This window comes from Danio rerio, chromosome 22 (genome assembly GCF_052040795.2).
Source record: "Danio rerio strain M-AB ecotype USA chromosome 22, GRCz13ab, whole genome shotgun sequence".
NCBI classification, from domain to species: Eukaryota; Metazoa; Chordata; class Actinopteri; order Cypriniformes; family Danionidae; genus Danio; species Danio rerio.
This window is the reverse complement of record NC_141042.1, coordinates 10,167,651-10,311,443: the sequence shown is the minus strand read 5'-3', so window position 1 is coordinate 10,311,443 and position 143,793 is coordinate 10,167,651. Positions and strand designations below refer to the sequence as shown.

General features: G+C 34.5%; 12 protein-coding genes, 2 long non-coding RNA genes and 2 pseudogenes across 22 annotated transcripts in view; all 16 read right to left on the bottom strand.

The window, feature by feature from the left end:
- Positions 1 to 3,565, bottom strand: part of LOC101883802 (uncharacterized) — a 23,977-nt gene extending 20,412 nt beyond the window's left edge. The window contains 7 exon segments of the mRNA XM_087304826.1: positions 230 to 236; positions 989 to 1,136; positions 1,210 to 1,368; positions 1,371 to 1,514; positions 1,616 to 1,921; positions 2,258 to 2,587; positions 3,535 to 3,565. Of these exon segments, the coding sequence (XP_087160952.1) occupies positions 230 to 236; positions 989 to 1,136; positions 1,210 to 1,368; positions 1,371 to 1,514; positions 1,616 to 1,921; positions 2,258 to 2,587; positions 3,535 to 3,565 (1,125 nt within the window).
- Positions 3,566 to 7,534: 3,969 nt separating this feature from the next.
- LOC100007948 (uncharacterized) lies at positions 7,535 to 11,907 on the bottom strand. Its single transcript, XM_087303995.1, has 4 exons — positions 11,551 to 11,907; positions 11,050 to 11,379; positions 8,075 to 8,377; positions 7,535 to 7,993 (listed from the first exon to the last, which is right to left on the bottom strand). Exons 1-4 carry the CDS (start codon positions 11,594 to 11,596, stop codon positions 7,833 to 7,835), a joined length of 840 nt encoding a protein of 279 aa, XP_087160121.1. The 5' UTR covers positions 11,597 to 11,907; the 3' UTR covers positions 7,535 to 7,832.
- Positions 11,908 to 13,550: 1,643 nt separating this feature from the next.
- Positions 13,551 to 19,718, bottom strand: LOC147838434 (uncharacterized). The gene is made up of 5 exons (XM_087304825.1): positions 19,637 to 19,718; positions 14,855 to 15,196; positions 14,216 to 14,521; positions 13,994 to 14,110; positions 13,551 to 13,858 (listed from the first exon to the last, which is right to left on the bottom strand). The coding sequence occupies exons 1-5, from the start codon at positions 19,716 to 19,718 to the stop codon at positions 13,731 to 13,733; spliced, it is 975 nt and encodes a 324-aa protein (XP_087160951.1). The 3' UTR covers positions 13,551 to 13,730.
- A 171-nt stretch (positions 19,719 to 19,889) lies between these two features.
- Positions 19,890 to 29,941, bottom strand: LOC147838433 (uncharacterized; annotated as a pseudogene). Its single transcript, XR_015522510.1, has 9 exons — positions 29,791 to 29,941; positions 29,220 to 29,554; positions 28,679 to 28,981; positions 28,290 to 28,391; positions 26,639 to 26,685; positions 22,648 to 22,972; positions 22,224 to 22,385; positions 21,968 to 21,974; positions 19,890 to 19,977 (listed from the first exon to the last, which is right to left on the bottom strand). The product of XR_015522510.1 is annotated as an uncharacterized LOC147838433 (transcript).
- A 1,299-nt stretch (positions 29,942 to 31,240) lies between these two features.
- LOC147838432 (uncharacterized) lies at positions 31,241 to 33,129 on the bottom strand. Its single transcript, XR_015521723.1, has 2 exons — positions 32,886 to 33,129; positions 31,241 to 32,370 (listed from the first exon to the last, which is right to left on the bottom strand). It is a non-coding gene; the product is annotated as an uncharacterized LOC147838432 (long non-coding RNA).
- A 5,895-nt stretch (positions 33,130 to 39,024) lies between these two features.
- Positions 39,025 to 49,726, bottom strand: LOC147838431 (uncharacterized). The gene is made up of 7 exons (XM_087303980.1): positions 49,594 to 49,726; positions 48,761 to 49,087; positions 47,777 to 47,881; positions 44,255 to 44,551; positions 44,042 to 44,164; positions 43,883 to 43,950; positions 39,025 to 42,896 (listed from the first exon to the last, which is right to left on the bottom strand). Exons 1-7 carry the CDS (start codon positions 49,685 to 49,687, stop codon positions 42,819 to 42,821), a joined length of 1,092 nt encoding a protein of 363 aa, XP_087160106.1. The 5' UTR covers positions 49,688 to 49,726; the 3' UTR covers positions 39,025 to 42,818.
- An 8,310-nt stretch (positions 49,727 to 58,036) lies between these two features.
- On the bottom strand, positions 58,037 to 62,289 carry LOC147838430 (uncharacterized). The gene is made up of 4 exons (XM_087303994.1): positions 62,086 to 62,289; positions 61,582 to 61,911; positions 58,568 to 58,870; positions 58,037 to 58,486 (listed from the first exon to the last, which is right to left on the bottom strand). The coding sequence occupies exons 1-4, from the start codon at positions 62,129 to 62,131 to the stop codon at positions 58,326 to 58,328; spliced, it is 840 nt and encodes a 279-aa protein (XP_087160120.1). The 5' UTR covers positions 62,132 to 62,289; the 3' UTR covers positions 58,037 to 58,325.
- Positions 62,290 to 64,311: 2,022 nt separating this feature from the next.
- On the bottom strand, positions 64,312 to 66,731 carry LOC147838429 (uncharacterized). The gene is made up of 4 exons (XM_087304824.1): positions 66,727 to 66,731; positions 65,460 to 65,782; positions 64,798 to 65,184; positions 64,312 to 64,439 (listed from the first exon to the last, which is right to left on the bottom strand). The coding sequence occupies exons 1-4, from the start codon at positions 66,729 to 66,731 to the stop codon at positions 64,312 to 64,314; spliced, it is 843 nt and encodes a 280-aa protein (XP_087160950.1).
- Positions 66,732 to 72,097: 5,366 nt separating this feature from the next.
- LOC147838428 (uncharacterized) lies at positions 72,098 to 74,940 on the bottom strand (annotated as a pseudogene). The gene is made up of 6 exons (XR_015522509.1): positions 74,931 to 74,940; positions 74,789 to 74,847; positions 74,300 to 74,407; positions 73,269 to 73,599; positions 72,593 to 73,006; positions 72,098 to 72,416 (listed from the first exon to the last, which is right to left on the bottom strand). The product of XR_015522509.1 is annotated as an uncharacterized LOC147838428 (transcript).
- A 2,530-nt stretch (positions 74,941 to 77,470) lies between these two features.
- On the bottom strand, positions 77,471 to 83,105 carry si:ch211-236g6.1. Its single transcript, XM_087303993.1, has 5 exons — positions 82,971 to 83,105; positions 82,399 to 82,734; positions 81,858 to 82,160; positions 81,459 to 81,560; positions 77,471 to 79,936 (listed from the first exon to the last, which is right to left on the bottom strand). Exons 1-5 carry the CDS (start codon positions 83,017 to 83,019, stop codon positions 79,887 to 79,889), a joined length of 840 nt encoding a protein of 279 aa, XP_087160119.1. The 5' UTR covers positions 83,020 to 83,105; the 3' UTR covers positions 77,471 to 79,886.
- A 1,315-nt stretch (positions 83,106 to 84,420) lies between these two features.
- LOC147838427 (uncharacterized) lies at positions 84,421 to 86,319 on the bottom strand. Its single transcript, XR_015521722.1, has 2 exons — positions 86,076 to 86,319; positions 84,421 to 85,564 (listed from the first exon to the last, which is right to left on the bottom strand). It is a non-coding gene; the product is annotated as an uncharacterized LOC147838427 (long non-coding RNA).
- Positions 86,320 to 89,717: 3,398 nt separating this feature from the next.
- LOC147838426 (uncharacterized) lies at positions 89,718 to 99,881 on the bottom strand. Its single transcript, XM_087303983.1, has 6 exons — positions 99,748 to 99,881; positions 98,915 to 99,241; positions 94,398 to 94,694; positions 94,185 to 94,307; positions 94,026 to 94,093; positions 89,718 to 93,039 (listed from the first exon to the last, which is right to left on the bottom strand). The coding sequence occupies exons 1-6, from the start codon at positions 99,800 to 99,802 to the stop codon at positions 92,962 to 92,964; spliced, it is 948 nt and encodes a 315-aa protein (XP_087160109.1). The 5' UTR covers positions 99,803 to 99,881; the 3' UTR covers positions 89,718 to 92,961.
- A 6,901-nt stretch (positions 99,882 to 106,782) lies between these two features.
- Positions 106,783 to 111,831, bottom strand: LOC147838425 (uncharacterized). The gene is made up of 5 exons (XM_087304823.1): positions 111,790 to 111,831; positions 109,702 to 109,989; positions 109,294 to 109,596; positions 108,892 to 109,192; positions 106,783 to 108,806 (listed from the first exon to the last, which is right to left on the bottom strand). The coding sequence occupies exons 1-5, from the start codon at positions 111,829 to 111,831 to the stop codon at positions 108,658 to 108,660; spliced, it is 1,083 nt and encodes a 360-aa protein (XP_087160949.1). The 3' UTR covers positions 106,783 to 108,657.
- A 355-nt stretch (positions 111,832 to 112,186) lies between these two features.
- Positions 112,187 to 119,621, bottom strand: LOC147838424 (uncharacterized). Its single transcript, XM_087304822.1, has 4 exons — positions 119,601 to 119,621; positions 116,931 to 117,075; positions 112,633 to 112,932; positions 112,187 to 112,552 (listed from the first exon to the last, which is right to left on the bottom strand). The coding sequence occupies exons 1-4, from the start codon at positions 119,619 to 119,621 to the stop codon at positions 112,392 to 112,394; spliced, it is 627 nt and encodes a 208-aa protein (XP_087160948.1). The 3' UTR covers positions 112,187 to 112,391.
- Positions 119,622 to 121,863: 2,242 nt separating this feature from the next.
- Positions 121,864 to 134,956, bottom strand: LOC147838423 (uncharacterized). 7 transcript variants are annotated; one of them, XM_087303956.1, is made up of 9 exons: positions 134,148 to 134,340; positions 132,581 to 132,910; positions 132,052 to 132,339; positions 131,840 to 131,950; positions 131,698 to 131,760; positions 122,911 to 123,249; positions 122,511 to 122,795; positions 122,337 to 122,444; positions 121,864 to 122,171 (listed from the first exon to the last, which is right to left on the bottom strand). In XM_087303956.1, exons 1-9 carry the CDS (start codon positions 134,191 to 134,193, stop codon positions 122,131 to 122,133), a joined length of 1,611 nt encoding a protein of 536 aa, XP_087160082.1. In that variant the 5' UTR covers positions 134,194 to 134,340; the 3' UTR covers positions 121,864 to 122,130. The 7 variants fall into 7 exon arrangements, 6 of the variants coding, with proteins under 6 accessions (XP_087160082.1, XP_087160084.1, XP_087160083.1 ...); XR_015521706.1 differs by lacking the exons at positions 122,337 to 122,444; positions 131,698 to 131,760; positions 134,148 to 134,340 and adding an exon at positions 134,778 to 134,956 and having other exon boundaries at positions 122,502 to 122,635; positions 122,725 to 122,795; XM_087303958.1 differs by lacking the exons at positions 131,698 to 131,760; positions 134,148 to 134,340 and adding an exon at positions 134,778 to 134,956.
- Positions 134,957 to 135,968: 1,012 nt separating this feature from the next.
- LOC147838422 (uncharacterized) lies at positions 135,969 to 140,569 on the bottom strand. Its single transcript, XM_087303988.1, has 6 exons — positions 140,470 to 140,569; positions 139,506 to 139,835; positions 139,035 to 139,331; positions 138,059 to 138,175; positions 137,899 to 137,966; positions 135,969 to 137,506 (listed from the first exon to the last, which is right to left on the bottom strand). Exons 1-6 carry the CDS (start codon positions 140,513 to 140,515, stop codon positions 137,453 to 137,455), a joined length of 912 nt encoding a protein of 303 aa, XP_087160114.1. The 5' UTR covers positions 140,516 to 140,569; the 3' UTR covers positions 135,969 to 137,452.
- Between the last annotated feature and the right edge of the window lie 3,224 nt (positions 140,570 to 143,793).

Below are 143,793 nucleotides of genomic sequence, written 5' to 3'. Positions count from 1 at the left end.
AATTTAAACAAATTAAATGTAGTAATGATCAACTTAATTGTTTGTTTAAATTCAGGCCATATCAATTGTTTGCCATTTGCAATGAGTCATTTTGTTCAGTGTGCTGTATGCCAGTGCCGGGTGAATGCCTGATGTGCCAGCTTTATGCCAAATCTGGGCCAGAATAATTTGCTACCTGGGATGTCAAAAAAACTTAAAAGCTTAAAGTAAAACGGTCATGGGACATTACCTTTGGGCTGTTATGAAGTCGTTTATGCAAATATAATCAATGGCACTATGCAAATTTTTATAGTTCAGTTGAGACATGTACTCTTAAAGTGCCTGAGAGTAAATGATCTCCATGTAAAAAATACTAGTAATAAATAGTGAATAATAGTGTTTTTGAACCACACTGTAGTATAGTACACTATATAGTATAGTAGACTGTTTAGTTATATGAACAAATAAATCAAGACTGTTGTTTTCTACAACCGTTGGGTTATACATCATCAATTACTCTAGTAAAAACAAATACTACAGTTTTATCATTATGGTTTATTATTTCATGGATCATGCTTCTAGCATTCATTAACTAATAATTGTAGTAAATACTACAATATTCATTCATTCATTTTCCTTGGGCTTAGTCCCTTTATTCATCAGGGGTCACCACAACGGAATGAACCGCCAACTTATCAAGCATATGTTTTACACAACTGATGCCCTTCCAGCTGCAACCCAGTACTGGAAAACATTCATACTCACTCATTAACACTCACATTCATACCCTATGGTATTCAATTCACCTATAGCACATGTCTTTGGACTGTGGGGAAAACCAGATCACCTGGAGGAAACCCATGTAAACATGGGGAGAACATGCAAACTCCACACAGAAATACCAACTGACCCAGTTGGGGCTCGAACCAGTGACCAGTGACCTTGCTGTAAAGCAACAGTGCTAACCACTGAGCCACCATGTGCCCCATATATACACAGTATAATAAACTAAGTGTTAGGTTGGAAAACAGCGCCACCTGGTGTTATTTTATACGCTCGTTCAGATTTGATGTCATAAACCACCACTGCAACAGTGACCATGCTCAGTACAACGGAAAAGACCAATCGGATCACAGCCTCAGTAAAACCACAACAGTCTGAGGGAGAAAGAAAAGGGTAAATATTAAATCACTTGAATCCACAATTATCGAAAATCCACAATTATCATACCTGAACATGGCGAGCAGGTCTGACTGATGTCCAGATGTGTGGTGTGGTTTGCGATGGTGTTGTTAATCGCACAGCTGTAGGTGTTTGTATCCTGATATTCCACCTCCAGAGGTAGAGAGAGACTGATGCTGAGATCAGACACACTGATGCTGGACATACACTGTTTCCTTTGTACCAGGAGAGATTCACAGCGCTCACATTCGACACTGAACACAACACTGAACAACTACACACTGATGGAGATAATGATGACAGTGTATTACATGTGGTAGAGTAACTGCTGATCACAGGAACGGGCAAAAGACCTTGTATAAATGAATGAAATAAACATTATTAGGCACATGGTAAACATAACTATTAATATTATTTACTTTTACAGTGTAATTATATAAATGATTTTACTTACCATAGAGAGTAACAGTGAACTTCTGGTGGGAAGTTAGTCTCTTGCTGATGATGGTGAGTTTATAAAGTCCAGAGAGTTCAGTTGTGATGTTTGTGATGGTCAGAGATCCAGTTTGTCTGTCTATCTTGAGTCTGTCTCCAAATATCTCATTACTGTCAAACATGTCAATGTTCTGCCTGTGCATTTCAGCGATACGAGTCTCTCGAGGTCCAAACATCCACAGTATCTGATCAAAGCTTTGTATTTCAGTGACATCAGTGTTTAAAGTGACAGAATCTCCCTCAGTTACTGATGCTGACTTCACACCTTAAAAATATTATCATAATCATCATTAGTATTATTATAATATAATAATATAAGATCTAATATAAAATAATAGCCTAAAATGCCATTTTCTGGAGTCCAATCATACATTTCTGAAAGATAAAACACTTTGTGCCTCTTGTGGAAATGTGTAATTTTGGAAATGTGAATTATTTAATTATAAAAATCTGTTATAATGACAGGAACAGTCAGAATACATAACAAAAATAGCCAAAAGTTCTGGAACAATCAACTCCTGAAAATGTGTGTAAACAACCTCATGCTTTATGGATGAGTAAAAAAATCTTGTAGACAGGTCCTAGATTTTAGTTTACTCACCATAGACATCAACACTGAAAGCCTTGTGTGTGATATCACTATCAATGATCTGTACTTGATAAAGTCCGGAGTGTAGTTTGTTGATGTTTGTGATGGTCAGAGATCCAGTCTTTGCATCTAACTGCAGCCTGTGTCTGAAACTCTCATTCTCATCATCATAAATATAGTTTCTCTGTTTATAGATTTTTGCTATACGAGTGTCTGTGTTTTTAAGCCTAAACCACCAAATTAAATAATAATCACTCCGTATTTCAGTAACACCAGTGTTTAGCATGACTGAATCTCCTTCGGTCACTGATATCATCTCTGTTTCTTTTGTTTGAGGAAAACCTGCAAGAAACAAAAACAAATCACATATTCACAATCTCAGATTTCATTCAGAGTTTAAAGATAAACTGACATTAGTGTGTCTATGTAGAATTTAGATAATTTATTTATATAATGTATACTTTACAAACAAATCATGCTATTAGAAGTTTTGAGATCTCTTTTTTAAAGCAAATAAAATTAATCAAACCACTATATTTGAAAATAATCCATCAAAATACTGTCTGCCAATCAAACTATCATTTTTGTAATTCAGTGCGCTATATTTAAAAAAAAAAGGTTTTGAATTGAACTTTCCCTGTATTTACAGAAGTATATTTCCACAATTACATTCAACTTGATTTAAATGTATTAATTTTGTTTTCAAATGTCAGTCATTTCAAATGTTTTGCATAATAAATCGATCACATTGAAACAAAATAAAATTAAATCCACTTACATTTTGTGATGAGCATACACATACAAAAAACAGCAACGTTTGAAACCATCTCTTTAAAATGCCTCCACAATTGTCTGTCAAACTTAAAAAACAAAACAATGGTAATCCAATCATGTACACCGCTTGCTCAAACCTTCAAACTAAAATGTGAAATTGTATGGGTTATAAAGTCTTGAACCTGTAAAGTAGATAAAGCAGGATGAAGAGTTCACACCTAATGAAATGAAACTGAACTAAAAATAGATCTTTCTGAGAACTCTTAAGTGAGCTGCCAGTGTTGCAAAGTGTATGAATAACTGTGTGTTCAAAACCACAACAACAACAACCTGACAATAGATGCTGTTTAATTGAAAAACAGGGGGACATTTCCTGACACAGACATTTCCCAATCTTTTTTATTTTGCTAATGCATTACTATAATGCACTTTAACCCGCTTGGTTGTCATGCTTTTCCAAATTTTCTTGTGCTTTGCTGTATTTTCTGAGTAGCTTTTATGCATTTCTCACTCACAAACCACAGCCTGCCCTGCTTCAAACCACATATGCCCCTGTATATGGCCTGTCAGTCATTTTCAACTCTTAGTTGTAGATTGCATGGTAGCACAAGCATGTTCTCATGTGTCAGCTATTAAATAAGAAATGTTGAGTATAAAAATGTATTAAGTTATCCACGAGCAGAGACGTAATTGACCAAGATGCTCTTTTTACAGTGATTGAGTCTCACAAGTAGTCAGTAGATGGAGTCTTAGAATCAGAAAAACAGTGATTGCGAGCATCTTAAACTATTAATGAACACTGGAATCCACACAATTCCTTCATGTTGTCCCAACACATGTCGCTTAAAGTAACTTTAAGTGGATTGAACTTAAGAATTATTGTTTCATTTTAAATGAGCAGTTTAAAAAAGCCGCAACAGTATTTTTATAAGAGTAATTGCCTTCATAAAATCTACATATTTCTTAAGTTCATCCTGTCTTGTACTTGCTTTCTTAGGTCCTTACCTGTTATTAAAAGGCTAGTTGAATAATAAATTCTGGGTAACACTTTAATAATGGGGGTGTTCAGACACCTTTATAATCCATGACATGACATGGATATGAATGAGGTGTTATGCATGCTTATGACAACTTCCATAAAGGGCTCTATTTCAACGATATAGGCACAAAGTCTAAAGCGCATGGCGCAAAAGCATTAAGAGCAGTGGCAAGGCACAAAATGCGGGGGCCCCCCTGTTGGGATCATTGACGAGGCCCCCTGATGAAGAGGGGGGGTGGGGTGGAACGACGACGCGGGGAAGCATTCACAAACTAATGAGCGTTCACAAACTCGGGAGCAATCACAAACTGACACCGAAAGCGGTGAGAGCATCAAAGTAGACGGCGGCGAGGGGCAGCGCGGCGCGTCTTCTCCAGTGAGGGCGTCGAGGAGAGTTGAAATCAAGTCAACTTCATGCTAGTGAACTATGACGCGGTTTGGCGGCAAGCAATCAGAATGTAGTAGTCCACCGTTTGAGAGGAGTTCAGAGAACACAGACCTGTGAACTTTGGTTCTAACCACAGTTGTTCCCAGAGGTTTGATTATTGCGGTTGCCGGATTTTCAATTATTGAAAATCGAGATGACACGGGGCCCCCAAATCACGTGCGCCCCCCTCGCGGTGCCTACCCTGTGGCCCCGTCTGGTACGCCACTGATTAAGAGCATGTCCGAAGTAACTTTTGCTATTTTAAGGACAGAAAAATACGCTCTGCACCCTAGCGCATGGTCTAAAATGGTTATGCATATTCTCTTAATAGGTTATTGGTGTGTTTTGAGCATAAAATGCATCAAACCAATCAAAGTCTCATCTCCCATTGCCTTTAAGTGTCAGTTGAATTGTGCCATGGTGCATACCTGTCAACCCTCTCGTTTTTTTCCCGGGATTCTCCCGTATTTTACTGTTCTATCCCGCTATCGTGCCGTAAAGGTATTTTCCCATATTTCTCCCGTATTTTCAGTCTTTCTCTGAACATCCGAGCCTCCCTATGCGCAACCAATACCACCGAACCACCAGGGGTCGCCCTTTGCTCTAAAACGTGAGTCTGTTCTGTGCTTTCGCTTTGTTTAGGAATGAAAAAACTTATAAATAAATATTAAAAAGTGGCGTGATTCCATTTCTTTTGATTACGGGTGCCATCGCCCAACCTATACAATCCTCAAAACAGTTATATAACTTAATGGTGCATGAATGTCAGCTGACGTGCTCCATAGTGATAAACAGATGCTGTTTCCCAAACGGATTCTATACACGTGATTTGAAGCGGAGAGAAAGTCTGGCTTTTGGGTGTGTGTTTAAACAGACATACACACATAATTAATAATAATAACATATAAGGATATTGATCTTGGTGTTTTTTTTTTTCCAAACACAACTAATTTAGTCTTAAATGAGCATAAAAATTTAGGAAAGCAGTCGAATGCTTTTATTATAAGATTACATGTGTGCATTTTTTAAGTGACACCTATTATTTAATGTAAAAAAAAAATCTTATTAAATGCGAGATTCATTCGTTGCTCTTTAATCACAATGTGTAAGTTATACACTGGAGAAACGGCTTATGAGTTTGATAGCTTGATTCTGTTTCATTATAATAGCTATTAATTTTAATAAGCTGAACTGTTTGCTAATGTATTTGCTGTAAATGTATATATTTATTTTTCTTTTGTTAATAATAATTAAACAAAATATTACTGACCATTTAACTGTTTATTTACAATGAAACAGCTAAAAATTAACATATTTAGTAATCTGGGGATTTTTTTAAGGGGGGGGGGGGAGGAATTTGGGGAATCCCATATTATAGTGGGCATATTCCTTATTTTCACATCCCAATGTTGACAGGCCATGGTGCATTTGGTATTTACATGGCGGACTTAAAACTGTTAAACAGACCATCTGCAGCACCAGGATACAGAACGAGCCTCAGCCATTTGGCCTCTTTTATTTTTCTTCACTTTACTTTACTTTACTTTACTTTACTTTACTTTTACACTTTTACACTACTTTTAGTCTTTACTTTCCACTGAAGACACCCATCAGCCTATACATTTAATTTAGTTTAAGCGCAAATATTTGTTTCAAAATTATTTATAAATTCAGTTTTAATTTCCAGCAAATGAATAAATGAACAATATTAATGAAGTGGGGTCAAATAACTGAGTTATATCCAATCACACATCCTATTCTTATGCCCCATTTCGTGTTGCATACATCTCCAAAACCTGAAAGGTGGACAAATCTAAACTTGTTTTTATTAAAACAAATATAAATATGCATATAATAAATAATACTACTACTAATAATATTACATATAATAATAATAATAATAATAATAATATATATATATATATATATATATATATATATATATATATATATATATATATATATATAACATATTTAATATATATTTAATTTAATATATAATATATATAATAACATTTTAATCCTTTTTTCATATGTAGAGATAGTTGTGTATTGTTATACATACTGTGTGTATTAAGCAATGTGTAAGCATTTTGGACCTGCATAGCCGCGTAACTAGCATGCTCTGTGCTGGACTTTAGACCAGCTTTTAGTTGGTCAATGGCGCAATCTATTTTAGTTCCTCAACACACTTCTATTTCAGTCTAGCACACCCATGAGTACATGAAGTGGTGAAATGGATTTGCTATTTAAATAATGTGCTAAACATAAAAATAACAGTTGTGCTGGTCTGAAAATAGCAACAAATCGTGCCAAGCACATCTTATGGCTTATTGCGCCAGGTGTATGATAGGGCCGTAGCTGTTTTTTTTGCCTAGTTATGTCACAAGAGGACATTGTTTGAGATGTCTTTGTTATTACAACCTAAAGTACACAAATGATATTAATCTAGATCAGTGGTTGCAAACTCAATTCCTGGAGGTCCGCAGCTCTGCATAGTTTAGCTGCAACCACTACCAACTCACTGCTGCTTAATAGTCTCTAGTATTCCTGAACACCTTGATTAGTTGGATCAGCTGTGTTTGATTAGGGTTGGAGCAAAACTGTGCAGAGCTGCGGCTCTCCAGGAATTGAGTTTGACACCCATGATCTAGAACTAAAGAGCAACACAGATAAGTTAGACTGACTCCTCTACCTAAGAGAAACTCATTCAGATGCTTATCAAGAGCTCTATCGGGTGTCAAGACATAGATTACACTGAAAAGTTTATTAAAAAGTTGTATTTTTGCTAAATACTGGACTACATTATTGTTTTCGAGATGAATAAAAGTGTAGTCTTATCCAGTTTAGATCAGATGTTGGCCAGAAGAGGGAGTTAAACATCTCCTAGACCTAGAGCTTGATAAAAATGAATGTTTTTTAAATATATTTTAGAGGATTAAAGGCACTAGTCTGGATTCTTTGTGAATGATGTAGTTAGTCTCCATCAGCTATATTTAACCAATCCTTCCAAAATAAACAAGAAACAACCAATAATCAATGGATATTCAATCTGTAAGTAAAGTAATTTATTAAGTCAAATAATTCAGTTTGATTTATTGCTAATAATTGCACAGTAGTAATAAGTTTTAAGACATAATTGTTGCACAGTAATAACTAATTGTAAGGTACACAACAGAAAGCAGTATTTCACATTTTCAGTAATAGCTTGTTGCAGGGATAAAGTGTTTATTTATTTATTTTTTGATCCAGAAAGGAGTTTTGCCACTTAATGAATGAGTTGATTTGTTTAACAAGAGTCATCAATGAAACTGCCTGATTCTTTAAAACCTAAATCTAAAAGTGTGTTAGATCTGAAAATATCGCCTCCTGCTGTTTTTTATACGCTGTCTTTCTGAACGTTCAGATATGATGTCATAAATGACTGCAGCAACAGTAGCCACGCCCACTACAGCAGAGATGACCAATCGTATCACAGCATCAGTAAATCCACAACACTGGTCAGAGTCTGAAGGAGAAACACAGGGTTATAAACATCACTTGAACTCTTTTAGGTTAGTAAAGACCACTAAAATCACCTTTATCATACCTGAACATGTGCGATAGATTTCACTGATGTCCAGATGTGTGGTGCGGTTTGTGATGGTGTTGTTAATCACACAGCTGTAGGTGTTTTTATCCTGATATTCCACCTCCAGAGGTAGAGAGAGACTGATGCTGAGATCAGACACACTGATGCTGGACAATACACTGTTTCCTTTGTACCAGGAGAGAGTCACAGCACTCACATTCAACACTGAACACAACACTGAACATCTGGACACTGATGATGAAGACGACAGTGAAGGACATGTTGTAGAGTAACTGCTGATGACAGGAACAGGTAGAGGAGCTGGTAAAATTGTATGAAATAAACATTATTAGCCATAATTCAGGCCAGGTAATAATAGTAAAATCTAAAAAAAAAGACTAATTCTGTAACTTTTAATATATTCAGTTTCCTGTAAAAAGTGATTAGTTGTTTTAATTTAAAGAGGTGAATAAACAGAGTGTGACTTGGATTGCTGAAGGAACGCCCCTCCTTTTTTGAAAACTAATTTTACAACCCTCTAGAGATAAAAAGAAGAATTTTACCAATTTTAATTCCTTCAGCCGATCTCTGTGTCTGGCAGGAGCACTTTTTAGACCACTGAATCAGATTAGACCATCAGCATCTTGCTCAATAATGACAAAAATATTTAGATAATTTTCCTATTTAAAGTTCTTGACTCTTCTGTTGTTTCATTGTGTACTATGATAGAGGTTAATTAAGGTTAACAAAGCGCCGGCTGTAGCTATGGTATGGCAGCCAAGTACCTTGTTTATTAGACAGAAATGAGAGTACTGTAAAGATCAGTGTTTCTCAACTGGTGGGTCGTGACCCAAAAGTGGGTCGCAGGAACATTTTCAGTGGGTCACGGAGTGTGTGGTCAAAAAAAAAAAAAAAGTAAAAATTTTTATACTTATTTTGCATATGCAGGACTTTTATTTTGAAATTCTGGCGTGACAACCCTACCGTTTGACTTGTGAAGTTTCATTTAATTATATTAACAAATATGTCGAAGTGCAAGTACGACCCTGAATATGTAAAGTATGGATTTACATATATTGACGACAAAAAAGACTTAAAGCCTCAATGTCATATGTAGTGAGGTGCTCTCACAAGAAAACACGAAACCTTCTAAATTAAAACAACATTTAGAAACTAGACAACATGTTTTATTAACAGTTCAGTTTAGTTCATGGTAACCACTGTTTACAGTATTTGTCGTTTTTACTTTGTATTATTTCTATAATTTGATCCATTTTGTTAAATGACAGCAATAAAATATTGTTTACTTGTAAGTCTTGGTGAATTTCTTATGATTTATCTGTCACCACTTGTGTATGTTAACAAATAAATACAAATTAATTATAATTCCTAAAATTGTATTATAGTTCCTAAAAATTTGGGTCACGGCTTGATGATGACCATGTAAAAATGTGGGTCCCATGACCAAACCAGTTGAGAACCCCTGGTATAAATCCTAGCCATAGCTGGTCTAGTAAACAGCAGCTTTTCATTTTCCATTGGTCTTAGTACTCGATGTAACTACAGAAGCGCTTTAAACAGGAAAATGTTTGAAACTCTGGTATTTGTTTAAACAAGATGCTTATGGTCTAATCTGATTCAATGATCTATGCTAAGTAGGGCTGGGCGATGTCAACCATTTTGGCATCGTAAAATGTCTAATGTGAAACATCGTGATGGACCATGTCATTGTAGGCAGCGCTAAATTAATAATTTACAACAAATTAATTATTTGTAGCCTAATGTTTCAACTACCTGACCCATGTGGTCTTTGTTTTACCCATAACCAAATCATAAATAAATAAAAAAAAGGTACACACAAATGACAACCTGTCAATCACTTTTTCCGCGGGACTCTGGCATGAATAGGCAGAGTGATTTGTGTCATTATAATGGCGTCGACAAACTTGGTTGGTAAAAAAAGGTGCACAACCAACAGGAACCAACAAACAGTATCTAGGGTTTTCACTAAAATTACTAAGTACAAGCGAAGTGAAAGATTGAAGCAGCGTACTGATGTTGTGACACGTTACCTGATAAATTCAAAAGACAGAAGAGTCGTTAGATAGAAACAAGATGAGATAAATATCACGTTTACCATCTATAGTGAGACGCCATCCAGCGGTACATCCTTGATAAACTGTCTGACGTGCACTGCTCTCTGGGCTGACTGCTGGAGCTCAGGCGCTGCAGCCCATGACAGAGTGTTTGTGTGTGTGTGTGTGTGTGTGGTCAAGTGATGTGCTTTTGTCAGTGGTAAAGTGTGGAAGGAGGGTTTTTCAGAAATGCTAGGTGAAATGTCAGCGTAGACGTGCACTGTTTTTGTTCTAAAATGCCATTTTAAAACTAAGTGGTGTAAACGGGGCCTAAGTGTGTATTTGTATTGTGGGGCGGAGGATTGCGATGCTGCCTCAGCATCGTGATGGCTATCGGCTGTCTGTGATGGACGATGGCATTATCTATTGGCTTAACCCTAATGCTAAGCTAAGCTGAATGTGTTCCCACTGGACTCCGCTGAATAGATAAAAAATTGTAAAACAGTTTAACTATAGGCGATTTGTAAAATGGACCTAGTTTTGAAGAAAAAATTGGACTGTTCCTTTTAAGTCAGTGGTTCTCAATTGTGGTCTTCGGTCCCCCACCATCCTGTACATTTTTCATATCTTTCTAAGACACCCTAATCAGATCATCAGCTCATTATTAGAGAGATCCATGAACTGATCCTTTTGTGTCAAATAAAAGAGACATTTAAAATGTGCAGGGCTGGGGGAGGACAACTTAACTTTAACCACTAACTTAAAGTTGACTTAATAATTTACAACTATGCACATAGCTCATGTATTTAATCATTTTAAGACAACGTGTTTACTCACCTTTTTAAACTAAAGTCAGCTAATCACTTTTTTTACAATGTAATATTCAGTAATTATCTTAAATTACTTCATTTTACTCACCATAGAGAATAACATTGAACCTCTGATTGGAATTTAGCCTCTTGCTGATGATGGTGAGTTTATAAAGTCCAGAGAGTTCAGTTGTGATGTTTGTGATGGTCAGAGATCCAGTTTGTCTGTCTATCTTGAGTCTGTCTCCAAATATCTCATTTCTGTCAAACTTGACAATGTTCTGCCTGAAGATCTCAGCAATATGAGTATCTCGAGGTCCAAACATCCACAGAATGTAATCAAAGCTCTGTATTTCAGTAACATCAGTGTTTAAAGTCACAGAATCTCCCTTGCTCACTGATACTGACTTCACTTTGTATGTAGCAGCAAGAAACACACCTGAAAAATATTATTATAAGGCCATATTTAAATGAACATACAGTACTAAAAGGTCAATTCATAGTGTCTAACGACTCGCTCCTAAAAGATAAAGCTGTTTTCTATCTTGTGGAAATGTATTTAAGTAAATGCTCTACTTTTTCTAAAACACAAATATAACAAATATCTCACCGCTCAATACAAACAGCATCAGAGAACACAGTTGAGAAGACGTCATTGTAGAATCATCCAGTCGAGAGTCACTTTAGACACAACAGATCAATTTATTGAATCCGTTTACTAATTGTCCACTACTGAAGCAAAAGCCCCCTGGTTTTCCTCAGACTACATTCGATCTGTTAGTTATCTTCTTCTTTGATTTACTTTACAGACTTCACACGTTTAGATTGCAGGTCATGATAATAAAAACCCTTCATAATTCAGGTCATCACTGAGTCTGATCAGGTTTGTTTGTTACCAAAGGAAACAGCCCCTGTCTCACACTGTCACGAACACAAACACACTGTCTAACAAACACCAGTTGTGTGCGTTTGCATCCTCTCAGCACATCAACCCACACGCATTGAGCTTAGACAACTTATCTGATCTTAAAAACAAGAAACGGGTGCAAAATGTGTCATTAACTTAGCCCTGGCATGCATTTTTTATGAGCCTGAGTTGGTTCTCTTCCTACGGTCTTAAAGGGATATAGTTCAACCATAAAAATAAACAAACAAAAAAATTTGTCATCATCATTTACTCATCCTTTACATGTTCCAAACCCTTGTTGAGTTTCTTCTGTTGAACAAAAGTAGAGATATACTCAGGAATGTCCTCTGACAGCCATTGACATCCTCATATTTTGTTCCTATGCCTGTCAATGGCTGTTGTTCAGAACATTCTTCAGAATAACACACTTTTTTGTGTTCAATTTATAAGAAATCTATAAAGGTTTAGAACCACTTGAGTATGAGTAAATAGTTATATATTAATAATACTCATTAATTTATTTTATTTTCTCTATATGTGAGTAATATCACACAAGCAGCAGTGCAATATGGCTGTATATCAGTACTGGTGAGATGCGTGTGTTGGCTCAAGGCTGCAGGCAGAGTGCCTAGTGTTCCACCAGTGCTGATATACAGCCACATTGCACTGCTACAAGTGTGATATTGCGTTTATACAACAGTTCAGCGGCATAATCATGTATATAAAAAAGAAAATTAAACACGGAGAGTCTTAAAATCCTTTTTTTTTTTTGAGGAACTACTTTTTTTCTGCTGTTCATTCACATCTACAGCTGACGTCAGAACAGCAAAAACCATTGCTAATTTACCAACGTCACTTTAGAGCTAGTATTTGAATGATTTTCTAGCGTAATGTCTAAAGCAGGGGTGTTGAAACTCGGTCCTGGAGGGCCGGTGTCCTGCATAGTTTACCTTGAATTTCCTTCAACACACTTGCCTGGAAGTTTCTGTTGGAACTAAACTCTGCAGGACACCGGCCCTCCAGGATTGAGTTATTTAACTCATGATCTAAAGTGATGACAAATCTGTTGTAATTGAGAGATCACAATAATTAACCCTAAAACTGCCAAGGCAAATCAAACACTACTAGATTACTATGGTATAAATACAGCACTATAAAATACAAAAGAGAAAGATTGACCTAGAATGTCACATGTATTTTATAATGATTTGTTCAGCTGTAGTGTGAAATGTACGCTGAAAAAAATGCTGTTTTGGTCCTCTAAGGGCTTATGCGGTCTCTGTCGACATCTTGTAGTGGAACATCAACCGTCTTTGCTCTGCTCAGTAAAACAGGCTGATGTCCGCCTACATGCTGAATCTCTGAGATTTTGAATATTTAAAATAGGCAACGTCCTTATGAATAAACTGAATAGTTGCAACCTTAACAACAACATTCTCACCTAAATAAGCCTCAAAATACATTATGTTGTCCAACAGCTGCGATTTTTGTCAAACTGTTGTCCTCTCATATGGGTGAAGTAATACACAAGGGTGAATAGGCTGTATGAGCACTGATATTGCTTTAATATCTTATGGCTACCAGCCAATCAGATTTGTGTGTGTGTGTGTGTGTGTGTGTATACACACAAAATAAAACAAATGAGTTAAGAGAATAAAGGCAGAATCTTTAAATAAAAATAAATAAAAAAAGATAATCAAAGATCCCATTGAGAAATCAAAGTTTATTGAATACATCAAATACACAGGTTTAGTAGTTCTAGTCAACACTAATGCATTTACACTGAATGGACATATTGCATTAGAGTCTGTAATCTTGTAAAACTGCTTGTTTTCCATTTAATGGTGATTTATTAATTAAATGAAAATAGATAACCTACAGGACTAATGCAGGCAGGTTGAGTTTTCTGTCTGAAAGCAGATGTTCGTGGTGAGTTGTGGTGTTTTACGGCTGATGATCTGTGATGTTTGTCTGTAGATGATCTCTGTGTATTCCGACATGCTTTTCTCATCTAAAAAACACAAACACACGCAGATGTTGAGCTCATTTATCATCATCCTGCCACTACACTGATGACATTTATTAATTTATTAATTTAAAAATAGTTTTAAACCAGTTTTTCTGTCATGTCTATAGTGATACTTGCCGTCTGGTTTGTCTTGGTCACATTTATTGCAGCAGCAGTAAAACACACATGCAGAAATGAGCAGCAGAAACACACAAACGCTTATGAGTGGCAGGAAATATGCATAATGGACTGTTTCTGTAATAAACAGAAGATGATCAGTTATTTTAATTTGACTTCATCAAGACACTATATGATCAGCACATTTACCAGTTAATGTTAAAACTGTTGCTGTCTGTATACCTGATCTTGTCTGACAGGATTGACTGATGTCCAGATGTGTGGTGTGGTTTGTGATGGTGTTGTTGATCACACAGCTGTAGGTGTTTTTATCCTGATATTCCACCTCCAGAGGTAGAGAGAGGCTGATGCTGAGATCAGACACACTGATGCTGGACAATACACTGTTTCCTTTGTACCAGGAGAGACTCACATCGCTCACATTCGACACTGAACACACCACTGAACATCTCTGAACTGATGAAGATGATGATGAAGATGTTAAACAGTTTGTCGAGTAGCTGCTAATTACAGGAACTGGCAGATGAGCTGCAAATAAGTGAAAAATTATACACAGTTGACCAAATAATAATACGACTAGCATGTGTGTAAAGAAAATACAAATAGAATCAGAGATAATTTGTTTATACTGTAACTGGAGGGAAAATGACTAATAGTGACCCATACAGATGAGAAGTTTTTGTTTGTTTTTTTTTTTTGTGTGTGTGCCTAATTTATATATCTGATTAAGATATCCATTCCTCCAACTGTATGGATAATTTAAAAAAAATGATAAGAAGTTCCAAATGTACATTTGATTTAAACTAAAATAATCATTTATTATAATAAAGATAATTTAATAAGGTTTTTCAGTTTGCTCACCATTGGCATCAATATTGAAAGTCTTTTGTCTGCTACCTTCTCTAATGATCATTAGTCTATAAAGTCCAGAGTGTATTTTGTTGATGTTTGTGATGGTCAGAGATCCAGTCTTCTTATCTAACTGTAGTCTGTGTCTGAATCTCTCATTATTTTCATCATCATCATATGTATAGTTTCTCTGTTTATAGATTTCAGCTATACGAGTCTCTGCATTATGAAGCCTAAATAACCACAGTATCTGATCATTGATCTTTATTTCAGTAATACCAGTGTTTAGCATGACAGAATCTCCCTCAGTCACTGATATCGTCTCTGTTTCTTCTGCTTGAACACCAGAAACACCTGAAAGAAATATAGTCACAGAAGATCTTCTCAGATATCATCAGAATTTATGAAAAAAATTGAAAATTGCCATTTTAAAATTAAATGATAACACTGTGTCTAAATTGTACTCAAGCTGAGCAAAATCAGTCAGTAGATTGTATTATAATCACCGATTCAGTTGTGTCTGTCGCGATGTTTCAACAAATCACAAAAACATAAACTGTTCACTCTATTTCTCACAAATTCTAAGCATTAGGTTGCGTGAGGTGTAGTCACAATGTTAGAAATTTTTTGCTTTCGTGAACAACATTAAGGCGCTCAAATGAAAAATTTAATACAGCGTGGACATTTTTTGCCCGTATTAAAACTTCAAAAGGCTGAAGCCCGAAAGAAAAGAGTAATAATAAACAAAAATCATATCAACAAATCCAAAAGTCTTCTTTTACAATAAGTATTGTAATAAGGGCTATACAAATGAGCTTGAAATATTAATCAAAGAAAGAAAGTTCATTAAAGCATCCTACAAAAAAATCCTTTTAAAAAATCGTAAATTGCATCTTTAATTGCAATTCATATAGTACACCATCAGTTTAATTTATTACTCTAAATTATAATAATAATAAAAAGGAACAAACATCTTCTCTTCGTCCCACACTCAGCTCATGTAAGTTCAGAAACTCATTATGAAAAGCAAATATCATGAGAATAATATAGCCAAGTAACCTAACATTTCTAAATATTTAAAATTGCGCTTTTAAATTGTACGGGAATACAATTTTATTGTATCTTTAATGCCATTTTTCTGTTCTGAGTGCAGGTCCTTTAACACTCCCAGGGTCGGAGTTTTATTTTTCAGACCCATACGCTTAAATTCAATTGAAGATTAACAAATAAATGAAGATTAGTTCAAACTGATATTATTTTAACAAACTACAACACAGTGTCTCATGGCATTTCAGCTTCCATTCAAACTGCAAGACAAGAAATTCTATAACAAGACTACAAGAATTCGACATTACATGAAGTCACAAACAAATACAGCTACTTACCACCCAAAAGCCACAGACAAAAGAGTAAAAATGCACAAACAAGCATATTTCTAAATACCCCAAACAGTCTTGAAGCATGAGATGCAACAGGTCTAAAAACAACCAGTAAACTAGAACAGACAGAATAAACTAAAGAGGGAGGCGTCTCATTCAACCTCACACAAATTAAAAAATCTTGCTTCCTTAAATGTTTTAGTTTAGTATCAAATTAACCTTTTTAGTCATCTCAACTTAAATCAAACTGACTAAAATGATTAAGTTACATTAAGTTGAAACCTGATTAACTTATTAAAATGAGTTAAAGCAACATAAAGTATTTGTTGCCTTGACTTTTTGTCACTAAATGTCTTATAGTGCATTGATCAGCATGAGATTGTCTTCTTTTATGGTTCTTTAATTCCATCTAATCTTAAAATAGATAAAAATATTTGACAGAGTTAGAAGAAAAACATATTAAACTAGATTTTATTTGAAGGGGGTGAATAATCCAACTGTTGATAGGAAATTCAACTACAGACATATTTGTTTCCCAATTTGAAACATTAATAAACACATTTTTTATTTTAAATGACTCAGAAATACTGTACTCGGAGAGGATAAATTGATGTCTAAACTAGCTGCAAAATATGTATACACCCGACACACCATTAGAAATGGTTAATATAAATTCATGTGTCTTATTTAAATAATCTAGACTTTGTTATTATTGTTGTAATTGTTATAATTATCAAATGCATTATCTGTTTTTACTCTCTTTTCTGTCATTTATTTCATATTTACTGTATATTTTCTTAATTTGAGGATTTTAATGTATTACATATCTTATAAATATTTAAAATGCTTTTGTATTAATAAAAAAGCTTTTGGAAAAAGGTTTTAACCATTTGACAGTAAGTAAATATTGAGTAAATTCATACCAAATCCCTTTAAAACATTTTATGCGATATATTTTATAAAAGTAGACATCAATATAAAAGACGAAATGATGGAATCTTAAATACAAACACTTAAACACTTAAATTTTCCATGATGTAGGCCTACAGTAGATCTCATTTATGAAAATTAGTTTTAAAAACCCTCAATGATGAACAAACATGAGAGAAAATCGTCATGCTTGAAACATAAACATCACACGATTTCCTCCAAACTTTGTTTCTTTCATACACACCAATTAAATGTTTATTTTTGAATTCGACAAACCACACATTTATCTAAGACGCAGTTTTGTGTTGCACATTCACACAGACGATTAAACCACAGCACAGACGCCCAGTTTACTGACTTCAATAACAGCTCAAAAGTTTCCACCAAGTTGTTTTCACCCACACGTCTTCATCAACAGACGTTTATTTCTGTTAAATATTGTTTTTAATAGTGATGTAATTAATTTTATCTGTAAATAAAGCGATCGATTACGTATAGAAATCTGAAATATGGCAATATATGGTCAAGTCTAGAATTGCGAGTATGTTTTGTGTCTCCTATAGATAAACCAGGTCTTATTTAAAAACAAAAACTTAAATGAAACCGTTTTGAATAAAAGCTCAAATCAAGTTATGTCTAAAATAATAATGTTTGTATGTGTATTTAGTGACATTATGTCTTGAATTTGTTAACTGACTCAAGTCATTTGAACATTATTTTAAACTGACCTAAAACAGCTTGCAGAACTTGTAAGTTGATCATGTTCTGGCTTAATTTTATAAGTTAAGTTACAGTCAATTAAAAACATAAAGTTGAAGTCAGAATCATTAGCCCTCCTAAATTATTAGATCCACTGTTTATTTTTTCCCCCAATTTCTGTTTAACAAAGAGAGGATTTTTCAACACATTTCTAAACATAATAGTTTTAATAACTCATCTTTAATAACTGATTTATTTTATCGTTGCCATGATGACAGTAAATAATATTTGACTAGATATTTTTCAAGACACTTCTATACAGCTTAAAGTGACGAGTTATTGTATAACGATGGTTTGTTCTGTAGACTATCGAAAAAAAATAGCTTACAGAGGCTAATAATTCTGTCCTTAAAATGGTGTTTAAAAATGTATAACTCCTTTTATTCTTGCTGAAATAAAACAAATAAAACTTTCTACAGAAGAAAAAATATTATCAGACATACTGTGAAAGTTTCCTTGCCCCATTAAACATAATTTGGGAAATATTTAAAAAAAAATAAATTCAAAGGGGGCTAATAATTCTGACTTCAACTGCATGTTGTCATAACACTCATCTGATTATGTATAATTTGTCATTTTAGTAATGTATAAATGAAATTAGTTTAGTCAGGTGCCAGTCACATATATGACAGTTTTCACATACATACTTATGCAACATATATTTCAAAATATTGCAAAAATGACTGTTTACATATATATTTTTTAACCATGAGAATGTTTATTTTCAAATACATTAGCTATATTTTTATTGATATATGCACATATACAGTTAAAGTCAGAATTATTCGCCCCCCTAAATTATTAGTCCCCAATTCCTGTTTAACGGAGAACAGATTTTTTTCAGCACATTTCTAAACATAATAGTTTTAATAACTCATCTCTAATATAACTGATTTATTTTATCTTTGGCATGATGACGGTTCATAATAGGTACTAGTATTCAGCTTAAAGTGACATTTAAAGACCTAATTAGGTTAATTAGGCAAGTTAGGGTAATTAGGCAAATCATTGTATTATGATGGTTTGTTCTAGACAATCGAATAAAAAAACTATTGCTTAGGGAACTTGAGATTAAATGATAAAAACTACTTTTATTTTAGCTGAAATAAAACAAATAAGACTTTCCCTGGAAGAAAGAAAAATAGGAAATACTATGACAAATTCATTCAGATTCTTGCTCTGTTAAACATAATTTGAAAAATATCTGAAAAAAAAAAAGTTAAAAATCCCAGGAGGGTGAATAATTTTGACTTCTTCTATATAAGTCCATGTCATATTTCCGACTAAAATTAGTTGAGACAACTTGAATAAAAACACATTTATTCTTCTTCATAACATATTTAATTAAGCTGAACTTATGTATGTAAAACAATTAAGACATTTTATAACTAAAATAAATTTGCAGACATAATGTCGTTGCACAGATAAGAAGGTTGTTACACACATATGGACATTCTCTTTTTACAAATGAAAGCTGAGAGAAAGTAAATGTAAGAATTGTGAAAACGATGAACACAAAAAGTCAAAATGAACTAAAGTTTATATGTGAAGTCAGCATTGAAGGAGGAGATCAGCGACCTGTGGCAGATCTGTCGCCTGAAGACTGTAGGTGACCTGTGTGTATTCTGACAGGCTTTGACCATCTACAAACACAAGCGTAAAGTTGACTGAGAGCAGTTTGTCATTTAGGAATCAGTATTTTAGATGAGTTGACAATCAAACTGACCTTCTCTTCTTGTGCTTTTGATGTGTGGATAAAGCGTCAACCCACAAATCACCAGAATTACAACTGCTACAGAAATCGGCATAACCAGAACAAAAAAGCCTGATGAAATGCCTGAAATTAAAAAATGTGATCAATAAAAATTAAACCGAGTACAATAACCAAGTAATATGCTTTGGTTGTCATTTTAAATATATTTACAGTATTAAAAGAATGCAAGACTGAATGAAAGTTTGATGTATAAAACATCTTACAGTTAGGCGTCATGTTTTGTGATGGGATTGTTGATCACACAGCTGTAGGTGTTTTTATCCTGATATTCCACTTCCAGAGGTAGAGAGAGACTGATGCTGAGATCAGACACACTGATGCTGGACAATAAACAAGAAGGGTTTGGCTGCAAACTGAGTGCAGATGCAATGCTTTTAATGTGCACATCTAAGCCCGCCCCTAACCCCACACCCTGTATGATACCACTCAGTCAGACACTATTGCAATTAACAGTTTCCTTTGTACCAGAAGAGACTCACAGCCCTCACATTCAATCAAAATCATCAATAAATGCAAACACTATATATATATATATATATATATATATATATATATATATATATATATATATATATATATATATATATATATATATATATATATATATATATATATAGTTGAAGTCAAAATTATTAGCCCCCCTGTTTATTTTTTTCTCCAATTTCTGTTTAATGGAGGGAAGATTATTTCAGCACATTTCTAAGCATAATAGTTTTAATAACTATGATGACAGTAAATAATATTTTACTTACAGCTTAAAATGACATTTAATAAGGTGAACTAGGCAGGTTAGGGTAATTAGGCAAGTTATTCTATAACGATGGTTTCATATCTATCGGAAAAAAATAGCTTAAAGGGGCTAATAATTTTGTCCCAAAAATGTTTTTAAAAAAATTAAAAACTCTATTCTAACCGAAATAAAACAAATAAGACTTTCTCCAGAAGAAAAAAACATTATCAGACATACAGTGAAAATTTCTTTGCTCTGTTACACATAATTTGGGAAAAATTTTAAAAAGAAAAAAAAATCTAAAGGGGGCTAATAATTCTAACTTCAACTGTATATATATATATATATTGGCTACTGTATGATGATCTCCAAAAAGTTTGTTTGTTTTGCTTTTTATAAGAAAAACTGAAACAAACACGCATCGTCTGTTGACACACTCGCTTACATAGTCTGAACACTCTCACAGCACATCAAACCACACATTCAGCTCAAATAACACATTTACTGACCTTAATAATAACAAGATCAGAATGGAAAACAACATCAACACAGGCTGCTTCTGAAACACACACACACACACACACACATGTTTGTTTTTGTGAAAAGTGGGTACATTACATAGACTTCCATTCATTTTATACAGTCCTAAGCGTATATTATATTGCCCTCACCCCACCCCTAAACCCAACCATCACAGGAGACAGTGTGCAGCTTTACTCTCTCTGATTAAACTTTTATTAGATTTATAAGCAATTTGAGAAATGAGGACCTCACCAATTTCCTCATATTTAAACTTGCTTTTTGTAATACCTGTGTCATACCCATGTCATTATACAGAATTGTGTCCTGATATGTCACAAAAACACGTATACACACACACACACACACACACACACACACACACACACACACACACACACACACACACACAACAATGGTTTACTGCCAAGTCTTAAGAATTTAATAATAAAATACAATACTGTTGAAATCTGAAACATCGTGCTTTAAATTAAAACTGACTTCAACTAAAAATAATGTTGGTTAACAGCAAACGTCCACTTCAGAAATCTACAAGTTTTATTAAATTAGTCTCAGCAATTTTACAGATCAGTTACACAATGTTGGTCAAATTCATGATTTAGCAGATCGCTAAATTACAAATTAAAGGGGTTTCATTTCATGGCATCAAACGTATTTTACATGTAAATGTGCACACTGTACTTTTAGTTTATGAATAAAATCATTGTCTGTGTGAATGATAATCTGTATTACTGCAGGCAGGTTGAGTTTTCTGTCTGAAAGCAGATGTTCATGGTGAGTTGTGGTGTTTTACGGATGATGATCTGTGACGTTTGTCTGTATTCTGACATGCTTTTCTCATCTAAAAACACAAACACACGCAGATGTTGAGCTCATTTATCATCAGCTGCTGATTCTGCCACTTCACACTGATGACATGCAGATTTACTGATTAAAAAATTATTTTAGAAGTTATTAAATTTGTTCTAAAAATTTGCATTTAATGAGTCGTTTTGTCATGTCTGTAGTCATACTTGCCATCTGGTTTGTCTTAGTCACATTTATTGCAGTAGCAGCAGCAAAACACGCATGCAGAAATGAGCAGCAGAAACACACAAACGCTTACGAGTGGCAGGACATCTGGACGATCAACTGTTTCTGTAATAAACAGAAAAAATGATCAGTTCTTTTAATAAGACTTCATCCAGACACTATATGATCAGCACATTTACCAGTTGTAGGTGTTGTTATCCTGATATTCCACCTCCAGAGGTAGAGAGAGACTGATGCTGAGATCAGACACACTGATGCTGGACAATACACTGTTTCCTTTGTACCAGGAGAGACTCACAGCACTCGCATTCAACACTAAACACTGCAACACTCATCTGGACACTGATGGTGGTGATGAAGAGTTTGAATATTTACTGATAACAGGAATTGGCAGGCGAGCTGCAAAACAGGAGTAAAAAAATATACTCTTAAAAAAATTCTCCAAACAGAGACAATTGCTATCTGTAAAGAAAAACGATTAGATCTGATTCAAATCATTTATGTTTAACTAGAAAGAAAAGGATTAATTAGTGACTCATATTTGAGATGTTTGTTTGCTTGTTTATTTTGTGGTTAACATAAATGATTTCCTCATTTACACATCTTGTTAATATACTCAGTACATGTCTTAAATATATTCAAGCATATTGAGATTACTCACCATAGACAGTAATGCTGAATCTCTTGTATGAATTTCCTCTTCTGCTGATGATGGTGAGTTTATAAAGTCCAGAGAGTTCAGTTGTGATGTTTGTGATGGTCAGAGATCCAGTTTGTCTGTCTATCTTGAGTCTGTCTCCAAATATCTCATTGCTGTCAAACATGTCAATGTTCTGCTTATATATTTCAGCGATACGAGTCTCTCGAAGTCCAAACATCTACAGTACATTATCATTTTGCTGTATTTCAGTAACATCAGTGTTTAAAGTGACAGAATCTCCCTCAGTCACTGATACTGACTTCACTTTATCTGTATCAACACCTGAAACACAATTTTAAATACAGTTTATTATCAGACCTCACAATAAATGTAATTAATACATAATCAAACAGTTATTTTACACAATGTAACTAAATCCTAATTTTGGTTAAAAAGAGAAATCTCTTAGAGCTTGATAAAAACATAAAAAAAATCATTTGTGAATATATATAAAAAGCACCAAATAGAAAAAGAAGTATATTCAGATACATTAACAAGGTAATGTGTATCTTGCAGAAGTCAACCACTGTTAGATCCCCAGTGCTCTGCACTGTACTGTTATTAATATCCTTAAATTAGCCTTTTTCTGTATTTTGTGTTTCATGCTTTTTTTTTTCTTACCCTCATAAATTTATGCAGTTGAATTGCAATATGAGACCTTGATCTTTCTTCCAACAACTTTCAACCTTGAAATGTTTAAAAAAGTGACTTTTATGAACATTTTTAATAATTTTAAGTGATGTAATGTCTGTGTTGGTGTTGTAAATGATGCTACACAAACTTTGTAATAGACTTATTTCACTATTTTATTTTCTTATACATTATACAGGGTGATTCAAAGAAACCACAACTTGAAAAATCTGTATTTAATTAAAGAAACATGATAGAACCTTGGTAATTAATCAATGTTAAGAGTCTATCAAATTACTGCTGCTAAAAGAGTTCAATAATTCATACAGTCTGTTTTAAAACTAGCTACATTTTTTTTCTTTAACTCAACTTGATTTGTTGGAATGAATTTACACAATTTCATTTAACATGGTTTAAATGTATTAATTTTGTTTTCAAACCATGCACAGCCGATCTCTCGGAAAGCTCTCAACCAAGTTGCCAGTGTGGCAAAGTGCAAAAAGAGCCTCTAGTTCAAAATAACAATCAGGCAACTGATGCTGTTTAATTGAAAAAGAGAGTTAACAAGTATTGTCTGACCTTAATTTTTTTCTTAATAAAATAATAGAATGTATTTGAACTCTCCTGGTTTCAATCTTTTCCAAATAAGCCTTCATCAACTATTCTACATTTTTAAGAAGCTTTTTCTAATTTTCAGTTATAAACCAAAGCCTGCCCTGGATCAAAACAAATACACCTGTATATGGCCTGTCAGTCATCTTCAACTAGTGATAGAACTCATAGTAGCAGAGCTGTGTTTTTATCCGCCAGTTATTAATACATGTTTAATATTTATATGTATACAGTTATCTACCTGCAGAAAATAAATTAAACAGGATGTTGTTTTCACATTAAGTCTAACAAATGGTCAGCAGAGGGAGCCGCAGAGTCAGAAGAAAAGTAATCACACTCGTCCTAAAAATATTTAATATATATTTATACATACTTGATATATATTATTATTCATAAACTATATATTCAAGAGGTTGTTTTTAAAGCTTTACTCTTTTTAGCCTTCATGTCGTTTAGGTCTTGATTTTTATTTTAACAACCTGGCTACAAAGATCACTTCAATGGCAGATAAAATTACACAACAAAAACTAAGTACAAAGTAACAAACCTATTTAAGTAAAGCAAAAAGGAGACAGTCAGTCGTATTCTTTAGGGCAAAGATTTACATTCAAACTAAATAAATATCCTAAACAAGCTTTGTCAAGTTTGACACTTCATAGAAAAAACTAATTCAAATGCCTGAGCCTATGTGTCTGGATATAGACAACACTGACAAATGACAGCAGTTTTTCCAGATAAATAAAAACTTTGTATAAATAAATCCACCAAACAGTTGGCTGAGAACTTTTATTAAACATTTAGGATATGCTACTTCACATAGTATTTTTTGCTTGTCAGTTATTACTATTATTATTATTATTTGCATATCAGTTATTAAAGTGCAAATTTCTTCACAGTTTACACCAAAAGGTTTATTTTAAAGGCCACAATAAAATCTTATACACTATATAGCTTAGGTGTTGGCTGTTTTTGTGCTTGGTGCTCTGAAGCGCCGACCAGACAGTAACGGTTCAAACAGGTAGTGTGCTGGGTGCGAGGCATCCTGAGTGATTTTGCGAGCCCTTTTACTCAATCTGGAAGAGTACAGTTCTTGAAGTGAGCAGTGCAGTCGTTGGTGTACAGGGAGAAGAGCAGTTGGTGATTTTGCCCATTCTGACTAGCTGTTGTCTATCTGTCAGAAAGCTGGTGATCCATTGACAGACAGAGCTAGGAACAGAGAGCTGGGTCAGTTTGTACTCGAGCAGTGATGGGACGATGGTGTTGTTGTTTAAAAATAAATGATGAAGAAGAGAACCCAGTCCAGGGGACTTAAACAAGCTAAAGAATTCCTTTAGTGAGGCGTGTTGGTTAATCTGCAGTCATACAGCGTCTTTAAGAAGTCAATTTTTCTGCAGGCGCCAACTGGAGGTCTGCAGTCTACGAGTTTTATCACAAGCTTGAATTAAGACAGAGATGTCATGTCTATAATATGTTCTTAGGAGGAGGGGAGATGGGTAAACAAAGCATGCAAATTCAGTATTGGAGTCCGTATGATACCCAGCATATAGATGTGAGAAACCTGCCCAGCAACTGACCGGATGAGTTAATCAACAAAAGGGTGTCTTTAGCATGAAAGCATCACCGAACCATTTGACCAGTTGACCGACTTGAGAAGACAATAGACACAGCGTTGGTGTGAAACTGACAATTTGCATTACTTTGGATTACTTTGGAGACAGTCAGAGTTCAGGAAACCAAGACATTTTAAGGTCTGTCACACCCTAAAAACAACTTTTCAGTTATATATAGATTATATAAATATTCCCACAGTGTTAAAGGCAGAACTAAACAGAATCCTTGCATAGTTCCCTGGTTTGTCCAGATGTTGTAGGGTATAATGCAGTCCCATGTTGACTGCCTCATCCACAGACCGCTTTGCTCTGTAGGCAAACTGCAGGGGTCCAGTGATGTCCTTTAGATAAGCTAGCACCAGTCTTTCGAATGACTTCATAGCCACAGATGTTAAGGCTACAATGTTAACATAAAACAGATTCAATCAGGTCAAAAAGATTGTGTACCGTTTGCTAAATCAACCTCTTCAAGGCAAAAGGAGCATGTGATTTTATTGTTAAATCCTGAAAATCAGCCATTTATAGCCACCAGAGGACCTAAGGATGAGGTTTTGTGTTGTGCAAGACACTGATATGCACTAAAATATGTTCAAACCTGTGTTAAACTGTATAATATTTTGTCTACATGATCAGCATTTTAAAAAGACTTCTAAATATGAAATATACTAATCTTGTCCTTCAGGTCTATGTAAAAAAACAAGACAAAGTCAAAAAAAATATGAGAATATGATTCAGAAAATGAAGGCATGCAAGTCTGGACAGGTCTAGTCTAGAAAAGATTGTTTTTCTTGTGGTATTATGAAGCAGATGTTGACTTAACTCAAGACTTTACAATGAATGGAAAGTCTTAAGGGATTTAACATGGCTTCATGTTCTGTTGGTATCTGTTATTAATTGCCTGAATACAAAAGTTTCCACTGATGTTTGATGAATAAAACATTGGTGTGGAAAAAGCATCAGTGATCAGTTAATGGATCTCGCTACATGTTTTTCATTGGAAAATGTTTCCTTGTCCAGCACCAATAAAAATATTATTTAGTTTTATACTGTTATGTCTTGAGTGTTTGTATACTTAAAAGCATTGAACACTGTGATTCTTAGCTTGTTGAGATGCTTGAGTAGACTGTACCACCTTCTGCGCAGATTTCTGTAAAAAAAGAAAAAGGAAATGGTCAAAGTTATACCTCCAAAAATTATTTTCTCACTTGGAGTTCTTGTATCGTTTCTAGTCCAAATATCTAAATTCTAAAATAAAACCAAACAAATAATTGGTTTTTGGCCCGAGTAACCTTCAGCTGGGGGGCAGCACAGTTGCACAGTGGGTAGTGTTGTGGAAAAAAGATTCTGGTCTGTAAAATATTTTTTAAGTTTCTAAGTCAAAGTTTTCAAAAAATAACAAAATCTAAGATCTCTGAAGTCTTTAGGCAAAGCAGTTTTTTTGTTACAGCATCAGTAACAACAAAGAAAGGTTGTTTGAGTGTCTAATGAGTATAGGCTAGTTTAAATACGCTACTTTGTCTTATCACTCCACCAAATTAACACACAATACATTTACGCATTAACACACCTCCATTAGCTTCTCCACTAATGGGATTTCAAATCTCCCAGATGTTTCCTACCCATGGCCAGTTGAGTAATTTCTTTACCACCAATAGAATCTCAGGGTTTTTTTAGGGATCCTCCCCATGACCATTTATGTCCTTTCCTTCCTACTTTAAATATGGCAAATCAGCAAAAGCAATGCTCAGCAATATATCTTGTTCACGGTGCCTTAAGCTGTCAACTGTAAGCTTCAGCTAAAGTGCACGGGCAGTTTTAGAGTTATCATATATTTGAAGTCATTGCAACTGAGCGTGGACGCATGTCTGAGTATGCAGATGTGTATGATCAGTCATAACTGAAGATAGATACATAAAATTAATACTGAAATCACTCAAATAAGCATATAAATGGAAGTAATAAATTCGGCAGAAATTCATCAAGACACAATGAATTCCTCAATAGTAGCACAATCAATCACAATCGCAGCAAGGTCACTTGTTCGAACCCCGGCTGGGTTAGTTGGCATTTCTGGTGCTCTGGTTTCCCCCACAGTCCAAAAACATGTGGTACCGGTGAATTGAGTAGGGTAAATTGTCCAGAGTGTATGAGTGTGTATGGATCTTTCCCAGTGATGGTTTGCAGCTGGAAGTGCATCCGCTGCGTAAAACATATGCTAGACAAGTTGGCGGTTCATTCTGCTGTGGCGACCCCAGATCAAGCCAAAAAGAAAATGAATGAATGTTTCTTAATTTGCTGGTGTTTTTGTAATTGCATGCGCTTTCTTATATTGCAGCTGTTAAGCTCTCTCGGCCACCCTATTGTAAGGCTTTTCTGTTGTTTAATTAGTAGAGCATGGTGACTGATAATTGCAATGTAAGTCGCTTTGTATAAAACTGCCTGTCAAATACATGACAAATGTATTTGCATGTCAAAGCAAGCACAAATGAGCCAAGTCATTTTTTTTTTGCACAATAATGGTTTGTCAGTGCACTGGCACTGAAATTTGTACAGGCGACAAGAAACATTGCACACAGCAGAAACAGATTGTACCATATGGTGTAAATGATCTGCACAGAATGTAGCTGTGGTATACTGAATTTCGACCTCAGTTTCAGCTGTTTTAAAATAACTGATTTACCAGTGCAGATCATATTAAAGCAGATTTTTTTCCCAAGTTAAATTAAATATTTTGGAGAAAATAACACTTGCCACATTGTCCTTGTTTACGCTTCCTGTAGCACCAGATCAATCCCCAAACTGTTACGAACAGCACCACGGCAACAACTATCAGATAGTCATTTCTTCCCAGTTCTGTAATGATCAAGAAAACAGCATTTAGAATAAATCTTGCAAGTCTAAGTTCAGCAAAGAGACACAAAATAGATGATCTGGGAGAGAAGTTAATCTAGTTTCAGTTTTAAACTCCAATTTTTTGCCTAGCAAGATGCTGACTCAAAGAGCATTTAACACCAGGGGTTCAATGTAAACTCTAACAGACAAACAAAATGACAGTTCAAAAATAGCTAATAAAGACCAACCTGCATTATTTTAATATATCAGTACTGTACATGTCAGGAGATTAATTACAGCTGTTGTACCTGCACATGTGTGACAGAGATCCCTGATGTCCAGATATGTGGTGTGGTTTGTGATGGGATTGTTGACCACACAGCTGTAGGTGTTGTTATTCTGATATTCCACCTCCAGAGGTAGAGAGAGACTGATGCTGAGATCAGACACACTGATGCTGGACAATACACTGTTTCCTTTGTACCAGGAGAGACTCACAGCACTCACATTCAACACTGAACACAACACTGAACATCTGGAAAAATGCGATCTTGGTACTTTTGAAGAACAGTTTGAAGTTTTATTGTTGATGAAAGGAACAGGTAGTAGAGCTGAAAAATGCAGAATAAAGATGGTATTAATAACCATACAAAAAACACGATGAAGAGATTTTCTTTTTTGGCTAATCAAAAAATAAATTAATTAATAAATGTAAAACTGAAAGATAAAGGTGGATTTAATTAGCTATTGAGTCTGTTGTGCAGCACTCAAAATTGAGAGTAAAATTAAATGGCAAATTAAAACTGAGCAATTATCGGATTTTTGACATGAGAGATATAGTTTACTCACAAAAGACAGTAACATTAAATCTTGTCAGTAAGGTTTTTCCACTGATCAAAGTGAGTTCATAAAGTCCAGCATGTTCAGTTCTGATGTTTTTGATGGTCAGAGATCCAGTGTGTTTTTCAATTGTAGTTTGTCTTTGAAAATTCCATCAAGCACAAAATTTATGTTAATGCCTATTTGCTCCCTTTTGATGATTTCGGCTATTAGAGTGTTTTGTGGTCCAAATTTCCACAATATTAGATCACCTTCCTGCACTTCAGTAACACCAGTGTATAGTAGGACAGAATCTCCCTCAGTCACTAACACCGATTTAATTTCATCTGCATCCCCAAACATGCCTGAAACATAACGAAGAAATATTATTTTAGAACCTAATCTACAACCAAGCAAGCAAGGAAATGAAGATTTCATTAAATGCAGGTAAATATCTAAATGTTAAAAAACGGGGGAAAAAAGCCAATAGAGTGACATAAGCAAAATTCACACACGCAAATGTGTGAATTCATGCGGAATGCGATCTATTCCGCTCCCGATTTGAGTTTAATTAAAAATAAACAAATAAATAAGGACTTACCCTGTGTGATCAAAAAGCACAGACAGACGTATGCAGCATTTGTTTGCATATCCCTTAAAGATTTCCTAAAGCTTTCTAATCTAATAAAGTGCCGCGAAGAGCTTGTCTCTAGACCTCTAACGTTACCCTTTTGCAGTGAACAGGCTCGTTTGACTTGGCCAAGCCCCTGTCTGCAGCCTGCAGATCTAGGCGGGGATGAATGTGGGGCGGGGCTGCACATTCAGCCACGCCCACCTGTAATTTCATTGGTTAGGGGAAACGTAATAGCGTGAGTGCCCACTACGTGATGTCAGTAAACAGGAAATGCATTTACAACTTCTTAAATATTGTTTTTATTGTTATTAACACAAAAATACACAAAAGTGGACATTCTTGCTAAGTGTTTTATATGTTATTTATGTTAACAGTTATGTGAATTTCATAATGGTATTTCTCCTGTTAAAAAATATTACAAAAGACTCAAAAGACTTTTCACAATGGTGTCACTTAAGAAATGCAGTGATTTTAATTCTGATATTTTATTGGTTTATTATTTTGCTTCAAAATGCTATTGCATATTGCATATTTACAACAAATAAAGACGGAGTCTGAAAAAATAAATATATAAAAATGCACTGTTTTTAGTTCAGTTAAATTTTTTTACCTTTAAATGGGAGAGATCTCTGGAAAATTTACAATTGAAAATATTAAAATTATACTTTGATTTAAGGCTATTCAAAATATTGGCCATGTGTCCGATTGTTTCTCTTTCAATACTGCACTGCTTAGAGTTTTATTAAGAGCAGGGATAAGATATTATTTATTAAGGGAAGTATATGTTTGTAACCTTTTTACTTATTAAATCAGATTATTTCATCATATAATGGATTTATTTTTACTTTGATGCTGCTATGAATATAAACGTATATTATCTGTTATATGTAAATGTTCCAGCATGAGTAAATTGTTTTATTAATTTTTTTCATATTACATGGTGTGTCATCTATGGATGCAATCAATTTCATTATTTATTATTTACTAATCCATTAAAGTTTTGTTCAGTTTCTCCATTTGAATGAAGACTGGGTGGTTTTAATATCTGTTCTACATTTTAATTAATAAGTTACAAATAATTTTATAATCTAATATTACTGAATTAAAATGCAGTCTTCTTGGTTTTATTTTTGTAATATTTGTAAATACAGGGTAAATACTTTTATACCACTTTCTAACAACCCTTCTGGATCCATTTTTTGCACTGTAGATCTTTAAAAATATTTTTTATAATGATTTTGTTTGGTTATTAAGAGTCACATACAACATTGTTATTCTTTTTCATTTAATTAGAATATTAAATACACTTAATATTATATTAATAGGGGGGCACAAGTGGACAGTTTTATTAATTACTTATCTATCAGGACACAAATTAATGAAAATAAATTTGACATTAATAAGTGCAGCACTCGTGTAAACTTCTGAATTTTTTATTTGACAAATGCTGATAAATACATACCAACTTCATCTTCAGTAAAAACACCAACAGAAAGCAATACACTATGTTGAAAATCCCTCTTTCTCGGTTCAAGTAAAAATCTGGCAGATGTTTTTTTAGATGTCAGATTTCTCACCTACAGAACATCTGTGTATGCACATGCACACATGTACAAAAGGAAGACTGACAATTTATAGAAAATAATAATAATAATTTAAGATACAGCAGTTTATGATTATTATTACCTTTAATAAACATAAAAAAAATTATATATATTTTTTTACAGGGAAATTCCACTACAGAAGTAACAATTTGCTGAGCAATATGTGGGGAAGTCATTTGTTGAAAAGAATGCTTGCAGGACCCCCCTCTTGCCATACCCAACAGACAAAGCACTTTGTCAAAGTATATGGCTCTCTGATTAATGACGCCTAAAAAAAATGAAGTACATATTTAAGCAAGACACAATCATAATTCAAAGTTTTAAAACTAACGGAGTACTGTAAAAAGTGCTTGGCATATTCTGTACTCTTTATCATGTGTACACACACACACACACACACACACACACACACACACACACACACACACACACAGCCTGCTTCTTGAATTTTGGACTACTGACAATGGCTCAGCGAGGCAGTGGCGCAGTAGGTAGTGCTGTCAACTCACAGCAAGAAGGTCGCTCGTTCAGATTCAAACCTCGGCTCAGTTGCCGTTTCTGTGTGGAGTTTGCATGTTCTCCCTGCCTTCGCGTGGGTTTCCTCTGGGTGCTCCGGTTTCCCCCACAGTCCAAAGACATGCGATACAGGTGAATTGGGTAGCGTAAATTGTACGTAGTGTGTGTGAATGTGTGTGTGGATGTTTCCCAGAGATGGGTTGCGGCTGGAAGGGCATCCGCTGCGTAAAAACTTGCTGGATAAGTTGGTGGTTCATTCCGCTGTGGCGACCCCGGATTAATAAAGGGACTAAGCCGACAGGAAAATGAATGAATGAATGACAATGGCTCAGCAGGTCCTGGATGTCAGTGAGAGTTGCAAAAATGTCCCATCACCATCCTGTGTGACAACTCTCAGTAGGTTACACCGCAGGATCTCAGGCGGCATCTGTACAAAGCAACCAACAATCATCAACATGTTGCTTAACATACAGTATATTAAAGTTAAACTCAAAGAATTAAATATGTTTGTACTAGGCATGCCCCCTCCTCACATTCCCCTTTGCATAAGTTTCATTCATGGGTTATAAAGTAAACAAAAAAAAAAAAAAAAAAAGAGGACATGAAGTGTAAATAAATATATATATAAAAAAATTTAGAGAACATGCCACAAAGAAAAATATATTTTGTTATATTTGATATCAATAAACTTCATGTGGTGGACTGTGTTGCTCGAAACTCTTTAAAGTTTACATTATTCTTTTAAGTGAATAAAACCACCAACTGTACGATCAACCTGGAAAACGCCAACCCTAACACAGAAAACATTTTTTTAAAGGCTTTAAAACTTCATATCTCCTTAAAGGCCTTTAATTAAATAAATTACACATAATACGTAGCCCGTGAGGTGTACTGCACTATAATTTAACCATTTAGGCTACATGACAGAAGACGTGTACTTACCATGCAGAGATGAAAACCGGAATCGAAAGCATACATATCATCAACGTCAATATGTTTCCGTGAACCAATGAAAGACTTGTAGCCGGAGCGACATGTTCATATGCAGCCCCACCCCGAATTCAGCCCCACCCCGATCTGCGAGCTGCAGACGGGTGCTTGAAAATCTGCGCAGAATCGATCACCGGTGATCACCGCAAGATGCATGCCGGTTAGAAATGTGTCCGCCTTGCCTTCGCCTCGCTCTGATGTCACGCTGACGTGCGCCAAAAAACTCTCGCGATCGCGAGGCGAGTACCTCGGATAGAGCAGTCAGCCGCAGTTGCTCTCAAAAGACTAGGCTCGTTTGAGGTGCGCCTCGCCTTGGCTGCATTGTAAACGAGAGCAGGCGTGCGCAGTAAGAGGAGGGCTCAAAAATTACATCAGAAGTCGGACACCTGCTGAATCTCGCTGTTTAGCCACCTGGAAACGTCACCAGTGGCGGAGATCTCGTTCGCGTTTTTTATCGCAGACGAATGACCTCATGAAAAAATACTATGGTGATTTATAGTAAATATTATAGCATTTTTGAACATGTTTATTCAGTATTGGGCTGTGTTTATAGTTGTTGTGATACCAGAACTATACAATCTAAATAGGCTATTTTATAACATGGTTCAAAAGCACTACAGTATACATTACTATAGTATTTTTTAATGTGGGAGTGGATGCAATAGAAATATCACTGTTTTTACAGAGATGGTCAGAATTACATAAGATGAACAGCTCATTAACTAAAAGGGTGTATTAAAAATATAATTCTGTATATTCAACAAACGTTAAAAGAATAACAAAATAAACAGCTTATACAGCAAGAAAGCTTTCAAGAAACCTAATTTGGCTACATTATAAATGAAGTAGCCATAGATGCTTTTGAGTGACGGGTCATGACAAATGTTTGTTTGACAAATAAATTCTTAGGGGGTTAATTATATTGACATGCTTATTAGGTCTATATAAACTGCTTTTACTCCAGCCAGACTAAAATAAACAGCCCAAGACTTTCTCCAGAATAAAAACTATTAGGCTGTAGGAAAAACTGTGGAAATGTTTTTGGTCTATTAAACATGACTTTTGACTCCACATACATATACATATGTGTGTCTGTTTGTGTGTGTCTTGTTTACTACACTCTTTTCACTTCATATATGAAACCACACAAAGATGAGGCATAATGACTAAACAGTCTGATTACCTTTGTATTTCTGAATATATGTACATATTGGATTGACTTTCATTGAATAATGCTGCATAAAAATTACAATACAAAATTCACAAAAACATACAAAAAGTGAAAATGACAACAAACAGGACTTAAGACTGAGAGAGAAATATAATACAGCACATGCACATCCTAATGATTTGTTAATAACATTTAGTTATATTGGATAGGTCACGTTATGTTTTACAAAGATGTGTTTTGTTTTTGTTTGCGTGTAAATCTAAATAAATAACCATATGTAATGCTCTTTATGACTTTTTTTTAATTATCAACGAAAATACAAAAAAGGTATTCAACAAATCCAGGTATAAACCTTAGTAAAACAAGATAATAAAGTGTAATGTGTCAGTCTCATCCAATCAGCATTAAGCTGTGTCGTCAGCCAGTCGTTTCCCATCATGCTTTTGGTAACGCAGTCTTTTGAGAGCAACTGCGGCCGACTGCTCTATCCGAGGTACCCGCCTCACGATCGCGAGAGTTTTTTGGCGCACGTCAGCGTGACATCAGAGCGAGGCGAAGGCAAGGCGGACACATTTCTAACCGGCATGCATCTTGCGGTGATCACCGGTGATCAATTCTGCGCAGATTTTGGTCAAGTCAAACGAGCCTACTGCGTTACCAAAAGCATGATGGGAAACGACTGGCTGACGACACAGCTTAATGCTGATTGGATGAGACTGACACATTACACTTTATTATCTTGTTTTACTAAGGTTTATACCTGGATTTGTTGAATACCTTTTTTGTATTTTCGTTGATAATTAAAAAAAAAGTCTTAAAGAGCATTACATATGGTTATTTATTTAGATTTACACGCAAACAAAAACAAAACACATCTTTGTAAAACATAACGTGACCTTTCCAATATAACTAAATGTTATTAATAAATAAGATGTGCATGTGCTGTATTCTATTTCTCTCTCAGTCTTAAGTCCTGTTTGTTGTCATTTTCACTTTTTGTGTGTTTGTGTGAATTTTGTATTGTAATTTTTATGCAGCATTATTCCATTAAAGTCAATCCAATACATACATATATTCAGAAATACAAAGATAATCAGACTGTTTTGTCATTATGCCTCATCTTTGTGTGGTTTCATATGAGAAGTGTAAAGGGTGTAGTAAACAAGACACACACACATATGTATATGTATATGTATGTGGAGTCAAAAGTCATGTTTAATAAACCAAAAACATTTCCACAGTTTTTCCTACAGTCTAATAGTTTTTATTCTGGAGAAAGTCTTGGACTATTTTTTTAATCTGGCTGGAGTAATTAAGCAGTTTATATAGACCTAATAAGCATGTCAATATAATTAACCCCCTAATAACTTATTTGTCAAACAAACATTTGTCATGACTTGTCACTCAAAAGCATCTTGCTATAGCTACTTCATTTATAATCAGGGCCGGATTAACCAATGGGCCTTATGGGCACAGGCCCAGGGGCCCGTGCGCACTAGGGGCCCCTGCGAGGGGGGAGAAAAAAAGACAATTTCGGAGTGTCTTTTTAGGCTAATTGCAAATAGCGCATCCAGTTGGACTAAGCTATTCAGGGTTTACGCCTATCGATGCCTGATTGATAGAGACAAGATGAGTAAAGAGCAGTGTAATAATACAGCCGCAGTGGCGCACCTTGTAAGGCACACAGCACCAACTTTTGACGCGATTACACATAACATCGGTTCGAATCCACCATCAGTTGAACTCGTGCTACTTTTTTTTCTCCCCATTACATATCAGATTGGAAATATATTTATTTTTAACAGGAAAGAAACATTTTTTAAAAATAATGCAAATGTGATATAAAGTCACAAGTGTCTCGTGGGTATTTAATAATGTTTAGCCTTATTATACGCGCCTGCCGCGCCTCCCTCTCTTCAAAAACTCTATTGCTCAGACAACTGTATTTCCTCTGAGCAAAAAAATCGCGATCACATATTAATATTATTATTATATTTAAATTGCCTTTCTTTCTTTAACTAAACAGAATGCTGTAATTGGTCAAGCGCGGAAACGTCAGTTTTGTAATAACCCGCACTAAACTGAGCGGACTTTATCTGTCATAGATCAAAAATGAGTGGACAAGTGGATTTAGCAAACGCGAGAGAAAGAGGAGAGGAGGCATCTTTATTGAGGCATTTTCCATACACACCTTCTTTAAACAGACCCGTGATCAGGAGAATGAGGGTACAGAAGAAGACGTTAACTTTAAATGATGAGTAGCTAGCATTAACCAGGCGGAGGAGGCTAACGGCAGCGCAGCGCGGACTGGATTCATCGTGTGAGAGACAGACAGAAAGGGAGAGAGAGAGGGAGAGAGAGAGAAAGGCCAAGAAGAGGAGAGAGAGGGGAGAGAAGAGGTATAGTGTCTGTGATTTCGGATACTTTTAGGTTTATAATCAAGTTTTCATCACGAGAAGAGTAGAGAAAATACAGGGAGAGGAGAGAGAGAGTAAATCAGTGTTTGTATTATGAAAGACTCAGATTCATAGAACTCAGATTCATAGAACTGGATTGGAGAAGCATTGTGCGTTATATGCCATGGCAATAATATGCTTTATAAGTTTGTAAAAGCAATACACTAAAATACCCTTAAAAAAAAAAAAAAAAAAAAAAAATATATATATATATATATATATATATATATATATATATGTAGTTTTATTAGTATTTCTATTTAATGCTTTGAAAAATAATTTAAATCTTTGCAGACTATAAATACATATGTACTATATATCATTTATTTAAATATGTGGGCAACAAATTATAGATTAATTTTATTTAAAAATTATTATATTATTCTTATTTTTTAAATTCAACTATTGGGGTGCGGCCAGGTAGGGGGCCCTACAATACAATGTGCCCAGGGGCCCCTGAGTTCTTAATCCGGGCCTGTTTATAATGTAGCCAAATTAGGTTTCTTGAAAGCTTTCTTGCTGTAAAAGCTGTTTATTTTGTTATTCTTTAAACGTTTGTTGAATATACAGAATTATATTTTTAATACACCCTTTTAGTTAATGAGCTGTTCATCTTCTGTAGTTCTGACCATCTCTGTAAAAACAGTGATATTTCTATTGCATCCACTCCCACATTAAAAAAATACTATAGTAATGTATACTGTAGTGCTTTTGAACCATGTTATAAAATAGCCTATTTAAATTTTATAGTTCTGGTATCACAACAACTATAAACACAGCCCAATACTGAATAAACATGTTCAAAAATGCTATAATATTTACTATAAATCAACATAGTATTTTTTCATGAGGTCATTCGTCTGCGATAAAAAACGCGAACGAGATCTCCGCCACTGGTGACGTTTCCAGGTGGCTAAACAGCGAGATTCAGCAGGTGTCCGACTTCTGATGTAATTTTTGAGCCCTCCTCTTGCTGCGCATGCCTGCTCTCGTTTACAATGCAGTCAAGGCTAGGCGCACCTCAAACGAGCCTATTGGAAAAAGATTTACCGCCGCCCACTTGCTCTTTTCATGAATTTATTAAAACATCTTACTGCAATATATAAATCACTATTAGCTGCGTCTTTTATTTAGAGTGCAATGTCAAACTTGGTTAATGTTTGCATTTACACGTGATCAGTTTCAGTTCTTGTTTTAAATGGAAATCGATCTCTTTATCTTATCTTTAAATCTGTTATTTAAATTCAAACCAGTTTTGGAAATGGTGCGTTGAAAAAGGATGCGTTCAGGGGCGGACTGGGACAAAAATTCAGCCCTGGCACTGTAGCCACACCAGCCCACATGACCACACCGACACAGCCCCACCGACAGACACGAACATTTACTACTTATATTGGTGTACAGATAGTGATATAACATAAGCAGTACCATATATGTAATAGATATTTAAACATTTAATGTATGTGACTGGAAGAAAAACAACCCGTTTATAACAAATTCATACAGTAAAACTAAATTAAAATAATTTAAAATCCGTGTGCTGTCTGTTTACTATTTGTCTGCTATTTATGATAGGAGTAACCTGTGAATGTGTATCACACACACGCACACACCTTTACACACAAATGAACATGCAGCCAGGGCCGGCCCAAGCCTTCAGGGGGCCCTAAGCAGGATTTTATTTGTGGCCCCCTTGGTGCAAACAATATGACAAATTATCGTCAATCCTTGATAATTCGCACACTATAAATTTAAAACACACATTATGGATTTTATTCGCTGTAGCTGTGTTGCTTACATCATAAAATATATGTTTTAAGACAATTCTAAATATTATTCTGCAGAAACAACTTCCTATTGATCCAACATTTTATATGACTACTTGCCACAAATCTAAATAATTAGACACAAAACATTAATATGGGCTGGCAAAAACAAAACCAGCTGGAAGTAGCCAATAACATACTTATTTTTATTATTATTCAGGCACAAGAAGCTGCCAAACAGTCAAACATAGTAACAATAAAGATAATTTTTTAAAAATTGGATATAAATGTTAATACTGAAAAAAAATAATATTGTATTTTGGAGTTCAAGTAACTTAAAACATCTATTTAAATTAAAATCAAACTAAATCAGGAAGCATTTTCTAGACATACTGGCATATCAATCAAATTAGTAAATATGTACAAAATTTTTTTTTTCATTTTTCAGAAATAATTCTAAATTAAGTGATTTTTTTTTGTAAAACAAATTAATCTGCCAATGAGATAAGTAAAATAATCTTAATTAAAACCTAAAACAATATTATTTATTTACCCTAATTGGCAGATTATTGAGCTTTTTTAATGAAAAAATCACATAATTTTGACTAAAAATCCCTCTAGAAAATGTTGACTGGTTTAAGAATTTTTAGATATTTGGACTAAAAATCACAAAAACTATAAGAAAGAAAATCATTTTTGCAGTGTTTTTATTAAATAGAGCCACAGCGTTAAAAGGGCTCACATGAGCTTCTATTTTGAAGTGTTTCTGGCAATCAGTGATCTCATACCCCTTGTTGATTGTACATGGAAGTGTTTTAGTATCTTTTTTTGTATAAGTTTTTTCTGATTCCTTAATTTGTTTATTTCAATTTGTTGTAGACCACACCAACCCACAAGGATACCCAAAGTGATTGTTAGCACTTGCATACTCAGTACTTGTTGGAAACTTTTTGGAAAGAATAAAGAGTCAAAATAATTCTGGATAGATTGAATCTCATTTTCCCTGACAATGAGATGATTATGTACTGTAACCTATGCATGTATTTAATGCTGTCCTGTGCCAGTTCATCATCACATGTCGTTGTTTGAAGTCTTGTCCTGTCTTGTTTCCAGTCCTCATCCTTGCCAGCCTGCCCAGTCATGTTTGTATGTGTACATGACTGGGCAGGCTGGCAAGGATGAGGACTGGAAACAGGACAAGACTTCAAACAACGATATGTGATAACAAACTGGCACAGGACAGCAAACGTGAAGGGTTTTTAAACTGTAGGAAATTAACAAACAACAGATGCACATAATTAACCAATAATGGGTCAACAAGTGGGGTGGGGCTAGACAATAGACGGGAGAGTGCATGACAGAGACAAGACAAGCCATGCGCTCACATAAAACAGGACAAGAACATGCAGCCAATGAGAGAACTCATTAACCGCATGTTCATGACAACACAAGCACAACACTGAAGCACACAACAAAAGCACGTGACCACAATGTAAACACTTAGCCACGTGCTTTGACAGACGCAAGACACAAGCACACCATGAATGAAAACTCACTATGCGCTCACACACGCAGCGTGCATGTTTCAACCCAGCGCCGACCAAAACCGAAACCAACTGGATTGAGACGCTAGGAATGAAACACCACGCTGCAGACAGACGAAAACACAAACACGAGTACAAGAGCGCGCACGTCCGAGGCACGCAAAGACCGCGCGGCCGCATCAAGCGGAAGCGCGTACACCCACGACGGCACGCGCACACACAGAGACACACAATGACAGAAAGAGGACGAGACAGAACTAGTGTCCGAGCTCTGCCACCAAAACAAGAATTTACAAGACCAGAGTGGCAGAACCCTGACAGTCACACCATTGTTCACTTTACAGCTAACAAAATCTTACAACAAAGCAAATTTTTTGCAGAACATTAACCTATATGGATTTCATCACGATTGCTTCACTCCACCCCTAAACAATAATAAAAAAACACAAGATAAATATATTGCCAATATGTCTTTCATTTGCAAAGCAACCAACGAGACTACTCAAATATAATGTTTACTTATTTACCTCGTTGCCAAATATGTGTTCACACTTTTCTTGAGATTTTTAACACATTGGGTTCTGGTTAGCCACCATTTCCTATTGAGCAAACTATACAACTGCATTATCATGTTAAATCTGACTTAACGGTGATGTGGTTTCGCACATTATTCAATTACTGGTTTCAGAAGTCTTTTTTATCTGCCACACATAAATATAGAAATCATTGCAAATCATTATAAATACATTTATTATTTTTATTTTAGAACATTATCGGCATCATGAAGATTTTACAAATGAAGAAAATGCTAAACTTTTCAGTGTTAACATGTCTTCCCTGTTAGGAAACGCTAAATAACAGTGTGTATTAATAACTGTAAGAGTGTGGAGATCTAAGATGTATGTGTAATGAATCTTTAAAGTGATACTTTCATTTTGCATGAATCATGATGACCATAATGCAACCGATCAAAACATTTGGAGTATTTACATTTAATAATTTATCAGACATTCATTCTGAATTTGCCATAAAGCCACTACAATTAACCAAATGTTAAAAAGTAAATAAATATATAAAACTATATTTAATGATAACTTGCGTAGGCAGCAAAAGCAGGTCAAAAGCACACACAAACATCAACCACATACATCTAAATAACAAGTTCTCATGTACCTGCTATGCATTTACCAAAAACATAAAACCACTCGGTTCATAAAGCAGACCACATCACATCTCCCTCGGACTTAAAAATAACTGTTACTGGTTCACAGAGCATGAATTGTATTGTATTTTGTGGGAAACTGTATGTTTGCTATCTTGTAACAAAAATTTGACTACAAGGATGCTTCAGGTAACGTTGCAATTTTAAACATTTTGGTTAACAAAATGGAATAATACCAAGAAAATTAAACTTAAACCAAGCTAGTTAGGAACATTAAACTTTGTCAGTAAATAAGCTAATTAAAAAATATAGCACACAGGGGCCTCATGTATCAACGCTGCGTATACGCACAAAAACTTTGCATACGCCAGGTTTCACGCTCATAATCGCTCACGTTTGGATTTACTAACGATGAGCAGAAAAGACCTTGTTCAAAAAACATGAACAAATCTTAACACTTTTTCTTAATGCTTTGCAAATGTGGAGCCTGCTGAAAGCCCTTTGAACTGTGAGATACCTCTGGTTTCTCTTTCTTAATAAATAATAAAACAAATCCATTGGTGCATAAAATAACCATTTTGTCTTCCACAGTTCTAAACAAAGAGTTATTTCTCAGAAATAAAAAAAAATTTTCATTCCTGTAAATGAAAACAAAGGGAAATTAACCTTTTTAGTTAAATTAAAGGTTCCTAAATAATGACTCTTTTCCACCAAGTCAATTTGAGTGCTGATTCAGAGCCAAGATCCAAAACAGTTCTTTGTTTTTCGACACTTAAAGCACCGGCTCTGGAACAGTAAAAATGGTGGCATCAAAACATTTCAGCCTGATCTCACAAGGAAACGTACTTACGTTTTGCCAGTTCAGTCGTACAAAAATGTATGATTTTAAAAAGAAGGTTTGGCACCTAACCCCACCCCTAACCTCAACCGTCATTGGGTGATAAGCAAATCATACTAAATTGTACGAATTAGATAGTACGAATTTATACGAATTAGCCACTAAAGCAAAAAGCTACAAATTGCTGTGAGATTGCGTTGAACATTTCTAGTCTAGAACTAAGAAGCGCTTGCATCAGGGGTGGGGGGCGCTCCTACTGTCACAGATAAAGACAAACAGAAAGCGTTTTTATCGCCATATTTTAAAAAGCAGCAAAACATAATATTGATTCCATTATTGTTTCTAATATCGCTCTATTTACAATCACAGTGTATGTAGTGAAGACATTGTTCTCTATACACACTATGGCACTGCATTAACAAATTGATCTTGCAGTGTTTGGATAATGATATTGGTTTACAAACTTGTAAACATTTATAGCACTGGATTGCTGATGATGTGTTTGTGTTGGTGCTTTTGCTTTGTGTTTCTGGGGAAGATGAGACGTATACAGTATGCACTGATGTCAGACTGGGCTCTATAGTGGCTCTAGCTGGTGGAAAAGCAAAGCACTAGACAAACCAGCTCCTAACCGACAATCAACGGCTCTGAATTTTTGCCTGGCTCGTCTTTCCTTGTACCTTTTTATTTTAATCTACTGCAGAACTAAAAGGTTCTATCATTTTAAAGGTTCTTCGAAGAACAATCAATACCAATTTAATATTTCATTTCTCTAGGAACTGATTAACAATATGAAAAAAAAAACAGTCTCAGCTTCTGGTTAATGTGGACTTTAAGGGTGTTTATAGCATAAATACTGAAACCATACTGACAGTCTCTGCAGTTCTGCTTTGCTTTACCCTCATCCATTCCACATGCTTTTTCTTCCTGAAAACAACAGGGCGTTCACTACATGACCAGACTTGACCAGACTCCTCTTCTCAGAAACACTTCTGAATACTCGGTCTGATCCAGTCCCTTAGTTTCCTGAAACAAAAGAGACACGCAATAGGAAAATATAAAATATAAAACCATTGATTATAATATACACTTTTAACACATGAAAGAGCAAATTCACAATATAACATCAGCCATAATGTAAAAAAAGTTAAGTAACATTCTTTATGCATATCTTTATTCATATTCTTTTAACAAAGTTTTTTATGCTTTTGAATTAGGCTACTCTTAAAAAAAATAAGGCTCATTGACTATCAGTAGAATCCAAAATATAGTCTAGACCACTGGTCACAACCATTACAGGTCTTTCAATCTCTGCTAATGAGCTGATGATCTGAATCAGGTGTGTTTGGTTAAAGATCATCAACCACCAAAGTTCAGGTCTAAAACTCAAGATCACAAGAATGGAGCATGCGTGCAAGTTTCTGCATGCGTTCTTGGAATCGAGGATGCGTTGACACAGACTTGAGCACTGAACTTGTTTTAGAAATCCCAGAAGTCATTGCGACTGAATAAAGAAGGTGGGAAGTGCAGCATTTTATATAGATTTATTATTAAAATTCAGAGATATAACTTATTTATCTCAGGAGTTCCCCTAAATGAAAAGTAAACATTATCAGCATGAAAATCATAATAAAGGAATATACACATTAAGGGTGTTTATTTGCTGAAATTCATTTTAAATTTTTTATTTATTTAAAGTTTTATTTGTATTGTGCAAGATTATTGTGCAATTTTTGTTTTGAAAACAACAGCACATAATGAGACTGACCTAAAATTTTAAAGCATGCTGATGCACAAATAATCCATCTTTTATTTTGGTTTATTTTGGTTATATTCATAAACAAAAACAAGCAAGCATCAGCATGAAAGATTCATTTAGAAATGAGGGTTAAATTCTGCACCATCCAGCATGTAAAGCCCCAAACAGACATGCAAACAATACAAGCTAAGCAAGATTTCTGACAACTAAGAGATTTAGATCAAAGACGAAATTAAAAGCAGTGATATCTTACAGTATCTGGAGCTCTGTGTGTAGTAAATGTTGCATCAGTATAAACGACCTCTTCTTCTGTAGTTTCAACTGTTTAATCAATTTAGAAAATCACAATAATAAAAAAGAGAAATGGGTAAGTTCATTTGATGGCTTTCTGGTGTAATGAAAGATAACTGACTTGCTTGTTTGTTGTTCCTCTTGTGCCAGAACATCAAAACTCCAACTGTGACCACCAGCAACAACAACAACAGGACTACACCAGTAATTATTAGAGCTTTCAGAATAAAGAGTTGTCTGGTTGCTGAAATGCATTAAACACAAACAACAATAAATCACAGCAGATTTCAAACGAGATAAAATGACAGCAGACGACTCGTAATTGTTCACAGACCTGAACATGTCCCGCATAGCTGAGTAATGTTGAGGTGTGTAGTCTGGTTTGTGAAAGAGTAAGCCACAACGCAGCTGTAGGAGTCATCCAGACACTCAATCTCCAGAGGTAGAGAGAGACTGGTGCTGAGATCAGACACACTGATGCTGGACAATAAACTGTTTCCTTTGTACCAGGAGAGACTCACAGCGCTCACATTCACCACTGAACACACCAGCAAACAGTTCTGGCTGGAGAATCTTTCTGATACTAAAGGGTTTTGAGGAGAATCGCTGATCACAGGAACAGTTAGGAGGGCTGAAAGAGAAAGAAAAATGTCATTAGTCAATGATAAAGATGCCACAAGTTGTTTCTCTATTGAATTCAGTGCATATCTACAACTATGTGGGCACCTATTCATTGTACATATCGCTGTCAATTTTACATTGTCCTGTTTTTTTTCTTCTTCTTCTTCTTCTTAGGAGTATGCAGTTGTATTTTGCGCTGTCATTGTATTTACACTGTCTGTATTTTGTACTGTCTGGAGCCAGCACCTAAGCTTTTCACTCATCATAGCACAAGTGCTGCTGATGATGCGACAATAAAAGCGATTTGTGGTATAAACTGAATTCAGAACAGCTATTGGGTGTTGTCAGGCTTGGCACAGATTAGCTTCATTCTAAATTCGCTGTAAACCACGTTGAATCAGATGGTCTATACTGTAAGGTGGTTATTCATATAAATAGCAATGGCTCACATCAAAATAAACAAAGCAAATGAAACTGTTTGTTTGGCTCAATTATGATTAAGGAATGGTTTCCAAGCTATGGTGGATGTTTGTGATTTTGAACGCCATTATTAATGACATGATATTATCCATTTAATGTATCCTTACCTAAGTATTTTTTTTATTGTTTTATATAACAGTACTTTTATTATTCTACATTGAGCAGAGTTTCTCTCTTCCTATGAAATTTAATGAACACAATTTTTAATGATAATTTTTAATGTCATTTTTACGAGGTTGCAATTGTTACTTGTGAAAAATTCTTAGTTTGGTTTGTTGGACTTACTTATTTATGCTTATTACAGAACTGGATTTTTCATGACGTAATTAAAAAGTGAAGTCCCTGCCATATTGGTATTCCCTACTATGCTCATACATTCTGTTTAATCCATAGCAAAATATATGGTTTTAGCTTTAAAATATATGATTAGCCTTAAGGCTACTGTAGCATGGTGTGTTATTGTTATCATGGGATGTGGCAACAAGGGTCGAATCCATATTCAGCTTTTATTAGAATAGTCAGGCAGGCAAAATTCAATACAGGTGCACACTGTAGCACAGTGGTCCTCAACCTTTTGATCCTCCACAGACCGGTCAATGCTTGGGCAATTTTACATTTATGGGGATTGGGCCGGTGGTTTTTAGGTTGCTAGGCAACAAAGGAGCTAAGACAAAGTTTCTACCCCAAAGAAACTTTTCAAGGATGTTTGTTTCTTACTCATTTTGCTGCTTGTGGGTTAAATTTGGCCACTCAAGAGACCAAGACGTAAGCGAGAGAATACGGTCATTTTTCAAAATAAAGGATTTTTCAAAATAAATGATCGTTCAGACTCAGATAAATAAAATGTAAATAATTCATGATTTCTTGTGCGGCCTGCTACCTATTGATCCATGGACTGGTACCGCGTCCCGGTGGTTGAGGACCACTGCTGTAGTATACAAAAAATCTAAAGAGTAGTCTGCACTGTAAAAAAAAAAAAAAAAAAGATCAAATGACTGGCAGCTATGGCTGCCAAACAAAAAAGATAATATTACGGTAAAATCTCTTTGCTGAAATATAGTGCAAAATGATAAATCTACAAATACTTTCATTAAAATGTTTACACTTGTTTAACACTGTTATTTTACAGATTTTTCCTAGATCATTATGATTAAACACGCACCAGTTGCTGTATTAAAATAACAGTGTTTCTTTTTAAACATTTTAAGAAAAAAAATCTGTAGATTTATTATTTGTGCTCTACATTTAAACAGAGATTTTACCATAATTTTATGGTTTTGTTTGGCCAGTCAGTTGATCTTTTTTTAAAATGTTCATTTATTTTAAATATTTTTTTAAAAGTTTTTTTACAGATACAAAAAAGAAAAAAAAGTTTAAATATAAAAATACATTTAAAAGTAAAACTTATAAGGGTTTACTTTAAAATTGCAAGACATTTTTTTTGCATTGTCATAAACCTTAATATAGAGAGGTACACAAGTAATTACAATTTATTACTTTAACTTTACATAATTTAAATGTACTTAAAAAACACTGTGTAAAAAATACGGCAATTTTATTGTATAAAACAGACAAGCTGCTGTAATTAGTCATTCATTATATAATACATAAAATAAATCAAATAAAATGTAAAATGAAAGCCAAACTGTTAGAGAGATGGTTTGTCATTTTACTGAGTTTTGAATATAATTTGAAATGACAAAAAAAAAAAAAAATACTGTAATAAAAATTTAGAGATATTTTCTGTAAAATTTTTGTTTTTGTTACAGTGTGTGTAACAGGCAAATGGGTCCAAGGCAAGCAGCAAAACAATCATAAACCGTATAAACAAGCAAGATCTCCAAGGTTTAAAAAATGGCAAGGCTGTAAAAATGCTTCGTAATGCACAGTAACAAGACTCAGGGGCGCCTGCAGGATTTTATTCGAAGGTATGCACAAATCCAGCACCGCCCCGTCCCCTTCTCGCAATTTTATCAAGAAACACTGATGCTTACTGTCAAAGGCAATATTAAGGATATTAGTTATGAAATTCATCTATTTGTTTCCTTTTTTTAAATTAATTTATTTTCTTTGAATTCTAAATGTAATAAAAGCACATCAGCACAAAGGAAAAATCAGATGCTCAAGACGTAATCTTTAAAATTATGACATATTAAAAAATTGCAAATATATGACAGAAGATTGTGATACAATACAATTAGTGAAGCATTAACCAACCAAAGCATAGACCGAAAGTCTTCCACCCGCACAGTTGAGTAGTAGACGGGCACAAACAAAAGTATATGTTTCTTGGAAAAAATATAGTTTTAAAACGAATTTCGTATATAGTTTGTCTCTTTGTTCAAATATTTTTCTTGGTCAGTTACCTTCTAGACAATAGAAGAACGAATGACATAGAGGTGAAGTGCTTCAAAACCAATCCGCTATTCTTTAACAATACCAAATCACGAACTGGACTGTCAAATAAAATAATAATCTAGCCTAAATAAAATGAAAGTGAAATGTTCCGTTTCAGAGAAGCCTGTATTAAATTGTTTTCCATGTTGCACCGGTCAACTACGATTTAATTAATTAATCAAGTGATTTGAATGAGCAGGAACGGCGTTTAAAAAGTATTTGCAACAGCACTGAACATGTTCCCACATTACCTCGATGGAACAAACTCAGTTGGAAGGGTGAGAAAACACAAACTCGCTGTGAGAATGGAGATGTCTGATTATTTATGCCAGTCTGTCAGATAAAATTTTTAAAACACCTTGAATTTTAGCCATTCCATGCGAGGAGGCTACGCAGCTGGATCTGATCTGTCTGAAGAGACAGTTCCCCCGGCTCAGGTGCTGATGATGACGCTGTCTCCACCCTGTGCAGGAGATTATTACTTGTATCATTATTTTTAGACCTTTTGGCAAATGTCTCAATTAGGTTTATCTGTTTTACAGAGTGTTTACTCATTTTGAACCTTGTTTGAAACAACAGTAACAAGTACATACACACTTTAAAACACATAAACACACACCTTTATTTATTCTAATTCTTTCTTGCTTTGTCAATATATCGTAGTGTATACTGTTTAATAATAAATTTAAATGTTGTAAAAAATAATTTAAAAAGTGGCATTAATTTCCGCCCTCTCATGGTAGGTACGCACAGTGCGTACAGCCGTACGGCTGCAGACGCCACTGACAAGACTCAACTAGGATGTGTGCGAATGTTGTGTTTATAGTCCATGTAATCAGTCGTGATGAACTGCACGTGTGTGTGAGTAATCAGAAGATGAACTGAAACTGCTGTGACTGCAGGGCATGATGGGATTTGTAGTCCAGTTCAGTGGCAAATGTGATGTGCAGAGTGCCCTCTAGTGTGTCTGATGGGCACTCTACTTGGTGATTATGACAGTAATAGAGTTGCAGTACAAATAATTAATAAAACTATAAAAAAAAGTTAAATGTGAATAAAGTAGGTCTGTAGCCTACACTGTAAAAAGTGATTAGTTAACTTAAAAAGGTTAAGCAAACCCATTGCTTTTAAAGCAGTTAGTTGAGTTTTTGTAACGCGAGTAAATCCTTTGTAACTTTTAAGTTAATTAATTTAAAGAAAATTTAAATAAATTAACCAATTGCTTTTTACAATGTTCATAATTTTTGTCCGCTCTACCAATCTCTAAACATTAGAAATGTCTCGTTATGCATAATTTCTATCTCAATTGCCCACATAAACAATTATTTTTTGATTCACTCACCATATACAGCAATGTTGAAATGTCTGTGTTTGATTCCTCCACTGATGATCAATAATTTATAAAGTCCAGAGTGTATTTTGTTGATGTTTGTGATGGTCAGAGATCCAGTCTTCTCATCTAACTGTAGTCTGTGTCTGAATCTCTCATTGTTCTCATCATCATATATATAAGTTCTCGTATAGATTTCAGCTATACGAGTCTCTGCATTATTAAGCCCAAATGTCCACAGTATCAGATCATTGCTCTTTATTTTAGTAACTCCAGTGTTTAGTGTTACAGATTCTCCCTCCATCACTGAAATTGTCTCTGGTTCATCTCCACGAACAACTGAAAAATAAAAACAGTAAGCGATAACAAATCACAGCGGTTTGTAAAAAGTTGAAAGGAAAGCTTAAGACATTCGGTGTATGACATGCACAAAAGTTTAAACACTCTCTAATGAAAAAACATTTGAGCTGTGGGTAATTCACAAGCAAAGCATTTAGTGAAAATGCTTATTACTGGTGTTGTACTTTAAAATAACAGCAGAAAAATAAATACATTTCTAAATGCTTGCATACTTGCAAATGTATCAGTTTAATAAAGCTATACTTCCTCTTGCTGCAAATTGCTTTGCTTTGAGATTTAGCCTATTTAATTTAGTCTATTCGATTTAGTCTGTTCTGCATGTGACAAATAATCACTTAAAAGCAAACTTGCTGGTGATGAGATTAAGCACTTCACTGTGTTTGTCTGAAGTTGCTGATGTGTCAACTTAAAACCTGCAAAAGATGTTATACAGTTCAAGGTCTGTAAATGCATGACCACAAGAATTAAAGACAAACAGAACTTACCCTCTAAAAGCAACAGGTAAAAACAGACACATGTGTAAATCCCCCTTTTTAACATCTCAGAAAGTTTAAATTTGAAAACAAAAAAGCTCAACATTATTGCATTGCAAACCACATGCAGACAAGAAATTTGTGTGTTTAACTGGGGGCGGAGAAACTAGATTTCAGTAGTTGAGAGAGGGGTTGGGTTAAAAAGGCTCAACCACAAAATGTTTTAGGAACAGTCCCACATGTTTTCCTAATTTAGCCTATATTTATTGCTCATGTTAAGTCATTTTATGACAGTATAAATAATTCAGATCATCATTCAATTTACTTACAGTATGTTTTGATTTGATGAAAATAAAAGTGTTTTGTGTCATTTTGTTCACTGTTGTGTAGTCTGTGTTGGCAGTGGAAGATTTAAAAGGGCTAACTGTTAATTAGTCTGGATTAGGCATGGGATGATAATCATAGGTATACTGCAATTTGGGAAAGTCAAAGTTTTAAAACCACTCAAATTTTCTGCTATATTGTTCCTATGGTATATATAAGATTTTTATTTTATTAATTTTTATTTTTTTGTTTTGTTTACTAGGACAACAGTATCTCCAGCAGAAAAAGATATCCAGATATGCTTTTTAAAATTATTTTAAAAATCGGTACTAATCGGAACTAATCAAGACAGCAGAAGTCTATGATTTATTTGAATTATTTAGCCTGACATACTGTAACCAAATATTATAAATGTTTTTTAAAATGAAATATATTGTGTTCAAAGGGGAAAAAAGTTTTACCTAGACATTTGAAAAGAACATATTTTAGTGCAGTAATCACAATACCGTGAAATCATGGTATTTTTATTCAAGGCTATCATACTGTCAGAATCTTATACCGGCCCATGCCTAGTCTGGATTGGTGTTTCTATAGAAGGAAATTGAATGAGCAGCAACAACACTGTTCTAATGTCCAGGACACAACAAGATGACGGTCAGCTGTTGGGCTTCATCAATCCGTCGTTTTAGCTTTGGTCCGGCTAACTGGTTTGGTGTGATCCATACGTTGCTCTAGTCAGGTTAACATTCATTTGAAGTGTTCTCAGGCAGCTTTTTGGTCCAGGTGAGACTAGAAATTTGTCAATTTCAGACGTCAACACAGTCTGTGTGTTTCACACAGATGGCAGTTTCCTCCATACAGTTTTATGCAAAAGTGTGGCCATGCCTCTGTGTGTGGCTGCATAATTATGTGCTCTTCCTTTATAAAAGAAGATCTCAGTGAAATGCCATTCGGTATAGAAAGCTAGATAATGTCATGTTTTTTTTCCAGACAAAAATCTGCAGTATAGCAGTATTAAGATGTGTGAAATTAAATTGAAACTATAAAATAGGCTGTGCAAAAGTTTGGGCACCTTTTTGTCACTTAATGCTGATTGGTTACAACACAAAATTGATTTGAGTGACTCAGTGAACCTTAACAATCCCAACAGAAGTGCAACCAATCATGAAAAAGGATATTAAAGATAGCTGATTGCTAGTTGTGCTTCTCCTTATTGTGAACCATGAAGTAGAAACATGAGAACGTCAAAAGAACTTGCTAATGACCTAAAAACTAGGATTATTCACCAACATAAATTAGGAGAAGGATACAAAAAGCGATCACAAAGGTTTAAAATCTCTATCTCCACAGTCAGAAATATAGCAAGAAAATGGAAGGCCACAGGAACAATTCTTGTGAAGGAAAGTTGTGGTAGGCCAAGAAAAAAATCTGAAAGGCAAACCACAGACCACCTCCAAAGTGCTCCAGGAACATCTTGCTGCTGATAATGTCATTATCTCTTCACAAAGAACAGCTCCATAGAAGGTGATGCAGAGGAAGCCTTTTCCGCATTCTGCTAAGAAGAGTCATTTGAGGTATGCAAAGGCACATCTGGACAAGCCTGAATCATTTTGAAAAAATATACTATGGACAGATGCCACAACCAGGTGCTTTGCATGGCGGAAAAAAACAGCATTCCAGGAGAAGAACCTGTTCACTACTGTAAAATATGGTGGAGGGTCAATCATGCTGTGGGGATTAGTGGAAAGCACAGGTACTGGAAACCTTGACAAAGTTAAAGGTCGCATTGGATTCCACCCAATGACAGCAGATTCTGAAGAATAATGTTTAGCAATCAGAGCCAAAGTTGGATGTTTTAGCAGGACAATGACCTAAAGCACAGATCTACCAAGGAATTCATGCTCAGACACGATACAATGTTCTAGAATGGCCATTCCAGTCCTCAGACTTAAACATCATTGAAAATTGTGCAAGGAAGAATGGTCCAAAATGCCTTCAGTAGTATTCAGAGACTTATCCTTGGTTATAAAAAGCATTGACAGGCTTTTATTTCAGCAAAAGGTTGCTGTACAACATCCTTCCATTGGAGTGCCCATTTTTTTCACATGTTTTGTTATAAATTAAATTGCATTGCCTCTGTTGATTAAATAAGTGTTATGTCAGAACTGAAATGTTGCTTTTTCCCTAGGGTATAAATATATCCAAATGAAGTTGCTGATTTGAAGGACCAGCAGGCTATGGCTTGCAATTATGAAAATTATTAGGGGTGTTCAAACTTTTGCATGGCATTGTATATGTGCATGTGCATGTTTTATAAGAGGAACTTAAGAGGAGCTTTTGGAGCCCCAGGATCAGTTTCTATTCAACGGCTATTAACAACCTGTAGACGGCCAGTTTGACTTACATTTATACACTAAAATGACTAGCTTCCCATTTTGAATGAGAACACAATGAGAAGTGCCTCGGCTACCAATATCCAACTTTTATTTTATTTTTTTTACTCCGAAATGGTCTAGGGATAACACCTAATACAGGCAATGAACTGTTGCAAGTACTCCATAAAGTTTTCTTCCATGTTATGGAGGCAGCATAGTCTTCTCTATTTATTCAATTCTGGTCACATGGAACGCCTTAGGGCTGAGCTATCAGTGGGTGTCTCATTTCTGCTCTGCTTTTGTCCACTTTTTGTCTGAGCAAGAAGTTTGGCCAGAGGCGAAATGATCATGCCCAACTGAGCTTGGTTTCTCTCTAGCTTTTTCCCTTCACTTTCAACTGTTGGTAAAGTTTGTTCTTCGCTGCTGTCGCCACTGGCTTGCATTGTTCGGGACTTGTGGAGGTGTGCATCGATGAATTTGCTCTTCAGTGTTTGGACTTTCAGCAGTGCAAATTAAACCGCACTGAACTGAACTAAACTGAACTTTAACTCTCAAAACTGGGCCGACACAGATTCAATTTACTAGAACTTCTATGTTAAGCTGCTTAGACACAAACTACATTGCAAAAGCGCTTTAGACATAAATATGTATCGAATTGAATTTTTAAATTTTTCTCCATTTTGTTACCGACATCAATCTTCCAAAATTACAATCGGTTTCCAAAGGATGAAATCATCCACCGCCCTTTCATTTCAAGACCGTTTTAATTCAATGTATGTCCCAAAATGCAAAAAAGGACTATCTTAACCTCAAATTCATGACATCTTTGAAAGCGGCGATTAAAACCTCTTCTGTTGAACATTGCAATTTATCAAAATAGCCTATGCTGCATTTTTCTTTTCGTTCAAAACGCCTAAATATATAGAAATTTAAGGGTTTAGGTGGATAAGGGTTTAAGATGGTAGATAAAACATTATCTACCTTTTTTAGTAGAGTTTTTACTTCTCTCTTTACTTTTTAAAATGGTAAAAATGGGTTGTTTCATCTCAACTCTTGGTCAAAAAATGGACAGACCCAACAGTTGGGTTAAAAATCTTATTTAATGTAAAAGAAAAAAATTAACCAATATTTGACCCAACGCTGGGTTATTATTTGGCCTATGGTGTTTGACATCAAATCATTTAGGTTATTTCTACCTAAACAAGGTTACCATCTGCAAAACAGATTGTGCTGCTAACATTAAAACTGATGTATTTATTATATAAACATATGCAAGCAGTTAAGCTTAACGGAAAGAAGCTGAATTCACAAACCCAACCATACTAAGGCTTTGCACATTGGCCCTATCATGCAGAATCTCAAAACATTTACTTTTGGCAAGATAGTGTCTCGAATACATAAACTTAAACTGCACATAAATGAAAATATTTTATTATACTTCGTTAGGTTAGGATAGTTTAAGATAATATTGTGCTGAAATTCTATTTCAACTTTTTGAAAATCTGTAATCTGAAGGATCAAAAATAAAAACAAATCAATCCAGATTAAGCAATAGGATCTGACTGCAGACTTGCACATGGACTGAGACACACAGTCCCACAAATGGCATGTCAGACACAAAGCACTTAATAGAGCTAGTGATGTTGTCACTGTGCATAGGGTAAGGGGGCTGGGCTATGTGTGCACATTAAAAGCATTGCATGCTCAGAACTGTGCAACGCACTTGAGTGCAAAGTTAAGTTTTAATATATTTACATTTGGAAATTCACAAAATAATTTCAAGTAACATAATCTTTACTTAATATTCTAATATACGAATGTATACATTTTGACCCATACAATGTATTTTGACATTACAATGACCCATGCACTTTATTTTGATGGTCTGTTTGTTGAATGTAAGTTACATTGCATCTACATGACAACCAATTCTTATTGGATTATATGTAGACTGTTAGTTTGGGGTTAGGGTTGGTGTAAGTTGACATGTACTTGCTAATTTTCTTATAGTCAGTTTAATGTTTGTTGAATGTCAGTATCAACAGATATTAAGCAGACAGTCTACTAATACTCAAAAGGACCATCAAAATAAAGTGTTACCATCTTTTTTCCCCTTAAAATTTATTTCATGATAATTTTGTTTTATTTTGTGGACAAAGTTTGAAGGATAGAATCAAGAAATAATGTTTAATAATAAATTATTATGATTGGATATATTTAAAGGTGACTGGTACCAAACGAGAATTAAAAAAGACTTTAGTTATACAAAAATGGCCCTTTCATGAAGGAAAGAAAGAAATTACAATGCGTCATATGGCAGAATAATCCCGCTATCTAAATAATTAGCTATCGCTTTTTAGATCTTTGAAGGCCACACAGCTGTGGTGTTTTGAAAGATTGCTCCCTGATGAAATAACTTTTGTTGGATTTTGATATCGCTTCACCTGTCGGCTTTGAGACACCCAGTCGCATCCGGTCTGTGATTTAATAAGGTGTTAGTGTGTGAGACAGGAAATTTTCCAGAACGTCTGCTCTATACTAAATTACATGACTAAAAGAACAAAGTACAAAAGAACAAAGAGTTCTGTGTAATCAAGATGGTTAGTGAGGTTTTCACCTGAAATTAGTTTTCATGTTCTCATGAGACTCTGATGCCTGCATAAGATATTCATTTAAAGCCCATGAGGGATGGGAATGGACTGGCAGTGTATAATGTCAGGTATCATGTTAGTTCACATGATGCAACACGTTCTCACTCCCAACTCGTCACATACTGACGCTTGGTCAGGAACCCTCGGCGTAAGTTATTGACGCACAGGTTACCCCTTTAGCGTCATATTTAGACGTGCAGGGATTCCCTATATATGCCGAGGGTTCCTGACCAAGCGTCAGTATATGACGAGTTGGGAGTGAGAACGTGTTGTAGAAACATCCAGTCGAGAGTCACTTCAGACACAACAGATCAATTTACTGAATATAAAGCGTTTTTTTAATTGTCGACTACCAAATCAAAAGCCACCCAGTTTTCCTTACACTACTTTCTATTTGATGCTTATCTTCTTTGATTTCCTTAAAAGACTTCACGCGTTTAGATTGCAAGTCATGATAATAAAAAGTTATCACTGAGTCTGATCAGTTCTCAGAAGGTTGGTCTGTTACCAAAGGAAATGTCCCTTCTCACTCTGTCACAAACACAAAACAATGTCTAACAAACAACAGTTGTGTGCGTTAACACTTTAAACCACACGGAATGACCTTAGACAACTTTATCTGATCTCAGAAACTAGAAATGGGTGCAAAGCATCTCATGAACATAGTCCATGGCATGGCTATTTGCAATGATCCTGGGTTGGCTCTCTTACTAGTGTCTTAAAGAGATAGTACAATCCATATTGTATGTAGTTTCAAATGAGATTATTACTCTTGTAATTATTGCTTTTTTTAATATTGTTAATAATAATAATAATAATAATAATAGTAATAATAATAATAATAATAATAGTAATAATAATTAATATTAGAGTGATTTCTGAAGGATACTGATGACTGAAGTAATGAAGCTGAAAATGTATCTTTAAATCACTGCAATAATTGATTAAATTAAATAATAAACTACTTTTCAACAGTTATTTTATAGTGCAATAACATTTCACAATTTTACAATTTGTACTGTATTTTTGATGGAATAAATGCAGCCTTGGTGAGCAGGAGAACCTTATTTTAAAATATTTAAAAATCGTACTGACCTCAAACTTTTGAGCGGTAGTGTATTTATCATATATATTTATCATATATACACTGGTGGGAGGCATGCGTTGGCACAAGGCCGCAGGCTGAGTGCCTTGGTGTCCCACCAGTGACAAGTGTGATATTGCGTTTATACAACAGCTCGATGGCATAATCATGTAAATAAAAAAGAAAGTCAAACGCAGAGAGTCTAAAAATTATTTTGTATGAGAACTACTTTCTTCCGCCGTTCAACTTCCATAAAGGCACTATTTTAATGATTTAAGCACAAAATCTAAAGCGCATGGGGCCAAAGAATTAAGGACATGTCCGAATTCACTTATGTTATTTTAAGGACAAACAAATACACTTCATACCCTGGCGCATGGTCTAACAGGGTTTAGCTTATTCTCTTAGTGAGTTTTGGGTGTGTTTTGAGCATAACATGCATTATACGAATCAGCGTCTCATCTCCCATTCCCTTTAAGAGTCAGTTGCGTCGCTCCATGGCACATTTGCTATTTACATGTCGAAATTTGAAAGTGGAAAAACTGAACGCTTCACTAGTGAGAAAACAGTTAAACAGAGCATCTGCAGCGAGAGGATAAAGAACGAGCCTCCTCCATTCAGCCTCTTTACTTTCTGTTTACTGTATTTTTTACTCCTTTAGTTTCATGGACTAATAAAACGGTGGAAACTCCCTCCGCTGAAGACATTCATCAGCCTACATTTTTAATTTAATTTGTTAAAAAACTGAGTTCTATCTAAACACTCGTCCAATTCTTATGCCCTATTTGGTGATGCATACATCTCCAGGTGGAGAAATGTAAACTAGTTTTTATTAACACAAATATAAATATGCAAATAATAAATAATATGCATAATAATAATTACATTATACAAATGCTAATTGTCATAAATAAACTGATAAAGCCCTCCGAGATGAAGGCAGTGGTTTTTATATTAATGTTTTTATATTTTTATATTTATTTATTGTACATCCAGTGTGTATTAAGCAATGTGTTTGGACCTGCATAGCTCTGCGCTAACATGCTCTGCGCTGGACTTAAGAGCAGCTTTCAGTTGGTCAATTTTGTAGTCTTTTTCAGTTCCTCAACATAGCCACATGTCAACAATACGCCTTAACACAACTCCTTTATAGATCAGCACACCCATGAGTCCAAGAAGTGGTGCAAATGGAATTGCTATTTAAACAACGTGGTGCAAAACATGAAAATGACAGTTGTGCTGGTCTGAAAATAGCAACAAAATGCGCCAAACACGTCTTGTGCCATACTGCGCTGTGTGCATGATAGGGCTCAAGGTGACTTTTGCCTAGTTATGTCACTTTAAATGCAAAAGGTGACATTGTCTGAGATGTCTTTGTTATTACAACCTGATGTAAACAAATGACATTAATCTAGAACAGTGGTCGCAAACTCAATTCCTTGAAAGGCCGCAGCTCTGCACAATTTAGCTTCAACCACCTCCAACTCACAGCTGCTTAATAGTCTCTATTAGTCTTGAACACCTTGATTAGTTAGATAAGCTGTGTTTGATTAGGGTTGGAGCAAAGCTGTGCAGAGTTGCGGCTCTCCAGGAATCCAGTTTAAGACATTTGATCTAGAACAAAAGAGCAACGCAGACAAGTTAGACTGACTCCTCTACCTAGGAGAAACTCTTTCAGATGCTTGTCAAGAGCTCCATCTGGTGTCAGGACATATATTTTGCTAAATACTGGACTACATTATTGTTTTCTAGATGAATAAAAGTGTAGTCTTATCCAGTTTAGCTCAGATGTTGGCCAAAAGAGGGAGTTAAAGATCTCCTAGAGCTTGATAAAAATCAATGCTTTTTAAAATACATTTTAGAGGATAAAAGGCACTGGTCTGGGTTCTTTGTGAATTACAAGAATCCCAGAGATTCAGAGGTAGAAAATGTGAATGATGTAGTAAGTCTCCATCAGCTATATTTAACCAATCCATCCAAAATAAACAAGTAACAACCAATAATCAATAGATATTCAATCTGTAAGTAAAGTAATTTATTAAGTCAAACAATTCAGTTTGATTTAGTGCTAATAATTGCACAGTAGTAATTAGTTTTAAGACATAATTGTTGCACAGTAATAATTAATTGTAAGATACACAACAGAAAGCAGTATTTCATATTTTCAGTAATAGCTTGTTGCAGGGATAAAGTATTTATTTATTTATTGATCCAGAAAGGAGTTTAACCACTTAATGAATGAGTTGATTTGTTTAACAAGAGTCATCAGTGAAACTGCCTGATTCTTTAAAACCTAAATCTAAAAGTGTGTTAGATCTGAAAATATCGCCTCCTGCTGTTTTTTATACGCTGTCTTTCTGAACGTTCAGATATGATGTCATAAATGACTGCAGCAACAGTAGCCACGCCCACTACAGCAGAGATGACCAATCGTATGACAGCATCAGTAAATCCACAACACTGGTCAGAGTCTGAAGGAGAAACACAAGGTTATAGACATCACTTGAACTCTTTTAGGTTAGTAAAGACCGCTAAAATCACCTTTATCATACCTGAACATGTGTGATAGATTTGACTGATGTCCAGATGTGTGGTGCGGTTTGTGATGGTGTTGTTGATCACACAGCTGTAGGTGTTTTTATCCTGATATTCCACCTCCAGAGGTAGAGAGAGACTGATGCTGAGATCAGACACACTGATGCTGGACAATACACTGTTTCCTTTGTACCAGGAGAGACTCACAGCACTCACATTCAACACTAAACACACCACTGAACAACTACACACTGATGATGACGACGACAGTGAAGGACATGTTGTAGAGTAACTGCTAATGACAGGAACAGGTAGAGGAGCTGGTAAAATTGTATTAAATAAACATTATTAGCCATAATTCAAGCCAGGTAATAATAGTAAAATCTAAAAAAAAAAAGACTAATTCTGTAACTTTTAATATATTCAGTTTCCTGTAAAAAGTGATTAGTTGCTTTAATTTAAAGAGGTGAATAAACAGAGTGTGACTTGGATTGCTGAAGGAACGGTCCTCCTTTTTTGAAAACTTTAATTTTACAACCCTCTAGAAATAAAAAGAAGAATTTTACCAATTTTAATTCCTTCAGCTGATCTCTGTTTCTGGCAGGAGCACTTTTATATTAGTTGAGCATAGACCACTGAATCAGATTATACCATTAGCATCTTGCTCAATAATGACAAAAATATTTAGATAATTTTCCTATTTAAAGTTCTTGACTCTTCTGTTGTTTTATTGTGTACTATGATAGATGTTAGTTAAAGTTAACAAAGCACCGGCTGTAGCTATGGTATGGCAGCCAAGTACCTTGTTTATTAGACAGAAATGAGAGTACTGTATAGATCAGTGTTTCTCAACTGGTGGGTCGTGACCCAAAAGTGTGTCGTGGGAAAATTTTCAGTGGGTCGCGGAGTGTGTGGTTAAAAAAAACAACAAAAGTTTAATTTTTTTACTTGCATATGCTGGACTTTTATTTTGAAATTCTGGCGTGACAACTCTACCGTTTGACTTGTGAAATTTTATTTAATTACAGTAACAAATATGTCGAAGCGCAAGTATGACCCCGAATATGTAAAGTATGGATTTACATATATTGACGACAAAAAAGACTTAAAGCCTCAGTGTCATATTTAGTGAGGTGCTCTCACAAGAAAACACAAAGCCTTCTAAATTAAAACAACATTTAGAAACTAGACAACATGTTTTATTAACAGTTCAGTTTAGTTCATGGTAACCACTGTTTACAGTATTTGTCGTTTTTCTTTGTATTATTTCTATAATTTGATCCATTTTGTTAAATGACAGCAATAAAATATTGTTTACTTGTAAGTCTTGGTGAATTTCTTATGATTTATCTGTCACCACTTGTGTATGTTAACAAATAAATACAAATTAATTATAATTCCTAAAATTGTATTATAGTTCCTAAAAATTTGGGTCATGGCTTGATGATGACCATGTAAAAATGTGGCTCCCATGACCAAACCAGTTGAGAACCCCTGGTATAAATCCTAGCTATAGCTGGTCTAGTAAACAGCAGCTTTTCATTTTCCATTGGTCTTAGTACTAGATGTAACTACAGAAGCGCTTTAAACAGGAAAATGTTTGAAACTCTGGTATTTGTTTAAACAAGATGCTTATGGTCTAATCTGATTCAATGATCTATGCTAACTAGGGCTGGGCGATGTCAACCATTTTTGCATCGTAAAATGTCTAATGTGAAACATCGTGATGGACCATGTCATTGTAGGCAGCGCTAAATTAATAATTTACAACAAATTAATTATTTGTAGCCTAATGTTTCAACTACTTGACCCATGTGGTCTTTGTTTTACTCATAACCAAATCATTAATAAATAAAAATAAGTTACACACAAATTACCACCTGTCAATCACTTTTTCAGCAGGACTCTGGCATGAATAAGCAGAGTGATCTGTGTCATTATAATGGCGTCAACAAACCTGGTTGGTTAAAAAAGGTGCACAACCAACAGGAACCAACTAACAGTATCTAGGGTTTTCACTAAAATTACTAAGTATGCGAAGTGAAAGATTGAAGCAGTGTACTGATGCTGTGACACGTTACCTGATAAATTCAAAAGACAGAAGAGTCGTTAGATAGAAACAAGATGAGATAAATATCACGTTTACCATCTATAGTGAGACGCCATCCAGCGGTACATCCTTTATAAACTGTCTGACCTGCACTGCTCTCTGGGCTGACTGCTGGACCCCATGACAGAGTGTTTGTGTGTGTGTGTGTGTGTGTGTGTGTGTGTGTGTGTGTGTGTGTGTGTGTGTGTGTGGTCAAGTGATGTGCTTTTGTCAGTGGTATAGTGTGGGAGGAGGGTTTTTCAGAAATGCTAGGTGAAATGTCAACGTAGACGTGGACTGTTTTTGTTCTAAAATGCCATTTTTAAACTAAGTGGTGTAAACGGGGCCTAAGTGTGTATTTGTATTGTGGGGCGGAGGATTGCGATGCTGCCTCAGCATCGTGATGGCTATCGGCTGTCTGTGATGGATGATGGCATTATCTATTGGCTTAACCCTAATGCTAAGCTAAGCTAAATGTGTTCCCACTGGACTCCGCTGAATAGATTAAAAAATTGTAAAACAGTTTAACTATAGGCGAGTTGTAAAATGGACCTAGTTTTGAAGAAAAAAAATTGGACTGTTCCTTTTAAGTCAGTGGTTCTCAATTGTGGTCTTCGGTCCCCCACCGTCCTGTACATTTTTCATGTCTTTCTAAAACACCTTAATCAGATCATCAGCTCATTATTAGAGAGATCCATGAACTGATCCTTTTGTGTCAAATAAAAGAGACATTTTAAATGTGCAGGGCTGGGGGAGGACAACTTCAACTTTAACCACTAACTTAAAGTTGACTTTGTTGTATTTTACAACTATGCACGTAGCTCATGTATTTAATCATTTTAAGACAACAAATTTACTCACCTTTTTAAACTAAAGTCAGCTAATCACTTTTTTTACAATGTAATTTTCAGTAATTATCCTAAATTACTTCATTTTACTCACCATAGAGAATAACATTGAACCTCTGATTGGAATTTAGCCTCTTGCTGATGATGGTGAGTTTATAAAGTCCAGAGAGTTCAGTTGTGATGTTTGTGATGGTCAGAGATCCAGTTTGTCTGTCCATCTTGAGTCTGTCTCCAAATATCTCATTGCTGTCAAACATGTCAATGTTCTGTCTGTACATTTCAGCAATATGCTTATCTCGAGGTCCAAACATCCACAGAATCTCATCAAAGCTCTGTATTTCAGTAACATCAGTGTTTAAAGTCACAGAATCTCCCTTGGTCACTGATACTGACTTCACTTTGTATGTAGCAGCACCAAACACACCTGAAAAATATTATTATGAGGCCATATTTAAATGAACATACTAAAAGGTCAATTCATAGAGTCTAACGTCTCGCTCCTAAAAGATAAAGCTGTTTTCCTTCTTGTGGAAATGTATTTGTTCTAAAGTAAATGCTCTACTTTTTCTAAAACACAAATATAATATAAATATCTCACCGCTCAATACAAACAGCATCAGAGAACACAGTTGAGAAGACGTCATTGTAGAATCATCCAGTCGAGAGTCACTTCAGACACAACAGATCAATTTATTGAATCCGTTTACTAATTGTCCACTACTGAAGCAAAAGCCCCCTGGTTTTCCTCAGACTACATTCGATCTGTTAGTTATCTTCTTCTTTGATTTACTTTACAGACTTCACGCGTTTAGATTGCAGGTCATGATAATAAAAACCCTTCATAATTCAGGTCATCACTGAGTCTGATCAGGTTTGTTTGTTACCAAAGGAAACAGCCCCTGTCTCACACTGTCACGAACACAAAACACACTGTCTAACAAACACCAGTTGTGTGCGTTTGCATCCTCTCAGCAAATCAACCCACACGCATTGAGCTTAGACAACTTATCTGATCTTAAAAACCAGAAACGGGTGCAAAACGTGTTATTAACTTAGCCCTGGCATGCATTTTTTTATGAGCCTGAGTTGGTTCTCTTCCTACGGTCTTAAAGGGATATAGTTCAACCATAAAAATAAACAAAACAAAAACATTTGTCATCATCATTTACTCATCCTTTACATGTTCCAAACCCTTGTTGAGTTTCTTCTGTTGAACAAAAGTAGAGATATACTCAGGAATGTCCTCTGACAGCCATTGACATCCACATATTTTGTTCCTATGCCTGTCAATGGCTGTTGTTCAGAACATTCTTCAGAATAACACACTTTTTTGTGTTCAATTTATAAGAAATCTATAAAGGTTTAGAACCACTTGAGTATGAGTAAATAGTTATATATTAATAATACTCATTAATTTATTTTATTTTCTCTATATGTGAGTAATATCACACAAGCAGCAGTGCAATATGGCTGTATATCAGTACTGGTGAGAAGCGTGTGTTGGCTCAAGGCTGCAGACGGAGTGCCTAGTGTCCCACCAGTGCTGATATACAGCCACATTGCACTGCTACAAGTGTGATATTGCGTTTATACAACAGTTCAGCAGCATAATCATGTATATAAAAAATAAAATTAAACACGGAGAGTCTTAAAATCCTTTTTTTTTTGAGGAACTACTTTTTTTCTGTTGTTCATTCACATCTACTGCTGACGTCAGAACAGCAAAAACCATTGCTAATTTACCAACGTCACTTTAGAGCTAGTATTTGAATGATTTTCTAGCGTAATGTCTAAAGCAGGGGTGTTGAAACTCGGAGGGCCGGTGTCCTGCATAGTTTACCTTGAATTTCCTTCAACACACTTGCCTGGAAGTTTCTGTTGGAACTAAACTCTGCAGGACACCGGCCCTCCAGGATTGAGTTTGTTAACTCATGATCTAAAGTGATGACAAATCTGTTGTAATTGAGAGATCACAATAATTAACCCTAAAACTGCCAAGGGCAAATCAAACACTCCCAGATTACTATGGCATAAATACAGCACTACAAAATACAAAAGAGAAAGATCGACCTAGAATGTCACATCTATTTTATAATGATTTGTTCAGCTGTAGTGTGAAATGTACGCTGAAAAAAATGCTGTTTTGGTCCTCTAAGGGCTTATGCGGTCTCTGTCGACATCTTGTGGTGGAACATCAACCGTCTTTGCTCTGCTCAGTAAAACAGGCTGATGTCCGCCTACATGCTGAATCTCTGAGATTTTGAATATTTAAAATAGGCAACGTCCTTATGAATAAACAGAATAGTTGCAACCTTAACAACAACATTCTCACCTAAATAAGCCTCAAAATACATTATGTTGTCCAACAGCTGCTATTTTTGTCAAACTGTTGTCCTCTCATATGGGTGAAGTAATACACAAGGGTGAATAGGCTGTATGAGCACTGATATTGCTTTAATATCTTATGGCTACCAGCCAATCAGATTTGAGAAACAGACAGAACTGTGTGTGTGTGTGTGTGTGTGTGTGTGTGTGTGTGTGTGTGTGTGTGTGTATACATACACACAAAATAAAATAAATGAGTTAAGAGAATAAAGGCAGAATCTTTAAATAAAAATAAATAAAAAAAAGATAATCAAAGATCCCATTGAGAAATCAAAGTTTATTGAATACATCAAATACACAGGTTTAGTATAGTTCTAGTCAACACTAATGCATTTACACTGAATGGACATATTGCATTAGATTCTGTAATCTTGTAAAACTGCTTGTTTTCCATTTAATGGTGCTTTATTAATTAAATGAAAATAGATAACCTACAGGACTAATGCAGGCAGGTTGAGTTTTCTGTCTGAAAGCAGATGTTCGTGGTGAGTTGTGGTGTTTTACGGCTGATGATCTGTGATGTTTGTCTGTAGATGATCTCTGTGTATTCCGACATGCTTTTCTCATCTAAAAAACACAAACACACGCAGATGTTGAGCTCATTTATCGTCATCCTGCCCACTACACTGATGACATTTATTAATTTATTAATTTAAAAATAGTTTTAAACCAGTTTTTCTGTCATGTCTATAGTGATACTTGCCGTCTGGTTTGTCTTGGTCACATTTATTGCAGCAGCAGTAAAACACACATGCAGAAATGAGCAGCAGAAACACACAAACGCTTATGAGTGGTAGGAAATATGCATAATGGACTGTTTCTGTGATAAACAGAAGATGATCAGTTATTTCAATATGACTTCATCCAGACACAATATGATCAGCACATTTACCAGTTAATGTTAAAACTGTTGCTGTCTGTATACCTGATCTTGTATGACAGGATTGACTGATGTCCAGATGTGTGGTGCGGTTTGTGATGGGATTGTTGACCACACAGCTGTAGGTGTTTTTATCCTGATATTCCACCTCCAGAGGTAGAGAGAGACTGATGCTGAGATCAGACACACTGATGCTGGACAATACACTGTTTTCTTTGTACCAGGAGAGACTCACAGCACCCACATTCACCACTGAACACACCACTGAACATCTCTGAACTGATGAAGAAGATGATGAAGATGTTAAACAGGTTGTAGAGTTGCTACTAATTACAGGAACTGGCAGATGAGCTGCAAATAAGTGAAAAATTATACACAGTTGACCAAATAGTAATATGACTAGCATGTGTGTAAAGAAAAAACAAATAGAATCAGATCATTTGTTTATAACTGGAGGGAAAATTACTAATTAGTGACTCATACAGATGAGAAGTTTTTGTTTGCTTGTTTTTTTGTGTGTGTGCCTTATTTATATATCCGATTAAGATTCCTCCAACTGTATGGATAATTAAAAAAGTATGATAAGAAGTTCCAAATGTACATTTGATTTAAACTAAAATAATCATTTATTATAATAAAGATCATTTAATAAGGTTTTTCAGTTTGCTCAACATTGGCATCAATATTGAAAGTCTTTTGTCTGCTACCTTCTCTAATGATCATTAGTCCAGAGTGTAGTTTGTTGATGTTTGTGATGGTCAGAGATCCAGTCTTCTTATCTAACTGTAGTCTGTGTCTGAATCTCTCATTATTCTCATCATCATCATATGTATAGTTTCTCTGTTTATAGATTTCAGCTATACCAGTCTCTGCTTTATGAAGCCTAAATAACCACAGTATCTGATCATTGATCTTTATTTCAGTAACTCCAGTGTTTAGCATGACAGAATCTCCCTCAGTCACTGATATTGTCTCTGTTTCTTCTGCTTGAACACCAGAAACACCTGAAAGAAATATAGTCACAGAAGATCTTCTCAGATATCATCAGAATTTATGTAAAAATTGAAAATTGCTATTTTAAAATTAAATGATAACACTGTGTCTAAATTGTACTCAAGCTGAGCAAAATCAGTCAGTAGATTGTATTATAATCACCGATTCAGTTGTGTCTGGTGCGATGTTTCAACAAATCACAAAAACATAAACTGTTCTCTCTATTTCTGACAAATTCTAAGCACTCTCACTATTTCTGACAAGGGAGCAAATGTAAAGTCTATATTAGGTTGCGTGAGGTGTAGTCACGATGTTAGAATTTTTTTGCTTTCAAGAACAACATTAAGGTGCTCAAATGAAACATTTAATACAGCGTGGACATTTTTTGCCCGTATTAAAACTTCAAAAGGCTGAAGCCCGAAAGAAAAGAGTAATAATAAACAAAAATGATATCAACAAATCCAAAAGTCTTCTTTTACAATAAGTATGGTAATAAGGGCTATACAAATAAGCTTGAAATATTAATCAAAGAAAGAAAGTTCATTAAAGCATCCTACAAAAAAATCCTTTTAAAAATCGTAAATTGCATCTTTAATTGCAATTCATATAGTACACCATCAGTTTAATTTATTACTCTAAATTATAATAATAATAAAAAGGAACAAACATCTTCTCTTCGTCCCACACGCAGCTCATGTAAGTTCAGAAACTCATTATGAAAAGCAAATATCATGAGAATAATATAGCCAAGTAACCTAAAATTTCTAAATATTTAAAATTGCGCTTTTAAATTGTACGGGAATACAATTTTATTGTATCTTTAATGCCATTTTTCTGTTCTGAGTGCAGGTCCTTTAACACTCCCAGGGTCGGAGTTTTATTTTTCAGACCCATACGCTTAAATTCATGTGAAGATTAACAAATAAATGAAGATTAGTTCAAACTGGTATTATTTTAACAAACTACAACACAGTGTCTCACGGCATTTCAGCTTCCATTCAAACTGCAAGACGAGAAATTCTATTACAAGACTACAAGAATTCGACATTACATGAAGTCACAAACAAATACAGCTACTTACCACCCAAAAGCCACAGACAAAAGAGTAAAAATGCACAAACAACCATATTTCTAAATACCCCAAACAGTCTTGAAGCATGAGATGCAACAGGTCTAAAAACAACCAGCAAACTAGAACAGACAGAACAAACTAAAGAGGGAGGCGTCTCATTCAACTTCACACAAATTAAAAAATCTTGCTTCCTTAAATGTTTTAGTTTAGTATCAAATTAACCTTTTTAGTCATCTCAACTTAAATCAAACTGACTAAAATGATTGTTACATTAGGTTGAAACCTGATTAACTTATTAAAATAAGTTAAAGCAACATAAAGTATTTGTTGCCTTGACTTTTTGTCACTAAATGTCTTATAGTGCATTGATCAGCATGAGATTTCTTCTTTTATGGTTCTTTAATTCCATCTAATCTTAAAATAGATAAAAATATTCGACCGAGTTAGAAGAAAAACATATTAAACTAGATTTTATTTGAAGGGGGTGAATAATCCAACTGTTGATAGGAAATTCAACTACAGACATATTTGTTTCCCAATTTGAAACATTAATAAACACATTTTTTATTTTAAATGACTCAGAAATACTGTGCTCGGAGAGGATAAATTGATGTCTAAACTAGCTGCAAAATATGTATACACCCGACACACCATGAGAAATGGTTAATATAAATTCTTGTGTCTTATTTAAATAATCTAGACTTTGTTATTATTGTTGTAATTGTTATAATTATCAAATGCATTATCTGTTTTTACTCTCTTTTCTGTCATTTATTTCTTATTTACTGTATATTTTCTTAATTTGAGGATGTTAATGTATTACATATCTTATAAATATTTAAAATGCTTTTGCATTAATAAAAAAGCTTTTGGAAAAAGGTTTTAACCATTTGACAGTAAGTAAATATTGAGTAAATTCATACCAAATCCCTTTAAAACATTTTATGCGATATATTTTATAAAAGTAGACATCAATATAAAAGACGAAATGATGGAATCTTAAATACAAACACTTAAACACTTAAATTTTACATGATGTAGGCCTACAGTAGATATCATTTATGAAAATTTGTTTTAAAAACCCTCAATGATGAACAAACATGAGAGAAAATCGTCATGCTTGAAACGTAAACATCACACGATTTCATCCAAACTTTGTTTCTTTCACACACACCAATCTCATTAAATGTTTATTTTTGAAGTCGACAAACCGCACATTTATCTAAGACGCAGTTTTGTGTTGCACATTCACACAGACGATTAAACCACAGCACAGACGCCCAGTTTACTGACTTCAATAACAGCTCAAAAGTTTCCACCAAGTTGTTTTCACCCACACGTCTTCATCAACAGACGTTTATTTCTGTTAAATATTGTTTTTAAAAGTGATGTAATTAATTTTATCTGTAAATAAAGCGATCGATTACGTATAGAAATCTGAAATATGGCAATATATGGTCAAGTCTAGAATTGCGAGTATGTTTTGTGTTTCCTATAGATAAACCAGGTCTTATTTAAAAACAAAAAAAATTAATGAAACCGATTTAAATAAAAGCTCAAATCAAATCAAGTTGTCTAAAAAAATTATGTTTGTATGTGTATTTAGTAACATTGTCTTGAATTTGTTAACTAACTCAAGTCATTTGAATTTACATTATGTTAAACTGACCTAAAACAGCTTGCAGAACCTATAAAATTAAGCTAGAACATGATTAACTTACAAGTTAAGTTACAATCAGCAAAAAACATTAAGTTGAAGTCAGAATTATTAGCCCTCCTGATTTAATAGACCCCCTGTTTATTTTCCCCCCAATTTCTGTTTAACAAAGAGAGGATTTTTCAACACATTTCTAAACATAATAGTTTTAATAACTCATCTTTAATAACTGATTTATTTTATCGTTGCCATGATGACAGTAAATAATATTTGACTATGTATCTTTCAAGACACTTCTATACAGCTTAAAGTGACGAGTTATTGTATAACGATGGTTTGTTCTGTAGACTATCGAAAAAAAATAGCTTACAGAGGCTAATAATTCTGTCCTTAAAATGGTGTTTAAAAAATGTATAACTCCTTTTATTCTTGCCGAAATAAAACAAATAAAACTTTCTACAGAAGAAAAAATATTATCAGACATACTGTGAAAGTTTCCTTGCCCCATTAAACATAATTTGGGAAATATTTAAAAAAAAAAAAAAATTCAAAGGGGGCTAATAATTCTGACTTCAACTGCATGTTGTCATAACACACATCTGTTTATGTATAATTTGTCATTTTAGTAATGTATAAATGAAATTAGTTTAGTCAGGTGCCAGTCACATATATGACAGTTTTCACATACATACTTATGCAACATATATTTCAAAATATTGCAAAAATGACTGTTTACATATATATTTTTTAACCATGAGAATGTTTATGTTCAAATACATTAGCTATATTTTTATTGATATATGCAGATATACAGTTAAAGTCAGAATTATTAGCCCCCCTAAATTATTAGTCCCCAATTTCTTTTTAACGGAGGGACGATTTTTTTCAGCACATTTCTAAACATAATAGTTTTAATAACTCATCTCTAATATAACTGATTTATTTTATCTTTGGCATGATGACGGTTCATAATAGGTACTAGTATTCAGCTTAAAGTGACATTTAAAGACCTAATTAGGTTAATTAGGCAAGTTAGGGTAATTAGGCAAATCATTGTATTATGATGGTTTGTTCTATAGACAATCGAAGAAAGAAAATATTGCTTAGGGAACTTCAGATTAAATGATAAGAACTACTTTTATTTTAGCTGAAATAAAACAAATAAGACTTTCCCTGGAAGAAAGAAAAATAGGAAATACTATGACAATTCATTCAAATTCTTGCTCTGTTAAACATAATTTGAGAAATATTTTAAAAAAAGGAAAAAATCCCAGGAGGGTGAATAATTTTGACGACTTCTATATAAGTCCATGTCATATTTCTGACTAAAATTAGTTGCGACAACTTGAATAAAAACACATTTATTCTTCTTCATAACATATTTAATTAAGCTGAACTTATGTATGTAAAACAATTAACACATTTTGTAACTAAAATAAATTTGCAGACATAATGTCGTTGCACAGATAAGAAGGTTGTTACACACATATGGACATTCTCTTTTTCCAAATGAGAGCTGAGAGAAAGTAAAATAAATGTAAGAATTGTGAAAACAATGAACAAAAAAAGTCAAAATGAACTAAAGTTTATATGTGAAGTCAGTGTTAAACGAGGAAATCAGCAACCTGTGGCAGATCTGTCGCCTGAAGACTGTAGGTGACCTGTGTGTATTCTGACAGGCTTTTGCCATCTACAAACACAAGCGTAAAGTTGACTGAGAGCAGTTTGTCATTTAGGAATCAGTATTTTAGATGAGTTGACAATCAAACTGACCTTCTCTTCTTGTGCTTTTGATGTGTGGATAAAGCGTCAACCCACAAATCACCAGAACTACAACTGCTACAGAAGTCGGCATAACCAGAACAAAAAAGCCTGATGAAATGCCTGAAATTAAAAAATGTGATCAATAAAAATTAAACCGAGTACATCAACCGAGTAATATGCTTTGGTTGTCATTTTAAATATATTTACAGTTTTAAAAGAATGCAAGACTGAATGAAAGTTTGATGTATAAAACATCTTACACATAGTCATTATGGTTTGTGATGGTGTTGTTGATCACACAGCTGTAGGTGTTTTTATCCTGATATTCCACTTCCAGAGGTAGAGAGAGACTGATGCTGAGATCAGACACACTGATGCTGGACAATATACAAGAAGGGTTTGGCTGCAAACTGAGTGCAGATGCAATGCTTTTAATGTGCACATCTAAGCCCGCCCCTAACCCCACACCCTGTATGATACCACTCAGTCAGACACTATTGCAATTAACAGTTTCCTTTGTACCAGAAGAGACTCACAGCCCTCACATTCAATCAAAATCATCAATAAATGCAAACACTTTCACTCCAATTTCTGTTTAATGGAGGGAAGATTATTTCAGCACATTTCTAAGCATAATAGTTTTAATAACTCATTTCTAATAACTGATTTATTTTATCTTTGCCATGATGACAGTAAATAATATTTTACTTGATATTTTTCAAGACACTTCTATACAGCTTAAAATGACATTTAATAAGGTGAACTAGGCAGGTTAGGGTAATTAGGCAAGTTATTCTATAAAGATGGTTTGATATATATCGGAAAAAAATAGCTTAAAGGGGCTAATAATTTTGTCCCAAAAGTGTTTTTAAAAAAATTAAAAACTCTATTCTAACCGAAATAAAACAAATAAGACTTTCTCCAGAAGAAAAAAACATTATCAGACATACAGTGAAAATTTCTTTGCTCTGTTACACATAATTTGGGAAAATTTTAAAAAAGAAAAAAAAATCTAAAGGGGGCTAATAATTCTAACTTTAACTGTATATATATATTGGCTACTGTATGATGATCTCCAAAAAGTTTGTTTGTTTTGCTTTTTATAAGAAAAACTGAAACAAACACGCATCGTCTGTTGACACACTCGCTTACATAGTCTGAACACTCTCACAGCACATCAAACCACACATTCAGCTCAAATAACACATTTACTGACCTTAATAATAACAAGATCAGAATGGAAAACAACATCAACACAAGCTGCTTCTGAAACACACACACACACACACACACACACACACACACACACACACACACACACACACACACACACACACACACACACACACACACATGTTTGTTTTTGTGAAAAGTGGGTACATTACATAGACTTCCATTCATTTTATACAGTCCAAAGCGTATATTATATTGCCCTCACCCCACCCCACCCCTAAACCCAACCATCACAGGAGACAGTGTGCAGCTTTACTCTCTCTGATTAAACTTTTATTAGATTTATAAGCAATTTGAGAAATGAGGACGTCACCAATATCCTCATATTTAAACCTGCTTTTTGTAATACCTGTGTCATACCCATGTCATTATACAGAATTGTGTCCTGATATGTCACAAAAACACGTACACACACACACACACACACACACACACACACACACACACACACACACACACACACACACACACACACACACACACACACACAATATAACAATGGTTTACTGCCAAGTCTTAAGAATTTAATAATAAAATACAATACTGATGAAATCTGAAACATCGTGCTTTAAATTAAAACTGACTTCAACTAAAAAAAATGTTGGTTAACAGCAAACGTCCACTTCAGAAATCTACAAGTTTTATTAAATAAGTCTCAGCAATTTTACAGATCAGTTACACAATGTTGGTCAAATTCATGATTTAGCAGATCGCTAAATTACAAATTAAAGGGGTTTCATTTCATGGCATCAAACGTATTTTACATGTAAATGTGCACACTGTACTTTTAGTTTATGAATAAAATTATTGTCTTTGTGAATGATAATCTGTATTACTGCAGTCAGGTTGAGTTTTCTGTCTGAAAGCAGATGTTCATGGTGAGTTGTGGTGTTTTACGGATGATGATCTGTGATGTTTGTCTGTATTCTGACATGCTTTTCTCATCTAAAAACACAAACACACGCAGATGTTGAGCTCATTTATCATCAGCTGCTGATTCTGCCACTTCACACTGATGACATGCAGATTTACTGATTAAAAAATTATTTTAGAAGTTATTAAATTTGTTCTAAAAATTTACATTTAATGAGTCGTTTTGTCATGTCTGTAGTGATACTTGCCGTCTGGTTTGTCTTAGTCACATTTATTGCAGCAGCAGCAGCAAAACACGCATGCAGAAATGAGCAGCAGAAACACACAAACGCTTATGAGTGGCAGGACATCTGGACGATCAACTGTTTCTGTAATAAACAGAAAAAATGATCAGTTCTTTTAATAAGACTTCATCCAGACACTATATGATCAGCACATTTACCAGTTGTAGGTGTTTTTATCCTGATATTCCACCTCCAGAGGTAGAGAGAGACTGATGCTGAGATCAGACACACTGATGCTGGACAATACACTGTTTCCTTTGTACCAGGAGAGACTCACAGCACTCACATTCAACACTGAACACTGCAACACTCATCTGGACACTGATGGTGATGATGAAGAGTTTGAATATTTACTGATAACAGGAATTGGCAGGCGAGCTGCAAAACAGGAGTAAAAAAATATACTCTTAAAAAAATTCTCCAAACAGAGACAATTGCTATCTGTAAAGAAAAACGATTAGATCTGATTCAAATCATTTATGTTTAACTAGAAAGAAAAGGATTAATTAGTGACTCATATTTGAGATGTTTGTTTGCTTGTTTATTTTGTGGTTAACATACATGATTTCCTCATTTACACATCTTGTTAATATACTCAGTACATGTCTTAAATATATTCAAGCATATTGAGATTACTCACCATAGACAGTAATGCTGAATCTCTTGTATGAATTTCCTCTTCTGCTGATGATGGTGAGTTTATAAAGTCCAGAGAGTTCAGTTGTGATGTTTGTGATGGTCAGAGATCCAGTTTGTCTGTCTGTCTTGAGTCTGTCTCCAAATATCTCATTGCTGTCAAACATGTCAATGTTCTGCTTATATATTTCAGAGATACGAGTCTCTCGAAGTCCAAACATCTACAGTACATTATCATTTTGCTGTATTTCAGTAACATCAGTGTTTAAAGTGACTAAATATCCCTCAGTCACTGATACTGACTTCACTTTATCTGTATCAACACCTGAAACACAATTTTAAATACAGTTTATTATCAGACCTCAGAATAAATGTAATCAATACATAATCAAACAGTTATTTTACACAATGTAACTAAATCCTAATTTTGGGTAAAAGAGAAATCTCTTAGAGCTTGATAAAAACATAAAAAAAAAACATTTGTGAATATATATAAAAAGCACCAAATAGAAAAAGAAGTATATTCAGATACATTAACAAGGTAATGTGTATCTTGCAGAAGTCAACCACTGTTAGATCCCCAGTGCTCTGCACTGTACTGTTATTAATATCCGTAAATTAGCCTTTTTCTGTATTTTGTGTTTCATGCTTTTTTTTTCTTACCCTCATAAATTTATGCAGTTGAATTGCAATATGAGACCTTGATCTTTCTTCCAACAACTTTCAACCTTGAAATGTTTGAAAAAATGATTTTTATGAACATTTTTAATAATTTTAAGTGATGTATTGTCTGTGTTGGTGTTGTAAATGATGGTACAAAAACTTTGTAATAGACTTATTTCACTATTTTATTTTCTTATACATTATACAGGGTGATTCAAAGGAACCACAACTTGAAAAATCTGTATTTAATTAAAGAAACATGATAGAACCTTGGGTAATTAATCAATGTTAAGAGTCCTTAAAGTTTTTCAGTAAAAAAAGAGTTCATAGATGTTCAATATGACCCCCTTCAGACACTTGAGTGACATCAACCCGATACTCAAACCCGTTCCACACTCTCTTTAGCATCTTGAGCGTAACAGTTTGGATAGCTGCAGTTATTCCTTCTTTTAGCTCCTCACTGTGAAACTTCAGAGCTTCCTTAAATCGACGACAGAAAAGAGCTTAGCTCTCCTTTTTTTCTTTGCAGAAAATTCTTTGCTCGATTTTCAAAGTTGTGGTGTTGATTTTGAATTGCCTGTATTATTTCAAACTATTAAAATGTCAATAAAAGTAACTTTGTTAAACTGTCAACAGAGCAAAGATCAACATCCTGTAATGGAATTCACAACCGTAAATAAACAGAAAACACTTAACAAAATATAGAAACTGTGAATTAAAAGATGATTGTTTTACATTGTGGTTGTAAAAATTCATAACAAATGATTATGATTGTCTAAGATGGACTATGAAAATTCAAAAATGTGCTTCAAAAGCAGCATAAATGTTTTTTTTAAAAGAGGATAATGCAAAATGACTTACCGTAAGACAAACAGGATCAGAGTGCACAGATGAGTGAACATCATTCTGGGCCTGAAAACCTATATCAGGTATTTATATTAAAGATATTTTATGTACTGTATGAATATTTCTTGAGATTTTGTATGTTATAAGAAGAACTGACCCACTCTCATGTAGACACAACATACTTCATATATCGACACACTTGTATGCATTATCTGAACACTCTCTCAGCAAATTAAACCACACGTTCAGTTCAAACAGCACATTTCCTGACCTCAATAACAGGATCTGTGTGAAAAACTCCACCACGAGGTGCTTCACACACACGCTATATAACATCAGTTTTGTTTGGTGGTGAGAATTTAATAATAAAATATAATTCCGATTCAAATAAAATACTGATTGAATGTAAAATATATTAATACTTTAAATAAAAAAACACTCTTATTTTTCAGACTTGTTTTTATTAAATTTGTCTCAGTAAGTTTAGGTTACACAATTGTGATAGAATTTACATTTTAGCATGTAGCAAAATTACAAAATCAAGATGCTTAATTTCACAGCTTCAAACACATTTCACATGTAATGTACATACTGTACTTTTAGTTTATAAATAAAAAGTTGTGAAACAAACAGCAAAAGTAACGTTTCTTAGGCATTCATATAATTTTATTTAATCAAAGTCTCCGTGTAAAATGTGAAGGATAATCTTTATTTATAGCAATTAATGCAGCCCGTGTTTGTGATGAGTTGTGATTAGTTAATTAATTAAAATACGATTTTTTTTAGTTGACTCACTATAGACATTGCTGGAATATCTAGACAATTCCATGCATGTTCAATAAAATAAGGCCAAGAGAGGGTTTTATTCAATGTCAAAAATATTTGTAATTTATTAGATACAAATAAATAATTTGAGGACAGAGCTCTGAGTTACGTTACCCCAATGCAATACAAGAATTACATTCAGGAAGTTCGCAACTAACTTACATTTCTCTGACTCCAGCATTCATTCACTGCTGATATTAACAGGTGGAGTTTTGGTTTAACGTCACTTGTCAATAATTCTGCAGTCCTTTGGCTGTTGCACCCAAACATACTTCCTCTTTCTGCAGCCCTTCTCTGCATACCAAAACTGAACAGTTAAGTGCATCTTCCATCTATTTAACAACTTCTACAAGCATCATGCTCCTTGTGACAGTAAACAAGTCTTGTGACAGGAAGTCTGGAGCAAGCCCCACCCCTCCTATTTCTATTCTCTGCTAATTCCCTCTTATCAGCAGTTCCTTCTACAAAATGTTCCATAGTATGCAACACAGAAAAAAAGAAATAGTATGTTTGGTTAATAAGTTGTATCATACAAAAGAAAAAGATTGATTAATCTGTTGATAGTCTAAACTTTTATTGCAATAAGAATAAAGAGACAAAAGTAATAAAAATTATTTGTTTTCCCCCACAACATCAGTTCTGAAAGTCTTGAATCTGATCTCTGATATTTTTATTAGTTCACTTACAGTTGACCTGACATTATAGTTAGTTTTTTTAATTGACTGACATCTGCAAAATATGTAACCAAATGGCTCTATTTTCAAATCTATCAAATTACTGCTGGTAAAAGAGTTCAATAATTCATACAGTCTGTTTTAAAACTAGCTCCATTTTTTTCTTTAACTCAACTTGATTTGTTGGAATGAATTTACACAATTTCATTTAACATGGTTTAAATGTATTAATTTTGTTTTCAAACCATGCACAGCCGATCTCTCGGAAAGCTCTCAACCAAGTTGCCAGTGTGGCAAAGTGCAAAAAGAGCCTCTAGTTCAAAATAACAATCAGGCAACTGATGCTGTTTAATTGAAAAAGAGAGTTAACAAGCATTGTCTGACCTTTAGTTTTTTTCTTAATAAAATAATAGAATGTATTTGAACTTTCTTGGTTTCAATCTTTTCCAAATAAGCCTTCATCAACTCCTATTCTGCATTTTTAAGAAGCTTTTTCTAATTTTCAGTTATAAACCAAAGCCTGCCCTGGATCAAAACAAATACCCCTGTATATGGCATGTCAGTCATCTTCAACTAGTGATAGAACTCATAGTAGCATAGCTTTGTTTTTATCCGCCAGTTATTAATACATGTTTAATATTTATATGTAAACAGTTATCTACCTGCAGAAACTAAATTAAACAGGATGTTGTTTTCACATTGTTTAAGTCTAACAAATGGTCAGCAGAGGGAGCCGCAGAGTCAGAAGAACAGTGTTCACACTCGTCCTAAAAATATTTAATATATATTTATACATACTTGATACATATATTATTATTCATAAACTATATATTCAGGAGGTTGTTTTTAAAGCTTTACTCTTTTTAGCCTTCATGTCTTTTAGGTCTTGATTTTTATTTTAACAACCTGGCTACAAAGATCACTTCAATGGCAGATAAAATTACACAACAAAAACTAAGTACAAAGTAACAAACCTATTTAAGTAAAGCAAAGAGGAGACAGTCAGTCGTATTCTTTAGGGCAAAGAATTACATTCAAACTAAATAAATATCCTAAACAAGCTTTGTCAAGTTTGACACTTCATAGAAAAACTAATTCAAATGCCTGAGCCTATGTGTCTGGATATAGACAACACTGACAAATGACAGCAGTTTTTCCAGATAAATAAAAACTTTGTATAAATAAATCCACCAAACAGTTGGCTGAGAACTTTTATTAAACATTTAGGATATGCTACTTCACATAGTATTTTTTGCTTGTCAGTTATTACTATTATTATTATTATTTGCATATCAGTTATTAAAGTGCAAATTTCTTCACAGTTTACACCAAAAGGTTTATTTTAAAGGCCAAAATAAAATCTTATACACTGTATAGCTTAGGTGTTGTCCAGTAGAGGGAGCAATACACGGTTATATACACTGAAATAAATCAGAATCAGAATCATTTTTATTGCCAAGTGTGCTTCACACACACAGAGAATTTGTTTTGGCAACAGAAGCTTCCAGTGTACATGAAGTGACAAGTGACAACACAAAATAAATATGAAAAAAGATGATAAAGATTAAACAGAGATGCAGTTAGTCAAAACGATCTGGATGTTGAGTTGTATGTACAGATTTGTTGTAAATATACAGGTTATGGTGCTGCGTACAAATGCGAATGGAAATAATTGCATTGTATATCGATATAAGATGCTTTGAACAAGTGTGTATTAGAAAGTATTGCACATATTTATTGCACAGTAGAGGAATATTTAACTGTTCATAAGGTAGATGGCCTGAGGGGAGAAACTTTTCGTGTATCTGGCTGTTTTTGTGCTTGGTGCTCTGAAGCGCCAACCAGACAGTAACGGTTCAAACAGGTAGTGTGCTGGGTGCGAGGCATCCGAAGTGATTTTGTGAGCCCTTTTACTCACTCTGGAAGAGTACAGTTCTTAAAGTGAGAAGTGCAGTCGTTGGTGCACAGGGAGAAGAGCAGTTGGGAGAGAACACATCCCTGGGGGGCACCAGTGCTGATTGTGCGGGTGTCGGTGGTGATTTTGCCCATTCTGACTAGCTGTTTTCTATCTGTCAGAAAGCTGGTGAACCATTAACAGACAGAGCTAGGAACAGAGAGCTGGGTCAGTTTGTACTCGAGCAGTGATGGGACGATGGTGTTGTTTTTTAAAAATAAATGTTGAAGAAGAGAACCCAGTCCAGGGGACTTAAACAAGCAGAAGAATTCCTTTAGTGAGGCGTGTTGGTTAATCTGCAGTCATACAGCGTCTTTAAGAAGTCAATTTTTCTGCAGGAGCCAACTGGAGGTCTGCAGTCTGCGAGTTTTATCACAAGCTTGAATTAAGACAGAGATGTCATGTCTATAATATGTTCTTAGGAGGAGGGGAGATGGCTAAACAAAGCATGCATATTCAGTATTGGAGTCCGTATGATAACTGGCATATAGGTGTGAGAAACCTGCCCAGCAACTGACCGGATGAGTTAATCAACAAAAGGGTGTCTTTAGCATGAAAGCATCACCGAACCATTTGACCAGTTGACCGACTTGAGAAGACAATAGACACAGCGGTGCTGTGAAACTGACAATTTGCATTACTTTGGATTACTTTGGAGACAGTCAGAGTTCAGGAAACCAAGACATTTTAAGGTCTGTCACACCCTAAAAACAACTTTTCAGTTATATATAGATTATATAAATATTCCCACAGTGTTAAAGGCAGAACTAAAGTCCACAAACAGAATCCTTGCATAGTTCCCTGGTTTGTCCAGATGTTGTAGGGTATAATGCAGTCCCATGTTGACTGCCTCATCCACAGACCGCTTTGCTCTGTAGGCAAACTGCAGGGGTCCAGTGATGTCCTTTAGATAAGCTAGCACCAGTCTTTCGAATGACTTCATAGCCACAGATGTTAAGGCTACAATGTTAACATAAAACAGATTCAATCAGGTCAAAAAGATTGTGTACCGTTTGCTAAATCAACCTCTTCAAGGCAAAAGGAGCATGTGATTTTATTGTTAAATCCTGAAAATCAGCCATTTATAGCCACCAGAGGACCTAAGGATGAGGTTTTGTGTTGTGCAAGACACTGATATGCACTAAAATATGTTCAAACCTGTGTTAAACTGTATAATATTTTGTCTACATGATCAGCATTTTAAAAAGGCTTCTAAATATAAAATATACTAATCTTGTCCTTCAGGTCTATGTAAAAAAACAAGACAAAGTCAAAAGAAATATGAGAATATGATTCAGAAAATGAAGGCATGCAAGTCTGGACAGGTCTAGTCTAGAAAAGATTGTTTTTCTTGTGGTATTATGAAGCAGATGTTGACTTAACTCAAGACTTTACAATGAATGGAAAGTCTTAAGGGATTTAACATGGCTTCATGTTCTGTTGGTATCTGTTATTAATTGCCTGAATACAAAAGTTTCCACTGATGTTTGATGAATAAAACATTGGTGTGGAAAAAGCATCAGTGATCAGTTAATGGATCTCGCTACATGTTTTTCATTGGAAAATGTTTCCTTGTCCAGCACCAATAAAAATATTATTTAGTTTTATACTGTTATGTCTTGAGTGTTTGTATACTTAAAAGCATTGAACACTGTGATTCTTAGCTTGTTGAGATGCTTGAGTAGACTGTACCACCTTCTGCGCAGATTTCTGTAAAAAAAGAAAAAGGAAATGGTCAAAGTTATACCTCCAAAAATTATTTTCTCACTTGGAGTTCTTGTATCGTTTCTAGTCCAAATATCTAAATTCTAAAATAAAACCAAACAAATAATTGGTTTTTGGCCCGAGTAACCTTCAGCTGGGGGGCAGCACAGTTGCGCAGTGGGTAGTGTTGTGGAAAAAAGATTCTGGTCTGTAAAATATTTTTTAAGTTTCTAAGTCAAAGTTTTCAAAAAATAACAAAATCTAAGATCTCTGAAGTCTTTAGGCAAAGCAGTGTCTTATCACTCCACCAAATTAACACACATTACATTTACGCATTAACACATCTCCATTAGCTTCTCCACTAATGGGATTTCAAATCTCCCAGATGTTTCCTACCCATGGCCAGTTGAGTAATTTCTTTACCACCAATAGAATCTCAGGTTTTTTTTAGGGATCCTCCCCATGACCATTTATGTCCTTTCCTTCCTACTTTAAATATGGCAAATCAGCAAAAGCAATGCTCAGCAATATATCTTGTTCACGGTGCCTTAAGCTGTCAACTGTAAGCTTCAGCTAAAGTTCACGGGCAGTTTTAAAGTTATCATATATTTGAAGTAATTGCAACTGAGCGTGGACGCATGTCTGAGTATGCAGATGTGTATGATCAGTCATAACTGAAGATAGATACATAAAATTAATACTGAAATCACTCAAATAAGCATATAAATGGAAGTAATAAATTCGGCAGAAATTCATCAAGACACAATGAATTCCTCAATAGTAGCACAATCAATCACAATCGCAGCAAGGTCACTTGTTCGAACCCCGGCTGGGTTAGTTGGCATTTCTGGTGCTCTGGTTTCCCCCACAGTCCAAAAACATGTGGTACCGGTGAATTGAGTAGGGTAAATTGTCCAGAGTGTATGAGTGTGTATGGATCTTTCCCAGTGATGGTTTGCAGCTGGAAGTGCATCCGCTGCGTAAAACATATGCTAGACAAGTTGGCGGTTCATTCTGCTGTGGCGACCCCAGATCAAGCCAAAAAGAAAATGAATGAATGTTTCTTAATTTGCTGGTGTTTTTGTAATTGCATGCGCTTTCTTATATTGCAGCTGTTAAGCTCTCTCGGCCACCCTATTGTAAGGCTTTTCTGTTGTTTAATTAGTAGAGCATGGTGACTGATAATTGCAATGTAAGTCGCTTTGTATAAAACTGCCTGTCAAATACATGACAAATGTATTTGCATGTCAAAGCAAGCACAAATGAGCCAAGTCATTTTTTTTTTGCACAATAATGGTTTGTCAGTGCACTGGCACTGAAATTTGTACAGGCGACAAGAAACATTGCACACAGCAGAAACAGATTGTACCATATGGTGTAAATGATCTGCACAGAATGTAGCTGTGGTATACTGAATTTCGACCTCAGTTTCAGCTGTTTTAAAATAACTGATTTACCAGTGCAGATCATATTAAAGCAGATTTTTTTCCCAAGTTAAATTAAATATTTTGGAGAAAATAACACTTGCCACATTGTCCTTGTTTACGCTTCCTGTAGCACCAGATCAATCCCCAAACTGTTACGAACAGCACCACGGCAACAACTATCAGATAGTCATTTCTTCCCAGTTCTGTAATGATCAAGAAAACAGCATTTAGAATAAATCTTGCAAGTCTAAGTTCAGCAAAGAGACACAAAATAGATGATCTGGGAGAGAAGTTAATCTAGTTTCAGTTTTAAACTCCAATTTTTTGCCTAGCAAGATGCTGACCTGCATTTGCTCAAAGAGCATTTAACACCAGGGGTTCAATGTAAACTCTAACAGACAAACAAAATGACAGTTCAAAAATAGCTAATAAAGACCAACCTGCATTATTTTAATATATCAGTACTGTACATGTCAGGAGATTAATTACAGCTGTTGTACCTGCACATGTGTGACAGAGATCCCTGATGTCCAGATATGTGGTGTGGTTTGTGATGGGATTGTTGACCACACAGCTGTAGGTGTTGTTATTCTGATATTCCACCTCCAGAGGTAGAGAGAGACTGATGCTGAGATCAGACACACTGATGCTGGACAATACACTGTTTCCTTTGTACCAGGAGAGACTCACAGCACTCACATTCACCACTGAACACAACACTGAACATCTGGAAAAATGCGATCTTGGTACTTTTGAAGAACAGTTTGAAGTTTTATTGTTGATGAAAGGAACAGGTAGTAGAGCTGAAAAATGCAGAATAAAGATGGTATTAATAACCATACAAAAAACACGATGAAGAGATTTTCTTTTTTGGCTAATCAAAAAATAAATTAATTAATAAATGTAAAACTAAAAGATAAAGGTGGATTTAATTAGCTATTGAGTCTGTTGTGCAGCACTCAAAATTGAGAGTAAAATTAAATGGCAAATTAAAACTGAGCAATTATCGGATTTTTGACATGAGAGATATAGTTTACTCACAAAAGACAGTAACATTAAATCTTGTCAGTAAGGTTTTTCCACTGATCAAAGTGAGTTCATAAAGTCCAGCATGTTCAGTTCTGATGTTTTTGATGGTCAGAGATCCAGTGTGTTTTTCCAATTGTAGTTTGTCTTTGAAAATTCCATCAAGCACAAAATTTATGTTAATGCCTATTTGCTCCCTTTTGATGATTTCGGCTATTAGAGTGTTTTGTGGTCCAAATTTCCACAATATTAGATCACCTTCCTGCACTTCAGTAACACCAGTGTATAGTAGGACAGAATCTCCCTCAGTCACTAACACCGATTTAATTTCATCTGCATCCCCAAACATGCCTGAAACATAACGAAGAAATATTATTTTAGAACCTAATCTACAACCAAGCAAGCAAGGAAATGAAGATTTCATTAAATGCAGGTAAATATCTAAATGTTAAAAAACGGGGGAAAAAAGCCAATAGAGTGACATAAGCAAAATTCACACACGCAAATGTGTGAATTTATGCGGAATGCGATCTATTCCGCTCCCGATTTGAGTTTAATTAAAAATAAACAAATAAATAAGGACTTACCCTGTGTGATCAAAAAGCACAGACAGACGTATGCAGCATTTGTTTGCATATCCCTTAAAGATTTCCTAAAGCTTTCTAATCTAATAAAGTGCCGCGAAGAGCTTGTCTCTAGACCTCTAACGTTACCCTTTTGCCGTGAACAGGCTCGTTTGACTTGGCCAAGCCCCTGTCAGCAGCCTGCAGATCTAGGCGGGGATGAATGTGGGGCGGGGCTGCACATTCAGCCACGCCCACCTGTAATTTCATTGGTTAGGGGAAACGTAATAGCGTGAGTGCCCACTACGTGATGTCAGTAAACAGGAAATGCATTTACAACTTCTTAAATATTGTTTTTATTGTTATTAACACAAAAATACACAAAAGTGGACATTCTTGCTAAGTGTTTTATATGTTATTTATGTTAACAGTTATGTGAATTTCATAATGGTATTTCTCCTGTTAAAAAATATTACAAAAGACTCAAAAGACTTTTCACAATGGTGTCACTTAAGAAATGCAGTGATTTTAATTCTGATATTTTATTGGTTTATTATTTTGCTTCAAAATGCTATTGCATATTGCATATTTACAACAAATAAAGACGGAGTCTGAAAAAATAAATATATAAAAATGCACTGTTTTTAGTTCAGTTAAATTTTTTTACCTTTAAATGGGAGAGATCTCTGGAAAATTTACAATTGAAAATATTAAAATTATACTTTGATTTAAGGCTATTCAAAATATTGGCCATGTGTCCGATTGTTTCTCTTTCAATACTGCACTGCTTAGAGTTTTATTAAGAGCAGGGATAAGATATTATTTATTAAGGGAAGTATATGTTTGTAACCTTTTTACTTATTAAATCAGATTATTTCATCATATAATGGATTTATTTTTACTTTGATGCTGCTATGAATATAAACGTATATTATCTGTTATATGTAAATGTTCCAGCATGAGTAAATTGTTTTATTAATTTTTTTCATATTACATGGTGTGTCATCTATGGATGCAATCAATTTCATTATTTATTATTTACTAATCCATTAAAGTTTTGTTCAGTTTCTCCATTTGAATGAAGACTGGGTGGTTTTAATATCTGTTCTACATTTTAATTAATAAGTTACAAATAATTTTATAATCTAATATTACTGAATTAAAATGCAGTCTTCTTGGTTTTATTTTTGTAATATTTGTAAATACAGGGTAAATACTTTTATACCACTTTCTAACAACCCTTCTGGATCCATTTTTTGCACTGTAGATCTTTAAAAATATTTTTTATAATGATTTTGTTTGGTTATTAAGAGTCACATACAACATTGTTATTCTTTTTCATTTAATTAGAATATTAAATACACTTAATATTATATTAATAGGGGGGCACAAGTGGACAGTTTTATTAATTACTTATCTATCAGGACACAAATTAATGAAAATAAATTTGACATTAATAAGTGCAGCACTCGTGTAAACTTCTGAATTTTTTATTTGACAAATGCTGATAAATACATACCAACTTCATCTTCAGTAAAAACACCAACAGAAAGCAATACACTATGTTGAAAATCCCTCTTTCTCGGTTCAAGTAAAAATCTGGCAGATGTTTTTTTAGATGTCAGATTTCTCACCTACAGAACATCTGTGTATGCACATGCACACATGTACAAAAGGAAGACTGACAATTTATAGAAAATAATAATAATAATTTAAGATACAGCAGTTTATGATTATTATTACCTTTAATAAACATAAAAAAAATTATATATATTTTTTTACAGGGAAATTCCACTACAGAAGTAACAATTTGCTGAGCAATATGTGGGGAAGTCATTTGTTGAAAAGAATGCTTGCAGGACCCCCCTCTTGCCATACCCAACAGACAAAGCACTTTGTCAAAGTATATGGCTCTCTGATTAATGACGCCTAAAAAAAATGAAGTACATATTTAAGCAAGACACAATCATAATTCAAAGTTTTAAAACTAACGGAGTACTGTAAAAAGTGCTTGGCATATTCTGTACTCTTTATCATGTGTACACACACACACACACACACACACACACACACACACACACACACACACACACACACACACACACACAGCCTGCTTCTTGAATTTTGGACTACTGACAATGGCTCAGCGAGGCAGTGGCGCAGTAGGTAGTGCTGTCAACTCACAGCAAGAAGGTCGCTCGGTCAGATTCAAACCTCGGCTCAGTTGCCGTTTCTGTGTGGAGTTTGCATGTTCTCCCTGCCTTCGCGTGGGTTTCCTCTGGGTGCTCCGGTTTCCCCCACAGTCCAAAGACATGCGATACAGGTGAATTGGGTAGGGTAAATTGTACGTAGTGTGTGTGAATGTGTGTGTGGATGTTTCCCAGAGATGGGTTGCGGCTGGAAGGGCATCCGCTGCGTAAAAACTTGCTGGATAAGTTGGTGGTTCATTCCGCTGTGGCGACCCCGGATTAATAAAGGGACTAAGCCGACAAGAAAATGAATGAATGAATGACAATGGCTCAGCAGGTCCTGGATGTCAGTGAGAGTTGCAAAAATGTCCCATCACCATCCTGTGTGACAACTCTCAGTAGGTTACACCGCAGGATCTCAGGCGGCATCTGTACAAAGCAACCAACAATCATCAACATGTTGCTTAACATACAGTATATTAAAGTTAAACTCAAAGAATTAAATATGTTTGTACTAGGCATGCCCCCTCCTCACATTCCCCTTTGCATAAGTTTCATTCATGGGTTATAAAGTAAACAAAAAAAAAAAAAAAGAGGACATGAAGTGTAAATAAATATATATATAAAAAAATTTAGAGAACATGCCACAAAGAAAAATATATTTTGTTATATTTGATATCAATAAACTTCATGTGGTGGACTGTGTTGCTCGAAACTCTTTAAAGTTTACATTATTCTTTTAAGTGAATAAAACCACCAACTGTACGATCAACCTGGAAAACGCCAACCCTAACACAGAAAACATTTTTTTAAAGGCTTTAAAACTTCATATCTCCTTAAAGGCCTTTAATTAAATAAATTACACATAATACGTAGCCCGTGAGGTGTACTGCACTATAATTTAACCATTTAGGCTACATGACAGAAGACGTGTACTTACCATGCAGAGATGAAAACCGGAATCGAAAGCATACATATCATCAACGTCAATATGTTTCCGTGAACCAATGAAAGACTTGTAGCCGGAGCGACATGTTCATATGCAGCCCCACCCCGAATTCAGCCCCACCCCGATCTGCGAGCTGCAGACGGGTGCTTGAAAATCTGCGCAGAATCGATCACCGGTGATCACCGCAAGATGCATGCCGGTTAGAAATGTGTCCGCCTTGCCTTCGCCTCGCTCTGATGTCACGCTGACGTGCGCCAAAAAACTCTCGCGATCGCGAGGCGAGTACCTCGGATAGAGCAGTCAGCCGCAGTTGCTCTCAAAAGACTGCGTTACCAAAAGCATGATGGGAAACGACTGGCTGACGACACAGCTTAATGCTGATTGGATGAGACTGACACATTACACTTTATTATCTTGTTTTACTAAGGTTTATACCTGGATTTGTTGAATACCTTTTTTGTATTTTCGTTGATAATTAAAAAAAAAAGTCATAAAGAGCATTACATATGGTTATTTATTTAGATTTACACGCAAACAAAAACAAAACACATCTTTGTAAAACATAACGTGACCTTTCCAATATAACTAAATGTTATTAATAAATAAGATGTGCATGTGCTGTATTCTATTTCTCTCTCAGTCTTAAGTCCTGTTTGTTGTCATTTTCACTTTTTGTGTGTTTGTGTGAATTTTGTATTGTAATTTTTATGCAGCATTATTCCATTAAAGTCAATCCAATACATACATATATTCAGAAATACAAAGATAATCAGACTGTTTTGTCATTATGCCTCATCTTTGTGTGGTTTCATATGAGAAGTGTAAAGGGTGTAGTAAACAAGACACACACACATATGTATATGTATATGTATGTGGAGTCAAAAGTCATGTTTAATAAACCAAAAACATTTCCACAGTTTTTCCTACAGTCTAATAGTTTTTATTCTGGAGAAAGTCTTGGACTATTTTTTTAATCTGGCTGGAGTAATTAAGCAGTTTATATAGACCTAATAAGCATGTCAATATAATTAACCCCCTAATAACTTATTTGTCAAACAAACATTTGTCATGACTTGTCACTCAAAAGCATCTTGCTATAGCTACTTCATTTATAATGTAGCCAAATTAGGTTTCTTGAAAGCTTTCTTGCTGTAAAAGCTGTTTATTTTGTTATTCTTTAAACGTTTGTTGAATATACAGAATTATATTTTTAATACACCCTTTTAGTTAATGAGCTGTTCATCTTCTGTAGTTCTGACCATCTCTGTAAAAACAGTGATATTTCTATTGCATCCACTCCCACATTAAAAAATACTATAGTAATGTATACTGTAGTGCTTTTGAACCATGTTATAAAATAGCCTATTTAAATTTTATAGTTCTGGTATCACAACAACTATAAACACAGCCCAATACTGAATAAACATGTTCAAAAATGCTATAATATTTACTATAAATCACCATAGTATTTTTTCATGAGGTCATTCGTCTGCGATAAAAAACGCGAACGAGAACTCCGCCACTGGTGACGTTTCCAGGTGGCTAAACAGCGAGATTCGGCAGGTGTCCGACTTCTGATGTAATTTTTGAGCCCTCCTCTTACTGCGCATGCCTGCTCTCGTTTACAATGCAGTCAAGGCTAGGCGCACCTCAAACGAGCCTATTGGAAAAAGATTTACCGCCGCCCACTTGCTCTTTTCATGAATTTATTAAAACATCTTACTGCAATATATAAATCACTATTAGCTGCGTCTTTGATTTAGAGTGCAATGTCAAACTTGGTTAATGTTTGCATTTACACGTGATCAGTTTCAGTTCTTGTTTTAAATGGAAATCGATCTCTTTATCTTATCTTTAAATCTGTTATTTAAATTCAAACCAGTTTTGGAAATGGTGCGTTGAAAAAGGATGCGTTCAGGGGCGGACTGGGACAAAAATTCAGCCCTGGCACTGTAGCCACACCAGCCCACATGACCACACCGACACAGCCCCACCGACAGACACGAACATTTACTACTTATATTGGTGTACAGATAGTGATATAATATAAGCAGTACCATATATGTAATAGATATTTAAACATTTAATGTATGTGACTGGAAGAAAAACAACCCGTTTATAACAAATTCATACAGTAAAACTAAATTAAAATAATTTAAAATCCGTGTGCTGTCTGTTTACTATTTGTCTGCTATTTATGATAGGAGTAACCTGTGAATGTGTATCACACACACGCACACACCATGAACATGCAGCCAGGGCCGGCCCAAGCCTTCAGGGGGCCCTAAGCAGGATTTTATTTGGGGCCCCCTTGGTGCAAACAATATGACAAATTATCGTCAATCCTTGATAATTCGCACACTATAAATTTAAAACACACATTATGGATTTTATTCGCTGTAGCTGTGTTGCTTACATCATAAAATATATGTTTTAAGACAATTCTAAATATTATTCTGCAGAAACAACTTCCTATTGATCCAACATTTTATATGACTACTTGCCACAAATCTAAATAATTAGAGACAAAACATTAATATGGGCTGGCAAAAACAAAACCAGCTGGAAGTAGCCAATAACATACTTATTTTTATTATTATTCAGGCACAAGACGCTGCCAAACAGTCAAACATAGTAACAATAAAGATAATTTTTTAAAAATTGGATATAAATGTTAATACTGAAAAAAAATAATATTGTATTTTGGAGTTCAAGTAACTTAAAGCATCTATTTAAATTAAAATCAAACTAAATCAGGAAGCATTTTCTAGACATACTGGCATATCAATCAAATTAGTAAATATGTACAAAATTTTTTTTTTCATTTTTCAGAAATAATTCTAAATTAAGTGATTTTTTTTGTAAAACAAATTAATCTGCCAATGAGATAAGTAAAATAATCTTAATTAAAACCTAAAACAATATTATTTATTTACCCTAATTGGCAGATTATTGAGCTTTTTTAATGAAAAAATCACATAATTGTGACTAAAAATCCCTCTAGAAAATGTTGATTGGTTTAAGAATTTTTAGATATTTGGACTAAAAATCACATAAAAACTATAAGAAAGAAAATCATTTTTGCAGTGTTTTTATTAAATAGAGCCACAGCGTTAAAAGGGCTCACATGAGCTTCTATTTTGAAGTGTTTCTGGCAATCAGTGATCTCATACCCCTTGTTGATTGTACATGGAAGTGTTTTAGTATCTTTTTTTGTATAAGTTTTTTCTGATTCCTTAATTTGTTTATTTCAATTTGTTGTAGACCACACCAACCCACAAGGATACCCAAAGTGATTGTTAGCACTTGCATACTCAGTACTTGTTGGAAACTTTTTGGAAAGAATAAAGAGTCAAAATAATTCTGGATAGATTGAATCTCATTTTCCCTGACAATGAGATGATTATGTACTGTAACCTATGCATGTATTTAATGCTGTCCTGTGCCAGTTCATCATCACATGTCGTTGTTTGAAGTCTTGTCCTGTCTTGTTTCCAGTCCTCATCCTTGCCAGCCTGCCCAGTCATGTTTGTATGTGTACATGACTGGGCAGGCTGGCAAGGATGAGGACTGGAAACAGGACAAGACTTCAAACAACGATATGTGATAACAAACTGGCACAGGACAGCAAACGTGAAGGGTTTTTAAACTGTAGGAAATTAACAAACAACAGATGCACATAATTAACCAATAATGGGTCAACAAGTGGGGTGGGGCTAGACAATAGACGGGAGAGTGCATGACAGAGACAAGACAAGCCATGCGCTCACATAAAACAGGACAAGAACATGCAGCCAATGAGAGAACTCATTAACCGCATGTTCATGACAACACAAGCACAACACTGAAGCACACAACAAAAGCACGTGACCACAATGTAAACACATAGCCACGTGCTTTGACAGACGCAAGACACGAGCACACCATGAATGAAAACTCACCATGCGCTCACACACGCAGCGTGCATGTTTCAACCCAGCGCCGACCAAAACCGAAACCAACTGGATTGAGAGGCTAGGAATGAAACACCACGCTGCAGACAGACGAAAACACAAACACGAGTACAAGAGCGCGCACGTCCGAGGCACGCAAAGACCGCGCGGCCGCATCAAGCGGAAGCGCGTACACCCACGACGGCACGCGCACACACAGAGACACACAATGACAGAAAGAGGACGAGACAGAACTAGTGTCCGAGCTCTGGCACTAAAACAAGAATTTACAAGACCAGAGTGGCAGAACCCTGACAGTCACACCATTGTTCACTTTACAGCTAACAAAATCTTACAACAAAGCAAATTTTTTGCAGAACATTAACCTATATGGATTTCATCACGATTGCTTCACTCCACCCCTAAACAATAGTAAAAAAACACAAGATAAATATATTGCCAATATGTCTTTCATTTGCAAAGCAACCAACGAGACTACTCAAATATGATGTTTACTTATTTACCTCGTTGCCAAATATGTGTTCACACTTTTCTTGAGATTTTTAACACATTGGGTTCTGGTTAGCCACCATTTCCTATTGAGCAAACTATACAACTGCATTATCATGTTAAATCTGACTTAACGGTGATGTGGTTTCGCACATTATTCAATTACTGGTTTCAGAAGTCTTTTTTATCTGCCACACATAAATATAGAAATCATTGCAAATCATTATAAATACATTTATTATTTTTATTTTAGAACATTATCGGCATCATGAAGATTTTACAAATGAAGAAAATGCTAAACTTTTCAGTGTTAACATGTCTTCCCTGTTAGGAAACGCTAAATAACTGTGTGTATTAATAACTGTAAGAGTGTGGAGATCTAAGATGTATGTGTAAAGAATCTTTAAAGTGATACTTTCATTTTGCATGAATCATGATGACCATAATGTAACCGATCAAAACATTTGGAGTATTTACATTTAATAATTTATCAGACATTCATTCTGAATTTGCCATAAAGCCACTACAATTAACCAAATGTTAAAAAGTAAATAAATATATAAAACTATATTTAATGATAACTTGCGTAGACAGCAAAAGCAGGTCAAAAGCACACACAAACATCAACCACATACATCTAAATAACAAGTTCTCATGTACCTGCTGTGCATTTACCAAAAACATAAAACCACTCTGTTCATAAAGCAGACCACATCACATCTCCCTCGGACTTAAAAATAACTGTTACTGGTTCACAGAGCATGAATTGTATTGTATTTTGTGGGAAACTGTATGTTTGCTATCTTGTAACAAAAATTTGTCTACAAGGATGCTTCAGGTAACGTTGCAATTTTAAACATTTTGGTTAACAAAATGGAATAATACCAAGAAAATTAAACTTAAACCAAGCTAGTTAGGAACATTAAACTTTGTCAGTAAATAAGCTAATTAAAAAATATAGCACACAGGGGCCTCATGTATCAACGCTGCGTATACGCACAAAAACTTTGCATACGCCAGGTTTCACGCTCATAATCGCTCACGTTTGGATTTACTAACGATGAGCAGAAAAGACCTTGTTCAAAAAACATGAACAAATCTTAACACTTTTTCTTAATGCTTTGCAAATGTGGAGCCTGCTGAAAGCCCTTTGAACTGTGAGATACCTCTGGTTTCTCTTTCTTAATAAATAATAAAACAAATCCATTGGTGCATAAAATAACCATTTTGTCTTCCACAGTTCTAAACAAAGAGTTATTTCTCAGAAATAAAAAAAATTTTTCATTCCTGTAAATGAAAACAAAGGGAAATTAACCTTTTTAGTTAAATTAAAGGTTCCTAAATAATGACTCTTTTCCACCAAGTCAATTTGAGTGCTGATTCAGAGCCAAGATCCAAAACAGTTCTTTGTTTTTCGACACTTAAAGCACCGGCTCTGGAACAGTAAAAATGGTGGCATCAAAACATTTCAGCCTGATCTCACAAGGAAACGTACTTACGTTTTGCCAGTTCAGTCGTACAAAAATGTATGATTTTAAAAAGAAGGTTTGGCACCTAACCCCACCCCTAACCTCAACCGTCATTGGGTGATAAGCAAATCATACTAAATTGTACGAATTAGATAGTACGAATTTATACGAATTAGCCACTAAAGCAAAAAGCTACAAATTGCTGTGAGATTGCGTTGAACATTTCTAGTCTAGAACTAAGAAGCGCTTGCATCAGGGGTGGGGGGCGCTCCTACTGTCACAGATAAAGACAAACAGAAAGCGTTTTTATCGCCATATTTTAAAAAGCAGCAAAACATAATATTGATTCCATTATTGTTTCTAATATCGCTCTATTTACAATCACAGTGTATGTAGTGAAGACATTGTTCTCTATACACACTATGGCACTGCATTAACAAATTGATCTTGCAGTGTTTGGATAATGATATTGGTTTACAAACTTGTAAACATTTATAGCACTGGATTGCTGATGATGTGTTTGTGTTGGTGCTTTTGCTTTGTGTTTCTGGGGAAGATGAGACGTATACAGTATGCACTGATGTCAGACTGGGCTCTATAGTGGCTCTAGCTGGTGGAAAAGCAAAGCACTAGACAAACCAGCTCCTAACCGACAATCAACGGCTCTGAATTTTTGCCTGGCTCGTCTTTCCTTGTACCTTTTTATTTTAATCTACTGCAGAACTAAAAGGTTCTATCATTTTAAAGGTTCTTCGAAGAACAATCAATACCAATTTAATATTTCATTTCTCTAGGAACTGATTAACAATATGAAAAAAAAAACAGTCTCAGCTTCTGGTTAATGTGGACTTTAAGGGTGTTTATAGCATAAATACTGAAACCATACTGACAGTCTCTGCAGTTCTGCTTTGCTTTACCCTCATCCATTCCACATGCTTTTTCTTCCTGAAAACAACAGGGCGTTCACTACATGACCAGACTTGACCAGACTCCTCTTCTCAGAAACACTTCTGAATACTCGGTCTGATCCAGTCCCTTAGTTTCCTGAAACAAAAGAGACACGCAATAGGAAAATATAAAATATAAAACCATTGATTATAATATACACTTTTAACACATGAAAGAGCAAATTCACAATATAACATCAGCCATAATGTAAAAAAAGTTAAGTAACATTCTTTATGCATATCTTTATTCATATTCTTTTAACAAAGTTTTTTATGCTTTTGAATTAGGCTACTCTTAAAAAAAATAAGGCTCATTGACTATCAGTAGAATCCAAAATATAGTCTAGACCACTGGTCACAACCATTACAGGTCTTTCAATCTCTGCTAATGAGCTGATGATCTGAATCAGGTGTGTTTGGTTAAAGATCATCAACCACCAAAGTTCAGGTCTAAAACTCAAGATCACAAGAATGGAGCATGCGTGCAAGTTTCTGCATGCGTTCTTGGAATCGAGGATGCGTTGACGCAGACTTGAGCACTGAACTTGTTTTAGAAATCCCAGAAGTCATTGCGACTGAATAAAGAAGGTGGGAAGTGCAGCATTTTATATAGATTTATTATTAAAATTCAGAGATATAACTTATTTATCTCAGGAGTTCCCCTAAATGAAAAGTAAACATTATCAGCATGAAAATCATAATAAAGGAATATACACATTAAGGGTGTTTATTTGCTGAAATTCATTTTAAATTTTTTATTTATTTAAAGTTTTATTTGTATTGTGCAAGATTATTGTGCAATTTTTGTTTTGAAAACAACAGCACATAATGAGACTGACCTAAAATTTTAAAGCATGCTGATGCACAAATAATCCATCTTTTATTTTGGTTTATTTTGGTTATATTCATAAACAAAAACAAGCAAGCATCAGCATGAAAGATTCATTTAGAAATGAGGGTTAAATTCTGCACCATCCAGCATGTAAAGCCCCAAACAGACATGCAAACAATACAAGCTAAGCAAGATTTCTGACAACTAAGAGATTTAGATCAAAGACGAAATTAAAAGCAGTGATATCTTACAGTATCTGGAGCTCTGTGTGTAGTAAATGTTGCATCAGTATAAACGACCTCTTCTTCTGTAGTTTCAACTGTTTAATTAATTCAGAAAATCACAATAATAAAAAAGTGAAATGGGTAAGTTCATTTGATGGCTTTCTGGTGTAATGAAAGATAACTGACTTGCTTGTTTGTTGTTCCTCTTGTGCCAGAACATCAAAACTCCAACTGTGACCACCAGCAACAACAACAACAGGACTACACCAGCAATTATTAGAGCTTTCAGAATAAAGAGTTGTCTGGTTGCTGAAATGCATTAAACACAAACAACAATAAATCACAGCAGATTTCAAACGAGATAAAATGACAGCAGACGACTCGTAATTGTTCACAGACCTGAACATGTCCCGCATAGCTGAGTAATGTTGAGGTGTGTAGTTTGGTTTGTGAAAGAGTAAGCCACAACGCAGCTGTAGGAGTCATCCAGACACTCAATCTCCAGAGGTAGAGAGAGACTGGTGCTGAGATCAGACACACTGATGCTGGACAATACACTGTTTCCTTTGTACCAGGAGAGACTCACAGCGCTCACATTCACCACTGAACACACCAGCAAACAGTTCTGGCTGGAGAATCTTTCTGATACTAAAGGGTTTTGAGGAGAATCGCTGATCACAGGAACAGTTAGGAGGGCTGAAAGAGAAAGAAAAATGTCATTAGTCAATGATAAAGATGCCACAAGTTGTTTCTCTATTGAATTCAGTGCATATCTACAACTATGTGGGCACCTATTCATTGTACATATCGCTGTCAATTTTACATTGTCCTGTTTTTTTTTTTCTTCTTCTTCTTCTTCTTAGGAGTATGCAGTTGTATTTTGCGCTGTCATTGTATTTACACTGTCTGTATTTTGTACTGTCTGGAGCCAGCACCTAAGCTTTTCACTCATCATAGCACAAGTGCTGCTGATGATGCGACAATAAAAGCGATTTGTGGTATAAACTGAATTCAGAACAGCTATTGGGTGTTGTCAGGCTTGGCACAGATTAGCTTCATTCTAAATTCGCTGTAAACCACGTTGAATCAGATGGACTATACTGTAAGGTGGTTATTCGTATAAATAGCAATGGCTCACAACAAAATAAACAAAGCAAATGAAACTGTTTGTTTGGCTCAATTATGATTAAGGAATGGTTTCCAAGCTATGGTGGATGTTTGTGATTTTGAACGCCATTATTAATGACATGATATTATCCATTTAATGTATCCTTACCTAAGTATTTTTTTATTGTTTTATATAACAGTACTTTTACCATTCTACATTGAGCAGAGTTTCTCTCTTCCTATGAAATTTAATGAACACAATTTTTAATGATAATTTTTAATGTCATTTTTACGAGGTTGCAATTGTTACTTGTGAAAAATTATTAGTTTGGTTTGTTGGACTTACTTATTTATGCTTATTACAGAACTGGATTTTTCATGACGTAATTAAAAAGTGAAGTCCCTGCCATATTGGTATTCCCTACTATGCTCATGCATTCTGTTTAATCCATAGCAAAATATATGGTTTTAGCTTTAAAATATATGATTAGCCTTAAGGCTACTGTAGCAGGGTGTGTTATTGTTATCATGGGATGTGGCAACAAGGGTCGAATCCATATTCAGCTTTTATTAGAATAGTCAGGCAGGCAAAATTCAATACAGGTGCACACTGTAGCACAGTGGTCCTCAACCTTTTGATCCTCCACAGACCGGTCAACGCTTGGGCAATTTTATATTTGGGGGGATTTGGCCGGTGGTTTTTAGGTTGCTAGGCAACAAAGGAGCTAAGACAAAGTTTCTACCCCAAAGAAACTTTTCAAGGATGTTTGTTTCTTACTCATTTTGCTGCTTGTGGGTTAAATTTGGGCACTCAAGAGACCAAGACGTAAGCGAGAGAATACGGTCATTTTTCAAAATAAAGGATTTTTCAAAATAAATGATCGTTCAGACTCAGATAAATAAAATGTAAATAATTCATGATTTCTTGTGCGGCCTGCTACCTATTGATCCATGGACTGGTACCGCGTCCCGGTGGTTGAGGACCACTGCTGTAGTATACAAAAAATCTAAAGAGTAGTCTGCACTGTAAAAAAAAAAAAAAAAAAAAAAGATCAAATGACTGGCAGCTATGGCTGCCAAACAAAAAAGATAATATTACGGTAAAATCTCTTTGCTGAAATATAGTGCAAAATGATAAATCTACAAATACTTTCATTAAAATGTTTACACTTGTTTAACACTGTTATTTTACAGATTTTTCCTAGATCATTATGATTAAACACGCACCAGTTGCTGTATTAAAATAACAGTGTTTCTTTTTAAACATTTTAAGAAAAAAAAATCTGTAGATTTATTATTTGTGCTCTACATTTAAACAGAGATTTTACCATAATTTTATGGTTTTGTTTGGCCAGTCAGTTGATCTTTTTTTAAAATGTTCATTTATTTTAAATATTTTTTTAAAAGTTTTTTTACAGATACAAAAAAGAAAAAAAAGTTTAAATATAAAATTACATTTAAAAGTAAAACTAATAAGGGTTTACTTTAAAATTGCAAGACATTTTTTTTGCATTGTCATAAACCTTAATATAGAGAGGTACACAAGTAATTACAATTTATTACTTTAACTTTACATAATTTAAATGTACTTAAAAAACACTGTGTAAAAAATACGGCAATTTTATTGTATAAAACAGACAAGCTGCTGTAATTAGTCATTCATTATATAATACATAAAATAAATCAAATAAAATGTAAAATGAAAGCCAAACTGTTAGAGAGATGGTTTGTCATTTTACTGAGTTTTGAATATAATTTGAAATGACAAAAAAAAAAAAAAAAAATACTGTAATAAAAATTTAGAGATATTTTCTGTAAAATTTTTGTTTTTGTTACAGTGTGTGTAACAGGCAAATGGGTCCAAGGCAAGCAGCAAAACAATCATAAACCGTATAAACAAGCAAGATCTCCAAGGTTTAAAAAATGGCAAGGCTGTAAAAATGCTTCGTAATGCACAGTAACAAGACTCAGGGGCGCCTGCAGGATTTTATTCGAAGGTATGCACAAATCCAGCACCGCCCCGTCCCCTTCTCGCAATTTTATCAAGAAACACTGATGCTTACTGTCAAAGGCAATATTAAGGATATTAGTTATGAAATTCATCTATTTGTTTCCTTTTTTTAAATTAATTTATTTTCTTTGAATTCTAAATGTAATAAAAGCACATCAGCACAAAGGAAAAATCAGATGCTCAAGACGTAATCTTTAAAATTATGACATATTAAAAAATTGCAAATATATGACAGAAGATTGTGATACAATACAATTAGTGAAGCATTAACCAACCAAAGCATAGACCGAAAGTCTTCCACCCGCACAGTTGAGTAGTAGACGGGCACAAACAAAAGTATATGTTTCTTGGAAAAAATATAGTTTTAAAACGAATTTCGTATATAGTTTGTCTCTTTGTTCAAATATTTTTCTTGGTCAGTTACCTTCTAGACAATAGAAGAACGAATGACATAGAGGTGAAGTGCTTCAAAACCAATCCGCTATTCTTTAACAATACCAAATCACGAACTGGACTGTCAAATAAAATAATAATCTAGCCTAAATAAAATGAAAGTGAAATGTTCCGTTTCAGAGAAGCCTGTATTAAATTGTTTTCCATGTTGCACCGGTCAACTACGATTTAATTAATTAATCAAGTGATTTGAATGAGCAGGAACGGCGTTTAAAAAGTATTTGCAACAGCACTGAACATGTTCCCACATTACCTCGATGGAACAAACTCAGTTGGAAGGGTGAGAAAACACAAACTCGCTGTGAGAATGGAGATGTCTGATTATTTATGCCAGTCTGTCAGATAAAATTTTTAAAACACCCTGAATTTTAGCCATTCCATGCGAGGAGGCTACGCAGCTGGATCTGATCTGTCTGAAGAGACAGTTCCCCCGGCTCAGGTGCTGATGATGACGCTGTCTCCACCCTGTGCAGGAGATTATTACTTGTATCATTATTTTTAGACCTTTTGGCAAATGTCTCAATTAGGTTTATCTGTTTTACAGAGTGTTTACTCATTTTGAACCTTGTTTGAAACAACAGTAACAAGTACATACACACTTTAAAACACATAAACACACACCTTTATTTATTCTAATTCTTTCTTGCTTTGTCAATATATCGTAGTGTATACTGTTTAATAATAAATTTAAATGTTGTAAAAAATAATTTAAAAAGTGGCATTAATTTCCGCCCTCTCATGGTAGTTACGCACAGTGCGTACAGCCGTACGGCTGCAGACGCCACTGACAAGACTCAACTAGGATGTGTGCGAATGTTGTGTTTATAGTCCATGTAATCAGTCGTGATGAACTGCACGTGTGTGTGAGTAATCAGAAGATGAACTGAAACTGCTGTGACTGCAGGGCATGATGGGATTTGTAGTCCAGTTCAGTGGCAAATGTGATGTGCAGAGTGCCCTCTAGTGTGTCTGATGGGCACTCTACTTGGTGATTATGACAGTAATAGAGTTGCAGTACAAATAATTAAGAAAAACTATAAAAAAAAGTTAAATGTGAATAAAGTAGGTCTGTAGCCTACACTGTAAAAAGTGATTAGTTAACTTAAAAAGGTTAAGCAAACCCATTGCTTTTAAAGCAGTTAGTTGAGTTTTTGTAACGCGAGTAAATCCTTTGTAACTTTTAAGTTAATTAATTTAAAGAAAATTTAAATAAATTAACCAATTGCTTTTTACAATGTTCATAATTTTTGTCCGCTCTACCAATCTCTAAACATTAGAAATGTCTCGTTATGCATAATTTCTATCTCAATTGCCCACATAAACAATTATTTTTTGATTCACTTACCATATACAGCAATGTTGAAATGTCTGTGTTTGATTCCTCCACTGATGATCAATAATTTATAAAGTCCAGAGTGTATTTTGTTGATGTTTGTGATGGTCAGAGATCCAGTCTTCTCATCTAACTGTAGTCTGTGTCTGAATCTCTCATTGTTCTCATCATCATATATATAAGTTCTCGTATAGATTTCAGCTATACGAGTCTCTGCATTATTAAGCCCAAATGTCCACAGTATCAGATCATTGCTCTTTATTTTAGTAACTCCAGTGTTTAGTGTTACAGATTCTCCCTCCATCACTGAAATTGTCTCTGGTTCATCTCCACGAACAACTGAAAAATAAAAACAGTAAGCGATAACAAATCACAGCGGTTTGTAAAAAGTTGAAAGGAAAGCTTAAGACATTCGGTGTATGACATGCACAAAAGTTTAAACACTCTCTAATGAAAAAACATTTGAGCTGTGGGTAATTCACAAGCAAAGCATTTAGTGAAAATGCTTATTACTGGTGTTGTACTTTAAAATAACAGCAGAAAAATAAATACATTTCTAAATGCTTGCATACTTGCAAATGTATCAGTTTAATAAAGCTATACTTCCTCTTGCTGCAAATTGCTTTGCTTTGAGATTTAGCCTATTTAATTTAGTCTATTCGATTTAGTCTGTTCTGCATGTGACAAATAATCACTTAAAAGCAAACTTGCTGGTGATGAGATTAAGCACTTCACTGTGTTTGTCTGAAGTTGCTGATGTGTCAACTTAAAACCTGCAAAAGATGTTATACAGTTCAAGGTCTGTAAATGCATGACCACAAGAATTAAAGACAAACAGAACTTACCCTCTAAAAGCAACAGGTAAAAACAGACACATGTGTAAATCCCCCTTTTTAACATCTCAGAAAGTTTAAATTTGAAAACAAAAAAAGCTCAACATTATTGCATTGCAAACCACATGCAGACAAGAAATTTGTGTGTTTAACTGGGGGCGGAGAAACTAGATTTCAGTAGTTGAGAGAGGGGTTGGGTTAAAAAGGCTCAACCACAAAATGTTTTAGGAACAGTCCCACATGTTTTCCTAATTTAGCCTATATTTATTGCTCATGTTAAGTCATTTTATGACAGTATAAATAATTCAGATCATCATTCAATTTACTTACAGTATGTTTTGATTTGATGAAAATAAAAGTGTTTTGTGTCATTTTGTTCACTGTTGTGTAGTCTGTGTTGGCAGTGGAAGATTTAAAAGGGCTAACTGTTAATTAGTCTGGATTAGGCATGGGATGATAATCATAGGTATACTGCAATTTGGGAAAGTCAAAGTTTTAAAACCACTCAAATTTTCTGCTATATTGTTCCTATGGTATATATAAGATTTTTATTTTATTAATTTTTATTTTTTTTGTTTTGTTTACTAGGACAACAGTATCTCCAGCAGAAAAAGATATCCAGATATGCTTTTTAAAATTATTTTAAAAATCGGTACTAATCGGAACTAATCAAGACAGCAGAAGTCTATGATTTATTTGAATTATTTAGCCTGACATACTGTAACCAAATATTATAAATGTTTTTTAAAATAAAATATATTGTGTTCAAAGGGGAAAAAAGTTTTACCTAGACATTTGAAAAGAACATATTTTAGTGCAGTAATCACAATACCGTGAAATCATGGTATTTTTATTCAAGGCTATCATACTGTCAGAATCTTATACCGGCCCATGCCTAGTCTGGATTGGTGTTTCTATAGAAGGACATTGAATGAGCAGCAACAACACTGTTCTAATGTCCAGGACACAACAAGATGACGGTCAGCTGTTGGGCTTCATCAATCCGTCGTTTTAGCTTTGGTCCGGCTAACTGGTTTGGTGTGATCCATACGTTGCTCTAGTCAGGTTAACATTCATTTGAAGTGTTCTCAGGCAGCTTTTTGGTCCAGGTGAGACTAGAAATTTGTCAATTTCAGACGTCAACACAGTCTGTGTGTTTCACACAGATGGCAGTTTCCTCCATACAGTTTTATGCAAAAGTGTGGCCATGCCTCTGTGTGTGGCTGCATAATTATGTGCTCTTCCTTTATAAAAGAAGATCTCAGTGAAATGCCATTCGGTATAGAAAGCTAGATAATGTCATGTTTTTTTCCAGACAAAAATCTGCAGTATAGCAGTATTAAGATGTGTGAAATTAAATTGAAACTATAAAATAGGCTGTGCAAAAGTTTGGGCACCTTTTTGTCACTTAATGCTGATTGGTTACAACACAAAATTGATTTGAGTGACTCAGTGAACCTTAACAATCCCAACAGAAGTGCAACCAATCATGAAAAAGGATATTAAAGATAGCTGATTGCTAGTTGTGCTTCTCCTTATTGTGAACCATGAAGTAGAAACATGAGAACGTCAAAAGAACTTGCTAATGACCTAAAAACTAGGATTATTCACCAACATAAATTAGGAGAAGGATACAAAAAGCGATCACAAAGGTTTAAAATCTCTATCTCCACAGTCAGAAATATAGCAAGAAAATGGAAGGCCACAGGAACAGTTCTTGTGAAGGAAAGTTGTGGTAGGCCAAGAAAAAAATCTGAAAGGCAAACCACAGACCACCTCCAAAGTGCTCCAGGAACATCTTGCTGCTGATAATGTCATTATCTCTTCACAAAGAACAGCTCCATAGAAGGTGATGCAGAGGAAGCCTTTTCCGCATTCTGCTAAGAAGAGTCATTTGAGGTATGCAAAGGCACATCTGGACTAGCCTGAATCATTTTGAAAAAATATACTATGGACAGATGCCACAACCAGGTGCTTTGCATGGCGGAAAAAAACAGCATTCCAGGAGAAGAACCTGTTCCCTACTGTAAAATATGGTGAAGGGTCAATCATGCTGTGGGGATTAGCGGCAAGCACAGGTACTGGAAACCTTGACAAAGTTAAAGGTCGCATTGGATTCCACCCAATGACAGCAGATTCTGAAGAATAATGTTTAGCAATCAGAGCCAAAGTTGGATGTTTTAGCAGGACAATGACCTAAAGCACAGATCTACCAAGTAATTCATGCTCAGACACGATACAATGTTCTAGAATGGCCCTTCCAGTCCTCAGACTTAAACATCATTGAAAATTGTGCAAGGAAGAATGGTCCAAAATGCCTTCAGTAGTATTCAGAGACTTATCCTTGGTTATAAAAAGCATCGACAGGCTTTTATTTCAGCAAAAGGTTGCTGTACAACATCCTTCCATTGGAGTGCCCAGTTTTTTCACATGTTTTGTTATAAATTAAATTGCATTGCATCTGTTGATTAAATAAGTGTTATGTCAGAACTGAAATGTTGCTTTTTCCCTAGGGTATAAATATATCCAAATGAAGTTGCTGATTTGAAGGACCAGCAGGCTATGGCTTGCAATTATGAAAATTATTAGGGGTGTTCAAACTTTTGCATGGCATTGTATATGTGCATGTGCATGTTTTATAAATGAAAACTTAAGAGGAGCTTTTGGAGCCCCAGGATCAGTTTCTATTCAACGGCTATTAACAACCTGTACACGGCCAGTTTGACTTACATTTATACACTAAAATGACTAGCTTCCCATTTTGAATGAGAACACAATGAGAAGTGCCTCGGCTACCAATATCCAACTTTTATTTTATTTTTTTTACTCCGAAATGGTCTAGGGATAACACCTAATACAGGCAATGAACTGTTGCAAGTACTCCATAAAGCTTTCTTCCATGTTATGGAGGCAGCATAGTCCTCTCTCTTTATTCAATTCTGGTCACATGGAACACCTTAGGGCTGAGCTATCAGTGGGTGTCTCATTTCTGCTCTGCTTTTGTCCACTTTTTGTCTGAGCAAGAAGTTTGGCCAGAGGCGAAATGATCATGCCCAACTGAGCTTGGTTTCTCTCTAGCTTTTTTCCTTCACTTTCAACTGTTGGTAAAGTTTGTTCTTCGCTGCTGTCGCCACTGGCTTTCATTGTTCGGGACTTGTGGAGCTGTGCATTGGTGAATTTGCTCTTCAGTGTTTGGACTTTCAGCAGTGCAAATTAAACCGCACTGAACTGAACTAAACTGAACTTTAACTCTCAAAACTGGGCCGACACGGATTCAATTTACTAGAACTTCTATGTTAAGCTGCTTAGACACAAACTACATTGCAAAAGCGCTTTAGACATAAATATGTATCGAATTGAATTTTTTAATTTTTCTCCATTTTGTTACCGACATCAATCTTCCAAAATTACAATCGGTTTCCAAAGGATGAAATCATCCACCGCCCTTTCATTTCAAGACCGTTTTAATTCAATGTATGTCCCAAAATGCAAAAAAGGACTATCTTAACCTCAAATTCATGACATCTTTGAAAGCGGCGATTAAAACCTCTTCTGTTGTACATCCCAATTTATCAAAATAGCCTATGCAGCATTTTTCTTTTCGTTCAAAACGCCTAAATATATAGAAATTTAAGGGTTTAAGTGGATAAGGGTTTAGGATGGTAGATAAAACATTATCTACCTTTTTTAGTAGAGTTTTTACTTCTCTCTTTACTTTTTAAAATGGTAAAAATGGGTTGTTTCATCTCAACTCTTGGTCAAAAAATGGACAGACCCAACAGTTGGGTTAAAATCTTATTTAATGTAAAAGAAAAAAATTAACCAATATTTGACCCAATGCTGGGTTATTATTTGGCCTATGGTGTTTGACATCAAATCATTTAGGTTATTTCTACCTAAACAAGGTTACCATCTGCAAAACAGATTGTGCTGCTAACATTAAAACTGATGTATTTATTATATAAACATATGCAAGCAGTTAAGCTTAACGGAAAGAAGCTGAATTCACAAACCCAACCATACTAAGGCTTTGCACATTGGCCCTATCATGCAGAATCTCAAAACATTTACTTTTGGCAAGATAGTGTCTCGAATACATAAACTTAAACTGCACATAAATGAAAATATTTTATTATACTTCGTTAGATTAGGATAGTTTAAGATAATATTGTGCTGAAATTCTATTTCAACTTTTTGAAAATCTGTAATCTGAAGGATCAAAAATAAAAACAAATCAATCCAGATTAAGCAATAGGATCTGACTGCAGACTTGCATATTGGACTGACACACAGGCCCTAAAATGGCATGTCAGACACAAAGCACTTAATAGAGCTAGTGATGTTGTCACTGTGCATAGGGTAAGGGGGCTGGGCTATGTGTGCACATTAAAAGCATTGCATGCTCAGAACTGTGCAACGCACTTGAGTGCAAAGTTAAGTTTTAATATATTTACATTTGGAAATTCACAAAATAATTTCAAGTAAGATGATCTTTACTTAATATTCTAATATACGAATGTATACATTTTGACCCATACAATGTATTTTGACATTACAATGACCCATGCACTTTATTTTGATGGTCTGTTTGTTGAATGTAAGTTACATTGCATCTACATGACAACCAATTCTTATTGGATTATATGTAGACTGTTAGTTTGGGGTTAGGGTTGGTGTAAGTTGACATGTACTTGCTAATTTTCTTATAGTCAGTTTAATGTTTGTTGAATGTCAGTATCAACAGATATTAAGCAGACAGTCTACTAATACTCAAAAGGACCATCAAAATAAAGTGTTACCATGTTTTTTCCCCTTAAAATTTATTTCATGATAATTTTGTTTTATTTTGTGGACAAAGTTTGTAGGATAGAATCAAGAAATAATGTTTAGAAATTATTATGATTGGATATATTTAAAGGTGACTGGTACCAAACGAGAATTAAAAAAGACTTTAGTTATACAAAAATGGCCCTTTCATGAAGGAAAGAAAGAAATTACAATGCGTCGTATGGCAGAATAATCCCGCTATCTATATAATAAGCTATCACTTTTTAGATCTTTGAAGGCCACACAGCTGTGGTGTTTTGAAAGATTGCTCCCTGATGAAATAACTTTTGTTGGATTTTGATATCGCTTCACCTGTCGGCTTTGAGACACCCAGTCGCATCCGGTCTGTGATTTAATAAGGTGTTGGTGTGTGAGACAGGAAATTTCCCATACTAAATTACATGACTAAAAGAACAAAGTACAAAAGAACAAAGAGTTCTGTGTAATCAAGATGGTTAGTGAGGTTTTCACCTGAAATTAGTTTTTATGTTCTAATGAGACTCTGATGTCTGCATAAGATATTAATTTAAAGCCCATGAGGGATGGGAATGGACTGGCAGTGTAAAATATTCAGGTATCATGTTAGTTCACATGATAATGTCAATAAGGAGAATTTTTGTTTATACCCGTTTTCCAACCTATACCCCATACAATTTTTTTTGTGCCCCAGGTCTGGCCCACACAAACGTTTTGCTAGGCTCATTCCAAACACTGACCATATCTAGGCCAAGTCTCAGCCAATTTAATGACCCATAACTGCCATTGGCTAGATTATTCTTGCGGTAGAGCTGAAAAAAGCAACTGTCCTGAGAAGTAAGGGAAAATGAGACATCTGTTTATCCTTACCACTACCAGGGACTAAATAGGGCTATTTAAAACTCTGAGCCACTCAGTGCCATAGTTTAGCAGAATCACTGTTTTTGAACGGCAAGCCGAAAGTAATACTTCACATTATTGACATGCTAAATCATAACGCAAAGAGCCATTTCCCATGTCATGACACATTAATTCATAGGCAAATCAAGGGCCCCCTCCTCTTGTGAGCCCTCAGACTTCAGCCCTGCCTAGCCTTTATGTTAATCTGGAATACTTGGTGTATGACTGCAATGAATTTGATAAACACATAAAGCATAGTGCTTCAGGAATGCTATGAGCGTGCTTTTCATCGAATCGACCTTTTAAAGCATAACAACTCTAAGTGTGCTTGTGCATGAAATGATTTTAAAAATCTGATTTTATAAAAAATATTTTATAAAAAAAAAAACAGATTTGGATATTTGGTTAATGGTTATTATTAATATAATTTGTGAAATAATGATTTGATTAATAAAATTTATGTAAAGTAGATATTTTGCAACATACAGAAACAGATTATTAATTTAAATGATTCAATCTGGATCGTTTCCTGGATTAAAATATTGCTTTACTCAAAAAATAATTAAAACTTGTTTTAAATGTGGGCCAAGCTAGGCCAAACTTACGTGGCCAACATATCAATTTTTAACATCTAGACCGAATACTACATTTGACATCTGGCCCATATCATGTGTGCCACCTAAAAGAGAATGCCATGTTTGGCCCGCATGCACTGTATATAATGATTCATTTGATATACTTTTTTTAAAGGTAAGAGATTGTTATATGGACTGAATTTAAACAAATTAAATGTAGTAATGTTCAACTTAATTGTTTGTTTAAATTCAGGCCATATCAATTGTTTGCCATTTGCAATGAACCATTTTGTTCAGTGTGCTGTATGCCATGCCGGATGAATGCCTGATGTGCCAGCTTTATGCCAAATCTGGGCATAAAGGCATGGGAATAATTTGCTCCCTGGGATGTCAAAAAATTTCAGCTTAAAGAAAACATGGGACATTACCTTTGGGCTGTTATGAAGTCATTTATGCAAATATAAAGAACTTTTCAAAAGTTGATAAAAACAGTATTTATCTGGAGCGAAATAATCCAGTTATCAATGGAAATATGCACATTTTTATAGTTCAGTTGAGACATGTACTCTTAAAGTGCCTGAGAGTAAATGATCTCCATGTAAAAAATACTAGTAATAAATAGTGAATAATAGTGTTTTTGAACCACACTGTAGTATAGTACACTATATAGTATAGTAGACTGTTTAGTAATATGAACAAATAAATCAAGGTTGTTTTCTACAACCGTTGGGTTATACATCATCAATTACTCTAGTAAAAACAAATACTTCAGTTTTATCATTATGGTTTATTACTTCATGGATCATGCTTCTAGCATTCATTAACAACAGTAGTAAATACTATAATATTCAATCATTCATTTTCCTTCGGCTTAGTCCCTTTATTCATCAGGGGTCATGTAGGGTCCAGCCAGTTGGTCCAATGACGGTATCCACTGGTGGATGAAGGTTCACTGCATGTTCGGTCTTTCCAGTGCACAATGTTGATTTATATTAAACTTGACTTATATCTGACTCCAATTTTAGTATGAGATGGTTTAGAATATTAATATATTTATCCTCGTTTTATCTGACTCCAATTATAAAATATTGAGAAGGTTATTTTGTTTCCGTTCACATTAATTTAGATTATGATTGAATATTCTCTTCGGTTCATCATTTTATGTTTTTCTCGTTCATTGGGATCTCTATAACATCCTGAATCTTGTACCGGCCGAGTATACAATTTCTTAAGCACAAGCATGTCAGTCTTGGTCACTAAACAGTGGCGATTGACCGCTATCCTAAAAAGGCAGAACCCTACTTACTCAGATTAGGATATTTTTTATGCGGTCCCCATAGGTCTGCTACCTCCTAAATCAGACAGAGCTATTTAGTCATATAACGATCATTACTATAGAATTAAGCAGACCAGTCGTACTTAAACTAGTAGTAACTTTGAATAATCACTATACTATCTAAATAGTATTATAAGTTTATCGGGTGAAGGACTATCCCCTTAGATATCCTTTTACAGCCTAAGTATACATGAATAAATGCCAATTTGTTAGTCGGAGCTCTAGAGACATCGTGTAACGTGCCGCAATGCTCCGTCTACCGTGTTCTAGTCCGCTGAACAGGGGCTTGTGGTGCTATGAAATTACCACAATCTACTAAAGATAATAACACGAACTCTGTTTGAATCATTCAAAACATAACAATTTATTAGTCAGGTAAATGTATTATGCCAATTCAATCAGTCAATTCATAAACGATCAATACAAAACATCAAATTATCAAAGATAAATCCAAGATTAAAAAGATGCATTCCTGACTTTGAAATATACATAACATGGAACAAGCCATGTTACGGGCTGATCTGGTTAGGCAGAATCGCCCTGAGTCTTTCTTAGGCCTTACCTTAAATAATCCAAGAATTCCCTCAAGGAAGGGGGTGTGTGTATATAAAAGTCACACCCTTCACAGTGGTTCAAAAGATGCCTGAAGTTTTATATTTATTGTTTTGATTATGTCTATTTCTGAGAGGATGAGACCATTGTACCAATCGCACTGAGACATTTCAAATGATATCAAACATGATAGTTAAAGTCAGTTTGGTTAATTCTAGAACATTCAAACATTGAAATGACCATATGTGTGGGTTGGGGGGATGAAGCTGAGTTTCAGCATAGTCAGATGCAAATGCAGCAGGAACTGGTTTTTCACGCATTCCCCCCTGGTGGGTTGTGGAGTCCATTGGCCCTGTCTTCAGCTCATGTTTTGAATTGTCAAAGACATCAAAAATATTTGTAATATTTCAATTCTTACAGTCACCACAACGGAATGAACCGCCAACTTATCAAGCATATGTTTTACACAACTGATGCCCTTCCAGCTGCAACCCAGTACTGGAAAGCATTCATACTCACTCATTCACACTCACATTTATACCCTACAGTATTCAATTCACCTATAGCACGTCTTTGGACTGTGGGGAAAACCAGATCACCCGGAGGAAACCCATGTGAACATGGGGAGAACATGCAAACTCCACACAGAAATACCAACTGACCCAGCCGGGGCTCGAACCAGTGACCTTCTTGCTGTAAAGCAACAGTGCTAACCACTAAGCCACCATGTGCCCCATATATACACAGTATAATAAACTAAGTGTTAGGTTGGAAAACAGCGCCACCTGGTGTTATTTTAGACGCTCGTTCAGATTTGATGTCATAAAACACCACTGCAACAGTGACCACGCCCAGTACAACGGAAAAGACCAATCGGATCACAGCCTCAGTAAAACCACAACAGTCTGAGGGAGAAAGAAAAGGGTAAATATTAAATCACTTGAACTCTTTTAGGTTAATAAAGACCACGAAAATCCACAATTATCATACCTGAACATGGTGAGCAGGTCTGACTGATGTCCAGTTGTGTGGTGTGGTTTGTGATGGTGTCGTTGATCACACAGTTGTAGGTGTTTTTATCCTGATATTCCACCTCCAGAGGTAGAGAGAGACTGATGCTGAGATCAGACACACTGATGCTGAACAATACACTGTTTCCTTTGTACCAGGAGAGACTCACAGCACTCACATTCGACACTGAACACACCACTGAACAACTACACACTGATAGAGATAATGATGACAGTGTATTACATGTGGTAGAGTAACTGCTGATCACAGGAACGGGCAAAAGCCCCTATATAAATGAATGAAATAAACATTATTAGCCACATGGTAAACATTACTAATACTATTATTTACTTTTACAGTGTACTTATATAAATGATTTTACTTACCATAGAGAGTAACAGTGAACTTCTGGTGGGAAGTTAGTCTCTTGCTGATGATGGTGAGTTTATAAAGTCCGGAGAGTTCAGTTGTGATGTTTGTGATGGTCAGAGATCCAGTTTGACTGTCTATCTTGAGTCTGTCTCCAAATATCTCATTACTGTCAAACATGTCAATGTTCTGCCTGTAGATCTCAGCAATACAAGTATCTTGAGGTCCAAACATCCAGAGAATCTGATCAAAGCTCTGTACTTCAGTAACATCAGTGTTTAAAGTGACAGAGTCTCCCTCAGTCACTGATGCTGACTTCACACCTTAAAATATTATTATAATCATCATTAGTATTATTATTATAATATAATAATATAAGATCTAATATAAAATAATAGCCTAAAATGGCATTATCTGGACATCAACACTGAAAGCCTTGTGTCTGATATCACTATCAATGATCTGTACTTGATAAAGTCCAGAGTGTAGTTTGTTGATGTTTGTGATGGTCAGAGATCCAGTCTTTGCATCTAACTGTAGTCTGTGTCTGAATCTCTCATTCTCATCATCATAAATATAGTTTCTCTGTTTATAGATTTTTGCTATACGAGTGTCTGTGTTTTTAAGCCTAAACCACCAAATTAAATAATAATCACTCCGTATTTCAGTAACACCAGTGTTTAGCGTGACTGAATCTCCTTTGGTCACCTGATATCATCTCTGTTTCTTTTGTTTGAGAAAAACCTGCAAGAAACAAAAACAAATCACATATTCACAATCTCAGATTTCATTCAGAGTTTAAAGATAAACTGACATTAGTGTGCCTATGTAGAATTTAGTTAATTTATTTATATAATGTATACTTTACAAACAAATCATGCTATTGGAAGGTTTGAGATCTCTTTTTAAAGCAAAAAAAAAAATTTAATCAAACCACTATATTTGAAAATAATCCATCAAAATACTGTCTGCCAATGAAACTATCATTTTTGTAATTCAGTGCGCTATATCTTTAAAAAAAAAAGGTTTTAAATTGAACTTTCCCTGTATTTACAGAAGTATATTTCCACAATTGCATTCAACTTGATTTAAATGTATTAATTTTGTTTTTAAATGTCAGTCATTTCGAATCCTTTGCATAATAACTCGATTACATTGAAACAAAATAAAATGAAATCCACTTACATTTTGTGATGAACATACACAGGCAAAAAACAGCAACGTTTGAAACCATCTCTTTAAAATGCATCCGCAATTGTCTGTCAAGCTTAAAAAAACAAAACAAAGGTAATCCAATCATGTACACCGCTTACTCAAACCTTCAAACTAAAATGTGAAATTGTATGGGTTATAAAGTCTTGAACCGGTAAAGACTTAAAGTGGGATGTAAAGTTCACACCTGATGAAATGAATCTGAACTAAAAATAGTAGATCTTTCTGAGAACTCTTAACTGAGCTGCCAGTGTGGCAAAGTGTATGAATAACTGTGTCTAAAACCACAACAACAACAACCTGACAATAGATGCTGTTTAACTGAAAAACAGGGGGACATTTCCTGACCTTTTTAACTTTCTTAATACATTACTATAATCCACTTTAACTCTCTTGGTTGTCATGCTTTTCCAAATAAGTCCTCCTCAACTTTTTCTGTATTTTCTCAGTAGCTTTTATGCATTTCTCACTCACAAACCACAGCCTGCCCTGCGTCAAACCACATGCCTCTGTATATGGCCTGTCAGTCGTTTTCAACTATTGGTTGTAGATTGCTTGGTAGCACAAGCATGTTTTCATCTGTCAGCTATTAAATAAGAAATGTTAAGTATGTAAATGTATTCAGTTATCTATCAGCAGAGACGTAATTGATCAGTATTCCCTTTTCCCAGTGATTGAGTCTCTCAAACAGTCAGTAAAAGGAACCTTAGAGTTCGAAAAACAGCGATTGTGAGCATCTTAAAACAATAAAAGTACACTAAAAATGCTGAATTCAATTCTTTTCTTTTGTCCCAACATAAATAGTTTGAGTTAATTTTTTTCTTTTCTTTTTTTCTTTTTTTTAACAAATTTGGTGGATTGAACATAAAAAATTAAGTTCCCATTCAGTCGTTTCAACAAATTTTAAATAAGTATTTTGAACAAGCAGCAAAAGTAATTTTTTTTGTGCAATTGCTGTAATAAAATTACATATTTGTGAGTATTTAAACTTTTATTTCTTCCGTTCATCACATCTTGGTCTTGCTAGGTAGTATTAGAAGGATATTGAGTAACCTTTTAATTGACGGGGGTGTTCATAAGATTGTCAAGAAACCTTTATAATAATGACATGTCATAAATAGAAATGAGATTTTATGCATGCTTATGACAACTACTACAACATTCATTTACTGCCTAGATATGTCCCTTTAAATGCAAAGGTGACATTGTTTGCGTGTCTTTGTTATGACAACCATACATAAACAAATGACAGCAAACAAGTACAAACGAGCAAAACAGGCTGATTGATTCTTCTACCTGAGAGGAACTTGTCAAGAGCTCTATCTGGTGTCCGGACATAGATCACACTGTTTGGACAAGTTATATATATATTTTTGCTAAATAGTGCACTACATTATTGTTTTCTTGTTTAATAAAAATATAGTCTTATCCACAGTTTAGCTCAGATAATGGCCAGCAGAGGGAGTTAATATTTCCTAGCTTGACAAAAACTTAAAATTAATGCTTTTTTAAAAACACGTTTTTGAGGATGGAAGAATATGTGAATGATGTCGTTTCCATAAACTATATTCAGCCACTCATCCAAAATAAAAAAAAAAATAAATAAAAAATTTAATAAAAAATAAGTAAAAAAAAAAAAAATCAATGGATATTTAATCTATAAGTAAAGTAATTTGTTCGGTCATATAATTTTCAGTTTATTGTTTATTCTTTGCAAGATACACAATGGAAAGCATTATTTCACACGTTCAGTAATAGCTTGTTGCAGGGATGAAGTATTTCTATTTATTTATTTTTTGATCTAGCAAGGGGTTTTACCATTTAATGAATGCGTTAATTTGTTTAACAAGAGTCATTGATGAAACTGCCTGGTTCTTTAAAACCATTATTCAAGTGTGTTAGATCTGAAAATATCGCCTCCTGCTGTTTTGTATTATCTGTCTTTCTGAACATTCAGATATGATGTCATAAATCACCGCAGCAACAGTGGCCAAGCCCACTACAGCAGATATGACCAGTCGGATCACAGCATCAGTAAAACCACAACACCGGACAGAGTCTGAGGAAGAAACACAAAGTTATGAACATTAATTTTTTTAGGTTTGTAAAGACTGCAAAAATCCATCACCACTATCATACCTTCACATGTGCGATAGATTTGACTGATGTCCAGATGTGTGGTGTGGTTTGTGATGGTGTTGTTGACCACACAACTGTAGGTGCTTTTATCATTATATTCCACCTCCAGAGGTAGAGAGAGGCTGATGCTGAGATCAGGCACACTGATGCTGGACAATACACTGTTTCCTTTGTACCAGGAGAGACTCACAGCGCTCACATTCACCACTGAACACAACACTGAACATCTGGACACTGATGATGATGATGATGAAGGACATGTTGTAGAATAACTGCTGACGACAGGAACAGGTAGAGGAGCTGGTCAAATTTAAAGAAATAAATGTTATTAGCCATAATTTAACTAGGTAATAAGACATTCTGTAACTTTTAAATATATTCAGTTCACTGCAAAAAGTGATTAGTTGCTTAAATTTAGAGGTGAATAAACACAATGTGACTTGGATTGTTGAAGGAACGCTCCTCCTTTTTTGAAAACCTAAAAAAAAAGAAAAATTTAACCAATTTTTATTTCTTCAGCGGATCTCAATGGCAGGAGCACCCTTTAAAGAGCCCATATTATACGTGAAAAAGGGTCATATTTTAGTTATGTGGATCTCCAACAACATACTGAAACGCATGCAAGGTCAAAAAACACTTTCATAGTCTTATAATCTGCATTTATTTTTACCTGATTATCCGAGTGACTCCCATATGAATCGTTCAGCGATTAATTTGTTCCCAAACCCCTCTTTAGCGCGAAGCTAATCTGCGCTGATTGGACCGATGACAGCCTGTTTTGCCAGCAGGAGACAAATGCCCAGCGCGGTTTGTCAAGGCCCTGGGTCCCCAACATTGGTATAGGATCCGATAGCAGCGGACGCTTAAAATAAGCTTCTTAGTAAAACTTACTCAACAGTGTTATTCAGACACTTTACCACCAAAAGCATAATAATTGAAAGTGTGTCAGTTAAGAATGGAACAAAAGGCTGGTGTTTGACTACACCAGCATATTGCTCTATTCTTAACTGATACACATTCAGTATTAATCCACAGAGCAGCAAAAGCTGAAGTATCCTGAACCTTGACCGCTGCACGTGTGTAGTACAGTTGACGGTGGCCATAGCAATGACAATCGGCAGTGGAGCATAAATTCACAAACGCATTTAAATCCGTAAACAAAGCCGCATGTGTCGCGTTTCAACGTGGCATTAGTCGCGATATGAGAATATAAAGAGCTAACCTGATACAGTACAAGCGATTCCAAGTAACGAAACACAATTTAATACACCATTTGGAAGCTAGAGAAAACAAGGAGACAGCCATTCACTTACACTTTTGTCAGGAGCCAGGGCTGATTTCATTAATTGTCTTTCATTTTGGAGTTTAAATCCCTTCTTAGCTGTAGATCATTTCTATTTGCAATTATTGCTGTGGCACCTCTTGCATGAAGTGTTATATGTTCTCAGGGCTTACCTTTACTCTGCTTTGTACTTCAGCAGGTTGCCTTTGTGCCTGATAAACTGGCCTTATTTTGCACGCACCCCTGGTGTATTGCCTGTCCATTCTCACAAGTCTCATGCATCAGTCTTTTCTGATCCTTCCTTGTAACAAACAAATGAATCGCCCACTGTAAGCCTGTAGACTGCTGAATCACTTCTTTCCCCCCACACTTCCAAAAACATCTAGGTAAGCACAGCGTCTTCATGACTCATGACTTCAGGATCTGTTTGTCTTTGCTGCTGTGTTAGTGGGCGGGGCGCAGGTTTAAATTTTCCCGGGTTTGCGCGCACAACAATTATGTTTCGTAGTCAGGTCACGCCAAAACAGCTAAAGACTCGGTATGAAGACGATTCATTCTAACCACTATGAGTTGACACTTTTTAGATTAATCAGTAGTTTTAAAAACTGTCCATTTTCAAATTTAAGCTGTAGCCGGATATTTCACTTCACTTAGAGCTGTTACATGCTACATGGAAGGTCATTTTTAAAAACCCACAATAAGGGCTCTTTAAATTAGTTGAGAACAGACCATTGAATCAGATTAGACCATTAGCATCTTGCTCAATAATGACAAAACTGTTTTGATAATTTTCCTTGACTCTTCTGTCATTACATTGTGTACTACCATAGATATATACTCTAGATATCACATAGGGACCCTAAGCATGCGTCTATATATGCCACATTGGTACAGTGCTCCGAGGACAAATGTCATTCAACCGCACTAGTCAAGACAGTGTTATTACGTGAAGATGCGGGACTTTAGCGCTGTCTACGGGACGGGTGTAGTAACGAGCAAACAAAGAAAACAAAGCACAAAGGCAGAACATTTCATAGGTAATATTAAGTTTTTTTTCTGTTTTTGTATGTTCTAAACTTTTGTGCTAATCAAGTAACGTTATTGAGGATAATACAGTCACTTACTGCATTCACCATAAGGCAAAGCAGCTCCAGCTCGCACTAAACACTCGGCTTATGCTAGTTTTGTTGAATAAAATCAGCAAACAATGCAAAAGAAATATGACAACAAGATGCTGCGCTGCCAGAAACTTGGGTTATTGTCGGCTAGTGAACGAGTCATTCATAACCGAGATTCATTCACAAACGAATCGCTCCCTCCGTCAGCATGAGAAGTGAAAGCAGGAGAGGAGGTGTGTTTTAGGACATGATTAGATCAAATTTAACAGAGAGGGTGGATAGTACATTTCTGTACACACAAACACAAGCTTTTTGTCAGGAATACCCGTGCGGTCAGTGATCCATCAATGTAAAAAAGGGATGTAAAATTATAATTTTCGTAATTAAAAAAAATTTTGCATACTAACATCCAGGAAAACTCCCGATCATATGTGCATATGTGTATATCTCTGGCTTTGGATGGCCACAGTCCTCCACTGTACCTTGGTCCCGCATTCATTTTAAAGGAGTGCTACCCTGTAGCAAGATGGCAGCGCTATTGACGCATTCCTTCCAATAGACAACAACAGGGTAGGCGACATCTAATGTATATATCTATGGTGTACTACGATAGAGGTTAGTTAAGGTTAACAAGGCATAATATCATCGCGCCGGCTGGAGCTATGGTATGGCAGCAAAGTACCCTGTTTATTAGATGAATAATTAGATTAGATTATTAAATGAGAGTACTGTATAGATCCTATCTTATCTATAGCTGGTCTAGTAAATAGCAGGTTTTAATATTCCATTGGTCTTTGTTCTAGATGTAACCACAGAAGCACTTTAAATAGGAAAATGTTTGAAACTCTTTGGTAAATTTTGTACAAAATGCTAATGGTCTGATCTGATCGATGTCGATCAATTTGGCATCATATGATGTCTAATGTAAAACATTGTAATGGATGATGCCATCATCGTCATTGGCAGCGGTGAATTAATCAGTTATGAATAATTATTTGTAGCCTAATGTTTCAACTGCCTGACTCACATGGTTTTTGTTTTACCCATAACCAAATCATAAATAAATAAAAAATAAGTTACACACAAATGACCACCTGTCAATCACTTTTTCCGCGTGGCTTTGGCATGAATAGGCAGAGAGATCTGTGTCATTATAATGGCGTCCACAAACTTGGTTAGTAAAAAACGTGCACAACCAACAGTATCTGAGGTTTTGCTAAAATTACCAAGTACAAGCGTGAATGCGAAAGATTGAAGCAGTGTACTGACACTGTGAAATGTTACTTGATAGATTCAAAAGACAGAAGAGTCGTTAGATAGAGACAAGATTAATTAAATATCATATTTAACAACTATAGTGAGACGCGATCTTTCAGCGTTTGGACTCTCAGTAATGATTATTAAACCACACTGAACTGAGTTAAACTAAACTGAACTTGAACTCTGAACTAAACAGTTTCAATTTACTATGATCTTCAATGTGAAGCGGCTTTGACACAATCTACATTGTAAAAGCGCTATAGAAATGAAGGTTAATTGAATTGATGGACGACGGCATTGTCTATTGACCCAACCCTAATGCTAATCTAAGCTAAATGTATTCCCACCAGACTCTGCTGAATAGATTAAAAAATGGGGGAGTTGTAAAATAAGCTTAGTTTTGAAGAAAAAAATTGGACTGTTTATTTAAGTCAGTGATTCTCAATTCTGGTATACGGTCCCCCACCACCATGTACATTTAACCACTAACTTAAAGTTGACTTATTTTTTTACAACTAAGTGCATAGCTCAAGCATTTAATCATTTTAGGACAACATGTTTACTCACCTTTTTAAAGTAAAGTCAGCTAATCACTTTTTTTACAGTGTAATTATTTTAAATTACTTCATTTAACCCACCATAGAGAATAACATTGAACCTCTGGTTGGAATTTAGTCTCTTGCTGATGATGGTGAGTTTATAAAGTCCAGAGAGTTCAGTTGTGATGTTTGTGATGGTCAGAGATCCAGTTTGTCTGTCTATCTTGAGTCTGTCTCCAAATATCTACTTACTGGCAAACATGTCAATGTTCTGCCTGTACATTTCAGCAATACGAGTGTCTTGAGGTCCAAACATCCACAGAATCTGATCAAAGCTCTGTATTTCAGTGACATCAGTGTTTAAAGTGACAGAATATCCCTTCGTCACTGATACTGACTTCACTTTGTTTGTAGCAGCACCAAACACACCTGAAAAATGTCATTATGAGACCAAATTTAAATGAATAAACTAAAAGGTAATTTCATAAAGTCTAATGACGCTTCTAAAAGATAAAGCTGTTTTCCGTCTTGTGGAAATGTATTTAAGTAAATGCTTTACTTTTTCTGAAACACAAATATAATATAGATATCTCACCGCTCAATACAAACAGCATCAGAGAACACAGTTGAGAAGACATCATTGTAGAATCATCCAGTCGAGTGTCACTTCAGACACAACAGATCAATTTACTGAACCAGTTTTCTAATTGTCCACTACTGAAATAAACCTCCTGGTTTTCCACAGACAACATTCAATCTGTTAGATATCTTCTTCTTTGATTTACTTAACAGACCTCACGCGTTTAGATTGCAGGTCATGATAATAAAAACCCCTCTAAATTCAGGTTATCACTGAGTCTGATCAGGTTTGTTTGTTACCAAAGGAAACAGCCCATGTCTCACACTGTCACGAACACAAAACACACTGTCTAACAAACACCAGTTGCGTGCTTTAGCATCCTCTCAGCACACCAACCCACACGCATTGAGCTTAGAAAACTTTATCTTATCCTAAAAACAAGTAATTGGTGCAAAACGTGTCATAAACTTAGTCCTGGCATTTCCAATGAGCCTGAGTTTTTTTTTCTCTTCCTAGTCTCTTAAAGGGATAGTTCATCCATTAAAAAAAAAAAAAAAAAAAAAAATATATATATATATATATATATATATATATATATATATATATACAACAGTTCTGTCTGGTTCTCAAATCTGATTGGCTGATAGCCATGCAATATTCTGCAATATCAGAACTCTATAGATCTAAAGTTTAAAAGATGCACGCTCAGCTGTTTAACTGTCAGCTTATGATTTGAATCCAGAAGAAAGTAGTTCCTCGTACAAAAGGGTTTTTGAGACTCTCCATGTTTGATTTAGTTATTTTTATAGTCAATTATGCCGTCAAACTGTTGTATAAACGCAATATCACACTCATAGCAGTGCGATATGGCTGTATATCGGCACTGGTGGGGGCACTAGGGCACTCGGCCTGCGGCCTCGATATACAGCCATATCGCACTGCTACGAGTGTAATATTGCTCTCTCTCTCTCTCTCTCTCTCTCTCTCTCTCTCTCTCTCTATATATATATATATATATATATATATATATATATATATATATATATATATATATAAAATTGTCATCATTTACATATCCTTTACTTGTTTCAAACCCATGTTGAGTTTCATCTGTTGAACAAAAGTGGAGATATACTCACGAATGTCCTCTGACAGCCATTGACATCCTCATATTTTGTCCCTACTATGCCTGTAAATGGCTGTTGTTTGGAACATTCTTCAGAATAACACACTTTTTTTGTGTTTAATTCATAAAAAATCCATAAAGGTTTAGAACCACTTGAGTATGAGTAAATAGTGAGAAAATAGTGACACAAGTAGCAGTGCAATATGGCTGTTTTCGGTACTGGTGAGAGGCGTGTGATGGCTCAAGGCTGCAGGCCGAGTGACCTAGTGTCCCACCAGTGCTGATATACAGCCACATTGCACTGCTTCAAGTGTGATATTGCATTTATATAACAGTTCAACGGCATAATCGTGTATATAAATAAGAAAACCAAACACAGAGAGTCTTAAAATCCTTTTTTATGAGTAACTACTTTTTATCTGCAGTTCATTCACATCTACAGCTGACGTCAGAACAGCAGAAACCATTGCTAATTTACTAACGTCACTTTAGAGCTAGTATTTGAATGATTCTCTAGCGTAAATCTCTAGTAATGTCTAAAGCAGGGGTGTTGAAACTCGGTCCTGGAGGGCTGGTGTCCTGCATAGTTTACCTCGAACTTCCTTCAACACACCTGCCTGGAAGTTTCTGATATACTTAGAAAGTGCTTAATTGGCCAGTTCAGGTGTTTCTAATTGGTGTTGGAACTAAACTCTGCTCGACACCGTTCATGTTCTAAAGTGATGATAAATCTGTTGCAATTGAGAGTTCACAATAATAAACCTTAAAAATGCCAAGGCAAATTAAACACTACCAGTTTACTATGGTATAAATACAGCACTACAAAATACAAAAGAGAAAGATCGATCTAGAATGTCACTTACCTGATTTATAATGATTTGTTCAGCTGTAGTTTGAAACGTACACTGAAAAAATGCTGTCATAGCGCAAATTAATTCTTGAGCCAATCCAGGGCCCCCTTCCATGGGCCCTGGGGCTTCATCCGCACCTTATGTTAATCTGCCCCTGCCCCCAGGTCCTCACTTTTATCTGCTACACCCACCGTCTCCCTCACGGTCCTTACTTTCATTCGCGAACAGGTCATTTTTGGCTTGAGGGCAGCGTGATTGCCGTTTGCCCAGAGTGCCAGTTCAGCTTGTTTTGGCTCTCCGTGTGTTTAACGTGCAAAGAAATTTGGATTAGACCTAGGGTGCGCTTTTAGAAGGAAAGTTTAAGTATAAAACAATTTATAGATTTATATTTATCTATTTCAGGGCCGGAGTGGGACTCCTTTTTAGCCCTGTGGCCTCATGTACGAAGACTTGCGTGGAAATCTTACTAAAACATTGCGTACGCACAAAGCTGTAGATGTGCGTACGCAGAAAAAATTTCAGATGTATGAAACACTGCGTACGCCGAATCTCACGCATATTCTTTTGTACATCTGAATGAACGTGAAACTGAGCGCAACATGCACGAGCACAAAACCCCTCCCTGCCTCCTCCCCCGTATGAATATGCTAATGACTATGCTAATGGAAAAACCCAACGAAAAAGCAATGGCAAAAACAAGCAAAAAGAGAAACTTTGAACAGAATGTGAATTGGAGGTGCTGCTTTCGGAGGTAGACCGGAGAAAAGCGGTGTTATTTGCAAGTTTGTTCTCCGGAATTAACAACAAAAGAAAAAAATAGAGTGGGAGAGTTTAGCTGATGCGGTTAACACAGTTGGGTCTGAACATATCGCACTGAGTGCATTAAAAAAAAAGAAATAGTGTGGTTTATATCTGTAAAATGTTGCAGGACGTTTAACAGTCTCAGTGGTGCGCTCGTAAGACGCTTGTGATCATGAATTGATACGTTCGAGCATGAACTCGGCTCGAATCCAGCGTCTGATGAACTCTTTCTTGTTTTTCCCCCCGCTACATATCAGATTTTGCCAACTATTTATCACGAGAAAGACAAGTAGGAATCATCAATAAGTTCATATCAATAAGCATCATATTTTATTTGCACATTTATTGAATGGAAATGTTTCTGATTCACGCATGCAAATTCATCTTCAGATAGTGTCTTTATAGCAATGTGCGTGCAGTAGATAGCTCAGATTACATTGGGAAAACAGGCGACTGCTGCAAATTGTGCTTTAATGTTTAGCTGGTCAACTGTATGGTATGGAAACCTTATATACCTGCTGAACCCGTCTCATACAGCTGCCATTGCAAGGCTCAAAGACACTTTGTAGAGAGGAATTTAACACAACTGCCTCTAGGAGTCGCCAATGGAAATAAAACAGACACGCACAAAAAATGTGCGTACGCCTGCCAGAAAGCTGCCGTGAAGCTGCGCACATTCCCACGTTCAGTTCATTGTTAGTAAATCCAAACGTGAGCGATTCTGAGCGTGAAACCTGGCGTACGCAAAGTTTTTGTGCGTACGTAGCGTTGATACATGAGGCCCCTGGAGTTTCAAATCTTCGATTAGTGCTCATGAATATCCAAATTTTGAAATAAAAATAAAAAATGAATAAATACAAATATATGTTATGCTAAATAATAAAGATTAAAATAAAATGTATCAAATTTTCTAATGACACTATCACGTCACAATGTCATTTTCTGCTATATATATATATATATATATATATATATATATATATATATATATATATATATTGTGTGTAAAATTGTTTACAGATATCCAGTCCTTAAACACAAATAAAGAGTAAAAGTATTGCACTATATCTGCCAGGTATTTTAACAACAGTATTACTGTCTAATGATGGCCTCATGTTTTCTCCCCTTTTTAGCTTTCTGATCAAGTTAAGTCAGATTTATTAATGTAGTGAATCATCTGAACATTCATTAATATTAATAATTCAAATATTATATTTACTCAGTGACAATTCTACCGGCCCGTTCAAGTGTGTTGGACTCATCACTGATGCTTTGTAACGTTACTCTTCATTTTGCTCACGGGGCTGCAAGAAAATAAGTAAAAATAGTATAGCTGTTGTAAAATGATGAATCAAAAAAAGTGAGGCTATGATCAAATAAATAAAAAAATAAAAAAATGTGCGACTGCTAAGAGTGTAGGAAGCTAGGGACACCGGCCCTCGCGGCCAAAAAAAATGGACGGGCCCACCAGGAATACTACTGGTCCTCCTGATTAGCCAATCTGGGCCTGAGATATACATACGTACATATATATATATATATATATATATATATATATATATATATATATATATATATATATATATATATATATATATATATGTATAATAAATGAGTTAAGAGAGAAAAGGCAGAACCTTTAACTAAAGATAAATAAAAAACATAGTCAAAAATCCCATTGAGAAATCAAAGTTTATTAAATATATCAAAAACACATGTTTAGTATAGTTCTAGTCAACACTGATGCATTTACACTAAATGCACATATTGTACTAGAGTCTGTAATCTTGTAAAACTGCTTGTTTGTCTTTTTTATGGGGATTTACTAATTCTATGAGAATAATAAACTATGCTAATTGATAATGGAGTCAGGTTGTTTTCTGTCTGAAAGCAGATGTTCGTGGTGAGTTGTGGTGTTTTACGGCTGATGATCGAAGATGTTTATCTGTAGATGATCTCGGTGTCCGACATGCTTTTCTCACCTAAAAAACACAAACACATGCAGATGTTGAGCTCATTTATCATCGGCTGAAATTCTGCCTTTTCACACTGATGACATAATGATTATTCATTTATTAATTTAAAAATACTTTTAAACAATTTTGCATGTAGAGTTTTTCTGTCATGGCTGTTATAGTGATACTTGCCGTCTGGTTTGTCTTGGTCACATTTATTGCGGCAGCAAAACACACATGCAGAAATAAGCAGCAGAAACACAGAAATGCTTACAAGGGTCAGGAAACCATAGACTGATTCTGTAATATACAGAGACCATTAACACATTTGCCAATACACCATGCTTAAATTGTTGCCTTTTTTACCTGGACATGTCCCGCAGAGCTGAGTAATGTTGAGATGTGTAGTCTGGTTTGTGAATGAATAAGACACGACGCAGCTGTAGGAGTCATCCAGACACTCAATCTCCAGAGGTAGAGAGAGACTGATGCTGAGATCAGACACACTGATGTTAGACAATACACTGTTTCCTTTGTACCAGGAGAGACTCACAGCGCTCACATTCACCACTGAACACACCACTGAACACCTCTGAACTGATGATGGTTGTGATGAATAGTTGCTACTAATGACAGGAACTGACAAACGAGCTGAAAAACAGTGAAAAAAATACACAGTTGACCAAATTATAATTAAAATACAACCATCATTTAATTACTTATTAAACATGATAATTTAATAAGATTTCATTTTCAGTTTACTCACTATATACAGCAATGTTGAAATGTCTGTGTTTGACTCCTTCACTGATGATCAATAGTTTATAAAGTCCGGAGTGCAGTTTGTTGATGTTTGTGATGGTCAGAGATCCAGTCTTCTTATCTAACTGTAGTCTGTGTCTGAATCTCTCATTATTTTCATCATCAAAAATATAGTTTCTCTGTTTATAGACTTCAGCTATACGAGTCTCTGCATTATTAAACCAAAATGTCCACAGTATCTGATCATTGCTCTTTATTTCAGTAACTCCAGTGTTTAGCATGACGGAATCTCCCTCAGTCACTGATATCATCTCTGTTTCTTCTGTTTGAATGCCAGAAACACCTGGAAGAAATATAGTCACAGAATATCTTCTCAGATGTCATTCAGAATTTATATAAAAAGTCAAATTACTATTTTAAAATTACAAAACACTGTGTTTAAAGTGTACTCAAGCTCAGCAACATCAGTCAGTAGATCCCATTATAATCACGGACTGTTGTATCTGGTGCAATGTTTCAACAAATCACAAAACATAAACTGTTGTTTCTCTTTATTTCTGACAAAGTTTAAGCACTCTCACTATTTCTGATGAGAGAACAAATGTAAAGTCTACTTTAGGTTGTGTAAGGTGTAGTCACAATGTTAGAATTTGTCCTTTTTTTTGCTTTCTAAAACAACATTAAGGTGCACAAATGAAATATTTAATATAGAGTGGACATTTTGTACCCGCATTAAAACTTCAAAAGGCTGAAACCGAAAGAAAGAAGTAATAATAAACAAAATTGCTATCAATAAATCCAAAAGTCTACTTTTACAATCAGTATTTTAATAAGGGCTATACAAATAAACTTATTCTAAGAAAGTTCATTAATGCATCCTACAAATAAAGCCTTTAAAAAAATCTTTAATTGCATCTTTAATTGCAATTCATATAGTACAAAATCAGTTTAATTTAATATTCTGAATTAAAATAATAATAAAAAGAAAAAAGATCTTCTCTTATTCTCACACGGAGTTCATGTAAGTTTGGAAGCACATTATGGAAAGCAAATATAATAAGAATATTATAATAGCCAATATAGCAACCCAATATATTTTAAATATTTAAAATTGCGTTTCTAAAACTACAATACATTTTTATTGTTTGGGTTTTACCCACTTTTTTATTTTTGAGTGCTGTCTGTTAACATTCCCAGGGTCGGAGTTTTATTTTTCAGACCCATACGCAGAAATTCAAGTGAAGATAATAAAGAGTAATGATGATTAGTTCAAACTTGTATTATTTTAACAAACAAATAATCACCTTGGAATTATAAGGTTTTATATGCGTTATAAATTTTGAGTTACTGAGCAAACAATATGTATAACATTTTTCTTTCATACATTACATATAGAGCACATTTAGGGTCTCTGTGTTGTAAAAGTATTAAAATTCCTATAAATTAGCAAAATGGGGTAAAAAAAAATTAGGCAAATGCAGATAGAAGCTTCTAATTCTAAAAAGTAATTTTCTGCTCGCGATTATAAGGTTCTCTCTGACAGATCATTAAGTGAAGCATTACTTATCAAGAAAAAGTCAAATTGTTGTTGTAACAAATATGTTGATGCTTGAGAAAGTTACATTTTTGGATGAATAGTTTTTCTTGTTCAAATTAAGCATATAAGGTCACTAAATATTTTATCCAGTGTTAATTTTATGTAATTAATATGACAGTATTTATTTAATTGTATGCTTTATATGAACTATTAAATTCTATTTATCGAATTGTGTGCTCAAATATTAATATGCTTAATATTAAAGTTAAAGACTTAAAAAAAAACAGACAATGAGCAAATGAGTTTAATAACAATAAAAAAATGTTCACTGACTATATACATGAATAAAGATATATACACAAATATTTCACATTTAATAAGTTATTATCTTTTTTAACAATGTAAAATGTAACATTTCATCTCACTGTCAAAAAGCGCTTCTAAATCATCACATTTATACAAATCTTTTCAGTTTAAGGTTTCTTCCCAATTTTATGTGGTGTGGCATTATTTAGTCATATCAGGTTTTGTGTTTTGTCTGTTTTTTCTTTCCCGCTGTCAGCGCAGCAACCTGATTGGTCCTCATGCATGCATTCGAAATGCTGATTTGCTCACAGAAAGAACCTTATAGAGCCAAGAGTTTGACTTTGTAGATAAAACTTTTGTTGTTATTTAAATAAAAAGTCTTAAAATGTAAACAACTTAAAAATCATCACATAATGTAAATAAGTTTTCATTTAATAAGAATATGTTAATAACGCAATTTTGATAAAAGTGTCTCCTAGAACCTTATGATTCTAAGGTGATGAAATGTAAAGTCTACTTTATGTCACAATGTTTAAATTTGTCTTTTTTTTTTTCCTTTCGTGAACAACATTAAGGCGCACAACTGAAATATTTAGTATAGAGTGGACCTTTTTTGCCCGCATTAAAAAACTTCAAAAAGCTGAAGCCTAAATGGAATTTTTTTAAATAATAAACAAAAATTGTATCAATAAACCCAAAAGTCATTTTACAATAAGTGTTGTGAAAAACGCTATACAAATAAACCTAAAACTTTTAATATTAATTAGAGAAAGAACTTTTTTTTAAACATCCTACAAAAAGCATAAAAAAATCTTTGATTGCATCTTTAATTGCAAATCATATACACCATCAGTTTAATTTAAAATTAAAATAATAATAAGAAACAAACATCTTCTCTTTGTCCTAGCTCATGTAAGTTCAGAAACTCATGAAAAAAGAATAATATAGCCAATCATAAGAATAATATAGCCAAGTAACCTAAAATTTATAAATATTTAAAATTGCGCTTGTAAAAATATACAGGAATACAATTTTATTGTATCTTTAAGGCCACTTTTCTGTTCTGAGTGCTGGTCCTTTAACACTCCAAGGGTATGAGTTTTATTTTTTAGACCCATATACGCTTAAATTCAAGTGAAGATTATACAAAATAATGAATATTAGTTCAAACTGGTATTATTTTAACAAACTACAACACAGTGTCTCACGGCATTTCAGCTTCCATTCAAACAATTCAAAAAATTCTATAACAAGACTACAAAAATTTGACGTTACATGAAGTCTCAAACAAATACATTTACTTACCACCTAAAGGCCATAGACCAAAGAGTAAAAATGCACAAACAAGCATATTCCTTAAAACTGTAAACAGTGTAATGCAACAGGTCTAAAAACAACGAGCAAACTAGAACAGACAGAACAAACTACAGAGGGAGGCATCTCATTCAACCACACACAGTTAAAAAATCTTGTTAACCTAAATGTTTTAGTTTAGTATCAAATTAATAATTTTAGTCAGTTTGATTTAAGTTGAGATGAATAAAAAAAGGTTAAGTTACACTTTTTATATTCAAAAGACTCATTAAAATAAGTTAAAGCAACCTAACATATTTGTCTTGTCTTTGTCAATAAATGTTTTACAGTGTAGTTGCTCATGAGGTGGTCTTTTTATGTTTTTTTATTTGGCCATTTACCTTAAAATAGATGAAAAATAAATGTTAAACTACATTTTATTTGAAGTGGGTGAATAATCACACTGTTGATAGGAAATTCAACTAAATTGTTTCCCAATTTATTTATTTTTTATTTTTTTATTTAAATGACTTAGAAAAACTTTACCATGTACACAGAGAAGATGAATTGACGTCTAAACTAGCTGCAAAATATGTATACATATAAATTCATATGTAGATTATTCATTCATTTAAATAATCTAGACTTTTGTATTATTATTATTGTAATTGTTATTTTTTTGTTTTGTTTTTTGTTGTTTATTTCTTATTTTCTTTAGTTTATTTCTTAGTTGTTAATCTATTACATATCAACACATCCTAAAATGCTTTGGCAATACTTTACTAAATGTCATGCCAATAAAGCAACTTGAACTTAATCGTTTTCTGTCAGGTTAAGAAAAAGCATTTTAAATCTGTTTTTGGTTTTACAAGTTCAGTACCTGAATGATGAAGAAATCTGATTTCTCACATTTTTAGTGTTCACAGATATGGTCATACAATTAAAGTCAGAATTATTAGCCCCCACCCTGAATTATTAGACCCCCTGTTTATCCCCCCCCCCCCCCCCCCCAATTTCTGTTTAACGGAGAGAAGATAATTTAAACACATTTCTAAACATAATAGTTTTAATAACTCATCTCTAATAACTGATTTATTTTATCTTTGCCATGATGACAGTAAATAATATTTGACTAGATATTTTTCAAGACATATGACATATTCAAGATATTTTTCAGGCTAATAATGTTCTGCTTTAAAAATTAAAAACTGCTTTTATTCTAGCCAAAATAAAACAATTAGACCTTCTCCTTAAGAAAAAATATTATCAGACATACAGTGAAAATTTCCTTGCACTGTTAAATATAATTTGGGAAATATTTAAAAAAGAAAAAAAAATCAAAGAAGGGCAAATAACTCTGAATTTTAACTGTATATAGCATTATTATTGTTTATTTAAAGAGATGGTTCACCCAAAACTGAAAATTGTGTCATCATTTACTCCTTTCACATTTTTTAAAAATCTCTTAAACACAAAAGAACACTTTCTGAAGACTTCTGGAAACCTGTAACCATTTACTTTTGTAATATTTGTTTTTTTCTCTACTATAAATAATCTAAATATCCTATTTTTGTTAGTAAAAAACCCATAAAGGTTTGGAACCATTGAGTAATAGCCTATCACATTAAAATGTTTTATGCAATATGTTTTTTTAAAAGTAAAGATCAATATTAAAGGAGAAATAAAGGAATCTTAAAAACAAACACTTAAATGTCCTATTTTACATGATGTAACCCTACAGTACAGTACATATCATTAATGCAAATTAATAATAGGATTCATCAATGATGAATAAACATAAGAGAAAATCATCTTGAAACGTAAACATCACACGATTTCATCCAAACTTTGTGTTTCTTTCACACACTGTTCTCATTAAATGTCTATTTGTGAATTCGACAAACCACACATTTATCTCAGGCAGTTTTGTGTTGCACATTCACACAGACGATTAAACCACAGTGCAGACCCCCAGTTCACTGACCTCAATAACAGCTAAACATTTTCCATCAAGTCGTTTCCCCCACGTCTTCATTATAGACGTTTATTTCTGTTATATATGAAGAGTTTAGCTGCAAAAGCCTCTAAAAGCCATTAGATGTTTTCTTCTAAAGTTATAGTTTTTCTCCGACTCCTGTATGTATGCTCAGTAATTTTACTTTTATAGTAACAAATAAGTTCTTTCCATTTTCTTTCAAGTGAAATAACTGAACATAAACATAAGAGGCTAAAATAAAATTCATTTCAGGAGAACATTTCAGACTGCATTTAGAGGTTTTTGCATCTGAACTCTTCACGTTGTCTTTAAAAGTAATTAATTTTATCCATAAATGAAGAGATCAATTATGTATAGAAATATGAAATATGGCAATATATGGGCAATTTTAGAACATTTTCTGTCTCCTATAGTTAAAACAGGTTTTATTTTTTAAAAACAAAAACTTAAATGAAACCATTTTAAATAAAAGCTCAAATTAAATCAAGTTATGTATAAAGTAATAATGTTTGTATATGCATTTAGGGACGTTTTGTCTTGAAATTGTTAACAGACTCACATTGTACCCATTTTTTCACTGTCTTCAACTCACAAATCAAACATTCAGCTTTAATTATCATGAAATAAGTCTAGGGCTGCACGGTGGCACAATGGGTAGCTCGTCGCCTCAGTTGGCATTTCTGTGTGGAGTTTGCATGTTCTCCCTGTGTACGCGTGGGTTTCCTCCTGGTGCTCTGGCATAGGTGAATTGGGTAAGCTAAATTGTCCGTAGTGTATGAGTGTGTATGGATGTTTCCCAGTGATGGGTTGCAGCTGGAGCATCCGCTGGTTAAAACATATGCTGGATAAGTTGGCGGTTCTTTCCGCTGTTGTGACCCTGGATTAATAAAGGGACTAAGCCGAAAAGAAAATGAATGAATGCATAAACTTGCATAAACAGTTGTGTTAAGCATCTGTTTGTGTTATTTCTCATTTCAATAATATAATATAATTCTGTCACTACGTCTTGGTCACCTCTGTTACATCAGTTTTAAAAAGGCAGAACAATCTTTAAAAATATTTAAAAGCACCTTGTTCCAAGTGATGTCACTTCCTCTGATACTCTGGAAGGAGCTGAGGCATTTTTTTCCAAAAAAATGTTTAGGATAAACCAATAGTAGATGAATATTTGTCAACTCTGTCACTGTGACATTTTAGTGAATTTCTCATTCACTTTTTAAAAAACAATAAGATGAAGATGGTTTGAGGATGGCATCTTGAGCTAAAGCACAAAATGATGGAAAATAACTTGGTGGTTTAAAAGGTTTATCAATAAGTTAAACAACAAATAAAGAATCAAATAATGATCTCCATCACATGCAAGCATTTTACATTAATGGACTCTTTTCACAAGCCTGTTGGGAGGTGTTTTATGGTCATCAACATCTTAAATTCTTTATAGTTTTTAATATAAAAAAAAACAGATAACATTTTTTTAATGCACATATTTATGTATATAAAATATCATCATTGCTTTAAAATATTTAATGAATTACCACTTGCGCGAGGGGTTTCTAATGCAGAGTCTATGGGACAGGACAGTAAATTTGACCTTATTCTCCCCTCTAATTGCCGTCATCAGTCTCACAGTTTTTTTTTTCCTTTTTCTGAACATCTTTATAACATCATGGAATTTTTCTTTTATTATTTTGAGCAAATAAGATTTTAATTTTTTTTTTGTATTCTCCCATTTACCTAGCTCTAAGTTTTCCCAACCATGGCCACTTCCACTACTGAGAAACCCGGAAATGTTAAAAGGGTTTACAGTGGATTCAGATTACTGTAAAACACGCATTATTTATCATTCTACACTGTTAAAAATGCTGGGCTTTACACCACACAATTTGTGTTGGAACAACATGAAGGAATTAAGTTATTATTATTTAGTTATATATTAAGTTAAACTTATCAGATTTTACAAATGTAAGTGAATTGAGCATGGAAAATTAAGTTGTCCCAAAAAAACACAAGATCTGTTGTTTCAGCACATTTTAAATAAGTAATATGAACTTTATTATAGTGTAGTTTAAGAAAACAAAGAATGTAATTACTTTAAAATGTACTTGTAATTCTGAATCAGAGGCCATTCACATTTATGACAGTTTCATGTTTAGATTTCACATATTTATTCAACATTTATTTCAAAATATTGCAAAAATAAATATTTACATATGCAATTTGTTCAACCATAAGAATGTTTACATTTCTGTTCAAACACATTAGCTATAATTTTTATAGATATGTGCTTGTATTCAGTTGAAGACAGAATTACTAGCCCTTCTGAATATTTTTTCTCCAATTTGTGTTTAACAATGAGAAATTCTTCAACACATTTATAAGCAAAATAGTTATAATTAATCATTTCCATTAATGGATTTATTTTATCTTTGCCATGATGACAGTAAATAATATTTTATTAGATATTTTTCGAGATATTTTTCTAAACAGCTTAAAGTGACATTTAAAGGCTTAACTAGGTTAATTAGGCAAGTCATTGTAAAACATTGTTTTGTTCTGTAGACAAAACAAACTAAATTGTTTTGTAAACTAAAAAAAAAACTAATAAAGGCGCTAATAATATTGACATTAAAATGCTTTTGAATAAATTAAAAACAGCTTATGTTCCATCTGAAATCCAAATTAAAAGACTTTCTCCAGAAGAAAAAATATTGTATGAAATACTGTGAAAAATTCCTTGCTCTGATAAACATCCTTTGGAGGAAAAATTTACAGTAGGGCGAATAATTTTGACGTTAACTATATGTCCATGTCTGATTTCTGACTGAAATTAGTCGAAACAACTCAAATAAGAACATGTTTATTCTTCCAACATATTTAATTAATCTGAACTTTTCAGTTCCATATTTATGTATAAAAACTAAGACATTTTAGAACTAAAATAAATTTGCAGACATAAATACCATTGCACACATAAAGAAGGTCATTACACACATACAGTTGAACTCAGAATTATTAGCCTTTGAATTTTTTTTCTTTTTTAAATATTTCCCAAACAATGTTTAGCAGAGCAAGGAAATTTTCACAGTAAGTCGGATAATATTTTTTCTTCTGGAGAAAGTCTTATTTGTTTTATTTCAGCTAGAATAAAAGCAGTTTTAATTTAAAAAAAAAACTTTTTAAGAACAATATTACTAGCCCCTTTAAGCTATATTTTTTTTCGATAGTCTACAGAACAAACAATCATTATACAATAACTTGCCTAATTAACCTAAACTGCCTAATTACCCTAGTTAAGCCTTTAAATGTCACTTAACCTGTATAGAAGAAAAATATCTAGTCAAATATTAATTATTGTCATCATAGCAAAGATAAAATAAATCAGTTATTAGAAATGAGTTATTAAAACTGTTATGTTTAGAGATGTGTTGAAAAAATCTGCTCTCCATTAAACAGAAATTGGGGGAAAAAAAATAAACTGAGGTGAATAATTCAGGACGGCTAATAATTCTGACTTCAACTGTATATGCTCTCTTTCCAAATGAGCTGAGAGGAAGTGAAAGTCATGAATGTGAAAACAATTAACAAAAATAGTCCAAATGAACTAAAGTTTGTTGTATACTGTAGATGTGAAGTCAGTGTTAAACGAGGAGATCAGCGACCTGTGGCAGAGCAGTCTTGAAGACGGTAGGTGACCTGTGTGTATTCTAACAGGCTTTTACCATCTACAAACACAAGCGTAAAGTTGACTGAGAGCAGTTTGTCATTAATCAGTGTTTTAGTTGAGCTAAAAGAAAAACTAACCTTCTCTTCTTGTGCTTTTGATGTATAAATTAAGCATTAGACCACAAATCACCAGAATCACAACTGATGCAGAAATCAGCACATCCAGAACACGAGGAGATTGTCGAAAGTCTGAAATTTAAAAGTGTGATAATTATTCTAGGCTTTGGTTGTCCTTTGAAATGTATTTACAGTAATAAAAGAATGAAAGTTTGATGTATAAAACATCTTACCTGGCGAGCAGGTCTGACTGATGTCCAGTTGTGTGGTGAGGTTTGTGATGGTGTTGTCGATCACACAGCTGTAGGTGTTTTTATCCTGATATTCCACCTCCAGAGGTAGAGAGAGACTGATGCTGAGATCAGACACACTGATGCTGGACAATACACTGTTTCCTTTGTACCAGGAGAGACTCACAGCACTCACATTCACCACTGAACACAGCAACACACATCTGGACACTGATGGTGATGATGAAGAGTATGAATATTCACTGACAATAACAGGAACTGGCAGGCGAGCTGCAAAACAGGAATGAAAAAATACACTATGCTTCAAACAGCAAGACAACTACTACGTGTGTAAGGGAAAACGATTAGATCTGATTCAAAGCATTTGTTTAACTAAAGAAAATTATTAATTATTGACACATTTAAATTTGAATTTTTTTTTTGGTCTGAGGTTAACATGATTTCCTCACTCATAAATCATGTTAATGTATTCAGCACAAATGTATATTCAAAGCATATTGATATTACTCACCATATACAGTAAAACTGAATCTTATGTATGAAGTTCCTCCACTGCTGATGATGGTGAGTTTATAAAGTCCAGAGAGTTCAGTTGTGATGTTTGTGATGGTCAGAGATCCAGTTTGTCTGTCCATCTTCAGTCTGTCTCCAAATATCTCATTGCTGTCAAACATGTCAATGCTCTGCTTATATATTTCAGCAATACGAGTTTCCAGAGGTCCAAACATCCACAGTATAGCATCAGTTCTTTGTATTTCAGTAACATCAGTGTTTAAAGTGACAGAATCTCCCTCAGTCTCTAATACTGACTTCATTTTATATGTAGCAGCACCAAACACACCTGAAACACATTTGGAAACACATTTTATTATTATCAGACATCAGAATTAATGTATTTAACAAATAATCAAATAGTTATTGTACACAATATAACTAAATCCTAATTTTGGTCATTTAAAAAGAGAAATCTCTTAGAGCTTGATAAAAACATATGTGAATATATAATAAATACTGAAGAGAAAAGGTGTGGATATATTAAAAAGGTAATGTGTATCTTGCAGAAGTCAGCCTCTGTTAGATCCCCAGTGCTCTGCACTGTACTGTTATTAATATCCATAAATTAGACATTTACCGTATTTTGAGTTTCATGCCTTTATTTTTTACCCCCATTTATTTATGCAGTTGAATTGCATAATGAGACATTTATTTTTTCCCCAACAACTTTCAACCTTGAAATGATTGAAAAAGTGACTTTTATGAACATTTTAAATAGTTTAAAGTGATGTATTGTCTGTGTGGGTGTTTTAAATGATGCTACATAAACCTTGTAATAAACTGCCAGTACATTTTCTGTTATTTTACAGACTTATTTTACTATATATTTTTTTTCTTTTACATTATACAGGGTAATACAAAAAGAATACCACAACAAAAATCTGTATTTAATTAAAGAAACATGATAGGACATTGAGTAATTGATACATGTAAAAAGTACCAAAGTTTTTCAGTAAAAAACAAGTTCATAGATGTTCAATATGACCCCCTCCAGACACTCGAGTGACATCAACCCGATACTCAAACCCGTTCCACACTCTCTGTAGCGTCTTGAGCGTAACTGTTTGGATAGCTGCAGTTATTCCTTCTTTTAAATCCTCAATGTGAAACTTCAGAGCTTCCTTAAATCGACGACAGAAAGAGCTTAGCTCTCCTTTTCTTCTTTGCAGAGTTCTCGATTTTCAAAGTTGTGGTACTGTTTTTGAATCACCCTGTATTATTTCAAACTACTAAAATGTCAATAAAAGTAACTTTGTTAAACTGTACAGTTGATTTTCCAATATCAAAAGTCGACAGAGCAGAGATCAACATCCCGTAATGCAATTCACAACCATAAATAAAGAGAAAACACTTCACAAAATATAGAAACTGTTAAATAGCAGATAATTGTTTTACATTGTGGTTGTGAACATTCAAAACGAATGATTATGATTGTCTAATATTAATGCTGAAAATTCAAAAATGTGCTTCAAAAGCAGCATAAATGTTTTTTTTTTTAAAGAGGATAATGCAAAATTACTTACTGTGTAAGACAAGCAGGATCAGAGTGCACAGATGAGTGAACATCATTCTGGGCCTGAAAACCTTTATCAGGTATTTATATTTAAGATATTTTGTGTACTGTATGAATATATAGTTCTTGAGATTTTATATGTTATAAGAAGAACTGACCCACTCTCATGTAGACACAACCACACTTCATCTATCGACACACTCGTGTGCATCATCGAACACTGTCTCAGCAAATCAAACCACAAGTTCAGCTCAAACAGCACATTTACTGACCTCAATCACAAGATGTGTGTGAAAAACACTATCAACAACCATCAACACAAGCTGCTTCACACACACACACACACACACACACACACATTTTTATGGAATTAGTCTTTTTGAATGCAGATGTTCGTCATGAGTTCATTAGTTTAAAAAAATACGATTTTTTTTGTTTCATTGATTCACCACAGACATTGTTGGACTATCTAGACAATTACATGCATGTTCAATAAAAAAGGCCAAGAGAGAGTTTTCTTCAATGTCCAAAATATTAGTAATTTATTACATACAAATGAATAATTTGAGGACTGAGCCATGGGTTACATTACCCCAATGCAATACAATAATTAGATTCAGGAGGTTCACAACCAACTTACATTTCCTTGACTTCAGCATTCATTCACTGCTGATATTAACAGGTGGAGTTTGTCACCTGTCAATCCTTCTGCAATCCTTTAGCTGTTGCACCCAAACATACTTCCTCTTTCTGCAACCCTTCTCTGCATACCAGAACTGAACAGTTTAGTGCATCTTCAATATGTTTCACAACTTCTACAAGCATCCAGCTCTTTGTGACAGTAAACACATCTAGACTTCTTGTGACAGGAAGTCTGGAGCAAAGCTGAATGTTTATTCCTCTCTTGTCAGCAGTTCCTTCTACAAAATGTTCCATAGTATGCAACACAGTAAGAAAGAAGTATGTTTGTTTAAGATATGGTATCATACAAAAGAAAAATATTGATTAATCTATTGTTGGCCTAAACATTTTTTCTAATAAAAATAAAGAGACAAGCGTAATAAAAATAAATTCCCTTTTTCCCCGCAACATCAATTCTGAAAGTCTTGAATCGGATCTCTGATTTCTTTATTAGTTTACAGATGACCTGACATTATAATTAGTTTCTTTAATTGACTGACATCTGCAAAATAAGTAATTAAATGACTATATTTAAAAAAATCCATCAGATTACTGCTGCTAAAAGAGTTTAATAATTCAGAGTCTGTTTTAATACTCAACTTGGTTTGTTGGAATATATGCATTCATGCATTTCCACAATTTCATTCAACATGGTTTAAATGTATTAATTTTGTTTTCAAACCATGCACAGCCGATCTCTCTGGAAACTCTAAACCAAGCTGCCAGTGTGGTAATATGCAAAAATAGCCTCTTTAAAATAACACTTAGGCAACTGATGCTGTTTAATTGAAAAAGGGAGATTACAGACATTTCCTGACCTTTTATTTTTTCTAAGTAAAATAATAGAATGTATTTGAACTCTCTTGGTTTCAATCTTTACAAAATAAGCCTTAATGAACTCCTGTTGTTGATTCTTAAGCAGATTTTTTAGTTATAAATCACAGCCTGCCCTGCATCAAAACACATGCCCCTGTATTTGGCCTGTTAATCATCTTCGACTAGTGATAGAAACACAGAAAAGTATTATTTAATTTGTGTGTACACTATGTATGCTAGCTAAATAATACTAGCTAAATAATTTCAGATGCAGTGTAAGTTCACCTGGTCAGTCTTCTAGCATCTGAACAACTATGAAGAGGGAGCACTGACAGAATATTTCAAAGCTTTTATTTTATTTTTACAATCAGGCTACACAACTCACTTCAATGGCAGATAAACTTACGCACAACAAAATCAAGTACAAAGTAACAAACCTATTTTAGTTAAGTAAAAAGGAGACACGCAGTCAGTGCATAAAGATTTACGTTCAAATGAAATAAATATAGTATAGGTTAGACTGACTCTCCAGAAAGAATTATCAAACCTTCAAACATTCAGCAAAAACATAAGATACTTGATTTTTAAATCATAAATGATAACTTTGGTGATTTGAAAAAAACATTTAAATGTGTATATATACAGTTGAAGTCAGAATTATTAGCGCCCCTGAATTATTAGCCCAGTAATTCAATAAACAATTATATTGTTTATTTTTTCCCACAATTTCAGTTTAACGGAAAGAATGTTTTTTTCAACACATTTCAAAACATAATAGTTTTAATAACTCATTTCTAATAACTGATTTATTTTTTTCTTTACCATGATTACAGTAAATAATATTTGACTAGATATTTTTTAAGACATTTCTATAAAGCTTAAAGCGACATTTAAAGGCTTAACTAGGTTAATTAGGTTAACTAGGCAGGTTAGGGTAATTAGGCAAGTTATTGTATAATGATGGTTTGTTCTGTAGACTATCAAAATATATATTGCTTATAGGGGCTAATAATTTTGATCTTAAAATGGTGTTTAAAAAATTAAAAACTGCTTTTATTCTAGCCAAAATAAAACAAGTAAGACTTTCTCCAGAAGAAAAAATATTATCAGACATACTGTGAAAATGTCCTTGCTGTGTTAAACATAATTTGGGAAATATTTAAAGAAGAAAAAAAAATAGAAGTAGGCTAATAATTCTGACTACAGCTGTATATATTTAGATTACATTATGACACGAGTTTTTCCAGTATAAATAACAACTTATAAATAGTCATCAAACTGTTGCCTCAGAAAATGTATTATGCTTAAGATATTAAACAACGTATTTTTGCTTGTCAATTGTTATTGTAAGTGTAAAAGCTATTAACAGTTTACATAAAGTTAAATTACTTAAAAAAAGGCAGCAGTAAAAACTCCAAAATGAAAAAAATAAAAATCTCATTCACAGTTTAGCTCTGAGGCCAGCAGAGGGAGCAATAGCACAGCAAAACAGAAATACATGGCATATAAACCTAAAACGGGTTTAAACAAAAATATTGTTTCATTTTTGAATTAACTTAAATTATTACAATATATTTTTATGTTTAAAGGCTCTAACAGGCAGCAATATTTGCAAGTTTTTTTTTTTATTTTTACATTTTGTATTACAGTGTTGTAGACCACATAACAGTTTCTGAAAATCCATGAGAAAAGTAGAATGTTATTTTAATATTTTTAAAATCTACAGACATTAAGGCTTTCACAAATCTTGAAATTCAGCCATTTGTTGCAACAAGCTTCAACGTGTTTAATCCTGTGTTAAACTGTATAATATTACAGTCAGCATTTCAAAAAGACTTCTGAATACACCGTCTGATCCTGTCCTTCAGCTTTCTGTACAAAAACAGACACACTTTGAGAAGTCAAAAGAAAGATGTGAATATGATTCAGAAAATGAAAGCACTGCATCTTCAAGAAAAAGTGGCATGTGAGGCATTTCATTCCCACAAAGATTGTTAAAATAAGAAATCAATCATTGATATTTATTTGAACTTCATGATCATGCAATTGCAATTATGGATTAAGATCCACTGAAAATAAACAGCAGATCATTAGATTTTAAATTGTGTTTAAACAATGACAAAATGCAGTATTTATGGGTTGATTTCATTATTCAAGCCAGGAAAGAAAGCATAAGCAACAGAAAAACCAATTAATGCAAATATTTTTTTAAGAATCAAGTTTAAACTGATTTGGAGCAGAGAATAGTAACAAACAGATCTTACCGTATACTGATCTCCATGTGGAGTAAATGTTGCTTCAGTATAATCCATATCTTCTTCATTAGTCTGAGCTGTTTAATAATGATTTATAAAAAAAGGTTATTGAAGTGGTAATAATAATTCCTATTCAAAAAATATTGTTTAATTTGTGCGTAATACATGCCTTTTTGTTTTACTTGCATGTAGTTTCTGTGGCGACAAAATATTACCACGACTGTAACTGTAATTAAACACAGCAGCGGCAGCAAAACAACCAGGAGAAGAAGTGAAGTTCTGGATTCTGTAATGGAGAAAAAACAGCTTCTGTAAGTATGATTGTTAAGTTTTACTATGATTTACAAGAGAAAAAGCAAACATTACAAATTATGCAGTGTTTGTTTTTCTCCTAATTGATAATAAATTAAATGCTAGGTAACATGTTTAAAAACATTGCCTGAGCAATGATTTGCAGTGTTTCTATACAATTAAAATGTCCCATATTCTTGTAAAACAACATGCGGCTACCCATTTTTTCTTTTTTAAACATAACTCTCTTTAAACATTTATTTATAATAGAAAAATATTAACGATTAAATCCAAAATGATTAAATCCAAAATACATGTCAACATTATGATTACAAACAAATATTATGTAAAATATTACACAATTATTAAAGATGTTATTTAAAGAGATTGTTCACACAAATATTTTAATTTACTCACTATTTACTCTCCCATAATTTATTAAATTTTATGGATTCCTTTTTTCACAAAAGAGGATATTTAAAAAAAAACCTGTAACCACTGACTTCCATAGTAGGAAATACTAAAAAAGTCAATGGTTAGAGTTTGCAGCGTTCTTCAAATTATCTCCCTTTGTATTTAGCAGAAGATAGAAAGTCAAATAGGTTTGGAACAAGTGAATGGGGAGTTAATGATGACAGAATATCAATACTGTTGAACTATCCTCTTAAATATTTAATATATCATAATACGATTGTAATACTCCTAAACATTTGAGAGATGAAGCTAAATGTCATTATTAACAGGAATCAGCATTTAAATTATGAAATGTATATGTCTAAGTGAAATCAACATGGATGCTAATTTGAATGCAATGACAAATTTTGTCCATAAAAGCACTGTAAGTTACTGAGTACCTGAACTTGTCTGACAGGTTTGACTGATGTTCAGATATGTGGTGTGGTTTGTGATGGGATTGTTGATCACACAGCTGTAGGTGTTGTTGTCCTGATATTCCACCTCCAGAGGTAGAGAGAGACTGATGCTGAGATCAGACACACTGATGCTGGACAATACACTGTTTCCTTTGTACCAGGAGAGACTCACAGCGCTCACATTCAACACTGAACACAACACTGAGCAATACTGATCTGAGGATCCTGATGAGGGTGGATTTTGTAAATCTTTAATAATGACAGGAACAGTCAGAATACCTAAAAATAAAATCATGAGCAGACAGCTGCTGAAATAATTTCAAGATCCTTAAACATTAAGTAAAAGTGCATGTCAAGAAGAACACCAGATTTACATAATAAAATAAATTAGAATATACATTTTAGATAATATTAAAATAATAAATATAGGAATTAGTGTTTTTGTTTACTCACCATAGACATCAATACTGAAAGTCTTTTCTCTGACCCCTCCATTGATGATCTGCACTCTATAAAGTCCAGAGTGTAGTTTGTTGATATTTGTGATGGTCAGAAATCCAGTCTGCTCATCTATCTGCAGTCTGTGTCTGAAACTCTCATTATTCCCATCATCATATGTATAGTTTCTCTGTTTATAGATTTCAGCTATACGAGTCTCTGTATTATTAAGCCTAAACGTCCACAGTATCTGATCTGTGCTTTTTATTTCATTCACATCAGAGTTTAAAGTGACAGAATCTCCCTCCATTACAGGAATCTTCTCTGTTTCATCGGATTGACCAACTGAAACACCAGAAAGAAATAATCACAAAACATTTTCTAAGATGTCTTTCAGAGTTTATAAAAAAAACTTAAAGCGTCGCCTTACTCCATTATACTTTTACAATAGTGTCTTAATAAGCGGTGGAAGCTGTAAATTGATTGCAACCAAAGCCAATTAAAATGAACGATTTCGTCTAAAGGTTTATTTGGATTTATATCTGACTAACATAAGGATTTGTAAACAAAAACTTTTGCAAAACTACACAATACTATACAATTGGAAAAATATAAAGTTTCATATTACTGATGTACTGGTTAATCGCGTTTGTTGAATGTAAAAAAAACAGTACACTGCAAGATACAAATTTTCTCATGTAATTTTGAAGTTTTTTATCGAATGTCTCGTAAATTGATTTGAATCAGTATAGATATGATATTTGAAACGGTAAGATATGTATATGTTTAAATACTGTAGGCTAAACAGCACTAGAAAATACACATGAAAGTAAAAACGTTTTCGTTTAAAGTCAACTGATCCTTTAACGTGCTCCGGCTAAATTAAAAAAAAAAGAAAGAAAGAAATTTGCTTTTACCGAAGCACAAAAGTCTGACAGATTTATACATGACAAGAACGTCTTAAAAATGTATAACTTACCACACAAAAGCCACAGACCAAAACAGAAAAACGCATGAAGCTCCATATTCGTTAATAATAATCCAAACCGTCTTGAAGCCTACATTTCCGACAATACTCTGTTCAAACAGCACGGGCGATTTATTGTGGGTTGGCCATTACAGACCTCCTGTTGCTTCTGTTTTTTTTTTTTTTTTTTTTTGGTTAAGCACAAGTAAATACTTACAGTATTATACACATATAATTTTAATGTGAAACTATTTATTTATTTATTGTATTCCGGAATTCGTAACTATGAATGTCGTTTTAATCTCGTCAGTAAATTAATAAATAATAAACGTTTTGACGTAGCTGTAAAGTTTTAACAGATTCTCTAAAGGTAAAAAAGGTCACAAACATCAGCACATGAGGCATGTTATGTATCTAAAAAAAAATAAGGTGAATTTTAGTTTTATGTAATAACAGAATATTCAAAATACAGAATATTGTTAAGATGATGATGAAAAAAGGAAAGACTAAAGAGAAGCCAGCCTTTAAGCATAACAACAAGAGAATGCTGTTAAACTCAATAGATATTTAGTGGATGTATTGGAAAATTAACATCTTTCCCCCCCATGTGGCCTGTTTTCCTCCTTGCATGAAAATAATACCAAATAATTGGAAAGCTGTTTGCCACACTGGGTTTCTTCCTACAGCATTTACTGTGGTATATTATAAGAAATTGTGCTTTTGCAATGACAAACATGTTTTTTTTTTTGTCTTCACACTTTCAAGGTATTGTGTTCTCACCTAAGGAGGTGGTTCTATACTTGATAGACGCCAGTATTCATTCATTAATTTTCTTTTCGGCTTAGTGCCTTTATGAATCTGGGGTCGCCACAGCGGAATGAACTGCCAACTTATCCAGCACGTTTTACACAGTGGATGCCCTTCCAACCACAAGCCATCCCTGGGAAAATACTCCAATACTTCCTGTATTATTCTCATATTGTACAGAACATTTTACAGAAACTTACAAATCAAATTAAAATGAACCTTTGTCAAAGAACTTATAAGGTGCTTAATGTTGTCATTTATTTATTTTAAGATATAAAAGATGTTACATTCAGTAACTCAGCATGTTCATGGCTCATTTATTTTTATTATGGAACAAATTCAGTTAATTCTGCATCAAGGTCAAGGTATTCTGCACCTGAAAACTGACCTAGCTCCAGATCATAAACAGCTTTGTTTTAATTTAAAACATTAGGTTGCTGTAGGCTGTTGTTTAAGCAACAAACCAAAACCTGCCTGCCTACTCATAGACATACCCAAGAGCTCGCAGCACACTTACCACATGCAATCAATAGCATTTAGCCAATGGCCTGCAGAGACCACAGAGCATTTCACGTAGACGCAAAAAAGTGAGACGGAAAGTGGGTTGCAGTGCATGAAAAACCTCATGTTCTTTCCACGTTCAAAAAACAAACAACAACAATAAAAGCAAAACTGTTTAGCAGCAAAAACACAATAAATGCAATGAAAAGTGTGCAACAGGTAATTTGCATAGAGATCAGAAATGGCAGTTGATGTTTTGCATTTGTCCCATGTATTTGCAAATACGTGTTGTGTCTTGCTTGTTCAAAACATGCTTGGATTATTGCTAAAGACCTTTGGATCTGTCAAAGTTTACAATTTTTTTCAGAAATCATTTAATTTAGGCTACAATAATGATAGCAAATATTATCTGTATGTTAAATCTTAAAATGTGAATTCTTTGTCACTGTAAATATAAATTATTCATTCATTCGTTTTTTTTCAACTTGGTCCCTTTTTTCAACAGGGCTCGCCACAGTGGAATGAACCACTGTACCAGCAATGTACCATCAACTATTCCAGCATATGTTTTACACAGCGGATGCCCTTTCAGCTGCAACCCATCACTGGAAAAACACCCATACACTAATTCACACACATACACTACAGCCAATTGAGTTTACTTAATTTACCTATAGCACATGTCTTTAGACTGGGGTAAACCGGAGCACCTGGAGGAAACCCACGCAAGCACTAGGAGAACCTGCAAACTCCACACAGAAATACCAACTGACCCAGCCGAGGCTAGAACCACTGACCTTCTTGTTGTCAGGTGACAGTGCTAACCACTGAGCCCCCGTGTTGCCCCCACTGAGAATATAATTATTTATATAATTACTTGACTGATTTAAAAAGTAATGTAGTCTAAATGTAGTTAAACTGGTTCTGTGCAGGTAAAAACTAAATTGTGGCACATTACAAATTCATAACTGTTTACAGTAAACAAGAAGCCATGTGTAAGCTGTTTTTCATCTGTTTCATCATATTATTGCTTTTGGTTTATTCCATCTGAACCTGCTGACATAACAAAGCTTCAGTTTGATTCAGATGAGCCATGACATGCTTTTGTCACAAGAGCATTGAACTTGAAGAAAGAAAAAAAGACATGCATGATATGGAATAACATGTTTTCTGCATTTTATGTTCACTGTTGCTGCTGCTTTTAATGTAAAGTAGCTTGGTAGATAATTTCATCCAGGTGATGATTAAATTTATACAAGTGCCTTGGAAACTAGATAAGGTCACTTAATTGACAATGCTGGTAATATAGAAATGTTATTGCCGGCCATGCTACATAATATCATTGCATTTTCTGCAGTCTAGGTGTGGCAGCAAAGTTTCTTGAATATAACTCTGAAATTGGTCAAATTAGCCAAATTGGTCTAAAAAATAGCAGTTTAATTTTAATTTTCTGCCTGTATTACAGTGTAACTGCATAAGGGTCAAGCTTTAAATGGCAAAATGATCAAAACACTAGATGCTAATGGTCTAATCTGATTCATTGATCTATGCTAAGCTAAGCTAAGCTAAAAGTGTTCCCCATCAGACTCAGAGATGTTTTGGTGACTGTCTCTTTAAATTCCAATGAGACTATGCTCTATTTAAAAGAGGGCAGAGCTACAAATGCTTATGCTTTAGCTTAGCAGCAGATTCAAAAACAGGACTAGCATTATCTCTGAAAAACTGAACATTTTAAAGGTGTTCAGTGTTCATTTGTGCATCCTAAATGCCAGAGTAATAAAGCCCCTTCAGTCGCTGACATTGTCTTTAGCAAGCATGATGTGTAAACTCTAATGCCATATGGCTGCTTCTCACTCAGGGCTGTTTATGCTAATGAGGGAGAGATCGTCACTAATGGGCGGGGCTTTTTTCCATTGATGACATCTATAAAGGAAGAATGTAAATCAAAGTGTTTCTGCAGACTGTTTTTATCAAGTGTGGTTATAAAAAATAGGATTAATTAGTTTTTACGATAAGAGGCTGGCTATA

Excerpts from the sequence above, each read along its gene's own strand:
- LOC100007948 (XM_087303995.1), bottom strand. The coding sequence starts at position 11,596 with ATGACGTCTTCTCAACTGTGTTCTCTGATGCTGTTTGTATTGAGCG. Across the intron at positions 8,378-11,049 it reads GTTCAATGTTATTCTCTATG|CTCCTCTACCTGTTCCTGTC; the intron begins GTGAGTAAAATG and ends CAATTTTACCAG. Across the intron at positions 7,994-8,074 it reads AATCTATCGCACATGTTCAG|ACTCTGACCAGTGTTGTGGA; the intron begins GTATGATAAAGG and ends TTTCTCCTTCAG.
- LOC147838434 (XM_087304825.1), bottom strand. The coding sequence starts at position 19,718 with ATGCCGATTTCTGTAGCAGTTGTAATTCTGGTGATTTGTGGGTTGACG. Across the intron at positions 15,197-19,636 it reads CAAAAGCACAAGAAGAGAAG|GTGTTTCTGGTGTTCAAGCA; the intron begins GTCAGTTTGATT and ends TATTTCTTTCAG. Across the intron at positions 13,859-13,993 it reads TGACCAAGACAAACCAGACG|ATGAGAAAAGCATGTCGGAA; the intron begins GCAAGTATCACT and ends TGTGTTTTTTAG.
- LOC147838431 (XM_087303980.1), bottom strand. The coding sequence starts at position 49,687 with ATGTTGAGCTTTTTTGTTTTCAAATTTAAACTTTCTGAGATGTTAAAA. Across the intron at positions 44,165-44,254 it reads GCTATGCGGGACATGTTCAG|CAACCAGACAACTCTTTATT; the intron begins GTCTGTGAACAA and ends AATGCATTTCAG. Across the intron at positions 42,897-43,882 it reads CACACAGAGCTCCAGATACT|GAAACTAAGGGACTGGATCA; the intron begins GTAAGATATCAC and ends CTTTTGTTTCAG.
- LOC147838430 (XM_087303994.1), bottom strand. The coding sequence starts at position 62,131 with ATGACGTCTTCTCAACTGTGTTCTCTGATGCTGTTTGTATTGAGCG. Across the intron at positions 58,871-61,581 it reads GTTCAATGTTATTCTCTATG|CTCCTCTACCTGTTCCTGTC; the intron begins GTGAGTAAAATG and ends CAATTTTACCAG. Across the intron at positions 58,487-58,567 it reads AATCTATCACACATGTTCAG|ACTCTGACCAGTGTTGTGGA; the intron begins GTATGATAAAGG and ends TTTCTCCTTCAG.
- LOC147838429 (XM_087304824.1), bottom strand. Across the intron at positions 65,185-65,459 it reads ACTAATGATCATTAGAGAAG|ATTCTATTTGTTTTTTCTTT; the intron begins GTAGCAGACAAA and ends ACAAATGATCTG. Across the intron at positions 64,440-64,797 it reads ATCCTGTCATACAAGATCAG|ATGAGAAAAGCATGTCGGAA; the intron begins GTATACAGACAG and ends TGTGTTTTTTAG.
- si:ch211-236g6.1 (XM_087303993.1), bottom strand. The coding sequence starts at position 83,019 with ATGCAAACAAATGCTGCATACGTCTGTCTGTGCTTTTTGATCACACAG. Across the intron at positions 82,735-82,970 it reads GTGCTTTTTGATCACACAGG|GCATGTTTGGGGATGCAGAT; the intron begins GTAAGTCCTTAT and ends GTTATGTTTCAG. Across the intron at positions 82,161-82,398 it reads ATTTAATGTTACTGTCTTTT|CTCTACTACCTGTTCCTTTC; the intron begins GTGAGTAAACTA and ends TGCATTTTTCAG.
- LOC147838426 (XM_087303983.1), bottom strand. The coding sequence starts at position 99,802 with ATGTTAAAAAGGGGGATTTACACATGTGTCTGTTTTTACCTGTTGCTT. Across the intron at positions 94,094-94,184 it reads GAGGAACAACAAACAAGCAA|TTGAAACTACAGAAGAAGAG; the intron begins GTCAGTTATCTT and ends TTAATTAAACAG. Across the intron at positions 93,040-94,025 it reads CACACAGAGCTCCAGATACT|GAAACTAAGGGACTGGATCA; the intron begins GTAAGATATCAC and ends CTTTTGTTTCAG.
- LOC147838425 (XM_087304823.1), bottom strand. The coding sequence starts at position 111,831 with ATGTCCGGACACCAGATAGAGCTCTTGACAAGTTCCTCTCAG. Across the intron at positions 109,990-111,789 it reads TCTTGACAAGTTCCTCTCAG|GTGACCAAAGGAGATTCAGT; the intron begins GTAGAAGAATCA and ends AGATGATATCAG. Across the intron at positions 109,597-109,701 it reads ACAAGGCTTTCAGTGTTGAT|TCAGCATCAGTGACTGAGGG; the intron begins GTCCAGATAATG and ends TAAGGTGTGAAG.
- LOC147838424 (XM_087304822.1), bottom strand. The coding sequence starts at position 119,621 with ATGACCTGTTCGCGAATGAAA. Across the intron at positions 117,076-119,600 it reads TGACCTGTTCGCGAATGAAA|ATATTTGGAGACAGACTCAA; the intron begins GTAAGGACCGTG and ends GCCAGTAAGTAG. Across the intron at positions 112,553-112,632 it reads AATCTATCGCACATGTGAAG|ACTCTGTCCGGTGTTGTGGT; the intron begins GTATGATAGTGG and ends TTTCTTCCTCAG.
- LOC147838423 (XM_087303956.1), bottom strand. The coding sequence starts at position 134,193 with ATGATGTTCACTCATCTGTGCACTCTGATCCTGCTTGTCTTACACA. Across the intron at positions 132,911-134,147 it reads GATCCTGCTTGTCTTACACA|GTGTGTTTGGTGCTGCTACA; the intron begins GTAAGTAATTTT and ends AATGTGTTTCAG. Across the intron at positions 131,761-131,839 it reads CAAAAGCACAAGAAGAGAAG|ATGGTAAAAGCCTGTTAGAA; the intron begins GTTAGTTTTTCT and ends TTGTGTTTGTAG.
- LOC147838422 (XM_087303988.1), bottom strand. The coding sequence starts at position 140,515 with ATGGAGCTTCATGCGTTTTTCTGTTTTGGTCTGTGGCTTTTGTGTG. Across the intron at positions 138,176-139,034 it reads AACCTGTCAGACAAGTTCAG|AATCCAGAACTTCACTTCTT; the intron begins GTACTCAGTAAC and ends TCTCCATTACAG. Across the intron at positions 137,967-138,058 it reads CATGCAAGTAAAACAAAAAG|CTCAGACTAATGAAGAAGAT; the intron begins GCATGTATTACG and ends ATTATTAAACAG.